General features: G+C 46.1%; 3 protein-coding genes across 13 annotated transcripts in view; 1 reads left to right on the top strand and 2 right to left on the bottom strand.

The window, feature by feature from the left end:
- Nucleotides 1-6,152: 6,152 nt before the first annotated feature.
- NCS1 (neuronal calcium sensor 1) lies at nucleotides 6,153-23,114 on the bottom strand (the record flags this gene model as incomplete). Its single annotated transcript, XM_084219651.1, has 8 exons — nucleotides 6,153-6,175; nucleotides 6,850-6,966; nucleotides 7,292-7,369; nucleotides 7,655-7,743; nucleotides 7,850-7,928; nucleotides 8,413-8,551; nucleotides 10,015-10,039; nucleotides 23,051-23,114. The coding sequence occupies 7 exons, from the start codon at nucleotides 23,112-23,114 to the stop codon at nucleotides 6,868-6,870; spliced, it is 573 nt and encodes a 190-aa protein (XP_084075777.1). The 3' UTR covers nucleotides 6,153-6,175; nucleotides 6,850-6,867.
- A 14,191-nt stretch (nucleotides 23,115-37,305) lies between these two features.
- GPR107 (G protein-coupled receptor 107) lies at nucleotides 37,306-70,113 on the bottom strand (the record flags this gene model as incomplete). 2 transcript variants are annotated; one of them, XM_084219834.1, is made up of 19 exons in its annotated part: nucleotides 70,078-70,113; nucleotides 69,158-69,354; nucleotides 64,416-64,541; nucleotides 63,614-63,664; nucleotides 63,312-63,400; nucleotides 62,491-62,657; nucleotides 60,742-60,776; nucleotides 60,480-60,536; nucleotides 59,588-59,698; nucleotides 58,105-58,238; nucleotides 57,330-57,405; nucleotides 56,284-56,357; nucleotides 55,606-55,723; nucleotides 54,546-54,676; nucleotides 52,822-52,865; nucleotides 45,573-45,622; nucleotides 44,760-44,843; nucleotides 43,830-43,954; nucleotides 37,306-37,731 (listed from the first exon to the last, which is right to left on the bottom strand). In XM_084219834.1, the coding sequence occupies exons 2-19, from the start codon at nucleotides 69,251-69,253 to the stop codon at nucleotides 37,635-37,637; spliced, it is 1,665 nt and encodes a 554-aa protein (XP_084075960.1). In that variant the 5' UTR covers nucleotides 69,254-69,354; nucleotides 70,078-70,113. The 2 variants fall into 2 exon arrangements, with proteins under 2 accessions (XP_084075960.1, XP_084075961.1); XM_084219835.1 differs by lacking the exon at nucleotides 37,306-37,731 and having other exon boundaries at nucleotides 43,826-43,954.
- A 6,012-nt stretch (nucleotides 70,114-76,125) lies between these two features.
- The window catches only part of FNBP1 (formin binding protein 1), a gene marked incomplete at its 3' end in the record, with an annotated part of 89,922 nt that continues 43,133 nt past the window's right edge, over nucleotides 76,126-122,914 (top strand). For 8 of the 10 annotated variants that reach the window (XM_084219410.1, XM_084219411.1, XM_084219409.1 and 5 more), the window contains exons 1-4: nucleotides 76,139-76,295; nucleotides 105,228-105,343; nucleotides 109,959-110,015; nucleotides 112,548-112,695. In XM_084219410.1, coding sequence (XP_084075536.1) covers nucleotides 76,272-76,295; nucleotides 105,228-105,343; nucleotides 109,959-110,015; nucleotides 112,548-112,695 — 345 coding nt within the window. In that variant the 5' untranslated portion in view covers nucleotides 76,139-76,271. Of the gene's footprint in view, nucleotides 76,296-104,841; nucleotides 104,957-105,227; nucleotides 105,344-109,958; nucleotides 110,016-112,547; nucleotides 112,696-122,914 lie in introns of those variants that run through there. The other 2 variants (XM_084219408.1, XM_084219416.1) reach the window with 2 other exon arrangements.

Raw genomic sequence — 122,914 nt, 5'->3', positions numbered from 1 at the left:
TTTTGGAGCCAGCGACGCGGCAGGGAGGGGGGTGGGAGTTGGAGGAAATGGGGATGGAGATACAGGGGTTGGGAGGCAGATCCTGCAGCCCACGGGATTGTCAGAAACGCTGCCCGACCCCCTGGCTCAGAGAGACCCTGCTCTGCTGGGGGGAGCAGGGGGTTAGGGGAGGACATGGGGGTCACAGCTGAGCACCTGTGAGGAACCCCTGCCAAACCCCAGCGGGGGAGAGACAGCTGCGAAAGGAGCCCCAAGGACTCAAAACTCCCCCTTGCTGGGCAAAGGGCCCTGGAATGGGGGTCTGCAACGGGGCTTGGAGGTCAGGGGGCTCTGTGGGGGGCTCGGGTGGGCTCACCCACGCAGCCACCCCACGAACAGGGAGCAAAGAGCCACGCAGAGCACAGACAGAGCCGGAGCCAGGACATGGGCTGGGACAGGCAGCCTTGGCCGGGGGAGGCAGCGCTTGGCCGGGGGCGCTGGCTGCGGGTGCGGAGCGCTGAGCTCACGGCTGCTCCGCAGGGATGCTCTGCTCTTGCTCAACTCCCCCGCAGCGGGAGCCAGGGCGCAGCCACGGCCAAAAGGCGGCTCCAGGTGAAGCTGGGCACCTCCTGCACCCCCAGCAGCAGCCCTGCTCCTCCCAGACACAGGACCTTGGAGATCACCCATCTCATAACCCACGCACAGGACAATGGGATCGTCCCGTGCATTTCTTTATCCCTGCAGGCGTGGGCTCAGCCCAGCTCAACCTCAGAGCAGGCAAGGACAACCTCACAGGAGGACAGTGACACTTCTGCCCCTGGGGCTGTGCCAGTGGCCTGTTCCCCTCCTGTCCCACAACCAGGGCTTGCACTCCCCCAGGCTTTGCTCTCCCAGCCCCACAGAGCCGAGGGGTGTCCCCCACCCCACAGTGCCACAGAACCTACCTTGGAGCACCCCCAGTCACCAGCCTGCATGCCAGCTCCATCCTGCACCCTGGCAGGGAGCACCAGCACTGCTGGCACAAACAACCCCCAGCAGCTTCTCCTCATCACCAAATTAATCCCAGCCAGCCCTTCCCACACTCACCAGTGCTCCCAGTTCCAGCAGCACCTATGCTAGCTGGGCTTTAACCCCTTCGCTGCTGGGGGGTTAAGGCACAGCCTCTGGGTAACCATTGTGGTTTGGAGCCTGTGCCTGTCCTTGCCCACTCCATGGCACAGGGGAGGAATCCCTGGGAGCTCCCACCATGTGCTGGCACAAAGCACCCCTGGACAAAACCCCCTGCACAAACACAGCCTCCTTGTTCAGACCATTAGGGCATCTCCTCTGGCCTCCTGAAAACAATTAGTGAGCCTCGTTAGGAGAGCAAACACGGGGGATGTGGCTGCCAGGGAGGCCTCGCAGGACTTGTTTCCGGAAGAGTTGGCAGAGCAGAATGGCCAACGCTGCACGGGAAAGCCCAGTCCAGGCTGTGAGTCCCCTGTGAGCCCTGCCAGGAGCAGGGGGCTGCCAAGGGGCACCTCTGGGCACTGGGACACAATTATGGAATATTTGTATCAAGATTCCTCTGCAGCCACTGTGTGCCAAAAGTGACCCAATGGCTCCCAGCCCGGTGCATCAATGAGGGGGCTCAGAGGGGATGGGGGCAGTGCCCACGGGCACATGGCTGTGCCTTCATTGCACAAGGAAAATGGGGTGCAGGCGCTGTGTCAGGATGGGACCTGGCAGAGGGAAAGCTGTGTCTGGGTAAAAGGAGGTGGGAGGAGCAGTGTTATGGGGGTGAAGGGCGCCTGGAGCTGAGAGCTGGCAGCTCATCACAGGTGTGGGCACAGTGCCTGCCCACAGAGCCCAGGGTATCCCTATTGCACCTGTGCTGGTGCCATCCCTGCCCTGTGCTTGGGGCACAGGACCGTGGCACCCCAGCCCAGCTCCCAGCCCTGCTGGGTGCCAGGGCAGCTTTGGGGACTCCCACGACTCCCCCATCCCACAGCACATCACAGACCACTGCCACTTCATTACTGTCATTAAGCTTTTATTTCCACTGTCACAAAGTTCCTGGGTTTTGTTTTGTTCTGTTATTAAACTGTTTCATTTGCTTGGTTTGCTCTTGAATTCATCTCAAGACAAGGCAGCGGGGCATGCAAGCCGAGACACCGGCACGGACGCACACACAGGCTTCATCTCCACAAACAAGGCTCTTTGCTGGAGCTGCTGCTTCCCAGCCCAGGGCTCAGCCACCCCCTGGGCAGGGGCCACACCTGTGGCACAGGGCACCCAGCCCAGGGCTGGTGGCCACAGGAGCAGAGAGAGAAGGGAAGGATGACTTTGCTGCAGCGCTGCTGGAATAGGCAGAGCTGACGTGTGTAGCTGAGACCCCAAAAGTGCTGCACCCCAAACTGAGCACTGAGACTGGGGCCATCAGCTCCCTGCTCTGCCCTCAGCCCTCGCTTCTGTCCCAGCCAGACCCTCCCCTCCAAGGCCCTCAGGAAGGACAGGTGAAAGATGCTCTCACTCAATGCCCCAAATCTCTCCTTGGATGGGGGACGCTGAGCTGGCTGCAGGTCACTCACCCATCCCAAATGACCCCCCAACCCTAAATACACGGCAAGGGGGCAGCTCTGCCAGTGATTTCAGCTGCCCCCTGCTTCAAAGCCAGCCCTGCTCCAAGTGGGGCTCAAACCCAGATCCCAAGACTCCAATTGAATTCCACCCCCTGGGCAGCTGCATCCCTGCCCACTGAGGAGCAATGACCTGGGCTGGGATTCCCACAGCCTCAGCCTCCCATCCGACAGGAGTGTGGTGTCCTGATGGCACAGGAAGAACCAACAGGCATCTGCTCCTGTGAAGGAGGGTGAGATGCAGCTGGTACCTGGCACAAACAGGGTCTGAGGTCCCCCAGAAGCAAACACCCCCCTCCACCAGCCCAGTGGAGAGTGCTCACGGGACCAGCCTGGTCTCATTATAAATTGCATTAATTAGCAGCCTGCTCCAGAGGAAAAACCCTTCACTTCTCTCTCTCGGGTCCTGGTTTGTGCTGTGAGGAGAGGGCAGGGGGGGAATCTGCCCCCAGAGCCCTCTCCCACGTTCTTGCTCCTGGGGGAAACAGCTCAGCTCAGCCCAGCCCCAGAGCTCAAGGAAAGACGGACACAAAGCAGCAACAATCAGCACACAGACAGAAAAGTGAAAGGAAAGAAAGTACAGACATGGCATTTAATGGGGCAACACTGACAGGGACAAATGAGAGGGGGGCTCATGCCACAGTCACCAGGGCTGGACCCTCACCTCGGCCTGGCTGTGCTGTGGGCCCCCTTCCCACGGCCAGGGCTCTATTTTGGACAGGCACCATGAACCCGAGCACAAACAGAGACAGACCAGGGCTTGCTGCCTGTTTCATCAGGAGCAGGTGTAAAACAAGGCTGGAATTCCAGACTCACTGACAAGTCCAGCGTTCCGTGCACTGTTCCCAGTGTTCTGCAGTGCCTGATGCCAGTGGGTCCTGCCAAGCCCCGTGCCCACAGCCTTGAGCCATACCCAGCACTCATGCTTGCCAGGGCACAGACCCCAAACTGCTTTCCAGAGGGGGATGGCTCACCCCAGCCACTCCACTGATGGGGAAACTGAGGCACAAGGAGGTTAAGGCCGACATTTCCAAGCACAAGATGCTCCAAGCCTTATTCTCAGCGATACCAAGATGCTGCAGATCCTGGCGGCGGTCAGGAGGAATCAGGGGCCCTCAGTGCTCCCCAAAAGTGGGACTAGAAGCTTCCAAGCCAGGGTCCCAAATCCACAGCCAGTGGGAAACACTGGGGCAAAATGTTTTGCTCAGGGACACTCAGTGTGCCAAGAGCCCTGGCAGGGCTGACTCCCTGGAGAGACATCTGCGAGCACTAACCCATGACAGGTGCTCCAAAAATTATAAACGCTTTCCAGGGGAACGGTGTCAGAGTAAATGAGGTTTGCCTTTGCCTGGGAACTATGTCAAACGTGGCAGGGGCCATCATTCATCAGCAGGGGTGATTACAGCAGTGTCACATTCATTGGGAACATTGATTGGCACCAGGAGGGGACCAGTCTGGCAGACGAGCATTCAACAAGTTGCAGGCACTGCAAAAACCTACCCCAGAGAGTTGCATTTTGGCCACAGAGCAACAAGGAAAAGGAGATTTCCGTGGGAGTGAGTGAGGGACACCCTCCAGAAGCACCCCCAGGGACAGGAACTGCAGAAGAGGCAGAAATATTGCACGTGGACGTGAGGTCAGTCTCCTTGGGGATGGGCAAAGGTGGTTTTTTATGGGCATCAAGAAGTACCACAAGCACAAAATCCCAAACCTGGGGAGTGGGGCTGCACGGTGAAGAACCAGCAGCCCTTGGCTGGGGCATCAGGGCACACTGAGGTACCACCTTGTCTCCTGCAGGGTGACACACCTGTCACACTGTCCTCCACAGGCAGGTGTCACCTCCCACTGCCACGGGGACACTCCTCTGTCCAGGCTTAGCCACAGGAGCTGGGAGACAGCTGGGTGGGAAGATGCTGCTGCCATCAGCTGGACCAGAGATGGAAGGGTGAGGCGCCAGGGAGGCTTTAGGGGTCCCAAAGGCTTCTTGCACTCTGCTCCTGAGGGAATGCACATCTCTCCTTTCCCTGAGCAGCATCCCCCATGCAATGCTCATTCTCCAGCAGAGATGCCAACTCTGCCCCACGGTGGGGGTGCTGGTGGGGCTGAGCTGGGGGCACATCCCAGAGGGGTGCTGGGTGCTGATGGAGTTTGGGGGGACCCTGCAGGCCTGAGGCTGCAGCTCAGTGTCCCCAGGGTGAATCCCCAGCCCTTTGCCTCCTCCAAGGTGGGTGCAAGCAGCTCTGTTTGGGGTCACAGCAAAACCTCTCATGTCCTGTGGGGGAAGGAGACACCCTGAGCTGTGCTCAGCCCAGCCTGGCACTCCCCTGCCACCTTGGGATGCTGGGAGGGGGGGACAGAGCAGGACAGAGCGAAGCTGCCCCTCTGCCCCTCCAGCACACAGGGTGGTTCACAGCCACCACCAAACACCTTCCCACCCTTTGCAAAGCAGAACACAGCAAAGGAATCTGCCTGAAAGCAAAACCCAACTCTGGGCTCCGTTAATACTTTTTCATGCAGCGAGAAAATGAAGGGAATGAAGGAAATAGGGATGTTCTGGTGCCCAGCAGTTTCCTCACCCTGCCCGACTGAGGGATGGAGCTTGGTCTGCTCGGAGTCTGGGCTGAGTGAGCCCTCACCGAGCCCCCACAGGGAAGAGTGAACAGAAAAATGCAGGGAACACGGGAACAGGGAGAGGAAAAGAAGCTCATCCCCTCCAAACAGCAGCCAGCCCACAGAGCTTGGGATATGAGGGGTGGGAGGAGAGGGGGAAGGCAGATTTTTGGCTTCATTGTTATTGCAGGCTCCCGGGTCCCCGCAATAGTGTACGAGCATGTAAACCTTGCAAATCCTCACCTGGGTGGGTGGACACGCACACGAGAGACAAAACACAGCAGCAACATTTACAACAAATAAATAAGGATATCGATCGTCGAGATAGGCATATAAAAAAAAGCCTCACTTTTTTCCACCGAAGGGGGGGAAAAAAAAATTAAAAAAAACCAACAAAACAAAACCAAACCAAAAAGCACAATACTGTCTCACCAGAAAAAATAAAATAATAATATAATATATAACCCTAGTGAGCCGAGCCGGGCTGCCAGCGGCATCGTGGGTGACGCCAGGACTCTGTTCCCAATCGCCGTCGGTGCCTCGGCTCCCCGGCCGCCCCGCACGGGCAGAGCCCGGGGCTGCAGCCCCCGGTACCTTCGGGCTCCTCCCCGGCCGCTCCCCGAGAGGACCCCGCCGGCGCATCCGCAGTCCCATCCGGAAATGTGGAAAAAGGGAGCAGGGGGGCGAGGAGGCCGGGAGGGGGCTCTGCCTGCGGCGATGCTCCAGCCGCTCCCCGGCCCTGAGCCCTCGGACGCTCGCTGCCGCTCACAGCGGGGTCTGGCGCGGGGACTGTCAGGGAAAAGCGGAATTTGGCGAATGGCAGCGGCTGGTTCAGAGTGCAGAGAGGGGGGTGAGCTCGCGCTTTGAGGGCACTCCTTGCTCGCAGGACAGAAAGGAAGGCCGGGAGGGACAGGCAAGCTTCGCACGGCGGTGGTCGGATGGCACGGAGAGCATCTTCCCCCAGGCATCTGCAGGAGAGGGTGGGAGAAGGAAACGGGGTGAAAAGGGTGGACAGAAATCCCTGTGGCCATCTCAGCACAGCTGCAAGGGCAAAGAATAGATATTGAAATCTCTCAAAACTGGAAACAGAATAGATATTGAAATATCTCAAAACTCCAGCGGGGTTAAAAACATCCCACCCCCAGGACGCTCCTGGACTGTGATGACCAAAAACACCCCAAGGGACTCAGCACAGCTCCACAGGGCACAGCAAGGACCACGGGAAGCTCAGCCCAGCACCTGTGTGATGCTGTGAACCAGTGTCCCTGACAGTGCCGTGCCAAACCAGCTCCAGGGCATAACATAATAAGATATAAGATAAATAAAACATTTAATATAATCTGTCTCTGGAGCATCCCCATGCCCCCAGCACACCAGCTGCCTCCCTGCCTCCTGTGCAGCCACATCTGCTGGTGAGGGCACGAGCAGTGCCACAGGCAAACATTTCCATCTCCATGGGATGAGGTCTGAGGGGGCTCTGTGATCCTGGGAGAAACCCATCAGAATGGGGGCAGCATTCCCCCTGGCTGGATTTGGGGGGGATATCCACGTTTTGGTGCTTCAGCAGAGGAGAATCAGCTGCCTGTGCTGGGGAGGTGGGGATGGCAGGTGGGGGATTTGGGGCCTCTGGTGCTGCACTCACCGCCGCTCGGCCCCGGGACTATACGAGCCCATCGTAGAGGGAGAGCGCCTGCACGATGGAGGGGTCGGCCTTGGAGCCCTCCTGAAACTCCTGCAGCGTCAGCTTCCCATCTGCATTCTGCAAAACACTCCTGTTACTGCACTGCTCCACCCAGCCAGCACCTGGCACCACCACACCAGCCCACACGGCCTCCCCACCCTGCTGCCTCAGCCTCAGTTTCCCCACTGAGCCACCCGTGGAGGGGACAATGCCACCCTGGAGACCCTGAAATGGACATAGGGACCCCAGAGGGATGTGGGTACCCCACAGTGACCTTGACAGCAGCTGGGATCTTGTGTTGGTGGAGCAAGGAGACACCTGCAGGAGCCAAGATGCAGCAAAGGGACCCACAGCACTTCCTAAACCCCTTGGCCACCGGGAAAAATCCCTCAAGCATCCTTACCTTGTCCATCATGGCAAAAATCCGATCCACCCTCTTCTCTGGTGTGTTCTCCTCCTCAGGAAGCTCCACTGTGTTCCCCTGCAGCAGCAGGACAGGACCAGGTCACACACCCACCTGTGCCCTGCCTGGAGGGTGTCCCCAGGTGAGGGTTGTCCCCCCACACACATCAGGACAGGGTGCAAGGGGACAACACTGGCACCAGAACCACCCTCAGCAACCAGATCCAAGCACTGCCCTGGCCATGAGGGCCACCATGGTCCCAAAAAAGGCCAGAGAAGGAATTGGGGGTGTTTCAGCATTCCCACAGAGCTGAGCTCCAGCCCAGCAGGGACTGCTTGCCCCATGCCCCCCTGCCCCTCTTACCACCATCTGGTAAATGGCATCCACAATGTCCAGCATCTCGTTCCTGGTGATGTACCCGTCGTTGTCCAAGTCGTACAGCTTAAACGCCCCTGCAAGGCAGAGCAGCCCGAGGGGCTGGGACTGTGGCCCCACCCTGGACACACACCCAGCACCCCCGTGGGGCTCAGCCCACCAGCATCCCCCGGGAGCACTTACACCTCAGCTTCTCGTCCAGCGTGCCCCGGGAGGTGACCGACAGCGCCTGGATGAACTCTGAGAACTCGATCCTCCCATCCTGGGGGAGGAAAGGAGGAAGGGAGGGGTCAGGCTGCTGCTGCCACTCCTGCCCAGCAAAGTCCTCCCTGCCCACGGATCCCCTCTGGGGGGCACATCCAAAAAGGCAGCAGGGAGGGGGGAGTGATGCACGTTTATCCCCAGCATGGTGATCCAGCTGCCAGTGCCCAGCCCTCCAGTGAACATCCCGGCAGGAGCAGCTCTGGAATGCAGGGGGCACCACAGGAATGGGCTCTTGTCAGGGCACCAGAACACCACTTCTCCTTTCCTGCTTTGCCACTTCACTGCCCTTCCCCACGTGACTCTCCCCAACTAAAATAAGCACAGGGGCTCACTCCAGCTGCGCCACTGCAATTTCACACCCCAGGAAGCGCTGGAATATTTTGCTCCTCCAGTGCCAGGCAGACACATTCCAAACCCATCCCACCATCACCAGGGGCCCAGCCCTGACCACCCTGGACTGAGCCCCTGGATCCCAGACTTACTTTGTTCTCATCGAAGACATTGAAAACAAAGGTGGCAAATTTGGTTGGGTCGCCGAAGGGGAAGAACTGCTTGTAGATCTTCTGGAAGCCGGCGGCATCGAGCTGCCCGCTGGGACAGTCCTTGATAAAGCCCTTGTACCTGTGGATGGAGGGCACAGCATGGCCTCCCCACTGAGATGGGAGGCTCTCCCCAGTGCTGCAGTGGGCTGGAGCTGGGAAGGTCCCCAGGTGCTCCCTGTGTCGCTCCCATCACCCACCCACAGCATCCCAGCTCGGTGGATGAGGTCCCTGCGGGCACCACAGTGAGGGTGGCAGAGGGGACAAGCAGTGAGTGGCACCAGTGACACCAAGTGATGCCCACTGCACTGCTCCAACCTGCTGCCAGCCAACAAGGGCCACAGCCAGGCTTGTGTTGAATATTGCCTGGGACATGGGAGGTGACAGGGACCCACTGCCAGCCAGGACTGGCAGTGATGCTACACTGCAGCCGTGCCCTGGTAAAAAACAATGGCACAGTGACCACTGAGTTCTGTGAGGGTGGTTGGGCACTGGAACAGGCTCCCCAGGGAAGCCTGCCAGAGGTCAAGAAGTGTTTGGACAACAGTTGCAGTCACATGGGATTCTTGGGATGTGCAGGACCAGGAGTTGGATTTATGCTGATGCTTGAGTCCCTTCCAGCTCAGGATATTCTGTGATAATTTTTGCATGACCACAAATGAAAGCTGCTCAGAGGAGCTGGAGCACTCAGCAAGGTTCCTGTGTCCTCAGGTGGCACAGCCCAGGTCACTTCCAAAACCCATCAATGCTTTAACACCCCAGAGAGCCCTCGGTGCCAGCTCCAGGCTGGACCTGGCTGCTGGAAAGTGCAGCTGGACCGGAGGGCGCGGGGAAGGGGCTCAGTGGCTCCGTGGGTGTGGGCACCAGCAGGGAGCACAGAGGGAGCATGTGGGACCACATGGGGACCACGTGGGGTACGTGAATATTATGCAACACATCGCCCAGATCTGTCAGGCGCCCAGTGCAGCGGGACAAGGCTGGAGGAGGAGGGGAAGGGGGTGGCGAGGTGGGAAACCGAAGTGCCGGTGACATCTTCAGCTGCTGCAGCTATGACTCATCGGGTGGGGGGGGAGGATGAGAGAAAGAGATAAAGAAAGCAAACCTTGACTGGTGGGATAGGGAGATGAAAGGGAAGCAGTGGCTTTTCTAGGGCGCTGTGTTCGGTGGGGTGGAGGGGATGGAGTGCTGCTGGTGAGAAACTGTGGCTGCTGGCCCTGACAGGCCCTGCTGCCAAAGGGAACGTGTTGGGACAGCACCAGCCTCTGGCACCAGGTCACCAGCTGGACAGTCCCCATGTCCCCACGCTCTTTGGCGGCTCATATGGGGAGGGAAGAGACACTAGAACCCAGCCTTTGCACAAGGTGTGCAAGGAAAACCCCTCTGTTTTCTGGTCTCCCCTCCCTGTGCCCCAATACAGCTGCACCTGCCCACACCTCCTGCATGTCCCGCTCTGCCCAGCCAGTGGGGTGGCTGAGTGCCACCAGCTCCTGTCCCCTGCCCACAGCCCCACGCCCCAGCCAGCTCACCACCACGGCGGGCACTCACCACTGCTGCACCTCCTTCTCTGTGACTGCAAGAGAAAACAGGAGAAAAGAGAAAAAGAGACAGAGATTTAGTGCTTTTGCAGCGACAGCTGTTCCTCTGCACTGCCCACCAGTGAATTCCCTGGGGAATTCTCTGGGGCTCCCAACAATGAATTCCCTGGGGGATGCCCCAGGGCTCACTCGCTCCATGAGCTGCCAAGTTTTCCCCATGTGGCAGAAACTGCTTTTGTGGCACAGCCTGGGCCAGTCCAGGTGGTCCTGGGGGCCAAAGCTGCAGGTGCTGGGGACCCCCACAACCAGGGAGACTCCCAAGAGGTTTTGTGCTGTGCTCAGGGCATGCAAAACTACGATGGACCATGAAAGGGACAAGCTGATCACGCTTGGGGAGGATCTGGCCCTGCTGCCTCATCTTCCCAGAGCCAAAACATCCCTGAAAACATCTGCCAAAACATCTGCCTGGAGGCGGCTCAGGGAAGGGACTTGGCTGGCCCTGACACGCTGAAGGTGGGCACAGGCACAGCCCCAGGGCTGGCATCCCCCCAGGTACCAGCTGTCTCTAGAGAACATCCTCAAACCCATCCCAGCATGCTGGGCTCTGGAAAAACCCCCAAAATACAACAAACTAGCAAACAGACAGCACTGGCAACCCCAAGTGTCCCCAGCCAAGGGACAGCTGCTGAGATGAAAAATGTCCTCAGCAGAGGGAAGGCTCAGAGGGATGCGGGGCGCTGGGCAGGGGCTGGCACTTGTCACTGCGTGTCCCACTGCAGGAGCTGTGCCTGTGCCTCCCCACAGCGGGGAGCCAGGTGCCAGCAGGTGGGCACAGGGGGGAACGGCCTCTTTTGTCATTTCCTTTACATTCAAATAACGATAAAAGAGCCGCGGGTCTGAAAGGCTCGGGGATAATGAGGCGAGTGGAGATGTCAATGTGCAAACGGCTGATAAAAATAGAGACCGAAGACACACCAACAGATGCCAATTACCTTGGATGGCAAGAAAAATCAAGCAAGCAATTTTCCATCAGGAAGATTTGTAACGTGCCTGGCAGAAGGCGCAGAGCTCAGAGGTGAGGGCTGGGGCGGCAGCACTGGGGTGCCTGGGAGGGCACACAGCGGCCCCCACCTCACCCCCAGCTGGATTCTGGCTCCAGCATCCCTGTCAGCAGGAATTTCTGTGCCCAAGGCTGTCCCCATGCATTGGAGGGTCCCTCCATCCCAGCACTGGGGTCACTGGAGGGACAGAGCCTTCAATTCCCCATTTCCCCCAGGGTTCAGCAAAAGCAGCAGCCGCTGTAGCACCACGGGGTGTCAGAGAGCAGCTCCCCAGAAGGGGGGACACAGGCACAGGGATGCTCCTCAGCATCTGGGATGAAGGACATGGAGGGCCTTGGCAGTGTCACAGGAGGGATTTGGAGGGCTGTTTGTTTTGGGCATGCAGCGGTCTCTTGGCAGGAGGGAGGCAGGAAGGACACGCTGCATCCAGCAGCTGAGCTGGGGTGGGATAAAACAGCAATCACAGCAGTTCCAAGGGATTTTCCCATCCCCAAAAAATAAAAAGGGTTGCACAGAAGCATCCTTCCAAAAGAGAGATGCTGAGTGACATCTCCAGCAGGAACAGACCTCCCTGCACACACCTGCACGGAGACACCAGCGGTGACCTCCACCCTGAGGATGCCCAGGGGATGCCCAGGCACCAGCTCTGCAGGCCCAAGTACCCACGAGCACCAAGGAGGGTAGGGGGAAGGAGGAGGATGAGGGTGAGCCCTCGGGGCAGGCAAAACGAACCGCAGCAGCAGCCAGGGCTGCAGTCAGAGCTCGGCTCAGCCCTTCCAGGCAAATCGCCTTCTGCTCTCTCTTGTTCGACTGCTTTCCCCCCACCGTGCTATTTTGGGCCCGGGAGCTGCCTTTCAACTCCAGCAGGAAACAATTAAGAAATTTGTGCTTTTTTTAGTTCGGGAGAAATGCTGGTAATGACAGCTCGGGCTGAGGCGGGAGGGAGGGAGGGACGGAGCCAGCTCCCCTCGTGCCGCAGGAGATGTGTGATGCTCCCAGGAGAGGCTTTTCCGACGGGGGGAACCGTTCAGTGCCAGGCTGGAAATCAGCACAGGGTTCCCGAGGAGGGATTTGTTAATGTGCATCCTGGCATGGAGCCACACGGAACCCCATCCCTCCTCCAGCACACCGGCACCGGTGCCTCTCCTCCAGCCTTGGGTGCTGGGGAATCCGTGGGGTTTGTCCTGAGCACGGCCTCATCTCCCAGGCCTTGGAAAACCACCCACCTCTGGGTTTGCCCCTCCACTGCCACCAAACCTCCCCTGTGTTCCCAGGGCAGGGAACAGCCCAGCCCTCACCCAGTGTGGGGACTGAGCAGCACCTGCCCCTCCCCTCACCTGCTGTTACAGCCGGGACAGGTGAAGATTTCCCGGCTGCCACTCCCCAAACACTCCGACCCTGCTGGGGTCACACTCCGAGTGACACCAATTAGGAATGCTAATGCCCGACTTGCAGCCACAGAAGCTTCGGGGACACGCTACTGAGTGCGTGGCTGTCCCGAGGCTGGGGACAGAGGACACAGGGCTGTCCCTCTGCCCTGCATTGCCCGGCTGGGCTCACAGGCAGTCCCGGTGCTGCATTTCCCCCTGCCCTGCATTTCCCCCTGCCCTGCATTGCCCGGCAGGGCTCACAGGCAGTCCCGGTGCTGCATTTCCCTCCCGCGGCATCGATCACGGTGCGGTGCTGAGCCCACACACATCAATTCGCAGCGATATAAACCTCGGCCAGGCGCGGCCCCGACGCCCCAGAGCAAGGGGATGCTGTGGGTCATCCCACAGCAGCCCCCCAGAGCCCCCCATCCGAGCAGGACCGGGTCCCACCGGGCAGGACCGGGCTCAGCCGCCGTGCCGCGCTCCGGGGACCGCCGGGTCGGGCTATAAATAGTGCACGTAGCAGCTTGTTAGCAGCAGCGTGCCCCGGGCTCCTCGGGGATGAAAGGCGCTAAATAAAGGCAGAGTATTATCGTTTGTTATGAACCGCAGCGCTGGAAGAGGCATCGCCGAGCAGGGAGCCCCGCGCCGCCCCGCAGGCGCCGGCCCGGCCGCTCAGGCCGTGCAAAGAACGGGAGAGCGCGGGGCAGGAGCAGGGACAGGGACAGGGACAGGCAGCCAGAGCAGCTCAGGAGCTGCCCCAGACGGCCAAACCCGGTCCAAGAGCCCTCGCTCTTCGCTGGTCTGTTCCTTCCCGCTCCCAGCTCAGGGAGGGAGGTTTCGGCGTCTCCTCTCGCAGAGCGCAGAGGGGCAGAGCCTCGGGGCAGCCCCCAGCCCCCTCCTCGCAGCTGCCGGTACCTGCCTCTCCCCCCAGGCCTCTCCCCACACCTCTCCATCAATCCCAGCGGCACAGGCGGGACTGACAGCTCCGTCACCACCCGCCCTTCGCGTGCCCCCTCTCCTCCCACCACCCAGCTGCCACTGCAGCAAGAATCAGCTCTGGTTAATCAGTGCTCAAGCCTGTTAATTTGTGTGTTCCAGGCAGAGAGGAGAGGAGGGACCCGGGGCTGCAAATCCCCGTCCGTCGCCCTGCCGCAGGGAGCTCGCTGGACCGCGGCGGCAGGAAGGAGGGTGGGAGGAACCTGGATTCAAATGGTCCAGGGGCCCCTGGTCACGGTGGGATGCAGGAGGTGACGGGATGCTACAGCACCCCAGGGGCTTGTTTTGTGCTGACATCCCTTCCCCTTCTGTCCTGGGGCAGGTTTGGGTTCCTGAAGGCTCGGCAAGCACCGTCCCCACGCAGCAGCAGTGAGGAGTCCCCCCTTGCCCCAGCTGCTCGGACAGCGCCTTGATCCCCCGGGGCCATGGGCACCGCAGCCTTATCAGGAAAACCAGTTAATTATTTCCAGGCACAAAGTGGCTTCCCTCACCGCCACAGGGCACTGCAACTACGCCAGCTCAGGGGCTGTGCCAACCCACGGGCACAGCACCACACACTGGGTCATGGCAGGGGCAGTCCCGTGGTATTTATTTCCCCCAGGGGCCTGCTGTGGCTCTTTCACAGGGTCGCCAGGCATCCCAGTCTGGGGGAGCCGGCACACCACCCCAGGATGGGGCTCCCATCGGGTTTGGGGCTGCCTAAACCGGCTCTGGGTGCTCAGAGCAGTGCCCAGGCCGGGGGAAATTCGACACCCACAATGGGTGCTGAGGCGTGAGGGAATGGGGCATTTATGCACGAACTAAGTGGGCACCCATGCCTGAGCCAGAGGGGCGCTCATGCAAAAACACAGCGGGAGATCATGCGCGGACTAATTGGGCACTCGTGCATAAATTATGTGGGTGCTTCTAGGTGAACTAATTGGGTGCTCATGCATGAGCTGCCCGGGTGCTGCGGAGAGAGTGCAAGGGCCGCTCATGCACGAACAGCTGGGGGCTCATGCATCCATTTTTTTGGGCATTCATGAATTCACGGCGCGCTCATGCACGGATTAATTTAGCAGTCACACGTCCATTCGCTGGGCACTCCCGCGTGAGCTAATTGGGCACTCACGTGTAAATTAGTGTAATTAGGAGATAACACACTTGTGCACGTACTAATTGGGCACTCAGGTGTGAATGCATCAGGTGCTCATGCATGAATTAATTGGACACTCAGGCATGAGTTAATTGCAGCCACGTGCGCCAATTAATTGGGCACTCATGCATCAACAACCGGGGCGCTCATGCACGGAGCAGAGGCGTGCAATCCAGCGGGAATTCGCTGGGCAGCCATGCATAAATCCAGCTGGGTGCTCATATGCAAATTAATTGTGCGCTCATGTGTGTGTTAATTGGGTGCTCATGCGTGAGCTAATCGGGCCGATGCGGACGAGCCCGGGGTGCTCATGCGGCTCCTCACGGGTAAAACCCCCGGGAGCTGCGGGGTGAGCCCGCACACCCTGCAATTCATGCCAAACACACTCCGCCCCTCGTCCCGTCGAAACACGTATTTAAGAATTTTCTGAACGTAAATGTGATACGAACTGCACTCTCAGCATCACCGCAATGTTAATATTGACCAGTTAGGAGCGCCCGCTCCCTCCCGCCCGGCTCGGCAGCGTGTGCGAGCGCTCGCCCCGGCTGCACTCCAGCCCCTGGACCACAGAGTCAGCATCTCGGTGCGAACAGCCCCTGCAGAATTCGCCTCAGGTCCCTCAGAGTGACCAGAGCTCGGTACTGCAGGCACTCGGTGCAGGCTTCACGCCTGCAAACACGGACACAGCGAGGTCCCGTCGGTTTGCGCAGGGGGACCCAGTGCCAGCCCCTGGCTCTGCAGAGTGAATTACCTGGGCTAAACACACCCCAGCCTCGGGGTCATTCCCAACTCCAGGCCTTGTCCCTACAAAGCACTTGGCCAAGAGCACGCAGCAGCTGTTGCAGGTGAGTGCAGCACTGGGGACTTCCTCCAGCCCCCAGAATTGTCTGGTGCAGAGCGGGCACCTCCCTGCAGAGACAGCAAGATGCCCTGCATGCCAGGGGTCACCTCTGGCAGCCCGGGCTGTCAGGTGGCTTTGTGCAGTTTGGGGGAGTCAGGGGGAAGCACTCAGGGACAGGTGGAGCATTTATGAGCACGAGGTTCTTCCCAGAGCACTGCCCAGCTCCAGCACCCACCCCCAGCACAGAGCCCAGTGCCCACGGGAGCTGCACTCAGTGGTGGTGGAGGGAAGGGGTGAGCTCTTGCAGGCTGCCATGGGCTCAGTCCTCCCCTGGGACTGTCCATCAGCCCATCCTGGGGCACTCAGAGCTCACTCAGGTCCCTGTTTGATGACAGTAAATTTTAGGATACACCACACATCAGCACTTCAGGAATTTGGGGAGTTTGGTCCTGATGATGTGGTGTCATTAAAATTCAGGTTGAACTCCTTAATTATGTCCTAGTCTCATGATCTCTGCCAGCTCTGGGGCCACCACACCACCCCTGGTTGGGCTTTGCTCCTGTTCCAGGGACAGCTCTGGGGCAGAGGCAGTAAAACACATCTGTGGCACCAGGGTCACCCCCATGCAAACAGCTGTGGCTGGAATGTGACTGATGTCATTTTCTTCTGCTCCCAGCTTAGCCCAACCACTGTTCCACCAGCTCATCCCCGTGCCCATCCCTGCTCCTGGCCACATCACCCACACACTGAGGTCTCCCTGGGTGGGAGCCCATCCCTGCAACATCCCCAAGGGATTTGGGAGCAGCCCCCAACACAGCCAGGGCTGCCTGCCTGCCACAGTGGGACATCCCCATCCCAGCTTTCCCAGTCTTCTCTCCCCATCAGACACAGACATCACCATCAGCCCAGCAGGTCTGGGAGCCTCTGAGATGTTTGAGTTTGAGCCCCACAGAGTTATTGGTGTCATTTGTGACTGCGGGACACGGAGCAATGCTCACAGCACTGCCAGGGTGTGTGGCACCCTCCTCACCAGCAGCTGCCATTAGTGGTCTGCCTTGCTCCCAGACTGGATAAACAGGTCCATGAGCAGCTCTCATCTCCCCTGGGGCTGGTACCAACAGGAAAGCCAATATGCAGCTGAAATCCTTTTTAGACTTTATTAAATATTTAAGGGCCCGACATTAGGCTTTGGAAATTGGGTTTAGGGAAAAAGCAGAAGTTGTTCTTTGAAGCAAAGGCAGGAGAGGAAGGGCAAAGACAGTGCCTTCATTTGGAGATTAATGAACCAGGCTGAGGCACCCCCACAGCAGGAGCTGGTGGCTGGGGCAGGTCTATCCCAGGACTGAATCCCAGCTTCCCCATGAGCCAATGCAGCAATGCCTGGAGGGGCAGAGGGTTCCCAGTGCTGCTGGGAGCAGGAATGGAACAGCCCCCCTGCCCAGCCATCCAGGGGCAGCTGTGTCCTGCCACCTGCTTAAATCCATCCCTTGGCCACAGGGATCTCAGTGTGCTCTGGCACTCCAAGGCGCCATCTCCAACCCAAGGGACAATTCCTGCCCTGGGCAGAGGAGAAAACTCCCCTCTAGACCAGTGTGGGCAGCAGGAAGGAAGTGCCTCTGGCTCAGCCATCACTCCCTGGAGCCATGGGAAGGTCAGGGGGATGCTCAAGGCAAAGACTTGCTGGCAGCAGGGCCACCTCTGCTGCTCTCCTGGTGTCTCTTGCAGGGATCACTGTGCACTGAGGAGTGACACAGAGACCCAGAGCAGCTCCACCAGGTCCAGCCATCAAGAAGATGCTGCAGAAACAGGTGGATGAAGCACAGGCAGCCCTCCTTCCAGCAGGAGCTGTGGGGAGGGAGCCCTGTGCTGGCAGCACCGGGCTGGGGAGCCCATGGCAGCGAGCGATGGTGATGGAAGTGACACAGACCATGCCCTGAGGCTGAGCCACGCCTGAGCCACCTCTGCCCAGGGCATGAACCCTGGCTTCCCTTGACATCCAGCTCCCTGGAAGATCCAGGAGAACAAGGAGGGGAAGGAGGAACAAAGTGACCCCACAAATGTCACCCCGATAACAGAGTGAGCGTGCCCACAGGCTCCTCCCTGAAGCAGCCGCTTCCTTTGATGCCTTCAGAGCTTCTTGTTTCACAACCTTAATTATAGCGGCAGCAGCAAAGGTCAGGAGAGTGGTTAAGCAGATCCATTAACATGTCAGGGGATAAATGAAATGTGATTCTTGTGATGCTGGAGCAGCAGCAGCGAGCGTGGCCGGCGGGGACGGCTGCTCCACTCTGCTGCAGAGGAAACCCTCAGGGTGTTGGTCACGTCTCCCCCTTCCCCTCCTGGCACTGCAAGAACCCCCAGAGACTGCAGGGACTCCTCAAAACTTGCTTGTGAAACCCCAAAACTTGTTGTGCTTGCATCTACCTATGGAGCCCCAGGTCCATGTGTGTGTGGGATGCTCCGGGTTGGATTCACTGGGAGCAGGTTGGGGTCGCCTTGGAGAAGGAGCTGGAGATGCTTCCAGAGCACCAGAGTCCTCCAGAGGCAGCACAGCAGGTCCACATCGACCTTGCAGTGAACCTGCACCACAGCAATCCCCTTCACAGCTCTGGCTTACACGTGGCTGCAGCAAAACCAGGCCCCAAACAAACTCCAGCCCCTGAGCATCCCTCTGGCACCTCCTGCCCATCCCCAGTGCCCCAAACCAACCCAGCCTTGAACACTTCCAGGGATGGGGCTGCCACAGCCTCTCTGGGCAACCTGTGCCAGGGCCTCACCACCCTCACAATTTCTTTTTGATATCCCATCTAACCCTGCTCCCTGTCAGTCTGAAGCCATTCCTGCCTGTCCTGTCACTCCAAGCCCTGTTAAAAGTCACCCACAGGGACAATTTCCCCCAGCCTTTGCCACTGAGGGATAACGGGTCCGTAGCCACCCGGGCAGCTCACCCTGCTTTCTGCTGGATGAGCAACAGGAGGGATTTCAACACAAACCAACCTGGCAGAGATACCCAGTGCCTGGGGCCAAACACTTCAGAGGCTAAAAATAAACCAACAGCAGTGGGGGGAGCTACCAAGGTCCCTCCTCTGCTCCTGCCCACTGCCCCAGCCAGCACATTTCCTCAGCACTGTGGTGGCATGATGGAGAAAAGCCCCAGCCTGGCTCAGCCAGCAAGGAACCAATCCATTTTCCTGGCTCAAAACTGCTGCAATCGTAGAATTTCCTTTCCCTTCCCAGAGAATTCCACCCGCCACCACATTCTCCTGTAACTACAAATCAATATGTTTATAGTTTGCTCTTAAACTAATGCCCTTTAATTCCCTGCATTACTGTCGAGCAATGGAGCCAATTTTGTGGCTTATTGTGAAAGAGCAGAAAATGATGATGCTGGAGTGAGTTTAAAATCCACAAAATAGATCACAGTGGGTGGGATGCGGTTCTTGGGAAAAGAGCATCTTCCTCGCACCCACTCTGCAGCCTGGCTGTCGTTTTGGCACCCTCACCGTGGCACCCACACCTTCACCTGAGCCCCACGGTGGCCTCAGGGGCACCAGGACCACCATCCCCAACCATCCTGACCCCAGCCTGGCCCCAGAGCCACGCTGCTGCACCAGCAGAGCTCTGAGCATGCCTGATTGCTCAGCTATTGCAGCCTCAAAAATAACACTGAGCTAGCTCTGGACACGGGCAACAGCTGTGCAAAGGGAACCCTGAAAGCCAATCCTCCCCAAAATGACTGGGAAAAAAGAGCTAAAAGGTGCTCTACTGAAACAAGTGCACATTTTTAAAACTGCTTCATGATTTTAAGGGTTCCTGGCCTGGGAGTGCTGCTGTGATATTCAGAACTGTATTTCTCCCCCAGTTTCTCTCTCCACACCAAGTCCTTTCCACCCAGGACAAGATTTGTGCACCCACAACTGCACTCGTGCACGTCACACACTCCATTCAGGCTGCAGCCACACCTCAGGACCTTCACAAATCTCCAGCTGAGCAGAACCCCTGACTGTGGCCCCACAAGGTTCTTAAACACAATCCCAAATCCCATCGTGGCCTTAAGCTGTGAGCACCTGGCCCAAGTTAAGCTCAGGTTTAAATCCCCTTGGAAGAGGACGTGATCCAGGGAGGATGGTGGTTCCTCCAAGCCTCAGGAGTTACCACCTCCTGGGACACATCACCAAACTGCATCTCTGAGCTATCCCAACAAGGCAACAGAAGGATTAACAAATTATTATCATTAGGCACTTTTCAATGAAAGGATCTATGAAAGCACAAAGAATCACAGAATTTATTATTCAGTATTATTATCACTCCACATTGACTTCTCGTGCATGCTCCTGTGTGGCACCAGCCTGGTGTCCAAGGAGGGTTAAACAGCCCTGCAGCCTGGCTGTGCCCACCAGCACTATTCCAGCACCTGGCAGACGGGGGAGCTTGGCATTGCCAGGTATTCCTGGGCACTCAGGTGCCCAGAGACACAGAAAGGCACATGGAGATGGGTCCAACCCAACAGGACTTGGGCAGCCAGCCCTTCAAAGAAGCCCTTCTGCGCCTTCAGGTGTCCAAGTGCCATTAAAATCTGGCCCCCAGCACTGGAAGTCAGGAGCAGAGTGGGGAGGGAAGCCAAGGGATGAGGTTTCCAGGCTCCTGCCTTTCCATGTCCAGTTTCCAGCAGGGCCTGGGACAACCTGCTCTGAATGCACACAGGAAAACATTTCTCACAGCTCACGGAGGCCACTGACGGCTGCCCTGCAGCATCCCCAGTTCAACCTCCCTGTCCACAGCTGCCCTGCACCTGAGCCTTCCCATGCCCCTCTCCTGGCTGCTCCCATCTCCTGCTTTTCCCAGGATTGCTGCAGCTGAGGCAAGGCCAGAGAAACACCACAAATAGGAGATGGAGAGCTCAGGGAGGACAAGGGACACAAGAAACCACCAGGCACTGAAGAGGACTGAGGAGAAGCAGATGTCCTCTGTGTCCCATGGATGAGATAAATTAGCAGAAAAGCCATGTGGGGCAGGGAGAGGGGGTGACATTTCCCTCTGACCCTGCAGAACTGAGAGGGGCCTTTTTGGTATTTGCTTTGTTTTGTGTGGAAATCCATACAAGCAGAAAATGATGCAATGGAAGGAAATCCCAGTGTAGGAGAAGCCCTCACGTAGCACAGCCACGGCTCACGCTGCCACAGGAACCTCCCTGGGACAAATGCAGGCTCCCATCAGTTTGGGCTGCTAGAGACATCTGCCCAGATGTGCTGCAGCAACAGCAGGAACAGTGCCACACACAAGGCAGGGACAGCACTCGCTCAGCAATGTGGCAGGACATGGGACAGGCAGCACAGGCCAGGGATGCTCTCGTGTCTGCCAGAAAGTGCCTAAATATCAACATGCTGTGGGAAAAAACCCTTTTCCAAGCAGGCCCCCAGAAATTCTTGAGCAGGCCATGGATTTGTGTGCATGACTGTCCCCTGCTCCAGCTGTTCCACCAGCCAGAGCACAGGGGCCTGGATCAGTTGCTCCCACTGTACTCAGCACAGCTCTGCCCTCCTACCTGCATCTCCTCTGCCTGGCTTCCCCAAAACACAGAAGGAAATTGGTATCTTTCCAATCTCCCATGGTCTGAAGATAAACCAGAGGCTCTCAGCCGTGCCTGGGAGGGCCCTGTGAAGTCTTCACCAGACAAGGGAATGCACGCTCGCCTTGACAGCTGCAGAAAAGGGGCAGAGGCGCCCAGCAAAAGTAATTAATCCCAGAGACAAGAGGTGGAATGAGCAGAGCTCAACAAACAGGCCCTGGAATTAGTGACAGCTCTCCCTGACAGGCACCACACACCAGCCACATGCTGCTGGGGCACGTTGGGATGCTGCACCAGACTCCAGCCACGCAAAGGGCCACGTGCTGCTGGGTGCTGCTGCCTCACCTGCACAGGTACAGCTGTCTTTAAAAAGAGGCAGTGAGAGGTCCAGAGCAGGCAGGCAAAGCTCCAGACAGACTGGAAACTCATTGAGGGAGGGATCAGAGGACCACAGTCTTTCTTGGAAAGGGTGCAGTGGAAAGGGGAGGGCACCCAAAAGAGAGGAGCAGAAAGTTGGGAATAAAGTGATTCAAAAAAGCAATGACCTGCTGGCCTTATCCAGCTAAGAGACATCCCTGAGCCCAAAGATGTGGGTTTCACCAGGCTGTGTTTGGCTGGCTTTGGCTGCAAGTGAGACATGCAGCACCACTGCCTGTGTGCCCCATCTCAGCCCCACTGGTGTTGGCACCTTCCAGGGCAGAGGAGCCACCCCAGGTGTGCAGAAAGGCCAGCACACAGGAGATCACCAGCAGACAGGGCTGTGCTGGGGCTGGCAGCTCCCAGATTCCTCTCCATCGGAGATCAGGTCGGCACAGCGGCTGCAAACCGAGCGGGCGATTGCAGCACAGCGCTGCCGGCACCTGGCCCGGCGCGGCTGCACTTGCCGTGGGCGACAGCTGCAGTGAGGACACCAAAACCCGGCTCAGCTCCAGCGGGGGCTGTGCCCACCTGGCACTGCCACCTTCTCACGGCTTCCCTCCCCCCGAGCACTTTGAGGAAGCCCAGCTGGGATACCCCAACCTCTCCTCCCATCACACCCGGCTCGGCACTGCGGGCATGCCCCCCAGCACCTGCCCTCCTGCTGCCGGCTGTGCCAGGCAGAGAGCAACCCCGCGTGTAGGGTTGTGCAATGCACCAGTATTGCCTCTTCTCCATATGGGAGAACTTGCTGCATCCTAATCTATTGCCTTTTTGGGTAAGCGCTGCCGTGGGACTGCAGCAATGACAGAGGGGAGAGAGAGCTCGCAGGTCTGCTGCACGTTCGGGGAATATCTGCGACCTGCAAGCGGGGAGGCAAACTTGAGCCACCAAAGCCTTTGTTTCCTTTGTGCATCCTTCAGGGAAAAAAATGATTTTTCTAAAACTGGATGGCTGAGGCACCAGCCACGTTAATTAGATTACGGTGGAGGTCCAGACGGGAAAGCCACTCGTTCAGAAAATCAGGTTATTAAACCGATACTGAGATACTCAGATAAATATCGAACTCGCCGGTGTCGGGCTCTTCTCTCCACTTCAGAGCGCAATAACAAAGGGAACCCCTCCAAGTAACGCACCCAAACTTTGGAAGCCACCCAGAGGCTCGGCACCCTGCTCCGGGAGCTGCTGCCAGGCTCCGGGGAGGCAGCGCGGGGACCACAACCCCGGCGGCGGGCCCTGGGTACCGGGGGCCGGGCAGCCCGGGGGAAGGATGCTCGGGGCAGGGGCGGGGGGCCGGCGAGGGAGGGCGCGATGCTCCGCTGGGCGCCGCGGGCGGGCAGGATGCGGCCCTGGCCCCGCCGTTCCCGGAGGCTCAGAAATAGGCCACGGAGGATGGTTTTGGTAAAAAACCAGCGCGTTCCCCTGGCTCGCTGCCTCTCTCCGTGTCTCTGCTGCCTTATGGGTTTTTTCCTCCTCCCAGGCCAATCCCTGAATTCTTCCAACAAAGCCCGGCCGAGCCTGCGCCCTCCCCGGGAGCGGCCCCGCAGGAGCCGCCGCTCGCCGCGGCACCGACCCGGGGGAGCGGCGGGGCCGGGCGGCAGCGCGGATCCCATCGCACCCCCGGCATCCCCCCGGCAGCCCCCCGGGCACTCACAGTACGTTTTCCTGGTCAGCTCTTCCACAACTTCAGGCTTCAACTTGCTGTTGGATTTGCCCATGGTGGCGGCAGCGCCTCTGAGCCCGCCGCCTCCCGGCCTCGCTGCGGGGCACGGAGCGGCGGGGCCGCTGCCTCGCTGGGGCTCCCGGCCCGGCTACATCCCGCGGGGGGCGGCGGCGAGGGGGGCGGAGGGGTCTTTGTTGGCGGGGTTTGGCCGCAGAGCCGCGCTGCGGGGCCGCGCTGCGTGTGCGTGTCCGTGTGCGTGTCCGTGTGCGTGTCCGTGTGCGTGTCCCCGGCTCCACGCGCCCTCCCCGCCCTCCGCCGCCGGGCGCGGAGCGGCCGCGGGGGCGCGGAGGGGCGGGGGGGCGGCGCGCCCCGCCCCGCGCTGCGGGAGCGCGATGGGGATGGCGGTGGGGAGGGGGCTCCGGCACGGCCCCGCCGCGCCCAATGGCGGGAGAACCCCGGAGGGAGGGGGATTCCAGAGCGGCCCCGCCGCCCCGACCCCCCCGAGCCGCCTCGCAGGGATCGGCGAGAACACTCGGAGGGAAATGTCGGGAATCGGGTCCCGCTTGCGGGGGTGATGGGCTGCGGGGGGATGAAGAGAAGAGGAGCTGGCGGTGGGAACACAGAGCCTGGAGCGAGGCTGAGCTCAGCGTCTGGGGGTGACCTTGGTGGGACATCAACACCTCCCGTTGTAGAAGCATTTTCCAAGCCCTGGGCTCCCCAGATGAAGAGGGGTTTGTTCCCCACGGGGAGGAGTCGGATCCATGTGGGTCCCTTTCAGCTCAGGGTGTTCAGGTGGAGAGCTGGGTTTGTTCAGCCCGGGGAAGAGAAGGCTCTGTGAATACCTTAGAGCCCCTTCCAGTGCCTTAAGGGGCTCCAGGCGAGCTGGAGAGGGACTTTGGACAAGGTCATGAAGGGACAGGAAGGAATGCCCTCACACTGACAGGGGGCAGGGTTTAGATTAGGTATCAGGAAGAAATTCTTCGCTCTGAGGGTGGTGGGGCCCTCGCACAGGTTTCCCAAAGAAGCTGTGGCTGTCCCATCTCTGGAAGTGTTCAAGGCCAGGATGGATGGGGCTCTGAGCAATCTGGTGTAGTGGAAAGTCTCCCTGCCTGGAAAGAGGGTTGGACAAAATGATCTTTTAGGCCCCTTCCAACCCAAACCTTCTGTGATTCTACCATTCTCTCACACCTGGACTCCACTGAGCCTTCAATCACTCTCTGCAATGTGTACATAGGGAGATGAAGTTCAATCACTTCAAAAGCCCCACAGATTCAACCTACAGCAGGTTTGTGGTGCAGCCAGGAAACCATACAAGTGTTAAAAGCAGCAGCACTTGGCTTTTCCCCACCTCAAACCCATGCAGGGCTTTGTGCCTCCACAACAGCTCAGTGTCTGTGTGCAGTCATTAGCTGTACTGATGCACACGATAAATACACTTTTCTTCCTGCCTGTGTTGCAATGAGGGCCTTGCTGGAGCTGCCTGGGCATGCCTGGACTCCCGTGGTAGCAGCCAAAGAGGGGAAAAATCTGTGCCTGGATACAGCCAAACCTGTCTGTGGAGCTGTGGAGAGCCCAACACAACACACACGGGGTGTTTGCAGAGGACACAGAGGAGCACAGCTGACACAGCACTGCTCTTTGCACCTTTATTGTTTTTAACCAGCCAAACGTGTCCTGACACTCACTTCTCCAGGGATACATTCCCCAAGTGGATGTTTCTGAAATGCCTTGTCCTCCATTACCCAGCCTCACACAAACGAGCTCATTAAGGCAGAAGAGGATAAAAACACCATCACCATGTCCCAGCAGCAGCACAGCCTGGGGGATGAGCTGGAGGGATGGCCCTGAGCACAGGGGACTGGCAGCACGTGGCAGCCAGAGCTCTGTGAGGCTGTGTCTCCCCTCCAGCATCCCTCCCAGTTGCTTCCAGCATTTGCGTGGCTTTTAGGGACAAAGGCCTGCCTGCGACTCCAACAGGCCTCAGCAGATTCCAGCCTAGTCCCCAAATGTGCTGCAAAAACATCCTGTGTAGCCCCTTCTTTGCTGCCCATCAGCAAAACTCCGATTTTTGCAGCGCTTCCCTTCATCTGTGCTCTGTGGGCTGTAACCACATCGCAGCAGGGGTGTCCTTTTGTGTGCAGAGCATGACCTGTCAGTGCCCAGCTGGGGGTCCAGTGAGGTCCCAAACCTTCCCTGCACAGCACAGGCATTCTAGCACAGGCTTCTCTGCTGCTGCAAAACTGATGTTGAAAGGATTTAATTCTATTTAAAACTCTACCCTGCCTCCATCACATGAAACGCTGAGGAGAGAACTCAAATCACACAGACGAGAGGAGAAAAGTAACTGGAAACTATGCAAGCCAGTCACTTTCACTCCCCAATTATTAGCTTTAACCCTATTACTGTTTAAATAACAACCCTAGTGACATTTTCTAGAATGAAGTGACATTTCTACAGGCAGAGAAACACAGCCCAGGCCTGGAAAAACTCCTGGGGCCGACAGGATAGACATCTGAACAGCAACTGGCACACAAAACAATTGTGCCCAGCTGAGTGTGGTCAGTGTGCCCGGGAAGGAGCTGGGCTGTTTGCTCAGAGGAAAATCCTCTGCAGGCCAGTCCTTGAGAGTAGTTTTACTTTCTAAATCCCCCTGGTTTTCTCTTCCAAGACAGACCTCAGGCACTGCTCGCATCTCCCACCACCAGCAACTGCAGGACAAGCTCAGAGCCAGCCCTGACCCGGGCTGGCTTTTTGATTAAGCAGCGTGTGCTTGCAGGGCTTCCGCTGTCTGATCCTCACAGTGCAGCCATGGAAATGAGCATTCCCTGGGCAATATTTGCTGTTGCTGCCGTGGTCAGAGCGGGTTCCTGCTCCAAGGGAAGCTTTACAGCTCCTGCCATGCCACTGCTGGAGGCTGGGATGGATCCGATGCTGCACGTTCTGACTGTGAAAGCTGGGAGCTGTGTGGGCTGCACAGCCGAGTGTGTGTCTGCAGAAAGCTTTTCCTTCCTCGGGTATCTGCTTGAAAGTGTTTAATAAAACCCCGGAGTTCTTTTTGCCCAGGACATAGCAAGTCTGTCAGGCTCAGCCACGCAGCAGTTTGTTCCACGTGGGCTCACCAGGCTGTGCACATTTAATCAGCATCCTCAGACGCCATCACGGGGGTTCTCCCCAACGCATCCTTCCTGATTTAATTGCCAGGATTGCAGCTGCCTCGTGGGAATAGCACTGCATGCAAGCAGCGAGGTGCAGACTGTCCTGATCTCGTGTGCTCACTCTGTGCTTCATCACAGATGGTCTTTTCTTTCCCTCTTCATCTTCCTCATTCATGTGCTCAGACCTAAAAAATCATTGGTGTCACACAGCCCGAGCACAGCACCCACTGAACCCCACCTTGGCACGGCTGGAGCTGTTCGTGGGGTGGGATGTTGGGGATGGGGTAGTATCCAGCATGGCACGCTTGCACTCATGGATGTGCTTTGACGCAGGGGCTGCCCCAGGAAAGGGAGAAGAGAGGCAGGGGATGGACCCCGGTTAGCCCATCCCATCCCCTTCCTCGCTCCTCCCCTTCCCAGGGCTGGACGAGGCGCCTCACAGGGTCCGTTCAGCCTTCAGGCTTCTCCAAACCGCTTTTTCCTACTGCATCACGAAACCCACACATCCACCCACCCATCCATCACAGCTGTCTTTGTGGCCAGTGTCACCCCCAGACCTGGCAGCTTGTGAACATCCCCCTTCCACATCCACCCACCCAAAAAAGGATCGAGAAGATGCTCCAAAACCAACAGACCACATGAGCGAGGAATCTGTGACTGGAGACACCAGCCTGGCAGTGAACTCACGGAGCAGAGCACACACAGCCTGTAGTTCGTGCTTTTTTTGTGGAAAAGCCAAGTTTTGCTCAGAGTTTTCTTGTGCCAAAGCAGGAGTGGGTCAGCAGGGGAGTGGTGAAGCATCAGAGCCTGGAACAGGGAAGGAACATACACACAGAGGAGATTAATTATATCAACTACAAAAATAGTTGCTATTTTAAGGTTAATGCTTGAGTGATCTGACTCAGTCAGAAAAAGAGCCAAAGGAATTATTGGCATCAGTGTTGGCTGCTCCCCCAGACAAGCCATGGTCACCGCTGGCACAGAGAGCCACCAAAATAGCTGCTTTTCCAGAGGGTTTGAACAAAAAAAATGCCAGTAGAGTGAGTTCAACATCCTGGTGCAACCACCGCAAGCACAGGAATGCATCAGCTCGTCCTGGGGACACCCTGGGCTGCCCAGGCATCACCCGCATCTCGGATTACAGCCATGTTACACAGGATGATCTCAAGGCTGCGAGCAGCGTTCCACGGGACTCCACAGCTTCCAGCTCACCAACCAGGGTGTTCCTGAAGCTGTTTCATGCTTGACAAGATGCGAGTGAGCTGCTCTTGCTTCGCCCCTGGTATCACTGCAGGTCACAGCAAGCACCCAGTGCTGGCATTTACCAACTGCTTTGATAGCTGAGCTATATATGACTAAATAAGAAAGCCCTCAAAAATCAAGATAACCCAAAACACTCCAAGACTTGGACTACAGCAGCTCTAATGGCTATCTCTGCCATAAATTAATTTCTATGGCACAGCATTTTAATGCCCATACATCACATGGCTGCAGAGAAACGCAACAGACACAAAACACGCCAGGTTTTTGGGGAAAGCAGCAGCAGGAATGATTCCCTGTAGGCTCTTTCCCCAGGAAATGGAAGTGTAGATATTGAAATGATGGCCAAATGCAGCGGAAGGTCTGGAAATCAAAGTGTGCCAGGGCTGCACGTACAGCTGTCACTCAAGACTGACACGCAGCCGGCACGCTCAGCCTTACAATTTGCTACGCTATTAATTTCTCTGTTAAATTCTAGTTTATTTTTTAAAGCCTGTATTCTCTTTACAGCCTCTGGGGCTGTAATTGTTATGCTAATGTAGGAACCCGGGAAGGGTGGCTGTGGTGAACTCATCAGCTGTTCTCCTGGTGCCTGCAGTTTGCAGGCAGCCCTGGGCTGAGACAAAGCCAAGCAGGAGGAGGTTTTGTGGATCTTCCTTCGATCTTCCTTCGTGGCACATCACAAATCCCGGTTGGCAAGTGGGAAATCACCCTTGTTCTGCTCCTGCCGTCCTCGTCCTGCAGAGCTCAGCCCAGCCACCTTGAGCTTGATTCCAGACAGACTGAAAAAAAAAGGCTCCTTGTAAGGACAACCGAGGAGTGCGGTGCACTTTGTCTGGGGGAGATAAGATCTCAGTCACAGAGGCAGCAGTAGCATTTTGCAGCAAACACTCCCGGCAGCACCCACCGGCACCCTCAGGGCTGGAAAAGGGGTTGGAGGAGCTGTTCTCCACATTGCTCTCCACCCACTGCAGGTGACTTAAGCACTGCTCACCAGCTCTGCTGCCAAGCTTCAGCAGGGGGTTTTAATAACAAACCCCACATCTGTGACAGAAGCGTCCTTAAATCTGAAAGAGGTTTGGAGCAGAACAGAGCTTTTAGAAAATATACATATTTATAAGAACCTTCAAAATAAAGAGAAGTCACGTGGCTTCCAGCTCTTCTGTGATCCTGCCCAGATGTTTGCTCCAAAGGCAGCTCAGTGTCTGTTCCATGCTGAGCTCTGAGCCTGCAGAGGGCACAGGGAATGCTGTGGTGGTGGGCTTCACACCACAAACCAGACAGAAATCAGCCTTTTGATTACTCATGAATCCTACATTGGCTCATCAGCCCCTCAGTGCCCAGGGTCTGTCTGCTGAGGCCATCTGGAGGCTGGGGCAGCTGGTACTGACCTGCTCTGGTTTTAACACAAGACACAAGTCTGTTGAGCAAGCTTTGTAAGCAAACTGTGCAGTCAGCAGTGATGTCTGCCCACCCAAATCCTACCCTGCAATCGTTAAAACCAAACCAAACCACAACAATCCCCCAAAACATTCAAACACACAAAAAAAATCAAGCTGATCAACCTGTACCTATTCTTCAAATTTTGTTGCTGTTTAAGAGTTTGAATTGTTGCCTCCCATAAGGCTGCTCTGATTCATGGCAACACTCAGGCATTGTGTCTTGGTAAATCCCAGCAGATATTTCCACTCAGATTTTGCAGCAACAGTTAAAACCCTGACTGCCTCAGAATACAGATTAGGGCAAACACCAACCAGCTTCATTTCAACGTGTTCCTCCTATGGAGCAACCAGGCTCACTCAAGGCATCTGTGAGGTTTAACAGTAAAACTGAAATGACCCCCCCAAACCAGGAATTATGCACGCAATATATTTCCCACTGAGATAAGCAAATGGAAATTGGCTGAGCCAGGCATTTCATCCAGCTCACAGCTGACAAGGGGTCATTCCCTGCAGTGTATTTAGCAATGATTTGTCCAGCCTAGTGTTGATTATCTAAAACAACACAGAACTGCCTCCATTTCTCCAGGGAGATTGTTTGCAGCCAAACTCATTGGCAAAAGGCTTCTCCTAACATCTTGTTTTCCTCCACAGCCCAGCCTTCAGCCACACTAATTCCAAACCCATTTCTGTGGGTTACCCCCATGCAGCCATTTTGTACTGAGCTACATCTTCTTGGCTTTCTTTAATCATCACTTAGTCAGGCTTACAGCTTTAATTCTTGTAATCTTCTGCCATTGCCCAATTCCTTTCAGGCACTGCAGCTGTTCTTTGTAGCCCCTCCAATTTGGCTACTGCCTCCTGGTATGAGATCTAGCCCAACATGAACAAGTTTGGCTTCTCCCAGGAGAGGCAGATCAATACCTTCACAGCTGTGCTGGGTGGAGGACTCCTTCCAGCTTCACAGAGCTCCTGCAGAACAAAGATCCTGAGCAGTTCAGGGAAGAAGCAGCTGGAGCACTGACAGGGACTCTTCCACACCTGCAGGTAAGCAGTGGGTGCAATTTCAGGGAGAAGCTGGCAATGGGTTATTGGGGGATAATGTGACACCTTACCCAGATGACTCAGGACTGAGGCATACAGAAGATCTGCACCCCAGAGCAATGTCCTCAGGGACTAAAACTCCCCAAATTTATTACTACACTTACAGGTAACCCACGTTTTAACTGCTCCTTTCATCAAGGATGCTCTTGCCAAGCTCAGCACAATCATCCCAAGAGGGAGCAGTAAAAGGAATTTCATGCTGCCTCTTCCATTTCAATCCTCACCCATCCCACCTGCTACCCCTGTAACAAGCTCACCTCACATGCCTGTTTATTTTTTTTTCAGGAATACAAGAGCCATCTCAGGTATTGTGTCTCAGCCACCCCACAGAAAATATCCCACAACAAAGCAGTGTCACCCCCAATAACCATTTTCCATGGATGAGAGGGGAGAAAAGAAATGGATGATATGCACTTTTTACTACTTAAGACAGAAGAAAGCCTTTGTCTCCTTACCAAGGGCCCCAATATCAGGATCAGCTGTGCCAATAACAAGCTGTGTTATTACCTCTGCTGTACAAAGCAATTTGGTTTTTATTGACCACTCACTATACAGGGCACTACAATGCTCTCCCCTCATTAGAGCCTGTCAGTCAGAAGGCAAAGGAAGGCAAAAGCAGATTTAAGGAGAAGGCAGCTCTTTGCAGTCATGAAGATAACCTTGCTCCAGCAAAAGCATCAACAGCAGGCAGCCAGGACTGCAATGAGGAGCTGCAAATGATCAGACAGCCAGGAATGTCAGACACTGGAAGAAAAACCTTAGTGCAGGTGGAACAATTTACCTCCCCTGGGCAGGAAAACACCTACAAAATTACATCCAAACACAGAATGCTGAGGAAAGTTTTGTTAGCTGTGGTTTTGTTTCTTCTGCTCCCTGTGTAAGTCTGCCAGATGACCTCTGCTTGCAATAGACTTCAAATACTGGGAGCTCTTCTTTGTGTCTCCTTGGAGGAAATGGTCAGGAATCAATTTTTCCACAGATAATTTCATTTGGTCTCCTTCTCAAGTGAGTGTTCCCACAATTCAGTCCCACCTTACCCACCCCACCCTTAACATTTCACCTTTCCTTATTGGCTGAGTGCAGGCAACTCAGGGGATGAGTCTCAGCTGCTGCCATCAGGGAATTCCATGGGGGAATCTTTTAAGGCCAAATACACAACAGACAGAATATGCAGAGCATGTTCAGTTTGGAGAAACCTGCATTGAAGAGATTTAGGCCACTCCAGTGCAACAACCAGGGAGCACCTGCATCAGGAAAGTTTGTTCTAACCTACAGTGAGGTATTAGGAAATCCAAATTCCAAGTCCTTTTTATAATTTAGCTCCCTGGTAAAACACCACCCACCCAGAGGCTTGAGGCAATGCAGGAGTGGCTGCTTGGGAGGTGCAGGGTAGAGAAGAGAGGCTATTTCTGGCATTATCCCTCAGTGGTAGGATAAGAACCACAGGCTGAACTGTAAGAAACATCCTGAACACTGGAATTTTGTGCTGAAGGATGTATGCTTTTGAGGGATGGGGGATTATCAGGAAGAACACTTCACAGGAATGCTGTGCCCTCCTCATGCCTGCCAACCCAACCAGCCTGCAGGACTGAAATGCAAGGTTAGACCCCAACACCTCAGGAAGAACACAACTACAGATGTCCCAAATCACCATCAGTCTAACTTAATATAGGTCAAGGACTTGCCCCTCTGAGATAGTGTGGCCAGATCCACCAGAGATATTACTTTAAAAGTAACATTCTATCCTTCATGTGTATCTGGGCACCAAGGTCCAGAGCATCAGCTCCTTGTCTGCCCTTGCCTGGCAAGCTGACAGCAGAGAACACACAGACCACAGGGCTGGGGAGCAGCACCAAGCCCAGATGCTCCTGAATTCCTGCCTGCCTGAGACTGCAGGAGACACAGGGCTGGGAGAAACACTTTTGTTCAAGACTCAGTCCACAAACACTGCCTAAGTTCAGCTTGCAAAACTAAAAGAGCAGCTGGGCACACACAAGCACAGCTCCAGTACCTGGAGCTCAAGAAAAGGCACCTCAGTGAACCTCACTGGGTCACTGACAGGAAAAGCTTTTCCCTTCAACAGAAGTTTTCCACACAAGTTTTGTGATTTGGCCCTGAATCCATGATGCAGATGTTGATGGCTGGAAACAGAAGTTGAGCAGAGGGAAATGCAGACTTTGGGAACAATGGGTCAGCTTGGCTGCTGGCAGTTCAGAAGGAGAAAATGAGATGCGTTAAAAACTTCTTTCTGGTCAATCTTTATTTTACACATTTGCATCACAGCAGGGAAACCAAGTTACACAGACTGTCCTGACTTGTCTCTACCTTGCTTCTCTTCAAATACTGTTTGCTGTTCTTTTAATAAAGTTTAAAAAAATACTGAAAAAAAATTCATTTTTACATCTGAACAGGAATTGAAGAATAAGATATTTACAGGTCACCAAAACCCCAAGAACTGGACCTTGCTGTACAGAGAAAAGTCTTTTTTTGTTCTTCTGGAGGTCATTTACTGAATGAATTCAAAGCTACATTGTACAAGGTGCCCTAAAGCTGCTTAATGACACAAGAGGATCTAGAATTAATTATTAATAGTTCCTAAAGGGCAAGGGAAGCTATTTAGACCCATACTCTGCTTTAACAGAGCAGGTACCAGCTCCACTGGCTGCAGGATGAATTGCTTCTGATGATGTGGAGGTCGGACTCTACTTTAGTACACAGAGAGCAGAACACTAAGTGAAATCCCACAGGGAAATATTTATTTAGAATTGTCCTTTCTAGAGGATTGCTGCAGTCAAAACATAAATGGGTTCTTGAGCCAGTCAGCCTAAAAGCAGTGACTCTTTTCTCAGCCACTTTCTTCCTACACCACTCAACACCTGAGTACTGGTATTTTCCTACATCCTGTTCCAGCCACTTGGGAGCACAGACCATGTGCAGTTCTCACTGGATCATTGCTATATCCAGACAAGACACTACAAAGGGAAAATGCACAGCTTCCCAGTATTGCCAAGGAAAAGTGATCAATCAGCAGCTACAAAAAAGAAGCCAAATTAATTCAATTTAGAACAACATTTTACAGCATATCAGCCCCAGGGAACACAGAGAAATATTGGTCAAGTGTCTCTGGGCAGCACCACCTCAGCTTTCATGAAACATTGAGGCTACTGACACTACACACAAGGTCACAGTTTCAGTGTGAGTCCCTCAAACCTCACTGCACCTCCCACTCCTGCAGACCACAGCTCCTCACTCTTTGTACACAGGTGAAAAATGGGGATGTGCTCTACGAGTGAAGCAGAGATCATAACACAGGAGCTATAAAACATCTTCTTTAAAGTGACAGCAATCTGTTAGCTAGCATGACAGGTCAAATTGAAGGAGACAAACCAAGTAGGCTAAAGGAAGAAAGATTTCCTTCCCTCTCCTTAATAGCTAGAGAACTCCAGTTCTCAGAGCTCAGTAGAGCCTACAGTACCCAGTATTTGCTCAAATTGGGCAGTTTTCAAACAAACAACAAAATCCCCTCCCTTCTCATCAATTTGATTGTCAGTGGCTCAACTGTTTTTCTCTAAGAGGAACAAACAGTAAGGAAAAAAGACTTAACACTAAAAATCTTCTACAGGACTTGCACCAGATGTGCACAGTGGAGTGATGAGGACACGGCCTTTCAGGGCCAGAAGGAATGCTACAGTGCTCAAGGACACATGGTGGATGCACACTCGTGCCAGAGAGAGTCCACTCAGCTTAGAAAAAATACATCTTCCACACTACCAGCTCCAGACAAAATGCTGCAATGCAGCAAATTTTTACAACATGCTCTCCCAGGGCATGCCAGCATGGAAATCCAGGAACAGGGCGCTGAGCTGGAGGGAAACACTGAACAATGCACTGCACACATCACAACACGACAACATAAAAGAGCATCTTAATAGGACAGCATGTGTTCTTCAACTCCAAGTGCTCCACTCCGAGCAGGCAGCAGCTCTGTTCCACATGACCCCATTATGTCTTGCTTTCTTTTAGCATGTCTCTTGATGAGCCATCAAGGAAAACATTTTCCAGCCCGAAGAATGCAAGAGGCTGGCAGTTGCACTGCAAGGAGGCTTCCTCTGGAAGACAGCCTGCTGAGCAGCTATGGGAGGGAGGAGAGCAGCAGTGCCATGTGCATGTCAGCATCCACAGGGATTTATTGGGGCATAACCTGCATTGCAAGTGAACACTGAACCAATCTCATTTTTGTCTGCAGAGGGGACTGAGTGCTGGGCTGCAGCAGCATATGGGAAAGCTTTCAAACCATTTATTCCCATTGCAGCAGACCTGCTGTTCCAGGACTCCTGACACTCTCTGCTGGGTACTGCTGGTGATTGCTCCAGCTCCTCACTCCAGTAAAAGCAGCGACAGGGAAGCAAAGCTGCACATTCCTAAACGATCTGTAATCCACAACAGCTCCTCTCTTCCCTCCCTGTGAGAGGCAGAGCTTTCTACCAGATAAGGAGCCATCAGCACGTGAAAGGCAAGCACTGATTATCCTGCCTGGAGAGCTCTGAGCTGCTGCACACTCCACTGGCCCTGGAGTCATGCAATGCCAGTCATGCAGCTCTGGGTTTGCCTGGGAAGGAGGGGAGGGAGTAATCCTGCCTTTGATGTTTTGCAGTGCAGCACTTGCTGTGCTGGAGAGAAGCACAACTGCAGCCATCCCCTCCCCTCTCCAACTTCCCAGCTGCCATCCCATCCATCATATCCATCAAGACAGACTTTCTGTCCTGATCCAAGGAACTGCACCTGAGAAAATTCATTTTGGAAATGGCCACAATAAGAATCTTTTGGGTTTTGACTTGTCCATGACTGATTTTCTATCCTAATGCTCAGGTCTGACCATTTCCTGCTGCTTGGCATCCTGTGTAAAACACCAGCAGAAGCTGGTTGTGGAGCTGACAGCTGAAGCTCAGGGCTGAACTTGGAAAAAACTCTTATAAAAAATGACTTCCAGAATACTGGTGTGGCCTTTCATGCCAAGACAAAAAGAAATGACCCATTTTTTTGGCCTTTGACTGGTGAGCCAGGGACTTGGCAGATAAACCTACACCATATGCAACTTTATAAAAAAAAAAAAAAAAAGAAACCTGAGACTAAGGTAACAGCACTTGCCAAATTGTCAGCTCCACTGATGCTGAGGTATGGAATAGGCAGCTGTTTGGAAGCAGCTCAGCATTCCCTGGGATCACAGCACAGCCCTCGTGGTTCTGGGTGAAATGCCATGTCTGACAATTTCACATCTCATTCACAAAAGGATTAACAGGCTCTAGAATAGCATTGTCCAGATGCACTTTGTTCCTGACAGCACATCCTTATCCCTTACATACCTCAGTGCCAACACACTTCAAGTCTTCAGTGGGCTTCTCTAAACAAGCTTTACAGCCTGTTTGAGCAGCCCTTTAGATGCAGGGAGTGACAAGGAACAGAGTAACTGCAGAGGATGAATTTTCCAGGTATTGCATTTAAATGGAAGAGCTGGGACTGCCTGTGTTTGTGGTCCAGTTTCTCACACTTCAGGCTAAATATGTAGATTTCTTCCTCCAGAAGGCCTGAAGGCCCATAGGTCACCAAAGAGCCTTTCCAGTGGTACAGGATCTCTTCTCACTAAAACTGCGAGGCAATGACAGCAAAGTGGAACCATCACTGCTGTGGTTACTGTGAAGTTACAGCTGAGGAGGAAAACAGAAGAGGATTCTGCAGCCAGACACAAATGCTCTTCTTCTTGTGCTTTATCTGAAGTGAAAGCAGTTCCAGGTATCAAAGCAGGTAGATTTATTTCTACCATCCCCATGGTGCATAGAACCACCACCTGGGAAAAGAAGTGGCAATGGGGGAAAGGGATGCTGCTCCTCAAACAGCAAGGCTTGCTACAGACAGCTCACCAAGAGCTCCACAATCCCTGCTCAGGAGTGAGGAAGTGGTTCAAGATTCTGGAGGAAATCCTCCTTCTCAGCTTGAAGAATAAAATAAACTTTAGGCTAACAGTCCTCTCCTCAGGTGTGATCAGAAATGTAGTCCCTCCAAAAAACCAATTCCTGAAGGAGTCTGTAAGCAATGCTGGCACATCCAGAGCTCTGCTGATGCCTCTCCCTGACACCCTGGCAGAAGCACTTGGCTCCACAGCACCACATGTCAATGTCTCTGCATGAATATTAAGGCTTCAGTGGGTCAGTGACTTAGAGCTGATTTATTTTTGTTAAACCTAATCCTCATTCCACCAGTGAGCCACTTCCATCCTCCCCCAAATGAGCACCCATTTTCACTACTACAGCTCTGGACACCAACTGCCCTACTGACAACCCCAGGGACTACAGAGAAAACACAGGTGGCATTTTGGAATGTGTCTGTAAAGACTCCACTGCAAGTCTGCAGCTAACAGTCAAGGATTCCATATTCCCTGCATCAAGGTTCTGGTCATAATCTCCTCCTCTCCTGACCAAAAAAAAAAAAAAAATAGGACTGGGAGTTACAATTTTTGGTGGCAATACTACCTTGACCAGTTCAGCTCACCTCAAACAGCAATGTCATTAATCCTACACAGCCAGAGAGGTACAAGTAGCCATCCAGAGAGGCCCAGTAACTCATAGTAACTGTGAACCAGAGATTTATGCTGCAGTAAAATGGCTAGACAGATTTCCACTGGAGAGTCTGGTACTGTTTATACTGTGCCAGAAAGGAGTGACTTTTGAAACACCTTGAAAATATTTTATGAAGCAAACCAATGTGCTCTGGGTCACAGCTTGAAAGTAAACATTTAGGCAGACCCCTAAAAAGCAAGCATCAGTCTTACACCTCTTGTGTACTTCTTGTCAGGTGGGGGTGAGTCAAGAGCAACTCCATGGACAGGGGACAACGGACATAAATACTTATTGCACTATGGGCTTAGTGCTTTAATGGAGAACAGTCACTCATTTCCTGTATAGCAACACATCTGAAAACCTGACACATTCAGGTAGACACCTGCAGGGATAAGACAAGAAGATACTTATCACCTTTCACACTTGCATGAGCAGTGGCAGAAGTCATCTGATCCAATACCCTTCAGTCTCTCAAATAACTGCAGTTGTTCCCATCCATTTGTTTTGCAATGTTCCATCCAAGCCAAAAGGAGAGTTTATAAAAAGAAAAAAAATACTTACATGTCTTTATCTTCTTTTCCCACCTTCTGACAGGCTTTGCAAGTCCCAGCATTCATGTTACAAAGCAAGTGTGTGTGTGTGTGTGCATATATATGAGCATTATATAAAATATATTCTTTACATACACACTGAAGATCCCTCTTCACATTAGTATTACACATTCTGAGGAACACAACAATTCAGAATAAAGAACCGATCCAGAAAGGGGGGAAAAAAAGCTACCCAAAATCCCTAGGAAAGCTTCACGCTCCTTGCAGGTACCAGGAGATCCCATTTTCTTATGATCAAAGAAATATTGATATTTCTGCACTGCTTTGCTCTCCCTAGACACACCCCACTCTGCAGTTTCAGTGGTGGGGAGGGCAAGTTGCTCCCTTTCCACTGAGAGTAATATTAATAAATTAAAAAAGTTTCTCTGAAAGTGCTGCCTTAGTCCAGTCCATCATGCTGTGCTTTCCCATTCGCCCTGAGGCTCTGCTGAACCATTCACCACTTTCTTGACTTTCTTCATGCCCTCCATTACTCCTGAAGTTGTCACCCTAGAAGAGAAGGAAGAAGCATCAGACATCAGACCTTGAACTGTAAAATCCATTTCAGCAACAACTCACACCCATCAAAAAACACTTCTCACATCTCCTTACCCACACTGAGCAGTTCCCATGTTTGATCTCTTGTACCACCCTGACACAGCACAGATGGGAGGTGGAAGCACAGCCAATGTCCTTGAGCACCTCAAGGCCCTTTCCATCTATCACTAAACTAAAGCAGCAAGTAATATTGGCTCATACTTCAAAAAAGGTAACAGGGGTGATAAAACAGTTAAACCAGGTGTTGATTTGCTAAATTTGAGCAGTTCACTTAAAAACCCATTTATTATGCAGCTGACCACCCTCACTTCTGTGACTTTTTCTGCATTTCAATAGGTACAACACATTACACAAATACACAGTGGACAGTGCCCCAGATGAACCTTATTAGCTTAATGCACACCAGCTCCTCTTAATAGCAAAATGAGCAGCAACAAAACAGAAAGGAGAAGTTATCCTTTTATAGCATCCAAGTCTGGATTTGTCATGGCAATCTGACCATTGAACTACAAAGCCTCACAATACCACTCAATATGAGGCAGGCTGAACTGTTTATCCAGCACCATTCCTCTTGGAACTGCCTTGGCCCTCCAACAGCTCTTCAGCTCAGCAGCTTTTCTCTGCTGCTACACCAAACAGGCAATTTGGATGCACAACACATTTCCTTTATTCTTTTGCACTGTGTGATTCTCATTCCATACAGGTACTTTTTTTCCCCACAAACATGCTACAAAGGTTATTTTGGATGCTGAAGGTAAGAGTGCCAATAGCTCAATGCATTCCTAAGGGATGCCTGGAAGCACACACAGACCTGTCCTGTTCAAAGCTGCCCCTGTTGGTCTGCGAGCACTTTCACCTGCTGTTTACCATGTCAGAGTGCTTTATTTGATCAGAGCTGCTAACAACATCTCCACAGCATCACCTCAAGAGGAGAAGTCATCTTCAGATAACAGTCCCCTTCCCTTAGTTCCATGTTAGATCCCAGCTTCTGTTCATGTACTGGAAAAATAATTTACTCAGCCTGCTGTGTTCAGTGACATTCCAGCAGTGGCCATACTGGGATCATCACTGGTTCTCACTTTAGAGTGGGCCTAGATGAGCTTGGACTTAATAGGAAAGGGTAACAAGAGTACAGATCAAATAACTTTTTTCCCTACAAAAGTAAAAAAAGGCAAGTACAGAGAAAAGTAAGCAGGTTGCTTAAAGGAGAAAAATGGAATTACTAAACAATAAACATTTCCTAGAAGAGATCAAACCAATCAGTACAGAGGCATGCAGAACTTTTAAGTTCTCCCTGTTGCCAAAGGTTTCCCACAGTCAGATAGGAAAAAATCTGGAGAAACACAAGCTAGAAAAAACCAAAGTAGATGGATAACTAATTGGAAAAGTATGCATTGAGATTTACTTAATGGTTTCCTGTCAAAAATGTAAGAACATTGAATGTGGTTCCAGAGAGGCCTGTCCTGGGTTCACTTCTACTCAGTATTTTCAGTAATTGCCTGGGTAATGGAATAGAGAACTTGCTTATTAAATCTGCACAAGACACTAAGAGTTACACACTGGAGAACAAGACTAGAATGCAGAAAGATTCTGGCAAATCAAAGTAATAGTCTGAAAAGTATAGGAGGATGCAGCAAGACAGCTACCAAGTTTACTCTTCAGAAATAATCAACTTCATAATTACAGAATGAGGAGCTAAGTATCCATTCCTCAGGGAGGAGCTGAAGATTGCCGTGAACTGCAAAGCAGAAATGAGCACCTCACACAGCAATGCAGCAGCAGAGACACTGGGATATACAAAGAGGTGTTTCACACATGCATGACACCAACACTTGACTCACAGCTGGGAAGATCCCACCTGGCACACAGCCTAGATTCCAGCACTGCACTCTAATGCCATCAGAGAGCCCCTGCACACCAAGGTGGTGACAGAAGTAATGCAAGGTTACAGCCAGGAGGGAATGATCCCCTTCCCATGTTTATGGGACAGGTACTGAAAGTGCAGGCAGATCAAATCATATCCTTTGCTACCAGAGAGGTCATTTAGTGTGTCCCCCCCTCAGTAACAGCAAATAGCTGGGAGGGATTTGTGTGGATTCTCCAAGAGTGAGGGTTAAATCCCATCTGAAGAGCTGAAGACACTGTTCTTGTCTCCTGACAAGTGCATGAAGTAGCTCTCAAGTCCCTCCTTTTCTCAGATTATTCAGGCACAACAGGCAATTCCTCTTCTCTCAAAATCAGTCCAGTCATCACATTTTAGTGCCCAATAAAATAAGGGTAGCAGCAGCAAGACCAAGCACACTGAAATCCTCATTGTCCTCAGCACTTCAGCTCTGACCTGCAATACAGCAGGGAAATGTTCCTCACCTGCAGTGTGCTGAACTGCATTTCCAGCCCACAAATCAGCAGCAGTTAAAATGCAACAAATCCTTCTCACTGAACCATCCCTCTCCAGAGAGCATTTCTGTGCCTGCCAGAGGGATATCTGTCACAAATGAGGCAGAGAAGGAGTTCCCCAAGCACTCCATCACACAGTGCTACGTGCTGCAAAGATTTCATGGGGTTTATTTTTCTCCTGCATTGTATCCAAGGTATCAAGGAATGGCTAAACATTCAGAAGTATTTCCAGTTCTCCACAGTGGTGGATTTCAACTCTCTTTTCTCCTTTTTGTTTGTTTTATAGTCCAACAAGAAACACTGCAATACTGGCAGCAGCCAGCCCTTATAAAACTATTGCAAACTGGAGTGAAAACTGATCAGCCATAGAACAAAAAAGCTGATCTCTGCAAGCAAAAGATGTGTTAGGTGAAGAAAATCACTGCTAATAGAGAGCACCATGAATCAGTCTGCCATGAAGCACAACCTGAGAGAAAGCAGAGAAAAACAACCAAGCAGGTCATCAAATCTCAGCACAGAATAAGCTGCCTCATGACACAGAGAGAAACTCCAGATCCCACGGCATAAGCAAAGATCAGTGTTACCACAACAGATCCCTGTGTTGAGGCTGTTTTGGGTGTTAAGGAGAAGCAACGTCTCCACACAATGAGTAAGATGGATTTACCAACTTGAGAACAAAACCATTAATGGTTTCTTCTCCAGCAATCCCCCCTCCAGAGGAAATATCTTAACCTCCCCTGCATGCCTGAACATCATTCTCAACCAAGACCCATTAAAGAGCATTTTGATATCCAGCAGCTTAAGTCAGGTTACCAAGTTAATGGAATTAAAAAAAAAAAATCAAAAATTCTTCCTTTCCACTTCCTCACCCCCACCTCATCTACTGCACTGTTCATATTTTTGTGTTCATGCCCCAGAAATGGCATTAGGACTGGAAGCCTGACAGCTCTTTCTGCCAAGTGTGGCTGCACCTTTCCAAGCAGGGAACTTTAATCTAACAAACTGTCAGAGACAAGCCCACATACTGACAGAACTCAAGAGGCTGCCCAGCACAGAATACACAGAAAGCCACTTTGCTGATGATGAATGGCTATTGAACCTGCTTGAAAAAGGACAGACAGGTCCTTAGCTCAGCTTTAGTCACACTCTCCTCTCTGCCAGGACAACTTCTGTGGAGCCTGGAACAACTGAAGAGATTCCAGCAAAGTCTGTGGATCCTTTCCCCGAGCCAGAGTTATCTTTGCTATTCTTAATTTGTATTTTACTCCTGAGAGTTATAAGGACTTAACAAAGAGAGGATTTGCACCTTGTGTTGCTTCTGTGCAGACACCTAAATTGCAGATTTTTCTTGAAACTTTCCAGATTTCCAATGTCCTTAACAATATTTGCATTTACTGTCAGACTGATATTTGTATCATTTGCAATGCATGAAAACAGACCCAAACTAGAGAGCTACACCTAAAGTGTTCTATTTTTTTTTTTTTTCAGGGAAGACAAGCAAGCCTGGAAAAGAGGCTTGATAACCTCACAGCTTTTCCCTCTGTTGGCTCATAGAAACGTTGAGTCTAAAGGAACTGAATGGTTCTGTTTTAAGAAAGCTGATTTTAAACAAAAACCCTCTGGAAAAGGAAAATAACAATAAAATTGACATAGCAGAACACCATGAAGTTTGCAGGCTTTTTGTTTCTGCCATAGCCTGTAAAGACAAGTGGGTATTTATCACACAAAAGACAGAACACTCACGCAGTGGTTAGTCAGGACACTGACAGATACTTAGTCACCTGCTCAAATAAACCCAGGTATCTTTTTCCCCCACAGAAACATTTAATATTTATGAAGACAAAAACAGGACCAATAAGACCAAATCAACAAGAAATTCCATACAAATCCATTGCAGTGCTTCACCTGTCTCAGAATGTGTATAAACTCTGTTTTTTAAATATCTACAAACATAACCTTCCTGATGGAGCTGGGGAAGGGAGAACCAGACACAGATATACCCTGCCAAGTACCCAAATGGAAAAAAACTTCTAGTGAATCAGATCAGAAAATTCAAGCAAGGCTAAGGGGAACAACCCACGAGGCACAACAATGGAAACTCCCAAAGCAAAGAACAAAATGCCTTACTAGGAAAAGGCTCACAAGGAAATCTAACTCTGATGAGATGTAAATCACTGAATTACTTCATTAAACTTTCCCCAGTTCATTTTTGGCAGATTCTCCTAAATTTAGCAACTTCTCAATTGACTAAAATAACTGTATTTGAAAGGTGTCCTATTATTAGTCCTAGCAAAACCCCCACAAGCAAAAATTCATTAAGCACGTAATACAAAGCTGAAATTCGCTCTAACAGGCAAAAAAGGAAAAAAGCTTGTTTTGGTACAGTCACAAATCCTGCCAGTTCACACAGTGACTTCCTGATGTGAATGCTTTTTTACCAAACAGCTTCCAAACTGAGACCAGTTTCTTACATAAACCATTTGAACACATGTAAGTGATAGTGATTTTAAGGTCACTACCCACTAGTTGGATTCCTCTTGCAAAAATGACAGATTTCCTAGACCCGAAGCAAAAATAGCTAAGCATTTAAAAAGATCTTTGTTACTAGCCACATTTCTGAGAAGTTAAACTCCTTACATGACATTTCAGTCTGGATTCTGTGATTCAAACCTCCTTGTAGCAGTTTTCAAATAAGATTAATTTATTTTTCAGCTAACTATGACAGCAAACACATTTGGACTTTTTTTGCCTCTGTAATAAAAACAGTGTTGATTTATTTCGCCCAGGTAAAGGAGATTTGCCAAACTGGAAAAACTCTTAGGAACAGTCTTCTGAGCCTGTACATGAATTGCAATTATGCATCAAACCTATAACTACCACAGGATTAGGTTAGCTCTGCTCCTATTAAGGCAGCAGACTCCAGGGCACATAAAGCTGTATCCAACACTGCTGGCAGGCTGAATTTCTTAGGGCATTTTTAATTACACATTCAAAAATGCCACTCATTTTTTTAAGTCCTCAAAAAACCATTGCAAAGAAAATGACAGGGACTTAGCCTGAGCCTTGCTATGTAATTTTTCCAGACTAGCTCAGGTCCTGAAGCATTTGTGGTGCCTCGTGGTTTCGCAGCAGGGAATCCACCAGGGAAGATACTGATAAAAATCCATCTCCTTGGCTCAGTGTTGCTTAAAATAAATTTTTGCAAAGCTATATGCTGAACACCAAGGCAGAAGGGACTTTACACCCTGTTAATCTATTTATTATTATATTATTTTAAAACATTTATTATTATTTATGTTCTGCAGATTGGTGGGTTATTTTTGTTGTGAAGTATATGAAACATTAATGTAAAACGCATTCATGTTCCATGAGCTAAATGAAAATTTTTCTTACTTCATATTTTCATGGGAATCTTTTTGCCCCATGAAAAGCTTTACCAGCTTTTTCCACACTACTGCAATATCCAGGTCAGAGACTCCTATGCACACCACAAATCTCTTTACACACACCAATACAGACACCTCCTCTTTAAACGTGGGCAGATCCTCATCTTTGTCACAGAAGGATTTAGAGAGATTAAAGTAAACTGGCTTTAAACACTACTTTTCTCAAATCAAGTGAAGAGGTAAATCAAAGGGGAGAGGGGTTCTTACACAGCTTCCATCTCCAAGTCATCCTCATCATCTTGAGAGAGCTGTAGGTAAGGGTTGTCTGATGCTGGACGGAACTTGTACCCAGTGAGGACAAAGAACACCAGTGTGGCCATTTCATCCAGCAGCTGCAAGTGAAAACATGAGATGGAGATTGAGGTGCTCAGTCCTGCTATGCTCTGTGGTCACAAAACATTGCTCCTCATTCATAAGGTTCAAGGTTTAATGGCCAAAAGGCCTGGGCCACAGTAAAAATAAAATAATTCCTGTCTGGTTGTCATTAATCCCAGGCTAAAGGCTGTCAAATCCTTTGTTCTTTCAGTTTTCCCTGTCACTTTAAATAGAGTTACAGTTCTATCCAACTCTCCAGAGCTTTCAAAGAACTATGGCAAGACTTGGCTTTTAAATGGTGGGGGGAGGAATCATCCCTACGTTGCTTAGTTTTTCCAACAGTTAATGTATTCCAAGGACTCCCTGCACAGTCACTTGGATTATGTGTTAAGAAACCAAGTATTTAGAAGTCCATAGGCAAAAGAAGCCTGTAGATGGAAGAGCAAAGCCTATTTCCCTGGCTCCCTCAGGCTTCAATTACATAGAGCAAACCAGACTAATTTTTTCTCCTTTGTATGTTCTTGATTAATTTCCTTCAGACATTTTTAAATTGAAAGATTGAAAATCAATAATGCAATTACTTTCAGACATCTCATGTATAATCCAGCAGCCTTGCTGGACAAACATAAAACCAAGAATATATTCTTTCACCTTAAGCACATCAGTGATAAAAGCAAGAGGAGGCAGGGTACTGCACTGTGCTTTGAGATGTTTTAGTACAACATGAGGAACATTTTATGGAATTTTGTTGTGCAGCTATATTTAAAGAATAATAGAGAAAAACATCAAGAAATTGATGTATTTTCCTTTGCTGGCAAATACCTGGTACAGCCATTTCCACTGGAATGGAACAGCAATCTTTATGAGAATTGCAATGATCCGTGTGAAGTAAATGTAACACACAATCTGGGAAGGAAAAGGAGAAAGCATGAGAACAATAGCACCGTCCTTATAGAACCTTCTTACCCCAGAGAAATAGCTCAAGCAATTCCCAGACAACTCATTATGTCAGACCAGCCTTATGCTCCTCAATAAACATGGAAGATATAGGCTGAGGGCTCTCCTGCTTGTTGAACATCCAATAACTCAAACTATTGGTAACATACTCAAGTTACAGCAGGAAATTCTTTAAGTATTACAATTTCATAGAATTTCAAGAATCACAACTGTAATTTATTACTCTTGCCACTTATGAGAGCCTGAAATGAGGCCGTTGGAAATCATTAAGAAGCCTGTGTTCTCCTGGGAAACGTACTCATGGCTCCCACTGACTTAATCAGGAACTGCACACATGCATCTCCAGGCACCATTTGGTCCCAAGTTTAATTTTTAGCAAGTTTACAGTATGTTATTCAAGCCCATCAATTCAACTGGCAGCTCAAGCTGTCTCCAGAGGAAATCAGGAAGCATTACAAATAGCTGGAATTTAAAGAGAGACAGAAGGATACAACCATTAGGAGAAAAAAGGAAGTTGCTTTTAGGATTGCAAGCCAGTTGACCAAGATGCCAAAGCACAGCAGTGCCAAGAGCCTCTACCACATGCACCAGATGCAGTAGTCTCCAACAAGTATTCCATCAAAAGCTTTGAACAGCTTCCAAGTTCCCCACATGCATGTGTGCAGGTGTTTGACTTACCATGACATAGTAATGTCTGAAGAGCTTCAGCTTTGCTAGGTTAATGGCAGCTATCAAGAGAACACAAAAATCCATCAGACAATTGTTAACATGAGAGAATTTCTTTTGGTGCCTGTCTGCAGGGTAGGCAAGCGGTCAAAAGCAGGACTCAGGTAATCCCAGGCCAGAAGGATTTGTACTGAGGAGTGCCAGCCTGGCACATCCACATACAGGATAACTCCCAGGCTGGGGGGAATTCACTCTTAAGAAGGGAACTGAGATTGCTTTTGCATTAAATTTTATATGCACATACTTCTTAACAGAACCTTCCTCTGCCTTTGTACAGCCAACTACTGTCACTCTCTCCTGACAGAAGGGCCATTCCACCTGACACTGCCTCCTAGAAAATTCCTGTCTTTTCTAGAGCCCTCCCTGACCTGTTCTATGCCTACAGCTGAGCTGAGAAACTTGCAGGTAATCACAGCTCTGGGAACCACTGCACCTTGCTGAACAGCAGCCCAAGCACTTGCAAACCTAATCAAGGTGCTCTGTCATGGCTCGGGCACAACTCACAAGTGAGACAGGAAATCATCCTGAGCAGTTCCCCAAACGTGCCAGCCCAGGCCCCGGGCAAAGCTGCAGTATTGCACACATCACATCAGCCGGAGAGCACAGAGCACTCGTGTGAACCAGCTGAGGTCAACAACAGATGGAGCAGCTGTCAGCTCTGCTCTGAGAGTCAGCTTTTAGATGTGCAGCAGGATTACAAACACAGGCCACTGATGCTTTTGTGACAACATGAGAGGCAGAGAGTCCAAGATCTGTTGACAGCATACAGAGATGCAGTTCAGAGCCAATGAAGATGAGCTGCCAGTTAAAAAATACTGCTACATATTTACTGGTATTCCCTCCAAGTCCTCATAATGTATTTATCAGATGTGGAAGTGCAATACATCGAGCTGAAGTTCACCTGCACCCCCTCACAGAACGCACCCACTGCAATGATTTATAAAAGGCTGCATATATTTGCATGTAAGGTCTTCCAGGTTCACAAGACAGCAAAATACAGTATTTCAGATGAGGGAGAGGAGAGCTAATAGCTCCCTAAGAAATGCTTCACCTCCTCTGACAAAAACAAAGCAGCTTTTCTTATGCAAAGGAAGTGTCAAATGCACCACTGCAAATAAATTCCTGTAGGTTCCCACTACAGAAACTACAGTGAAGACAGCCAGCATTCTGTTATAAAACTACTTTTATAATCTAATGATCAAGAGTCCTTTTCCAGTTTACCTTTAGTGTTCCTGGGGTACTACTGAAAGCTACAAACACCTCAAGCCAGATACAAACCCTCCTCCAGCAGACACAGTCTAAGAGCAGCAACCTGACCAACACAAGGCATGAACTGACTGATGATCTGAAGTTAAAAGCTTTTCCTAACAGAGTTGGTGAAAGATGAAAGCATGTAAATATGCATGATAAGTGCAGTGAATTGTGAAACAGGACAGCAGTATTGTCCTATTTAAAGAAGAGCTGCATTAAGTGTGACCATGAAGATCTTGTGATTTCCCACACACTGTTTTGCACACAGAAGGATCTATTTTGAACTCAACACATCCAACTTCAAGAACTGCCACCAGTTGGTGCACTGACAGGCCAGGAGAATTACCAGGCTTTGTAGTTGAAGGAACACCAACTCAACAGCTGTGATTCAAACTGCCAGTCTATCAGTGCTTCAGTGCTTTACAGTTAACACCAGTGAGCTGGGGAGTCATTTCTGCTGGATTCATGCACTGCATAGGATGAAAGGACAGCAAAGCCAAAGATGTGACTGCCAAATGAAGAGCCATAATTCCACCTCTCCCAGCACAGCTCAACATCTCAGCTATTCATCACGATAATCAATAGCAGAGAGTCATAAATTGGTATATTCACATATTCAGAATGTCTGAGCATGGGAAGGAAGGGCAAAGAGAGGAAAAAAAGACAGCCACCACCAAGGAGAAAGGCTAAGGAAGCACCTGAGGAAGCTGACTTGCTCTCCTCAACTGCAGCAATATTTCTCTCCACTATCAGATACGTAAGTCAGCATTAATGCACGTCTACAAAATTCTGCCAGGTTTTTTCATTTAAACAACTCAAAGTTACAGGACACACTGTTCTGGAGAAAAATCTAAAATCATCATTGCTTGGCATCAGCAGCTTGTGAATTGCTTCTTCACAGGCTGAATGTGCTCCAAGCAGTATTATTTGAGTCTTGCTATCACGGACACTCCAAGATTTCTGTTCACCTCAGCCTGGCAGCCCAGACAGCAACAGCAGCATTTACAAGGAGCAAGGCTCAGCCAGCAGCTGTCACTTACAACTTGAATCACTTGCAACCCAAACCTGTAAGGCTGTGATAACACAGCAGCAATCACAGCATGCAGTAAAGGTTGGGTAAATTTATATTTTGAGTATGATAACCATTCTGCAAAGGACAGTACTTAACTGCAGAGAAGGGGAAAAAAAATTTAAAAAAAAGAGACCTTCCACCAAAGGTTTTAGAAATTAATTCATGCTCTTTCAAACAGTAATTAGAAAGATAAAAGTCATCTTCCACAGAAGATTTATAGCATCTATACCTTGCTTCACTCAGTTTTCCCTCTCTATCACCATCTACTTCAACAGCTTGTGCCTGCAATAGCCTGATCTGCATCGATCAAAACAGAGCACACCAGTGTTTTGATAAGCAGTCTCTTTTTGAGATTGTCCCCATACTAATTTCCAATGTTGAGACTGTTTATAAGATGGAAAAAAGCTGGACCATCCACTTGCACATCACACAATAGCCTTTTGATGAATAGATCCGACCTTTTCAGTATATGTATGTAATAACAATCACAGGACTGCAGCTGAGGGTGCAGGGAGCTTGAGCCCAGACAATACAATCCATAAAGAAAAACCATAATGCAGCCAGGGAACATGCTCAAGGTACAGCTGAGAGTATTTCTTCAATGCTTTGCTCACCCTACTCACGCTGATGCATTTGAGATGTGATTTGTGCCATTATCAAACTGTAACTGGAAGCTTTCTGCTCTCCCCCAATGATGCAGCACATGTAGATCTAACCCTTGAAAAATCAGTTCTGAGATGTGTGGCTCTACAGCCTGAGCTCTCTGCTTAAAAGCATTCCTGTACTAGAAAGAAGAGGTCAGACAGATACAGCAAGGCTCAGTGTCACCAAGAAGGTGGCACAGACTTGTTAATCTTGAATGTCCTGAACCACATCAGCCATTTGGCACAAAATGGCTGATGAAAGTCCAGGGTCAGATGAAAGTCCAAAGTACAGTATATAAGCACTGTATCTCCAGCACAGAGCTGCCACATCAACCCTGGACAGCTCTCTGGGGCACCTGGAAGTGGTGCTGAGCCCAGCCAAGCACGGGCTGCTCCGCTCCACACAAGACCAGGCTTTTTGTTCACAGCATTTTCATGGCACAGCAGAAGGAAGACACTGAATACTGCAAATGGTTTTTCCTGACATGGGGGCAAGCACAAAAGCATTAATCATCATTTGCCCACTGCACAGAGCACAGGGAATGAATGATGCCTGGGAGCAACAGGCTGCCATGTATTTCCCATAATTCTGCTGCCAACTCTAACTGCAGTGCTCAAGGAAAACAGCAACCCATGATCCGACTGTGCTGTGTCACATCTCTCATCACAAACACACAGGTACCAGCAGAACAAACTGCTTTCCAACCCCATTCCTTCCTCAAACAATACAGGATGTGATCACAAGGGTGTGCTATGAGACTTGAGAGGTCCAGTGGCCAAAAACTCAGAGTTTCAAACAAAAATGATGTATAAATTATATATATACTCCCTCTCTTTCCTCGAGATGCCTGTAAACAAGGTGGTGGCAGTTGAGAAGCTTTGCAGGCTGAACAATTCTAGGTCAGTTTGTAAGGCTGATTTCCTTAAATCTGCAAGACATTTGCAATGCAGATCTACAAATGGACAGGGAGTAAAGGCTCCCACCTGAAAGAGATATAGTGACAGATCAAAGGTGTAGCTAAGCACTTGCTTAAGTCTGAAGGTGGCGATTTTAAAAGGGGAGGAAAAGAGATTCTAAAAATGGGATGTTTACGCCCACTCCTGTGCAAGATAAGAAGCCTGTGTAGGTCAGATATACTGCTTTAAAGATCACCTTCAAGGGAAAAAAGCAAACAACCAGGCAGCTCAAACTCAGCCATAGCACTGTGCCCTGCCTACTCTTCACTAGCAATCCATAGCATCTGGGTATGTAAGGTCTCCCTGGATAATTATGGCTTTAGACCTATTTCTCCAGCTTTCCCACTTTGCTTTTAAAATATCTAATCTAGTTTAAATGACTATTAGCTAGTGACTCCAAACCAGTGCCTCTTATAACAGGCTTTTTTGCATGTTGCTAAAACAAAGGCCTATGGCAAACCCAGACTGGTAAATCCAAATCTGCCTCATTCCTAATCCAATCACACTCCAGTCATGGCTGCCACTTGACCCAGGGGACTGCTACCTAATAAACAGGTGGAGAAGCAGCTGGAAGAGAGCATGACAGTCAGGAAACACCACCAGGATACTGAGCCATAAAGTCCTGGAATTGTTAGTCCTAAGAGATGCAAGGAAGAAAAAATAATTTTCCTTAGGTCTTTGTCATCAGCAAGGACGTCACCAGAAGACTCAGTGCCAGGAAAAACAGCTATTGAATGTGTAGTATGTCATGCCCCAATACATCCCATAAGTTAATGAAGTCTGTGTGAGAGAAGAGGGAAAGCAGCCCTTGACTAGACAAATCCAGCAGGCCAGAGGCAGCCCAGCTATCAGTGTCTGCACACAATCCAGCCAGCTCTAACCATGGGACACTGAAACTGCATAATGAGAAGATCCAGTAATTTTACTACTTCAGGAAAAAACTGCCTTTAACTGCAGAGGAAAAAAATGCCTGTGATTTAATAGTAAGCATTGGTTCTATCTTTTATTCCCATGAGAAGCTGAGACATGGAGCAGCCCCTCTGAAGAACAGGGGCTCCAAAGGAAGATTCCAGAGCACGTGGTTGTAGTGAAGATAACTCATTGATAAGCCTAACATGAATGATTTCACTTTTTTACAGTGCAACCAAATCACTTTTGATTTTCTCAACCAGACACACTAGCAGCATGACAGCACTAGGTAACATTCTGCTTCTGGCATCAGTTTGCCATTCATTTGCTCCCCGTGGGCTCTTATCAACAGCCTCTAAATAGTCCAACCAGATTTTATTTCACAAGTGAGTCCCAGCACTGCAGCCACAATCTGCTCTCAGCCTGTGCAATGTTTTCTCTGAAAATCTATTCCTTAGCTATTCTTTTATTATCAGTGTAGCATAACATAGTTGCTAAGTCCCCCTGAATACACAGTTACTGAACTTGCAGGATCTGCACAACCAGATGGCAACACCAGCAGGTAAAGCTGGGAACAGCAGTAGGTGAAATTCAGCATAAAGAGCATCATCACCCATGGAGAACAACACAAACAAAGGACTAAAACAGACCTTAAGTGCTACTGTGCATAGCATTGACTAGCTGTAAAGACACAGCCAGTCCCTCTCAAATTAATATTTCTTTCCCTCCACATATTTAACACACCACAGTGCATCCTATAGAACAGCCTGGATTTCCTCAGATCTGGATTTCACCTGGTACGAGGGACAGTGGATAGGCTGAGCCACTGGACATCCCTGCTATGGCCACCTCACTTTTCTCCTCAGCACGTCTGAGGTTTATCAAACTCCACAGCACCATCTTGTGATAACAACCAAAGTAGGTACAGGGAGATCACATGGGGCCACACAGATCTGAAGGGTTTCTGTCTTAATTACATGCATTAATTGCTGTGTGCTCACCACCAGGACAGACAGATCCATGGCCACTCAGCTAAGAACCAGGCCTGACATGTGAAGTCCTTGGTTCAGAAGAAAGACTGCTTCAAGGAAATCTGAACTTATCAGGACTTTTTAAGGGTAAGAGCATAAATACTCCAGAACATATGTTCAGTGGATAAGGTAAAACAAATCCATCAGTAAATGTCACAGAACCCAAGTGAATGCACTGATAAGAAAGTTACCAATAACATTTATATTACACGTTGATAACTGACCTTTTTAACATTTGTTTCTATTAGAAATTAGTAATTTTCTACCATTAGGTTGGGGGGGATGGTTAACTTGTAGATTTGTTGTTTGGTGGCTTTTTTAACAGCTTGGAACATCAAGAAAGCATGCTAGGCTCATCACAAGTATTGTTTAAATTTAACACATGACAGATAATGAACTCATCTGTGGTCTGTAGAGAACTAAGTTCAGTACCCAGCCTTACATTTCACCTACAATCAGCAGTGAAGTGCAGAAGTGTCTGTGAAAGCCAAGGAAAAGGCTGGAAGAACTATCCAGACCTGGCTACAGAATTCCAGAAAGGAGAGCCAAGAGCTGAAGGATGGGACTGAAGTTACAAGGCTGCTGCCAACAAATGACCTTCTACAGATGAAGCTTTGAAGAGTAAACCACAGAATGACAGAAGATGGAAAAGGCTGCCTGCTTCCAAGGAAGCCAGTGCTGTGCTCCACAGTTTGTATCCAAGGACCCAATCCAGCAGAAATGAGCAGATAAGGCAGGAAAAGCACATTCTACAGCAGCCACGTTTGGCTGTTCCATCCATCAGCTCCTTTTCAGTGCTACAGTAAACATAACTCCACTTTCCCCAGGCAGTCCTTGGAGCTGCTGTACAAACATGGACAAGTCAGGAACTGTGCTATATTGAATGCCAAGTTATGTTTTGTTTCATTATGAGGTTTATTTCCCTCTATTCTGTCAGGAATACATTTCTGCAGAAATTGAAATAAGTGGGTCTATTTGGGCTAATAGTCAGCCATTCTGGAATTCATTTCTAGTTCTGTTTCTGAACACTCAAGTGAGGAAAAAATGGCAAATCTGTCAAGATGATTTGCTCTAGATGTCATGTCTAGCTTGAGCACTGAGAGCTGTGCAAGGAGTAGAGAATGGGCTATACACTGCAGCTCTGATAATTAAAGCAATACAGGAAAAAGATCATTTTCCAAAAGTTATTCCCATGAGCCCACTGAGGAAAAGCAGAGGGGAACTAATACAGTGTAGATGTATAGCCTTAGTTTGGTTTTTACACCAGCATCATATGTTGGAAATTCTGGCATTATAACATGCAGTATAAAACAGGAGAAAGAATACAGATTACTTGCCTTTCCCATCTGTTGCTGAAGCCTCTTGCAAATGTCTTATTGACCTGAAAAATAAAGAATAGATTATTGGTAAGTTTTACACTGTCTTTTCACAGCAGTTCTCTGGATCACTGACAAGTTTTGTTAGCTCTTTATGGCTGGAGTATGCTCATAATTAACTGTGCTTTAGCACTGCACACACTTCACCCCCATGCCCCCAGCTCAGGCAGTCAGCTCAAGCACCTCTATTTCCTTGGGATTAAGAAAGCAGATTGCTAAAACCTACTTCAGCCTACAGAAGGCTTTGTGGGAGGGAGGGAGCAGAGTGAGAAACTGGGGCATTTTCCAGCATAATGCTTTCCACTTGTACAATTAAGCTGAGCTATTCTTCAAAGTACTGCCAAGCATTTGGCATCTTACTGCTCTTTTAAGGTCTTTTCATTTAAATAGTTGATTACAGCTTACATATCTACATAGGCAACTTATGTAACAGAAACTACCCTGCAGGAATGTAAATTCAGGGGCCAAGTCTTAGTCACCTTGCTCACATGAGTCATCCCACCAGCTGCAGTGACACTATCCAGAGGAAAAAGGGGCAGGATTTTATGTCAGGGGCTTCACTGCCAGTTTTTGTTGGCACCATGGCAATGCAGGAACACTGGTTGCACACCATAAACAGTCACAATTTTTCAGATACGATTCCTTTATAGAAATAAGTTTTGAACCAACACCTCACTAGGTTGGGCATACAGATCCCAGCATTAGGTAGCAAGAACTGCAGAAGTCACCTTTATCATAGGAGATTGAGTCCCTCTGCAATTGAAGTTATCCCTCAGCTTTGATTTACCATTGCCAAATGCTCCTCAACCTCAGAGCTGAAGCATTTTGACTGGAGCAAGGGGAAGGACAAGTGGGCAGAGCAAATTTCTTGGAAGAGATCTCCCAGCCTTGGCAGAAGGCCACCAGGAGTGTGCAGGGAAGAGAAGGCCAGCTGACACCCACCTTAAAACTCAAGAGTTACACTCTAGAGTGATGACATGCTACCAGACATTTATATAATCTGCATTTCAGAAAAAAATCATGGAGATACTGCAGAAAAAGAGGAATATTCTGTGTTTATTAACCAAGGAGCCAGAAACTCCTTGATATCCTCCTTTAAACCCAGCTGTTTATCCAATTAAGACAAAACGCATTTAGAAGATAAATGTTCTGGCTAACTGGCAAGCAGCAACAATAGTGTTTATCTGAATTATCTGTGTTTTGGTTGAGTTTTATATAACCAACATTATTCCCTGCCAAATAGAGTGGAAGGAAGGGCGGGGAAATGCTCCCTGTGGGATTATTTCTTATAAACAGTCAAATAAACATGCAGCTACTCTGCTTGAAGGCAGCCCTGATCTTAAACAACACTACTGTTTTGAAATTTAGCAGTCAAGTATCTAATCTCAGTCAGTGAAGTCAAATCCCATTTTTCAATTTAGAGAGTCAACACTTCTGCATAATTCCAAGTCTCAAAAGCACCTACAGCCTGCACAGTATTGGCCACTTTTAAACTGCCACCCACCTTCCCTTATCCCCACTCCAACGTTCCCAAAAGGAGAATCTTCCACAGCACTAGACTGAAATGTTAAGGCTGATATCAAAGTTAACAGAATGCTTGACTCCACAGGACCACAGAGCTCTTCTGCTTTGGCAGAGCTGTCAATGCCCTTTAGTTCACGTGTTTTTCACATCCAGCAACTCACCATACCACTGGGAACAGGATGGCTCCACAGCACAGCAAGTCCACCAGGAAAAGGATTTCTTTCCACAGTCCATACTCAGTTGTCCCCTCCTCTGTTGACTCTATGATAATGTAGGCCACGTTTGCCAGTACCTACACAACAAGACAAGGTTATGGTTTAGAAACTGCCCAAGGAGCCACTACAGGTGGCTGGCAATTCAGCAAAAGCCCAGCCAGTACCATCAGTAATTTTTCTGCAGCTCTACATCCAAAAGTCACATGTTCAGCAGCATCTTCAGAAGATTTACAGAAAGACAACTGATGGGAACTTATTCCTGCTGACATTCAGAAAGTAGTTCTTTTGTTATATACTGTGCTTAATCTACTGCATCAGTTGAGATAAAAAGGAGCAAAATTTACTTATTGAAACACAGACACAGGACTGTGTGGCACATACAGCCAAAAGTGAAAATACATAATTCTAAATTAAGCCAGTAATTCAGACTGGTCATTGACCATCTTTTGTACTCCACACCTGAGCTCTGTAAGAGCCTCAAACACTAATTATATATACTTCTGGTAAGGGCTAGCATCTGGAAAGGCAGAAAATCTCTTCTACGTACAACAACAAACAAAAGTGCTGTTCTTCTATGTACTTCAGTTCCTCAAGTAGGAGACCAGCACTGAGCACTCTGAACCACTAGGAATGTTTCCCTCAGACCCAAAAGACCTACAAGTCTTGTTTTTTCCATTTTTTTATTTCATTAAGACATTCAACAAGCATTTCAGCAGTGACAACTTTAATTCAATTCCTCTACTTATTCAGCACTGTTTTCTAGCCCAAGTTTTGTTACACTCCTTTATAGCCTGTTTTCATTTGCTGAAAATGATCATTATTATCTCATGCTCAATATGGGAGAAAAACTGGGAGAAGTACAGTATCTTCTGGACTAGGAAACAGCCATACAAGCAGGCTCATACAAGCAAGAACTACATGGTACTGTGTGAAGGTTTCACAGCCTTTTCCAGCTTGCACAAGCTCTCCCATAAGACAGGAAGTATGAGCACAGCTCAGTCCTCACCTGAAGTGGGATGACAATCATGAAAATTTTTTTGTCTTTATCTGACAGGATGTGTTTAATGAAAGCCCAGCCTGTGCCAATGAGGGCAATAGTGATGAATAGAAGAGCTCCCTTCAATCTGGAAGAGAAACAGACACTGCATGAGAGACTATTTTATTTTATCACACTTCCTCTTCTGCCCAGGTTTCTCCCACTGCCAATAAAGCCACAAACCCAAACAAATGCTTCCCTATCCATAATTTTGGCAAGCACTTATCCATCCCACAATACTGGAGCAGATGTACTTGCTACAACTCTGCATCACAGAGCAATATTAGGCTTCATTCACAATATATACAATCTTTTCCTGGGGGAGTCATCCATTCACCATTGTGAACAGCAGCAAATACTGACAGCTGTATCCACTTACCATTCACACCAGGAGCAAATGAGATACTTGAATATTAGTGTGAACAAAGAAAAGTAAAGCATTTGTTATCCTTTTACTCCTCCACCCACAGAAGTGCCAATTCTCTGCAGCTGCCCTCTGTAAGTGGAGCTTTCCCCTTCATACAGGGCTGATTGCTGAGTCTTTGGTACTGTGGTCTGCATGAGAACAAAGATTTCCCACTATGTACAGGAGGGAGCCAGCCCCAGTGGCAATTTAAATCTATCACATCAATCTTCTGACATACTTACAGGTGAGTGATGTAATAAACAACAGCCCAGCCCTCGATGGGGAATCCCTGAGAAGAGATGTAGTGATAGTCGATCTGGAAACAGAAAACACAGCACTTTACAAGCTGCTTTTGACACCCCACCCTCTGAAAACAGGTCTGCTCCACATCCACTGCCACTTTCACTTCCCAGTCAGTGTGTACAAACCCAGCTCTGTCACATTCAGAGAGCACTTCCTCCCAACACATTCTACTTTTGTTTAGCAACAATGAGATCATTTCCATTTGCTCTATTTCCTAAGTGCTAGTGGATGTATCTTGTACAATCTACATCCTTCCCACACAACTCCCCTGCTTAACTACAGTGAAACAACTGCAATTGGAATCTATTTTTTCATTCATTTTTTTCAGGTTCAGTTGTTTTAGGTGACTATAGGCTTGCTAGTTTCATTTTCATTGGAAGCCAGATTCACTTCATTAGAATCCAAAAATATTTGGAGCAGGTATAACACCATGGGCATGAAGGTGAAGATCATGGCTGGCACAAACACTGAAGGATTAAATGCTTGCCATTACCTCTGTTCATGAGATATATTTCCAGTGGAATGTCAATACAATTCAACAGAGACATTATCTATGGAAAGTCTCAGAGCTGATAAGCTGAGGTCTGTTGCCATACACCATAATACCTCCTTGCTTTTGAATTTTACAAACAAGGTTTTAATTTATTAATATTTACTGCAAGTTCTGGAGCTGAAGCAGCAGCACAGCCCAAGCTTTCAGGCCCATTGCAGATGGCCAAACATTAAAATTTGTGGAATTCACTCAACCCCCAACCTTTGCTGCTTCAACACTTCAGGCCATGGTCTCAATTGTATTTAAAGTCAGAATTTGCTGATGAAAAACACTTCCACCAAAGAGCTGTAGTTCAGCTCTAATGCTTCAGTATTAAGACCAGCTCTCCCTCCCACTGTGCTCTCTCCAAAGCAGATTTCCCTAACAACATGTCCTGCATTCCATGTTTCCACTTCCTAGCTGAAAAACTTCAGGCAGAGATGTTGCACGCACCGCGTGGAAGACCAAGGACAATGATTTGGTGAAAGGAAGGGCTGCCATAAGCCAGTGGATCTTGAAGACATCATTTCTGGGAAGAAAAAGAAAAAGAAGGAAGAGCATTATTCAAAAGCCAGCAGTAAAAATTTCAGTTTCCAAGGATATTTCTTTAAAACCTGTCAGTGTCAAGCAGTTGCTTCCAGGCTGAGCTGACCATCAAAAAGATTCCCCTTAATGCTGCAGTCCAAGTTTCTGCCACACCCTGAGCAATATTTCAACTTCATGTTCTAAACCCCTGATTTTTACTGCTTGGGATAATTGAAATTATTAACTAATAAGAATATCCCATATATATATATAAATATTTATCTCTTAACTGTTATAAAATTTGCTAAACATAATTCAAACCATAATCAAGATATTTATGGCTACCTACTGCCATAATTTGTCATTTCCCAAATGAAGTAAAGCGATAAATTTTTTCTTGCTATTAATTTTTGAAGTCTTCTCCTTTTGACATCAACTACAGGAACTTCATATCTACTTTTTGCCACAATATGTACACTAGCTGAAGAAATTTCAACATAGGATTTGGGAATTTTAGAAAGACAGTCTGCAACAACAAAACTGACTGAAGCTGTTTTCAAATATAAACTATGAATATTAAGCATACAAATCTGAGCCAGATTTGGAGTTTGAGGTGATCAAATCTGACTGTGAATTGTAAGAAGAGGAATGAAAAATAAAAAGCCAAACAAGGTAGATCCCTTGTCACAGACACTGAACTTACCTGCGTTTACGAAGTATGTGGATCCATACAGTCCCAGACAGGAAAAAGAAGAGTGCCATGGAAATGTAAAGTTTTGGCAGTGGGATTTCACCTGCTGAGAGGTAGCTTTCAGGATTCTTTTCCGTAACATCTATCTGAATATTAAAGGTGTGTTACGTGTACAGTTGAAAAAAATATAATTTTGTTAAAGCACTGAGTTAACAATTACATTTTGCAATCAAATTCACTCATTTAACATGAGCTTTTCTGACGGGGTGACTTATGAGTCTCAGAGAAAATAACCAAAACCTACTCTTCATCCTTAAGAACCTCAAAACATTTTGCAAAATTATTTCCACCAGAATAACCCCCTTGAAAAACAATGCTTCAGTTATGAAACATAATTCAGGAAGGTCATTTTCCCAAAGAATAGCTCTTCTCTCTAGCAAACGTCACAATTTGCCCACCTTTGATTCAGAAACAATATCTACAATGGGCTGCCACCCTGTTTTCCTGTGACTGAGAAAACAGAAGCATTATTTAGCATTCTATTTATGCCCCCAAGTGGCTTAGTCATATGTGCTAGGACTTCAATAAAATCATGCATCCAGTCTGGTCTGAAGCACTGAAGCTGTCCTGCATCTCTAAGTACACCCCAGCAGATCAATCATCCACATTTTGTTCTCTTTCCAATTGCTACAGTGGGTCAAAGTGACCCAGACAGCAATTTATGAAAGCTAGTCTTCTAAATCTGTAACTTAGAAGCAGCTCTGAAGTAGTCTGAGTCAAGATAGGGCTGCTAAGTTTAATCACCTCCATGTTCCCTTGCAATAGCATTAACACAAACACATAAAAAACAGTTCAGGAATTGATGTGGCTGAGGTAGTTCAGTCAGTGAGGAGATTCATACCAGACCAGCTCATTATACACCAGCATCAGCACAAGAAAGGGAAAAAAGGGAAAGCTCAAGCTCTGATAGCAACCAAAACCACATAGAAACAAACCCCTGTACGTCAAAAGAGATGAGGCATTTGCTAGAACATATTGCCTTTAGGATGTGTATCTAACACCATGAAAACACATCTTTAATTAAGTCAGAAAAAGCAAAAACACTGAATTCAAATACCAACAATTTGCATTGCAGCAACAGCCTTAATATCTGCATTCATGTAAGAGAAAAGTGACTTTTGAGTGCAGCAAAACCCAAGCAGCTGATGCAGCTCCCATCTCGTTACAGCATCAGGTCACAACTGTGTAGACTGAACCCAGCCCACATTCAGCCTTCAGATTTTCAGGCATTTCTGCAAAAACAGTATTTTAATTATTTTTACAGTAGTCCCTTCTTTCAGAAATGCCACTGCAGAGACTGGCACACAACCCTGAATCACTTCCCACCCCATAGGTGCACTCATGTGCAGCGTGTGCCTGGTTACAAGCTGGAGCTGGAAGCTGGATGTTGCAGTCTAAGCTAACAAGTTAATTATCCTTTAGAAGCCATACTCACATCAAGACTAAACAGCAGCTGATCATTAGCTGGCCCTTTCTTGCCAACACACTTATGGAAATACAGGCTGTAGAGACCTTCTTGTTTATCCGAGCTGATGTTAAAAAAGAACTGAAAATAAGGAATAGAGAAGTCAGCATTCTTCTCATTCACAACAGGGTTGCCCTGGTAGGAAGTCATCTCTACTGAAGCATGAAAGAAGTCATTTGAGGTCAGTTGGTTCCCTTCAGCAGACTGTTCTGAGGATAGCAGCACATCTGGAAGTTTCAACAGAACTCCAGATGCAAAATCATTGCACCTATCTAGGACTATGCACTCTGGTAATCCAGGCCTGTTAAGTGTCAGTGCTTAACTCGGCTCACCACAGAGAAAAGATAACCCAAAATATAATATATTTGACATGGCAAAGCATAAAATTTTTATTATACCTGCCCTGCAGCTTTTCTGTTCCTCCCCCAACTATGCAAATTGTGATAGCTCTGGAAATGAGATCTGTGTCAGATAACAGAATTTCCAATGTGTTTGTAGTAACCAACCATCACAAGTGAACCAGGGTGTTCAAACAAAGCATTAATCTGGCTTCATACAGAGGATCTTCCCCTTGAGTCATCAGTCAGGTCACAGCTATTTGTTATCAGCAATCTGCACTACTATCACAGTAAACTTTAATATGCTGAGGCTCACAGACTATGATATTTAGAACAGCATCACAACAAAGCCAATTTAAAAGCAGCTCCCACAACTTATAAAGAAAGATTTCCATCATTGATGCTTAGCTCAATAAATTTTCAGGCAAACTCCTGCTATCAGAAAGACATCAATATCCTAGACCTTCACTTTTCCAAAGTAGGACAGTGAAGGAACTGAGTTTAGACACTGGCAGACACCCTACCTGAAACGAAAAAGTTCCTTGGACATGGCGTACAGGATGTTCTTGTTCTACCATGCTCTGGGAAAAGGGAAAGAGACCTTTAGAGTTTCTTAAGCAGGTAGCTAAAACATTTGGCTATGTCAACCAGATAATAAAATTTGCATTCTGTATATTTACAGTGGAGGCTGAGAACAATAGCAAATACTCTCCACTTTTCTGCTATGATTCTACTGGAATATCCCCCCAGGGTCTTTGTGAAAGAGAGCTCTAGACAGTTTCTTACCTGGGAGGATGTTGTACTTCGTTTGGGCTTCTTATCTAGAGATAAAAGTATTAAAGGTACATTTAGTGTTTGCATTTAACATCCTCAGAAACCACCACGTTGTCAATACCTTACTCACACCTTCCTACACTTGCCTGCGTGGCAGTTTCCCAGCTAATCATTGACAGAGATGCTTCCCCAGTCTCTCCTTACTCTCAGAGGACTCCTCCCACAGCCACCATTCATTCTGAATGCATCCTCAAATGCCAGGATTTGATTCCCTATTCTTACACCTCCTACAAAAGTCTACCCTAGAAATCTTTCCAACCTCTCTGGTGAGAGTGACCAGAGGCAGGTGACCTAAACCAGATGCAAACTACAGCTCTTTTTATGTTATGACTGAGTACTGTTAATCTCACTGACAAATCTCAATCTGAGCATTAATATGGCCTGACAAACATATGGAAATCCTAATTTCCATATGAGGAAGGAATAAATTCACAGCTTTCCACTAAGCTGCCAGTAAAAATACAAACAAACAAAACACAAAAGCTGCCAGGTCAGCATTTCCTCTGAACCTGAGGTGACAGGAGCCTTCAGTAGAGCAGCATGTCAAGTTCACATGTCAAGTTTCACCCTACTCCTATAAGAAGCTTTTCAAACATTAGGTCATCCATTTCTACCAGGAAGCAAAAGTTCAAGACTTGAGCTTTGCTTTTGGCTCCCACACCTCAGTGCACTGTCCACCAAATGCTACACTTTTTACACCAGAGAAAGCAAAACTATAGCTGTCAGATCCATTCCCTCCAGTGCCATGCACCCTTGGTTCTTGACTTGTTACAACAGCTGTCCAAGCTTTTGAATGGTATCAAAGCTGGTGAATGTGACAGGCCAAGACAGACTCAGACTACTCAAGATCAGACTGCTCAGCAGTCTGATCTGAAGTCTAAACCTGCCAGGAAGGGATAACATGAGCTAATCCCATTAGGGCTGAGATTATAAAATTATTTTGTCTGCTGGTCTGGAAGCCAGACAAAGGCTTGTGACTCCTAGAAAGATTACTGGGACAATTACTCCTCCCTCCCCATCGTTTCTAAGTGATAGGAGTTCAACTCTTTAGACAGACACAGACTCATAGAAATGTTGGCTGGAAAGGAGTCCTGAAGACAAATCCAACTTCTGACTCAAAGCACAGCCGGTGTCAACTGTATCATGTTGGCCCTGGTTTTACCTTGCCAAGCATTTAAAATCACAAAATATGGAGACTGGATTGCACAAATGATCTGCTACAATACTGGAATACCTATTTAGGAAAGAAATCTTATTTATTTTACTTATTTTCTGTCCTAACATCCCATCTGAGATATCCAAGACTTCATAAAGGGAAACAGACATTGTGTACCACTACTAAAATTGCTTGAAATCATTGTCCTCCTAACTTTTCTTGAACTAGTTGTTGGTGGCCATAAAATTCCCCCTTTAGCCTTCTTTTTGCCAGACAAAAGACAACCAAGTTGTTAACCCGTCCTCAGAGGCACTGAAGGTCTCCAACACTCATTGTCTCTCTGATGGAGCAACAGGACTGGTGAACACAAATCACTGAGCAGGAGACTCCAGCCCCACAGGCAGCTCTGTGCACAGGTTTACACAGGATGTACATTAAGTTCTTGTCCCAGAGGACCCCAGAATGTGACCACAACTCAGTGCTGGATGCATAACAATGAGGAATCAGTAGTGAGAGCACTCACAGGTCAGGTTTAGCTGGCTTACCTTTGCCACCCGTATTTTCACTGGACTTTGGAGGATTTTTATCAGAACCACTGTTCAGCTCAGAAGTTTTTAGCAGCTTGGTATTTAAGGCAGTACCATTTTCCTCAGACACAAATAAAATTTTAGGTAACAAAGAAGCAGCTTCTGCAGAGAAACGTACTTTCACGCTAAAGAAACAAAGAGGTTTTATTACAAAATGAAAGTAAACCAACATTTTTAAAGAGGCTGTCACAGCCACATACCCAATAAAGGAAAATCAACTTGTCTTGACTTGTTTTTGTACTACAAAGAACAGGCAAGAACCAGATCATGAGTCACAGCAGAACTGATCAGTGTGGGAAAAGTCACACTCTACCTCTACATGAAATACAAGAGCAGATGAAGAAAATTAAATTTCTTCAGCTTTGGTAATCAGAGTCTCGCTAGAAACCACGTTACCAGACATGAGCTCTTGCAAAAGGAAGCAATGCAGACTTGAAGGTACTTCCATAATGAAAGATAATTCAAGACAAACAATAAAATTCAATACTGAGTGCAAAAGTGACTTAAGACATCAAAGCTCATTCAGCACAATTAAGGTAGGTTGTTTTTGCCTGCTGTCCCTTTGCCCCTTCAATGTGCAGGAAGAATTCTTGGACCATTTTATACTGCAGATGTTTTACTTTTACACTCACCTCCTCTCAACTGTCATGTAACCCCTTAAAAAAAAAACAACCTACATGCACAAAAGCTTTCCAAGCCCCTAAAAAAAAAATCTCAAGTGTGACATTATCTTCAACTGAAGAAGTAACTTTAAAATGTCTTGTACACTCTTTACTCACACTTCATGTCGGATGTCCAGAAGTAAAATTACAACAGAGACATCTGGCTCTGGAGTCTTCTTCAAGATACAATAATCCACTTCTTCATCCTGGTAACATGAACAAAACAGCTCTGAAGTGCCCTCTGGACATGCTCCCCTCCAGGTAGAGGTTACCATTCTCAGTCCAGCAAGTTGTAAATCCATCCTGCCCATGTCTAAAGTCCCCCCACCTTTGTTCTTATTTCTTCCAGCCATCCCCAGAGTCAGGTAGACTATGAGATGTCCCAACTTAGAAAGCAAGCTTACTTCCCTTACTCTTACCAGGTAAGTGGAGAAACCATCATTCCTTGTTCGATCCAAGCTGAACCCCACCTAGGAGACAATTGAGAAGAATCTGTCAAATCGAAGCCAAACCACTACTGAAAGTGTCAAAAATACTGCTTTCTAAACAAGTTAACCTACATTTAAGGTGAAATTCAGATATTTTGTCATCACCAAATCAGGCCGAAAAATACATTCAAATGTAACAAACTCATCCATGTCCACCAAGAAAAAAAAAATCATGATTCAAACCCAAATTAGATCTGGAGTACCTTCTGTCTCTGAGAATTTTAACTTATTTCAGTATTATTCCACATGTTTTTGCTTGACAAAAACATTTAATATTTTTATAATGAAGAAGTGAAACTGTGCTGCAGAGGAAGAGTTCAGATATGTTATCTAATCTCTATTAAAACCACTAATATAATGTGCTATATCTCGTGTAATATTAGAGTTGTGTTATAAATAAGACTCTCAGTGTTCTGGAAACCCTCTGACACAATAATCACAAGCTGAATTGCAAAGTAACATGACACTGTGAAAAAACTCATCAGAGGACTGTTAGGAAATTGATGTTCAATGTAAGTTATAGATGTGTGCACTGAGTGCAGCAGAGGATCCAACAAGTTAAAGTTTCATCCTTACAGCAGAATGGAGAGTGCTCAGGGATAAGTCTCAATACACAGATCCTCATCACTGGCTCATGCTGGGAAGCAAAGCCAACCAGCATCATGAGTTTGGATTTGACACCTCAGACAAGTGAAGGGCAATTTCACAGGAGGCTTCATAGGAAGGAACTCACTGATAAACTGTCCATGTCATCAGGGCTTGGTTCTGGATTCAGGGAAAGGTTGCTGACATTCACTCTCATGTAACCATCCTTGAAGAAACCAAAGGTATTCAGGTGCACTTTCTGCCTCACATCATCCTGTTATAAAGGAAAACAAGTTTACAAACACATGCAGAGTCATCTACTGCAGCAAAGGGGAAGCAGGGTGAGTGACACTTGAATATTCATGCAAAATATGTAATTATGCAAACAGCAAATTTCTTTAGGATACCTTCAGATGTAACCAACTATTTCACTGGAATGGACCAACTTTTCCAATACCCTGAACAGCAAGAACTTTTAAAAGACATATTTCTGCTTACTGACTTGCTGTGCTACCAGAAAATATCCAAGCAAAATTCTGGAAGAATTTAAACATCTGGCATACTGATTAAACAGCATACAGCAAAATCCCCCAAAGTGACTGCAGACACATCAAGACAGCTATTGTTTGAATTGTGGCAACTGTCATTGCCACAGACTGAAGAGGAAATAGACTTTGGGGATCTTAGCTAACTGAGAGCTGGGGTTTGGCCAAGTGTTTAGCAACTGCATTGTCACCACCTCAGATCATCTGTGTTAGGCAGGATCAGTGTTTGGACAGGTAAACATTAATACACTGGAAAACTATGGGTGAAAACAAAGTTTTATATACAATCCCACACCTCCAAATGATTTTTGGCATAAAATAAATACAAAATAAAAAGAGAATAAATACCAAAACCAGGATTATTTGGGTTAGTTTCTCTAGCAGGAAAAATGGAATTCCTTCCTCTGCTCCCAGTTTAGCTGAAGGATAATGTCCTTCCTCTCAGTCTGACAAGGAAACCATAGCAATTGATATTTTCTCATGCCCTGCTCAGCTTATAAAGGTTCAAGTACAGGGAGATTTTTTTTTTTTTTTTATTAAAAAGGAGGCCACGAAGGACCTCTCATGAAAAGTAGCTGACGTCACACACAGCTGCCACATCAGATGACAAAAGGTCACATCCAATGTCTGCAGCTGGTCTCTCAAATCTACTGGGTCATTAATTGGAAGAAAAGCAGAAACAAGGCAACAGAAATCAAAAAGAAAATTTAAATTGGAATTTCAAACATTTGACAAGTTGGCAATAAAGAAAAATTAAAATATGTTTCTTCCTCCTGCTTCTTCTAGGAAAAGATAATCAGATTGCAGAATTCTCTAAAAAGAGAAGTCAGCTGCTAAAGGCACACTGTTCTGGAAACAGTCCTGGAAGACTGAGCTATGAACTGTACAAGTACAAAAAGTTCTTTCCCTCCCTCCACCCCAGTATTGATTTTGACGCCTCTGCACAAAACGTTCCTGACTCGTAAACATCCCTCACTGTAACAGCAGGACACTCATCCTGACACAGCTAACCTGTAATCCAGCTGTAATTAGATCACCCTAATAGAATCAAGTTAACCTGGCAAATAACCAGATGGTTCTCTTGATGCTCAGAAGAGGAAAAAAACGTTAAGTGCCACAGGGCTTGCAGCAGATGCTGGGTTTAACAGAGTTTTGGAGCTTTGCTGTCTGCAGGTTCTGGGTCATGGAAGGTGCCTGAAACAGGAGCCCCCCAGTTCCTCTAACACTGCACTCCATGAAACCTCCCAGCCAGCAAAGAAAATCCATCCTGGCTCTTCACAGGGCACATCAGATGTATATAACCCCAAATGGACAGAGAAGAATTTGGGTGACTGAGGGGGACACGGTGCCATCCAGACACAAGGTTTTGTACCTTGCAAACGGGACTAGAGGCAGCTGCTCAATTCAGAGCACTTGCAAGAGCTCCTCAGCTCAGCTGAAGTGATTTACTCTGCTAATTTACTGATATGCTCCCCACCACCAGCAGATGATTAATATACAACACACACCACTTTCCTCCCTGGCTTTATCTCAGCTTTGAGTGCTTAGAGTTTACAGATTTAGTTCACAAATCCTTCAGCTTTACATGATCCCACACACACACACTGTCACCAGTTGCCACCAAGCAACAGCAAGAGCATCCATTGCTCCACAAATTGACAGCCTAAAGACATTGGCTTACTAATGGGGTTGAAAGAATCCAGCTTTCATTTATAATCACTCAACTACTGACTTCAGAAATATTTAAGTTTACAACAAAGGTGTGAACCCATACAAGTGAATGCTTCAGCATCCAAGTTGTTATTACACACATTAATTTAATTTAAATAGGATGCGTTTAAAATTAAGCCTGCCCTACTGAGAAGAGATGATCTGGTACCTCATCACTAACAGCTTACAGTCAAACCAATACCCAAAGTCCTCAAGCTTGTTTCCATAAAAATCCTCCCCAGTTCTTCCACTCCTGTAGGATCAAAAGTGATCTTGCAATATTTGAGTGAGGTTACAGGGAAGTGGAATCTGCTCAGAATGTGCAGAAAAATATTCTCCACCATTTTACCCTAAACCTAATGGGTATCACACGGTCAGTGCAGTGAAAGTTCCATTAGAGACTGTGACCCTTCCCTGGAAAGAATCTTCTTATTGGTGTGAGATCAACAGGAAGGCTTATATTTTGTGTAAGACTGAGTGAATTATTGTGAGGTATTTTCAGCCTGAGCTATTGAAGTCTGAAACATATCAACACTAAAAGGCCACAGGTATTTACAAGCAACCACTGAAAACCAGCATCTTCTCTATAATTCCATGTCTGACAAAGGCTTTGTTTTGGTCAAGGGAAACATTTCAACTGCAGCTACTTCCGGAATCCTCTGAAAATTGTTTCTGTTGGTCTTCTATAACTTCCAATTTTTGGTTTGTTTGGTTTTTTTTGGTAGGTGGTAGGTTTTGTTAGTTGAGGTGTTTTGGGTTTTTTTAGATTTCTCATTAAACTAATCAAGCTGATAACAATTGCTGCTAAGGAGGAGCTTCTCTGGCAAGGTCAGTCTAACAGCAAAATTCAAGCAAATAATTTCTCTACTGCAAAAAAACCCACTATTTTGTACACTTTTATAAAGATAAAATGTTATTTTTAGAACTGGAAACTGCTCAGACTGTGGCTTGTTTTTCTGACAACAAAAAAGCTTCACATTGGCACAGTAATTAGAAAGATACAAAAATGAAGCTATTCTGAATTAAGGAATAACAGCTTGTTTGAGGAAATTTAATATCAAACACTCCCACAAAACTGTGGCCTTTAGCTTGGCTCAGTGTCAATGCACACTTGCAAGCAAAGCAGGAGCCACTGGCAAGAACACCAGACAGGAGCTTTCATTGTGAAAGGACTCAGTTGTTGGAGTCTGATGTTTACATAAAGGCTGTAAAGCAGGGGATGAAGGAGGAAGGGAGAGACTGCTCTAACAATGAAGCTGTTTATAAAGCAGGTGGGCAGAGGCATTAACTCACTGCTACTTCTAACAGCAAGTTTGTGCTGCAATTTGCACAAAACACCTGCAAAACCAAACCCATGCCCCACTCCGAGAGGAAAAAAAAAAACCAAACAGGATTCAGTAATGTATCCAGGCACTCCCCAACAGGGACTAAAGGCCACAATGTTTGCTGCTGAGAACATTTGCTTGAGGCAAGTTGGGAAGTTTTCTACTCAAGGATAAAGAATTACCCCAGGAGAAATCCTTCAGCGCTCAACTGTTTGTCACAAATTCCTCAAAACAATGAAGCAACCAGCACAAGCCCCCTAATTAACTGCTTCAGGAAAAAGTTTACTTGTCCTGCAGTACAACAATATTGATGTGGTTGCACTTTAAACAACAACATACTTGTGGGAAATTCTCCAAACTAAGACATGAACATCTCCAGCAGTCATTGTATCCCAAAGGCTGCAAAGTCTTGGATTCTCCCTCAACTCCTACAACAGCACAGCAATGCAGGACCCGGTCATTTACCACTTTATTATCTCTTCTAATGCTTCTACTGGCAGAACATTCCATGCTGCTGACAACCAAACCAAAATTTAAATGCTGAAGACTGAGAGAGCTTTCCATGAGCTCTACAGAAGCGTTCAGAGGCATCACCCCAGTGCAGAGCCCGTCTGTCCCGCAGCTGTGCGGCGGCTCAGGCACAGCACAACGGGCAGAGCACACCCTCACCCTGACCTCCAGCATTCCCCATCAACACCCTGAACAACGAGCTCTTCCCAAATACAGTCACAGCCTAACACATCGCTCCTTCAAAGCGCACCAACACAGAAAGCTGCCAGCATCAGTTCCCTCAGCCTCTAGCCATGCCTTGGCTAGGGCAAAGCAGCTGCAGCCAAACACCCTTCGGAGCGACCGGGCACTGCAGAAAAGGAAACTCAACCAAAATCCACTTTCAGAAACCTCTCCTTCAGCCCACGCTCGGCCCTCTCTTATCACATCGCTTTTAACGGAAGGTGAAGCAGCTGCACCTTCGCACTCCTGCGGTTCTGGGGCCCCTCACACGCTTTACCCGCGACTCAAACAGGCGGCCAAGGAAAAGCGGGACGGGACTTGGGGGGCGCGGGCAGAGGGAGCGGGAGGATGACGGCAAAAGCAGAACAAGGCGGGCCCCGGGCGGGCTGAGGCGCAGGGGGAGAGCTCAGAGAGAAGCGAAGAGAAAGAAGGTTCGGGGCACGCAGCAGAACGAAGAGAGAGACGTGGGGAGACCAATCCCGGCCCGCGGGAGATGCGCGGAGCCGGTCCGGCCTCACCGCTCCCCTCAGGGCACCCGGGGGCCGAGCCAGCGGGGCCGGGGGCGGCGCAGACCTTACTTTGAGGGTGAGGTGATGGACGCGGGCGCGGGCCGGGCCCGCGCGGAGCAGCAGCAGCAGCAGCCCCAGCACGGCCCCAGCGCCGCGGGCCGCCATCTTTGTTCCAGCGTCAGCGTCCCCCGCGCGCCACTTCCGGGTCAGGCGAGTCACGTGTCGGGCGGGGCGAGTCACGTGACCGCGGTGGGCGGGGCCGGGTCCTGTCAGGGAGTCATGGAGGGGTTGCGGATGGGGGGAGCTGAGGGTTCCGCTAGTGCCACCCCCTGCCCGGGCAGGGACACCTCCCGCTACGACAGGGGGCCCCAAAACCCGTCCAACCCGGCCGGGAACGCTTCCCGGGGAGCAGCCTCGCCTTCTCTGAGCGACGTGTGCCAAAGCCTCACCACCCTCCCAGGGAAGAATTTCCTCCCAATATTCAGCCTGAATTTCCCCCTCTTTCAGTTTGAACCCGCTCCCCTGTGCCCTGTCGATACAGTTCCTGCCGAAGAGTCCCCCTCCGGCTTCTGTAGCCCCTTGAGATCCTGGCAGGCACTGTGAGGTGTCCCCACAGCCTTCTCCAGGCTGAGCACCCCCATCTCCCTCAGCCTTTCCCCATGGGGAAGGCTCTTCCCGCCCTTTTTTGTCCCCCTGAGGCCCTGCTGGGCGCTGCTGCGTTGCCCCTGCCCACAGGCTGCTCCCCACGATGCCCCCCAGGCCGGATCAGCCCCTCAATGAGGCTGGGCAGCCCCCAGGCCCTGTGCTGGGTCCCTCCCCAGCCCTGGGACCCCCTTGGCACAGGGGTCCCCCCTGGGTGCTGGGTCCCCCCATGGCCGTGGGGCTCAGAGGGGGACACTGGTCAAAAAGAATCCCCTGAGCCTCCCTCAGCCCAGCATCTGTGGGGTGACACCAAAAAAAAACCCCCAAAAGACTGAAGCTCTTCCTACCTCAGCCCTGCAGCATCGTCCACAGGGAGATGTGGGATGGTTGTTTACAGGGAGGGGTGAAGTGGTTGTTTCCAGCTCAGCCGTGGATCTACCAGCAAGTTCCAGCTTCTTCCTGGGAGCTATGGCAACAGCAGACGTCTGAACATCAGGTAGTCCAAACAACAGGAAAATTGCTTTTCTATTTAAAGCCGGGGTTAAAGTATTGATTTTGAATATGGCCAGAAAAATATGTAACAAACAAAGGGATTTCTGCTGCTTTACAGGATTAGTTTTGCACCTATTTAAAATATTTTGCACCTATTTAAACTAGTACCTGTAGTCACATTTACAAATAAAATAAAATGAAGATTGGGCCTGGTTTCCATGACTTGTTGCTCAAAATTAGAGTAACAGAAGAAGCAAAGTGAACATTAATAGAGGCAATTAAAATGGCTTTTTGGTTGGCACATTGCTAAAGAAAAAAAAAATTGGAAGACTATGCAATGGGAAGCCATCAATGTCAGTAAATCTAATTTTCAGTGAGGACCCTTGTGCTTTCAGCTCCCAAAACTCAGATATTCTGATTTTCCCTTTCAGGTTGTGGAGTTACAGCTTACAAGTTGTCTAGAGACAGATAAAGAACTGGACTGGACCAGGCAAGTGAGGGTGAAAAGGGAGAGAAAAATCAATGGCCTTGACCTTTATTTTATCAAGATTTTGTAGTATGTCCCATCTTTATTTAGAGAAATGATTCAGATGTTCCTGTACATTTTTTCTCACAATTTCCTCCTTGTATATTCTTAGGTGAAAAAACAAACATAGAAATTTCACTAACAGCCAAAGAAACCTGGACTGGTACCAGGAAATATCTGGAAGCATGAAAAAAAAAAAAAAAAATCTGTTTTTCTACTAACGTTCTTTCTCTGGGCAGTACGTATGTGTGCCACTAGATGTCCTGGCAGCATCAGCCCTTGCACAGAGCTGCAAAAACCCACGGACCGACAAACATCTGATGATTTATTCTAAGAAACTCCGGTTAGATATTTTCTTGGAATTTGGCGGGGGGTGGGCGAGTTGTGGGAGGATTTTTTTTTGTTTGTTTTTTTGGGTTTTAAAAAATTGTAATTATTATAATCTCTTTGCATGGACCACCTAGGAAAGCTGGGGAGTTTTGACTGCTGAGAAACAGCTGCAGCACAGGCTGTCCTGCCGATAACAAATATCAGGAGCACTTTAACTGCTTGAGTGGTCAAGAAATTCCCCTATGATTCTGAGACTTGGTTCACCTGTAAAGCCTTTTTTATTCTGAGAATGCTTCCTTTAACAGCTCCCTTCAGAATCAGAATCATCCTTAGACTGAGGATGATTCCTAGCAATTAGGGATTTTTATGCAGCAGAATGGAAATTTTCTGAAGATCTTTCATTTTTTTAAATGTTTCTTCACCAACTATCAGGATATTGTGGTATCTGTAAGTTCCCCAATTACCTATACAAAATGAACAAAAAGTAAAATTTATAGCATGTTTACTTTCTTTGCCTATGCATTTTTCTAAGAATTTGTATGTTAAAAGATGTCTGTATTTTTATTTATGTCCCTATCAAGATACAAAGCAGCTTCTGACCATCATTAATAAGCTCTAACATTAATTTTCATTGTGATGTTGATTTGTTTCATTGTAGCTTCCACACAAGATCACTTTGCTGTAAGTCTGGTGTTCCCAGTACATGCAGTTATTCTTAGCCTGGGTATCTTTTTTTCTTTACTCCTTAATTGTAATTAAACATATAATTAGAACTCATCACAGAATGGGTTTTTTTTTAAGTGTATTATGGGGAATTATTGACGTTGGATGCAAGGTATCAGCAGTGTCAGAAAATCATGATGGAGGATCAGCCTGCAGGCACAGCTCAGCACAGAATGAGCCAGATTGCCATTTCATGGCAAATTTATATTTTGTGAGCCAGGTGTGGAGACTGGAGGTGAGCAAGATAACATAGACCCAGGGCAGGAGCCACTCAGGATCCAGTCCCACAGTCCCTGGGGAAAGAGAGAAGAGCAGGCCCAAGGGTCAGGGCTGGAGGCAGCCAAAATCGAGGTGATCTGCTGGGTTCACAGCAATGAGACAGGGGCAAGGCCGAGCTGGGAAGCCCATCTGCAGTTTGGGTGATTGGAACCAGGGTCAGTCATGGTCTGATGATGGCTGCACAGGTCCACTGGACAAGGCAGGCTAAGGTGAGGTCAGATGTGAGCTAGGCTCCATAGCAACAGGATCTACAGCCAGGGACAGCCTGACCTGGAACTGGCACCTCCTAAAGCAGGGGGCACAGCAACTGGGCTTGCAGGCTAGAACTTAAATGCAGCCCCCGGATCTAGGTGCAAAGGGTGTGGGCAGAGGCCCCAGGTGAGGCTGGCCAGAGCCATTAGGGTTTATCAGGTGTTTATCAGGTTTTGATCTGGGCCCTGATGGGGCATTAAAGAGCACCGAGGTCCCCTGTTTTGTGTCTGAGTAGTGTTGTAACAGCAGAGAGGAAACAGCTGTGATGATGATGATGGCCTCTAGGAAAGGAGTGTCCCCTTCCTTTCCTGGTGCTGTTTCGGTCCCAGGGTATGAGAGGTTATAAGTAACATCCATGATCCTTATCTTGGACATGGATAATTCGGGTAGAATAGTAAAATCAAAGGGAAGCATCTGTAAGGGTGGTAACTCTGGGGGAAAGGTACGTCCTCTTCCCGCTATATCCTGGAAGATGGAAGTGTTTGTCCGTGCTCTGAGAGTTGTGATTTTCCTTGCTTTGCATAGGTAAACAAACATTGAGTAAAAAGGTTTCGATTGAACCGTTGTTTAGGGATTTATTGTATCTACTTTACGTGGTTTCTCAATCATTTAGCAGTCAATCTGGCTGCTTTCAAGGGGGCTTGGGGTTTCCTAAACAAAGTCCTGGCTTTCTAAAAATGGAATTGCTTCTAGCTGGGTTTTGGAGCTGAATCTGGGAGCGTTCTGAATCATAACAACAGGGGAGATAAACAGAGAATTTACAGGAATAGGCCCATATCTGGGTAGCAGATCTGCATGGTCTTGTTCTCAGCCTGGCTGAGGGAAAATTCCTACCCAGCTTCTGTTGCTTAGATATGGATTGTGCAAACTCAGTGGAGAAGTGCTAGATAATCTAACTTCTAAGTGTGATTTTGAGTTATTTCTTGAGACTGGAACCCACTGGGCTTTGGCATACAGGGCTCCTGTCATTGCTAATTACATTATTAATTAGGGACCAGCCAAGCTGCAGGCCCTTTTGTTTTGGGTACTGCAGAACTGAAAGTAATAATCTAATGCCTTGGAGAGTCTCAGGCTAAACAATAAAGGCAGTCAAAAATAGGGGAAAATCCTCTTCTTGAAACATCTAGAACTAACTTTTTAAGAAGTTTTTTAATTGAGTCTCTGTCCATAGAAATTTTGATAACATGTAATAGTTTTTGGCATGATTTATTCTCATGTACCATCAAAATACAAAACTTGTATTTCTGGCCTTTATCTCCCTGGAACTGGTGGAGCATTTCTATCTCTCAGTGTGGACAGGTTTCCCTGCCCATGCTGGTGTAACAGGTTTGCCCTGTTCCCCTCCCAGCTCTTTGTGCAAAAGGAAATTCCGCACAAACTTAGCTCAGATGATACCAGTGCTGCTTTCTGTTTCTGTACATTCTTTTTCTGCAAGTATTTATAGGTTAAGCTCTCAAAAAGTGGTGATGGAAGAGTGCTGTCTGGTTTTGCAATGTGTCCTGGGTGGATGTAGGGCTAAAGATGGTGTCTGGGAGCCTGTGGAAGTACAGGCCCTTGAAAGACTGTGGTTGTGCTTCAGGCAGCAGGGCAGGCTTGGATATTCAAATATGTTGGCAGTAGAAGGAAGAACTATTCTAAAATGAGCTGAACAGGGTGTCTCTTAGTTGTTATGAAGCCAGCCCTTTAGACTAATAACTTTTAATGATGAACAAAAGCACTGCCTGTTGTGTCTCTTCAAAGACAGCTGTGTGAGGAGCTGCACTCTCCTCTCATGTTCAAATCAATGGAACTTGGATAAAAATAAATGCAATTCTGTTATTAACATTTGTCTTCATTGTTGTTCAAAATGTTGGAATTGCTTAATGTGTTTTTCTTCCTCGTGTAGGGTACAGCCAAGCATCAGTGGAAGAAGTGCATTAATCTAGAGGAGATAATGCTTGTTGTAGCAGCTGGTCAATTTCTATCTTCTCACATCAAAAGCATCCCCACCCTTTATGAGCAGAAGCCTTTTACCTCAGGTGAATTAATACGCTTCTCTTTTTTATTCCCCCCATGAAAATCTCTTATGAATAGATACAGTAATAAATATATTGGTCTAAAGCTCTTTTTACATTTGTTGTAGCTGAAAAGCAGAAATGCAAAATGAGATTAAGTGACACAGCTCAAATAAATGACAGAGGATCACAAAATAAATATTCTTCTGGCAAGGAAATGAGCCATTTTCTGCAAGGCCTGTGTAATTGCTACAATAACCCACATTTATGCAAAGGCAGATAATTTGGTTATTTTCCTGCTTGCTTGCTGAGCATTTTGGTGACAGATGGTGGATTTAATATTCTTGGATTTGGGTTATTTTGGGGGTGAGGGATGTATATACTGCTTAACTGAGTTAGAAGTCAGCCCTTGCAGTGAGTTCACAGAATTAATTCAGTTGGAAAAGAGCTGTGAGGTCATTGAGTCCAACCTGTGACCAATCCCCACCCTGACAGCCAGACCATGGCATTGAGTGCCACACCCTGTTTTTTCTTGAACACCTCCAGGGATGGTGACTCCACCACCTGCCTGGGCAGCCCATGACAATATTTAATCACCCTTTCTATGAAGAAATTCCTCCTGATGTCCAACCTGAACCACACATGACACAGCTTCAAGGGTTCTGGGTTCTAAGGCTGTGGGTTTTCTTCCTTTCTAGGGCCCTCTCCTCCTTTACAAATGACCATAACTGGAACATTTGCTTCAAAACCAGCCTCACCTGGTTCAGGGGGAGGGTGGTAAGAGGCAGAGAAGGGCACCTGAGGTTGGGTGGGGCTGGAATCACCACCTGTGCACTTGGCACAGGTGAGGCACCTCAAATACTGCATTCAGTTTTGGGTCCCTCACTTGAAAAAGGACATTGAGGTCCTGGAGTGTATCCAGCAAAAGGACTACTAAAACTTGTGTAAGTTTTAGAAAGCACAGAATGTTACCAGTTAGGGTTGGAAGGAACCTCTAAAGGTCATCCAGTCCAACCCCCTGCAGTAAGAAGGAACTTCTCAACCATATCAAATTGCTCAGAGCTTGTCCAACCTGGCTTTGAACATTTCCAGGGATGGAGCATCCACCACTTCTCTGGGCAACCTGTGCCAGTGCTGGTGATTCTGTGAGCAGGGCAGGGAGAGCCTCCTCCTCACATGTGACCCCCTCTTTCAATTGACCCCTGCTCCTTCATTGATGCCCATTCCCCAGAGACCTGCGTTCCCCATTGACCCCTGCTATCCGCTGACCCCGTTCCCCAGCCACGGCTGCTCCCCAGCGATCCCCTCTCCTGCGCTGCTGTGGTTCCCCACTGATCCCCGTTCCAAATTGACCGCTTTTTCCAAGCTGATCCCTGTTCCCCACTGATCCCCCTTTTCCCCGGTGATCCCCTTTCCCTATGGCTCTGTTCCCCACTGATCCCCCTTTTCCCCATGGCCCCGGTCCCTGCTGATCCCCCTTTTCCCCGTTGATTCCCGTTCCCCGCCGATCCCCTTTCCCCATTGATCCCCACAGATCCCCCGTGTTCCCCGCCGATCCCCTTTCCCCATTGATCCCCACAGATCCCCCGTGTTCCCCGCCGATCCCCTTTCCCCGTTAATCCCCATAGCTCCCCCTTTTCCCCACGGCCCCGCTCCCCTCGCGGCCGGGCCGCGCCTGCGCTCCTCCGGCGGGGCCGGCCCCCCCACCCCGCGCCAGCGGCGGCGGCTCCGCGCCTGCGCAGCCCGGAGCTGTCAGTCGGCCCCCCCGCCCCGCGCCGCCCGGGCCATTTTGCGGCGCGATGAGGCGGGAGCGGCGGTGAGCAGCGTCCGTCCCGCCCGCTCCGCTCGCACCGCCGGGCACGGCCCTCCCGAGGGCGAGCAGGCACAGCCAGGGCACAGGGACACCGCCAGCGCCCCCCGCCCGCCCCTCAGCGCCGGCGGAGCCATGAGCTGGGGCACGGAGCTGTGGGTGAGTGCGGGCGCGGGGGGAGCGGGGCTGCGGGAGCCGCACCGGGGCATAACGGTCCGTGCCCGGGGCCGGTGTGGGCAGCCGGGCGCGCTCCGCGCCGCCACCTCGGCGCAGCTCAGCCCGGGGGTCTCCCCCGCTCCGGAAAGTTTCATGTGCAGCCTCCGCATGGAAATCCCAGCGGACGTTCAGGAGTTTGATTTAATTTTGCAGAAGGAATTATTTTTCTTAAAAAAAGCTCCATAGCACGGGAAAAGCGGCGGCGGCTGGGGAGCGGAGGGAGGCTCGCAGCGGAGCGTGGGGTGGGTTTTGTGTGTGGCTGCTGCGGGAGGCTCCGAGGTGGATCTACGGACAGGGGGTCCGGTTTCAGGAGAGGGAGCTGCAGGGAAGAAAAGCCAGATGATAAAATTTCCTGTCGCTGCTGTTAAGGGGTTTCTCTCCACGCTGGATCCGAAGGACGGAGATTTTTACGAGAAGAGTTTTGTGTTGTGTGTAAATAAAGCAGGTTTTAATGGTGCAGAGGGTTTCAATGTGTAAAGCTCCTTGATGCTTTTGAGGAGAGCCTGGAAAGTATAAATGCATTTGGTTTACGGTGGAAGGTTAATGGAAAATATCGGACTGTTAAAAAGAAAGAGAAGTGGGCAATAGCGATGTGAAACGGTCCCTTGCTAATGAGAAGAAATAAGGCAAGGGAGATGGAAGAGGTCTGGGAAGGCAGAAGAGCTGTTCCACATATTCAATCACAAAGAGGACATGGTGCAGCCATGTTTGATGGTGGAGCATGGAGCAAACCTGCTGGGTCTGGGAGGGCTGGTGCCCGCGGACAGGAGGCTATGGAGCGGCTCTTCCCCGAGTGGTGGGATAAGGAACATCTTGGGACAAATCTGTGCTCGGGAGGAGGGGGAGGAGGGAGATGGAAAGGGTGTTTTGAATGAAGAAGTCAAGAATAAGTGGCAGAGGGTCATCTGGATTGTAAAGCACTGCAGAATTCTCTCCTGTAGTCATGTGTTTGTGGCTGGTAACCAGCGCGAGTTGAGATGAAAATACATCTGAGCTTTTCAGCTGCCTCTTGTAGAAATGGTTATTTTAGATGTGCTAATTGCTGTCCTTTCTGGGTGCATTCCTGGCCCCCTCTGGCCGGCAGCTCAGCATCCCGTTTGGCTGTGACATTGGAGTCATGTTTTAGCCAGATCTGGTTAGACCTATGCCGTAAATGAGGGAGCAATTGCTGGCTGGGAGAGGTTATTTTGGTGTGGTTTTATATGCCATAGAAAGAAAGGTGATAAATGCTGGTGAAATAGTGTAGTGATGCTATATTGATTCATCAGTATATAAACAGCTCTGCTGCATGGGAATGTTTCTGGGAGGACCTGCAGTTGCCTCCTTTTTCTGCATCTTAGATGCTTTGGGAGGAGACTGAAGAGTTAGAATGGAATTAAAGTAAAAGGCAGCATAATTTGACAATTTTCACACTGGAAAATAAACTCTGAATTCTCAACAAATGAACTTTTTTTTTTTTCCACTCCTAAAACTGCAGGCAATACTGAGGTGTTCCTGAACCAGAATGGTAGTAGAGAGTAGTGCCTATAAATAGTTCTTCTTTTATGTAATATTTGTAGGGGTGTGTGCATGTATGCAGCCATATACTTCTTCTGCAACAGTTACAAATTGCTTTTGTAACAACTTTGAATCTGATAATTTTGTTTCTGAAATTGTCTTCAGCAGCATCAAAGTATCATTTTTTCAAGTCCTCAGTGTAGCACTCTGAGAAATGTAGTAGGTTACTGAGGGAAAGGGTTGGATCAAGGGAATGAATGATTCTAGATACAAATTTGGCAGTTGTTCTATTTTAATTTGGGCAGAGCTCTGAAAACACGTTGGTTTCCAGTGCTCTGGGTATTAAGGCCAAAACTGATTTCTCACTCTGTGTTCTCCCTTTCGCTGGAAAGGAAACCACACAACCAACCTGTATTTAATATATGCCACTTTCTTTTGTTGATCATGGCATTTCTTTTAAAAACAAAATTAAATTTCCATTTACTTTAGAACTCAGCTGTCTTTTTTTTTTTTTTTTTTTTTAATGGGTTTTCAGGAGCAGGTGTGGTAAGCAGCAAATGCCTGTTCTACATGTGACTCATATGTGGTTTGAAGGGCTGAAAGTTGAGGCAAAAGCAAGTGTTTTAAACTAGTTCAGAAATTTGCTAGAAAAATCAGTGATGTTTGATCAGGCTTGACTTGCACCCTGTATCTCTGATCTACCAGGCTGCATGCGTGTTCATGATTCACCCTTTAAATATAGCAAAGAAGTAAAATCGGCTTGCTTTGTAGAGCTCATAGAATGTTAATGTGCTTGGAGTTATGTAGAATTTCTGTTCATTCCTTGGGGGTGAAAAAGGCTGGTTGCAGAAAGCCTCATACTTCAGAAGCAATAAAATCCCTTTGGCAACGTGTGAGTTATTCCCAAAACAGGCTTTTAGCCTTGTGCTGTGATGGGAGTGCATCCTGTGCCTTTGGCTTGCAAATCCTATTGTTAAGTTCCTTCTGATATTTCACTTGATTCTGGACTTGGGGTAACATCTCAAGATTGTCCCTGTGAGTGTAAAAGGACCCATAACCAGTAGAATTATCAGATGTCCTAATGCAGCATTTATATCCTGCATGGGGTGGAGTGCTGGGGATAATGAGATAGGCTGGGGCCTCCCAGCAATCCAGTGTTGCAGAACAAAACCTGGAGGTCTCTTGTAACCCTGCTTGAAGCTTCTGTCCCCCCAAGCCCTGCAGAATTCTTCCTCTTGTACTCCACACATTCAGGAGCTGAGGAGGGGCAGCGGGTTAAGGAAAAAGTGCAGGTACAGCACCAAAACGTTTTGTTTTTCACCTGAGTTCAAGAGTGCATTAAGGGCTGACAGGTAAGGGTGTAGTACATATTTATTTCACATCTGATTCTTGAAACTGGCAGTGTTTTCTAAGTACTTAACAAATAGAAGTGATAAGTAAAGGTTATGTAGGGTTGCCCAGACCCGACTTGTACCTTCAATGCTGTGCTTTGGGGACAACAGGCTGTAAAAGCACACTGAGATCTCCTTCACCTTTTTCCTCTCTTGGCTAATGGGAAAGAACATGGAGCATGGCACCCACAGGTCCTCTGACGGGTACTTTAGTGGGTAAAATCCTAAGTGTGTGTCCCACTTCCCACCAGTGTCCTTTTGTGTGGTATGAACCCTTGACACAAGTGGGATTACATTGCAGACTGAGCTGAAAGCGACTTCAGCACTTCGGTGCTTGTCTTCAGGGTAGAAAAGGCTCTGGCTGGTGTATTGAATGGAATGAAATTTCCTGAGTGTGACATTTGGTACAGGATGTAGTTTGGGGGAGTTTACTGTAAATTTGTGGTTAGGTAGTCCAGGAGAATTCTTCCTTTTCAGAACACTGTCACAGCACGTCAGGTTCAGATGGCCAAGTGATTGAATGTGTAAAGTTTTTTGTTGTTGTTGTGAATGTTTTAGAGGTGCAGATTCTGTGGGTTTGTTGCTGTGGTGTTTTTTTCCACATTCAGTGTAAATTTTTTTAAAAAAGCCTGGGGAGGTAGGTGATTTAATCAAGTTTTTCCTTGACCTTTGTGAAAGCTGGGTGGCTGCTAACAGCTGTCCCTGTCCTTTCAGCCTGTGAGAAGGTGGGTATTCAGTATTTGCACGGGTCTTAATTAGCTGCTGGAATGCGAGGGGCTCTCTTGGCCAACTCCTGTCTGAAGCAATACTTTGAGGACCACACCTTTTGTTTATAGGGTGTTCCAGGATGCTTTACTGTGAAAACACATGGTTTGTGGATATGGGGTTTTTCTTTGTCTTTTAAAGTTCATTCCGCATAAGTGCAACTCTGAGAACTTGAAGGCCCCCTTGCTATTTCTAACTGCTAAATCGTTTCCTCTTTCAGTACTCCTGCCTCTATTTCATCAGCAGAATTTGTGTTTAAACAGCTGTAATCTTGCATTTCTGCAATTTGCTTGAATGCAGCATTGTTCTTCAATAGTATTTGCAATGTATGGGTGTTGCATGTGGTGGTGACTCACATTTGGAAACCATCTGGAGTACCTGGGTGATTTTTGACCTTAGTGGCATTGCACAGGGCCTGTAATGGGCACAGTAGTCACATGTGATCTCCAATGAAAACCCTATTTTCTTCTGCTTGGGCTGGATCTCGGTTTGATGTATTGATCCTTAAACCAACATCCAGTTTTATTGTATGCAGCCCCGAAGCTGATTGCAGACAATAGAAATTGTGTGTCATCCCAGGGATCCCATTCTTACACCTCCTACCGCCCTCACCCCCCAAGCTCTTTGGGGTTGGGTGTTAAGTGTTGTTTTCCAAGACTTAAAAGAAAAGGAGATGGTGTCTGATGGGAAAAGGACACCAGTAATTAGTCTTGCTTGATAAGTCATGGGTTAACTCAGATGAGCTGAGAGTTTCCATTATGGGCCTAACCTTCACTGGTGGGTGGGTGAATGTTGGCCGCTTCTCCTGTGGTGATGGCAAATGCTCTTCTATTTTATTCTAAATTTGCTGTGAAACTTACTTGATGACGTTCAGACAACTCCCAGAGGCAGAGCTGGGTATCCCTGACCCTTATTTTTTTTCGTGTGTCAGTTTCACAGAAACTTGGTTCCTGGGTAGTAACATGCTAAAACTTTTGTATGTTTCGAGGAGTCTGGAATTTCACCCACAAAAATATACTATAAAATCACCCTAAGAGCAAATACTGTGAAAGGCTGAGGTCAGTAATGAATGCATCATATTTATAATTTTTGCTTGGTTATTCTACAGCTCTTAGCAAAAGTTGTACACAGAGTGCTGGAGATGGGCACTTCAAAGCAAAACACACTTTTTATTAGTTTAGTATTCTGCATAGTTATTTGGACAGTTTTGAGGTAGCAAAATTGTCTGACATTAATATCCCCTTATTTCACTCGCTGTTTTAAGTGGTCAGCCTGTACATGCAGATTAGTGAGTGAGAAATAGTTTATAGAAGCTGAGTCATTACGGAGGATATGCATTCTGCAGCTCACACCTTTGTCTGCATGCTCAGCTCAGGGTGGGATTCGGGGCTGCTGCAGCCTCTGTGCTGGTGCATTGTAAAGTTACTGCCATCAGAGTCCTTTCCGTGAGCTCAAAAAGAGAATTTGTTAAACTCTAGGGCGATGTGTTGTGTGGGGGCTGCCCTGCTCACAGGTTGGGAGGTTGATGGAGTTGTGTGAGAAGTCCCTGCTGCACCCCTTGGTACCTGCAGGAGTGGAAAGATTCCCTTTGGGTACCTGAAGAGCTGCTGGGACTTTAATGTTTGAATGTCTGAGTAATTTCGTTTACAATTCTGACTTGCTTTAAGAAAGAGGATTTTTATAATATTGTCAAACCACCTATTCTCGTATTTCCTACCTATTCATTAAAGAGTGGGGGATTTACGGTCTTTCAGCGTGAGTCAAGACTTGCAGAATTCAGTGTTTTCCCTTCCAGCCTTATTGTGGCTGCTCAAGATCCCCCGCTTCCTTGAACCATATGGGGAAGGCAGTCAAACATGAGCCGATGTTTTTCTGGTCTCTTTGCAGCTCATTAGTGTTACTCATGTTGTGAAACATTCCTTTACAGCAGAATTTCAAAAGCTGTAAAACACTCTTTTAAAGCTGAATTTCAAAAGCTGAGTTCCGCATAGAGAGCAGGAGCCACTGTTGCACCGTGACACCTTAACTTAATAACCTGCTTTACGTTATTGCCTTTGATTGCTGGACAGGTAACCTGCTAATGAATTTTTGGAAATTCACTTTCATCCTGTTTGAAATACTGCTGCTGAGATTGGTTATACATTGAATCCAGTCCAGCTGTCAAAATCCAATGGTTTGTTGAGTTTCCTTAGTGTTCATGTAAATATTTTTAAATAACTTCCCCCTTCAGTATGGTTGTACGATTCAGATGAAACTTCCCTTGTTCCTTTCACCCCTAGAAACTCTGCTTTTCTATTTGTTTTTTTTGTTTGTTTGTTTTTTTTCCTGTCAACAGTGAGCTGGTTAAATTGGTAAAACACTGTTGTCTCTTGGTGTATTGTAGTTCTTTTGCCATTCTCTTCAGTCAATGGCTTTGGTTCTAAAATACAAAACAGTGGGAAAGTGGTGTGTATATATATATATAGTATGTATATACAGGATATGCTGCTTTTAGTCTTCTCAAGCAGGTGTGGTGGGGTGGTTTGGATCCCTTTGGAATTTAACACAATCACTCTGTTTGTCTGGAGACAAACTCATTAACCTGGTCAATAATTTCTTTTGGCTCATTTTATTAAGAATGGCTTGTTGGCATAATTAAATAATATATTTCTTCTTGCATCTAAAAATAGAAAAAAACTGTAGAAGGGCTTGTAGATTAACTCTTCTGTAAGTAAAGTTCAAGAATGGAATACTGTTTGCCTGGTGTTCATTGCTGATCACTGAAGCAGATAGTGTTGTAAACCATGTAAAGAAGCAGTTCTGTTGAATGTTGTCCTTAATTTATTTGAGGAAGAGTCACCCTAATTGGCAAAACAATCAAAAGAACAACAGCAATCTCTCAGATGCCCCCAGAAACCTTGTAAAGCAATAAAACTTGAAAAGGAGTCACTTGGGAATTAATGTCTGATTTAGAAGGATGGCCCCCAATGAGCTACCAAATCACCCAGATAGTTCTTAATCCTGAGGAAATCCCAGAGTGGATTTTTCTTCTTGTTCTAGCTGAAATAATATAGATTTGTTCCATTAAATGTGTCACTTGACCATCTCTTGTTCTGTTTGGTACCTGAAGTGTTTTTATAAAGTAAAACTTTCAGTTCTGCCCTTGCAGTGGGGCTGGTGTAAGTGCTGCTGGTACCATTCATTCCCTGAAGGGGAAGGGTAGTTTGTAGTGTTTAGATTTACTCCTCTGGGAATAGCAGGTACAATTTCTCTCATAAATTATTCATTTTATAGTTCAAAAATTAATTTCAATGCTCTGAGTCTGTGGATGTGCAGATAAAGGAGTGCTACCTATGTGACAGGAAAAGGATTGTCTTGCAAAGATTCTGAGCATATTCCTTATTCCCAGCTGCACTCCTGGAGATTTTTCTCCAATTAACACCAAGAAGTTGCTTATTTGGAGCCTTGGACAGTTTTCTGTCTCAGATTCTATTCTAGACTAAGCTGGCAGCCCTTCTTATTGAGAATGTATTTAGCTTTTTTTGTTCAAATCATCTGTTTTCTGCTGCTTAAATTTTTTTCCCTGGTGGAGTGCTCAGGCTGCAGTTTTCCTCTTTTTTGTGCCTACCTCTTGCTTTTTGTGCTTCAGAGCAGTTGGGATCATTGGGTTGTTACCAGCGCCAGTGTATTGCACATGCTGAACACGATGCCTCTTTGGTTTTGGAAAGCTGTAGCGTTCCCATTCATTGGAGCAAGGCTCTGAAATTTGGCAGACAGAAGCTGTTGAACAGGGATATGCCTGCTGCTGTTGTTGAGAAAATATTCCTCAATCAGGCAAACCTGTAAGTCCTTGAAAAAATACCACGTTGCCTGTACTCAGTGAAGGTGTTATTGACCAGATTTTCCTGGGTGCTGGCTGTGTTTTGGCCTTGGAGGGATTTTCGTGGGGCAAGATGAGGTCACCAGAGAATAATTGAAGAAGGCTCAGTCTGGTCCTTGCAGGAGAGCAGCCAGACTTCCCATGCCATGGCTGCTGAGGGCCAGGGTGGAGCTGGGCAGCCTCCTGTGCTCTCAGGCTCCTTTGTTGGCACCCAGTGGCACAGAGGGAGCAGCTGGCTGGAGGACAGCTCTGATGAGTGGGATCTGGCTGTGTGATGGGAGAGCAGCAGGGGAGAGGGGGATGGAAAGCATGGCTGCACCAACTCAGGGTCAAGATCCCTCTGACCACTTTTATTCTTTGTTAATAGCAGCAAACCAGTTCTTCTGTCCTCATGGACTGGTTCTTGTTACACTCACTGGGGGTGAGTGAGGTGTGTGGTCAGAGAGGAAACCACCTGGTTCAGAGACTGAATGTGGAGAAGGAGGACTGGAGATCATGCCAGGATCTAGTTACAGACAGTTGGGTCTGCTTGTCTAGGAACTGTTGCTGTGATGGAAGTGCCAGGGATGATGGAGAGGGTCATTTGAGGAGAGATAATTCAAATTGGCAGTTCTGATAGTGAGTGAAGAAGGACTAGTAGAACGAAGGAAGCAGCAGAAATGAGCTCAGTGAGCTCAGGAGGAGAAAATTCATTTAAACAAAGAAAACAAGGAACCAGTCAGTAACAAGGAAACAGCTTGGATAAAAGCACATAGAGAGACAGGCTCTGGGCAGGATGGGTGGGATTGTGACTTGCTGTCAGGATGTGCAATGGGATTAGTGCATTAGGAATGGCAAATCAAGAGTTTGATGGGATCAGGAGAAAGTATAGTGGGTGCCCAAGGGGAAGGAATAAGCAAGGAGCAAAGGATGAAGATGAGATAAGAAGTAAAGCAGAAAAGTAGTGCAGAGACCTAGCAGTCCTCTTCTGGCTCTGTAGTGTTGCTATTTTATGTGGCTTTTTCCATGTCATGTTTAAGTGGAGTTGATGTACTAGTTAGAATGTATACATTGATTTCTGTGGTTGCATTTTGCATCTTTACTCCCTGTGGAAGGATATTTGACAACATCCCCAAATCAAAGCTTTATCCAGAATTGTGTGCACTGCTGTTTTTCATTCACTCATTCTGTGCAGAAAACCTGAAGGAATTTTTTAGCAAATAAGTTCAAAATGTGTTTAGATAATATTTTTCACTTTGCATTATACTCTCTGAGGCAGAGAGAAATGCTTTAGCACTTTTATCTTGTATTTACAAAAAGAGAAAAATTATTGGCATGGAGCAGGGAGTGAATGAAAGTGTGTTTTCTCAAACAAAAGTTAAATGGGGAAGAGAAATATTTCTTGCCCTCTTGAGAGCTGTTGATCTGTCAAATGTGGGTCTTACAGGAGTGGCTTTCATTAAGAGTGTGTAACTCAGGTTTTGCTATAGTGAAAGAAAAACTAGCACTGCATGAACAGGGAGAGCTGTGATAGAGCACTGCATAAATATTTTTTCACCCATCCTGGCTGTCTCTCCCAAGTATAACAGTCTGAGATCCTTTTGCTCATGTTTAGTCACTGGAAAAGCCTAAAAATAAAGGGTGAGAGGAAAGGGTTCTGTGCTAGTCAAGAGCCTTTATTTCCTTACAAGTCTTTGGAGCTGTGAAACATCTGGGTTTCACACAGGAAGCTTTTGGCATGTGTTTGTAAGTTAACATTCAAAAGCTGAAAAACTGCACAGCTCTGCTTCAGGTTTTGGTGCGCAAAACAACTCCTAGGCAAATGTTTCAGTGATGAAAGTATTGGTTAGGGGTTCCTTTGCTGCTTTGCTCAAGGACATCGTCATCAGCTGATCTGAGAGGCTCCATCCTCCCACAGCACTGCCAGCCTGAGCCCCAGGCTCAAGGCACCCATCACAGATTTTGGCTGCATGCTTTACCTGAAACCCAGAATTGCACCAGCCAACCCTCTAGGTAGTGAGAATGCATCTCACATGACATGTGTGACTGTGCCTGTCTAAATCAGTGCCCTGGGGATTTACAGCCTTATTTTTGGAAAGGGGGGCTAGCTGGGTTCCAGCTCTATTTAAAGATAAAATCAAGTGTCTCTGGCTGTGTGGCTGCATGTGTCCCTCTGAGATGCATTGGAGCAGCCCAGGAGACCACCCTGGAAAGGAGTAGGAGCTTGCCTCCATTCCTGATATGTGAGCATCTCCCCACCACCTCCTCTGGATAACTGTTGGGCTGGTTTTATTTTTCATTGTGGTTCCTATTCTGATTCTAGTCTGCATCGTCCTTATACCTGTATTAAGTATAAAATTGCTAAAAGCTCCTTTTCCAGAGGTTCAGTATGATTGACACGAAACAATCTTGAAATAGGAAAGCTGTAATTGTTGGAAAAGTACAATTTTAGCTAGAAAATGTTCTGTTTTGAAACACATGCACCTAATTTAGGCATCATTGGAGACTGGGTCTGCATAGTTGTCACTCTTGGAAAATACTTAGTCTTGAACAGAAAAGTATCACAGTGCCAACATTTAATGGTCAAGGGAGTATGTTGAATTGTTCTACCAACAAAAACCTTTGCTGAGCTAAACAATACAAATATAAATATTTCACTTGGCTATTAGCAGTTGAGTTGGAGTACTGGATGGTTGGGAACAGCGTGACAGACTGGGGTGCCCCATTCACACAGAGGTCAGAAGAGATTCTACATGATATTTATGGGTTTCATGCACACAATTATGGGCATTTGTATTGACTTGAATCTGCTGTTGGCTTGGTGTGGTCTTCTGTGGTTTGCTTGTGGGTTAATCTCTGGGAGCAGAAATAAATGGAATAGTGACAGAGGAATCAAAAGCCAGAATCCACACTAGGAGAGGTGATCAAGTGAAAAATGTCAAAACAATGGAAATTCAGACCCCCCTTTTACAGTTAGAATGGAAGAATGTAGTGTTTGGGGGTTTTATTCATGTTATATTGACTTGTGGTGTTTGGAAGGTGCTGGTCAGTGGAACACTGTTGGTTTCCCTCTGGAGGCAAGGCATCCATCCAACCTTCCTGGCAGGGGGTGGGATTGATTCTTTAATCAGAACAGCAACAATCCATCCTGAAGCTTCCTCAAGGTATTAGGGCTAAATTAAACAGTCTGGGACTAGTGTGTAAGCCCTAATGCACTTCAAGAGGCTTTTGTGGACAGGAGAATTTTGAAAATAATCAGAAGAAGAACCCAAAAGTAACAGAAAAAAGCTACAGGCACAAATCACCCTTAGAAATGGGACCCTAATACATTTTCTTTGTGGTGCAATTCTTAATGCTCAGATTCTCTTAGGGAAGAAAAGATGCATGAACTATACAGCTCTATTCACGGCACTGCATTTAGAACTTGTTTTCTTTCCTTTGTGTATGTATTCCATAGCTGTTCCAAAAATAGATGTGGTTACAAATACCAAATTAGTAGAATTAGGCGTCTTAAAGCCAGGAAATACTCAATTTTTTAAACAACAATCACTATAGAGGAAATGTGGGATCTTATTCATATTGTATTATGTCTTTATTTGACAAAATGTTAATATTGTGTTTCCTTGTGTGCATTTGCAGAGTCCATGATCTGTGTGAATTTTGTAAGGATAAAAGTGTCATGGTTGCATTCAGCTTAATTTGGAATCTTACTTTTCTTTAACCTGGAGGAGCAATGAAACATGATCCCTGAGCTTTAGTTGGTATAGTGAGTGCTCACAAACAAGAACTAACTACAAAGTGCAAGTAGCCTTGTTAGATCTGCTCACTGATAATTATGAATATCATTCCTTTCTGAAAGTACTCAAAAAATAAAAGTGAGGAGCCCACATGACAGCTGTTCTGTCTTGCTCTTCGTTCTCACTTTGTCTTGCTCCACCTCACCCTGCAGACCAAGCCAGGTAAGCAGAAATTTTATTTTTCCAGATTGTTGGAATACTTTACAAGTATATCCATAAGGCCTGAGGACTTTATGAAATCTGGAGAGTTTTAGGGTGGCTCTTTGTTAGAGAATTTGTCTGTGAATTCTGGATGTCCCTGATGGAAACTGGCAGGTGCTGTCTTCTTGAGCCCCTGGCTTCAGAGATGCTCTGCCCAAGTCTTCTCCCATAACATAAACTTCACTGGCCCTGGTGGTTCTTGGCCCACCAGTTTGGCAGCCAAAAATTTGGAGAGGTGGATTTGAACTTCATGGATTGTGAAAAACAAAGCCTTTATTTTTCCCTTCCTTGTCTGGAAGCAGTTTTGATTCAACCTTTGGATCAGAGTTGTAGCTTCCAAAATCTAGTTTAAGTGGAAGGTATTGTCATTGGAACAACTGTAGAGCACTGAGTGACCTCGTTGTCCTCACTGTGGGAGGGGATGTTCTTGTCAATTTGTGAGAAATTTTCTTTCTTTCTTTCCCTGCCTTCTTTGTAGGTAGGTAAACACACATTTGTTTTCCTCTTCCTCTCTGAATCAGTCTGGTTCAGAGGCCAAACTTGCTTTCCCTCCTTGGCAGATAAAGCATCTCTTAGATTCAAGTCAGTATCCTCTTTCATATTTTTTAGATGATTCAACTGCTCATCAAGCAACTGCTCTATCCCTGTGTTATAAAATGGTTGGGGAGTCATGGGATGTTCAGGGAACTGAGCCCAGAAGCTGCAGTTGCTGTGTGAAGATCAGTAGCTCAGGCCCATGGAAGTCAAAGGTTGGACAGGAGGTTCCTGTTTGTTCTTTTAACAAAAGCATTTCTTGTGTGTTTGAGCTCTTTAATCCAACAGGCAGAGCTGCAGCCTTATAATGGATGAGATCTGAAGAAAACAAAGTGTAGATATGAGGAAGAGAGAAAGGGGAAGAAGAGGAAGGCTGACATGTTGCTGTGCAGATGCCTTACACCTTAGTCTTGACCTCTGCTAAAGAGAAACTTTACTTTTCTAATGTTCTGCAGCAGGGCAGGTTCTTTGTTTTAATATCCCATGATTTTCCCATGTCCCCCCCCATGCATCTTACTTCCCATGAGTAGATTATTTATTCTCAAAACCAGTTTGTTTTGCCTTCCTTGCATTACTCATAAGATTTATCTTATCATCTTGTACTTTAGAATTTGCAACATTTGTTTCCAAAGATGCTGCCTAAAGAGCAGTGTGATAACCTCTCACAGACCTGGGTGTCACAAGTGTCACATTTAGCAAGGGTCCTGTAGGTCAGCTGAATACACCAAGCAGCAAATAACTTCTTCTGGGAGACCCAGAGCACTGGAGAGATAATTGTTGATAGTGACTTGGCAACATAATAGAACAGCAAGATATTTGCAAATTTTAAAAAAGTGTTTTGAGGTGATGAGTTTTCATTTGCTCTGATTTTTTTTGTTTGTTTTTGTTGTTTGTTTGTTTTTTCATTTAAATACTTGTTTGTTTCATGAATTTGGATTTGATGGCAATATTTTTTGCTGACGATCCCACCCCCGTGTGCTGGGTAGGCATTGTGCAATCCAGGCACTGATGGTCCCAGTCTTGCAAATTAATGATATGAATTAAAGACAAGAAATATTGAAAGGATGGAGCACAAGACACTCAAGGATGTGGAAATCCTCAGACTCTCCCATCTCATGACTCCTCTGGTCTGGGGTAAAATACGGCAATTTCTCATGTGTTTGTGTTTGTTATGGAAGTTCTTCTGTATTGTGAACTTGTAACTATTGAATAGTTACTGTAGTCTGGGACAAACCTAAAAGTAAATAGAAGATATCTATTTTATTGTATCTTTTGATATTGAAAAGCATTATAGCAAGCTGATAGTACAATTTATTTTAGGTATTGCATTGTTCCCTGGATGTTATAAAAGTATGTATGTCTGACAGCCACATTTCAGAGAGTTTTTTCAATATACTAATTAATTCTCTTCAAATAAATAGTCATGCAAAAAATGAAATACAACATCAATTTTTAATGGCATCTGCTTAAAACCCTCCCAATCTAGACTTCTGAAGTTGTGTGGGGGTGATATTCACACATCCCTGATAAAGGGAGGATGGAATGTGTGTGTTTTCTTTTCATTTGAGGAATGCGTTACTCCTTAAAAATGTGATTGTGAGGTGCCCTACATGGCCTTGTGTAAAAATAACGTAAGAATCAACTTCATGTGTCTGTGGAGACTGTTGCACTGTGAATCCTGTGCCTGTTACCAGAAAGGGAGATTCTGTTTCCTGAATGGAATGACCTGGTCTCCACCTTGCAGGCTTGTCCAGTTGCAGCAAGTTTGCAGAAGTTGCACTGAAAGCAAGCTGCAGTTCTGCTCTTGCTGCAGGAAACAGTGAGCCCAAGTGACCAACATCACATTGTTTCATGTTCCTCTGCTGAAAGGCACAGCAATGAGCTGACCTAAATTCATGGTTCTCTTGTGAGATGTCAGTCTGCTCTTAAGCTGTTTGCAGCACTTTTATCTGTGAGCTGGCTGTGTTTGATGTTAGTGCTGTGTTATCAGCTGCTGATGTTAAATGGAGAATCATTCTTCTTGTGAAGAAGTGAATTTGTGACAGGTTTGTGAGCAATTTGTGGGCACTGTTTATGCCAGAGTTGGGGAATCCATTACTTTGTGGAAATGACAAGCATTTGTTAGACTTCCTCCCACAATAGTGTCAGAAAAGAGCAGCACTGTGCTTGCCATCCTCTTTTAATGCTTCATGGTTTGTTATTGCTGTGATAGGAAAACACAAGGAGCAGGTTGTAATGTAAGCATTCCCTGTGTTTATTTGTTGGTGGTGTTGTGATAGCCTTCCACTTGATCTTCCAGGAATGTGGGAAGAGTGGAAATCAGGGTGACATGTGTAGTTTTACTCACAAAGTTCCACCCCATGTGCTCTGTGAGCAGCATACTTTGCTATTACAGAGTCCTAATAAACCAATTAATTAAGAAATATTCCTGTAGCACACACTGTGCTGTCACACTGACCCAAAGTTAACCAGCAGCTCTCCATTACAAAGATTTTAATAACATTTAACCATGGTTTTGTTAGTCCTTTGACTAAGCACATCATGATGTATGTGGTGTGGTGGTCTTGGTTTTGTTTGCCCTCAAGACACAAGAATGCTTTTTATTGCTGTCCCAGTAACCAGTCCAAAGTACAGCAAGCAGCTTTACACTTGAAAAACTGTAGCACCCTTTCAGGAAATATCTGCGGCGCCTCAGATTTTTTCAGCCTGCTCACACATTCAGAACCCCGGACAAGCAGCTTAAGATCTGAATGAGATTGTTCACCAAATGAGTTGGTGCAGCATATTAATTTGCTGCTGCTTCTAAATGCCTGCAGTGTTACAAGAGCCTGCAATGGCACTAAAATACCAGGACCTTTGTTGGCTCTAAACTCCTTAAAAGAGAGTTTTAAATTCTTGTCTGCTTGCCGTAGCCTTACCAGCTTTATAAAGAATTTGGAGATCTGTACTTCAGAAAGGTTCTGCATCCTGGCCTTGGGAAAGCTAGTAAGAGCTTTTCCTGGTAGTATTAATTGTCTTGGAGCTTGATTGTGCTCTAGGTTTTACTGTACAGCTGATTATATGAGCCTCCTATTAGTGCCTTTATCTAGATGCTATTGGATATGTTTATTGCATGGTTTTATGCATAGGATTTATGTTGCAAAAATATTTGCCTTTGCAGTTAGGTAAATGTCCTGGGGTGACTTTATGGTGCTTGTAACATAATGTGGTTTTAATGAGGCTGGATGTAGCCTCAACCTGATATTATGTGTATTTTAAGTTACTATTTAAATGCCAGAGTACAACTGATAGGACATTAGACCTTTTTTTCTTTTTTTTTTTTTTTCTCTTTGTCTGGTGAGATAACACACTCCTCCTCAAAACCGATATTCTGCCTGGCAGCAGGAGTGGGATAGTGGGATATGAATTGTTGTCAACAACTGCTAAAAGTTGAAAACTTTAGAAGTCAATTTTCAAGGTCTTGAAGTAGATGATTATATTTAGAGGCTGAACCAAATATATCAGTGAAAGCAAAAAAATGCAGTGTTCCATGCTGTCCCTTGTTTCACTGCTCCTGAATTCAGGCAAATATGTACTTCTAGAAGATGGGGTGAGCAGAGGCAAGTGGTCAGACTGGTGTGACCCAAGTGTGGTTTTTAATCTTGGCTCCAGTAAGCACTGCTCTAAATTGGCTAGTGACTTTCTTCACACCTTTGTCTGAAAACTATATTAATAGGAGGCAGTTTATTATGTAATTTCCATTAGTATTGTAAAGATATGTATTTCTTCAAGGGCAGTGAAAGCTTGAAATCTTTATCATGGTATCATCATTGTTACAGCATGAGTGATAAAATATTCACATGTGTTTTTGGAACCTAAGGAAATGAGATTGTTGTCACAAGAAAACTGGATTACCCCTGTTGCTCAGCTAGGCTTGCCTATCCAGCTTAGGAGTAGAATCTCCTTGCTGAGGGAAGCAGTCCTTACTTAAAGGATCAAAGGATGTTGCTCTTCTAGCTCAGGGTGGCAAAATGTCATTTATTCCTAATGCTTAGGTTTCCAAGCCATATTGGTTAAAAAACCCTGTAATTGTTGATTTATTTCCATAAAATATTCTGACTGTTTTTCTTTGAGAGGCCGGAGGCTGTGTAGGGAGCCAGACCGAAAGGTTTGGACAGTGTATAGCTGCCCTACTTTCTAGAAACTGTAATTTCAGGTTGTCTTGGCTGGCACAGCATGGTCAGCAGAGTGAACTTGAGCTTTGTGTGCCGGGGCTGGGAGTGTGGCTGTCCTGCAGCATCCCTGTGGCACAGGCAGCAAACCGCCGAGCCTCGCTCACCGCGCTGTGGTTCCCCACGGGGCTCTGATTTCTGAGAGCTGGGCCCAGCTCTGGAGCTGCTGGAGCAAAGGCAGCACTCAGCACAAGGAGGCTGCTGTTCGACTGGGGAGTCTTTGCTGCTGCTGCAGCTTGCTTTAAATGCTCTCTGGTCAGGTGCTTGGGCACTTAAAAGGATGGGTGGTAGAGACAATTGTGCTATAAACTCTAGTTCTGCACGTTTCATCTGTGTCATTTATGGGGTAGGGAACTCTGATTTCTTGCCTTTTACAAGGCTGGGTGACACGTGGTTTCTTTATTCTTCTTGTGTGAATGTTTGTTAAGTGTGATGGAGTTAAATTTACCTCTTTCTCTTTAGGTTCTTGTAATTGTCATATGTGCTGTGGAGAATGTCAAGCATCCCTGAGTGAGCAGCCAGAATTGTGACTCTGTCACAATCCTGGGTGCATTGTGCTGCTCTATTGACTCTGCAAACCTGAAATGTGTGTGGGAGAACTTTCTCTTGTAGTCTAGCGTGTAATTTAATTGGTGTTTGTTTGGTAATTTGCCTCAGATTAAATTATTCATTGTCACCACTGAACAAATGCTTTGTATGCTTCTGGTGGGTCAGCATTTTGCACAATGTTTCCCCCTTCTTATTCCACCTACTTTGATGCATTCATTTCGTTTTGCTGCAGTCTTAGAACTTAGAGCAACTTCTGTTAGGAGAAGGGGGAGACTCAGTGGACTTTGAGAGGCTTTGTGCAGTGATTATTTGGTTAAGGGAAATGCGATTACTTTTCCTCAGATTTAAACTTTGATGTAACACAAGCTCACCCTATAGTTAATGGGAATTGTTACCTGAGGATAAACTTCATAGAAATGTCACAGAAGTGAGCATGTGAGAATAGGAAGATAAACTCTCTTCCTCCAAAGCATAAGAGACTGAAGTAATTGAAGAATTATTATCAATAGCAATTCATGCTTTGATGCTCAGGTGGGTGTTTCTGATCTTAGCAAGATGTGTCAGTGGTAGAGCTGCCACATTTGTTTTGGTCTGACCATATTTTAGCTCGGTAATTCTATGGCTGTACAGGTGCTGCTGTCTTTTGTAGAGGAGAAGCATGGCAAGGATCAGCATAGAGTCTGAGTATTTTATGCAAGTTGGATCAGACTGAAACAATGTTTTTGTCAAACTGAGATAAATGGCCCAACTCTAGGACATTGCAGAGTGCAGATGCAGCTGGGGTTAAGCTCTTCCTTGAATGTTTATCAGTGAAAAACTGAGAGGAGAAAGGTATTGGGTAAAAGAAAAATATGTAACAGGATGTTAGAGGTCTGTCTTGGTTGCCATTTTTACAGCTACATGAAGGGCCAGGTTTCATTGTAATAGAACTGTGTGACAAACCCTTTCTTGTGGCTCTTTGCTTGTATTTCTGGCCTAGTTCCAGAATTTATCAATTTTTTGCCAGTGTAGCTTCACTCCACTCCATGGAGTGGAGTCTATGAATAGATAATTCTGAATTATGAAATGCACTTTGAACAGAATATGTTTGTTAGCATATTTTGAAGCAACCGACTTTATTGTTTGAAGACATTTAAAATGTTACACTCTGACATTGTTGTTCTATCCATTGCATTAGATTTCTGAGTTGCATATATCTCTGATAATTTTCCTGTTCTAGAAACTTCACTATTTCTTGGATCATAGTGGAAGCACCTAATCTAATTTCTGGGTTAAAAATGGAATGCAATGGCAGATAGAAATACTTCAGGCACAGCAGTAATCTTATTTGGTCTTGAGTGTGAAGTGGCTCTTGAAAAATCTAGGATTGTATTTGTCATGTCATGGTATTTAAGGTATTAAATGCTTTCTGAAACCCCTTCTACAAAGAAGTTTTTCAGCAGTATGTTCCATTTAATTTTGAAATGAGAGGAGGGAACAGTCAGTTCACATCTTCACTTTTCTTTTGAACTTCAGGAAGGGTTTGGAACACTGGAGTGGGAGAGCTTATTTTTTTAACCCTAGTTATTGCCATTGCTCCAGTGATTCCAGGACTCAGCCTCAAGCTAAGCAGAATTAGTGATGTTTACAGCATTTTTCTTTTCTGAGTATCTGCATAAACATCCTGGAAGGACACGGTGCCTGCACTGGGGTTTGGTCAGTTCTGGCTTCACAGCCAGGGGAGGAGGTAAAAAGGAGTAAAGGCTGTTGTGTTTAGTGAATAAATACATCTTTGCATTAACGTGTGTAGAAAAGAGCTTTGCACACGTGCTCAGTTCTACACCCACCAGGGGATTTATTTAGTGGAGATTAGAAGTTTTGCTGTTGAGAATACCAGGCATACCTGACAAGACCTTTGCTAGTTTTTTTAACTGGTTTTTTTTTGGGCTTATTTTGATTGAGGGAGGCCAAGGACTCTTTATTTGCAAGGTGTAACAATGTTACTGATTGTTTTTAAGTTATGATATTAAAAAAAAAATCAAATTAATCCTCCCAAGGACCTTTCCTAAACTCCACTTGTGTCCTCAGAGCTGAATCATATTCAAAAAGGTTTGATACTAATGAATAAATTTTGACTTTGAGGATGCATAAAACAACTTGGGTATCCTACATGATGAAACCAGTATGGCATTGCTTTGTGGTGAAGTTGGGCAAAAAGCTAATTTCCCCAAAAAAAACATTCCCACAGACTGCTACAGTTTGAAGTATTGTTCTTGTGGATAAGATTCTGCTGCTGTCATTCAGTATGGTTTTGGATAAGAGGGCAGAATTGTCTTTTTTGTGTGTGTTCTTTTAAATGCATCAGCAGGCTTGTTTGGCTTTCTATTGTAGTTATCCACACCATGCAATAAGCAGGAACACTCTATGGCTCATTTCTAATAATCAGTACACAGCTGCCCAAAGGGGAAACCTTGGGCAAGAGCTCTTGTTGATCTTTGTTTTAACAGCTGGTATTATTAAGGGAGAGCTTCACAGACTGGGAGAAAAAAAGAGGATGAAAATCAGTCAACAGTTAATCCAAGATGTGGCCAGACAGCAAAAGATTTACTGGGAATTAGTTCTAAAATTGCATTTGTTCAAATAATTCCAGAAGAAACGAATGGGTGTGTATTAAATGGGGGAAGTGGGATGGTGCTGGGGAACCATCCCACAGTGAAAAGTTGCAACATTTGTCAACTGAAAAACCTTCCTGGAACAACAGCAGCAGTATATTTAGCTTTGTTACCATGCTGCAACTCCTGGGGGAGGCAACTCAGATCTGGAGCTCTTCTGCAGCTCATGATTTATACCCTCCTAGCAGCAGAGCCCCACAAACCAGGAGGATCTGCTCATTTTCAAAGTTCTTGTTTATAATGCATGGAACAGTGAATCCCTGTGGGTCCTTGCAACTTTCAGGCTGCAGCTCTGGATACTGTCAGCAAAAACCAAATCTTTATCCCATTCCTGTTCCCCCAGGAGGAGCAGAAGGAGGAGGCTAGTGTTGCTTTGTTTTGTTTCCTTGTTTTTTCTTTTTTTTTTTTTTTAATGAGATTTGTGGGTTTAATTAATTCTAATGGTAGAGATGCATCATCTTTGTGGATGATTTTAGTAGTTATGAGCCTTTGCTTAGCTAATGAGTCTGGATTTCAAAGGCTAGATTTTGCCTCATATCTAGTACAAATAAGTTCACTTAAATCTGTTGAATTGCACTAGAATCACCAAAAGAAATAGCATGTGCGTGTTTGTATCCAATTTAAATAACTGAACAAGTGCATGAAAAGGTTGAAATGCACTCAGTCCTTCAATAAAAATAGTCCAACTTAACATCTGGCATTAGTTGAAGTTTCTCTCTTATTATCTTGTTCTTTAAGAGCTTTCTTACATCCTGGGTTGTAATTTGCACATTATAATGTATTTTGAAACAAAACTGTGTCTTGTTCTGGGGTTTCTTGAGTGTGTTTTATAAGCAGAATTGTAGGTTTGAAAAGAAGTGTTCCTTTCTGAATGGGTGGCTCGTGACAGATGGTTCTCATTGTGGCAAAGTCATGCAGTGCCTCAAACCTCAAAGTGTATAAATTTATTTGAAGGAAATGAATTGCTGCTGCATCATGGCCATCTATGAAAAGTGTCCTTGGACAGTGAAATGGTGTTTTTTGAGCCTTGCCTTTTCCTTATTCAAAGAGAGCTATAAAATTCATTTTCAAGAGCACAAGAGCATGAAACTATCATGCCTCTAAGAAGCACATTTCCTTTTTCAAAAGGTGCAACATTATCTTTAGAAGGATCTCCCACGGATAACAGTACATGATACCTCAGTATGGCCTTTTCAGGTACCTGTTTGAATAAAACCAAGATAGCACCTACTGCTCCATGATGGATGTACTTCTGTCCATGCAGTCTAGGACATGTAACCCACATAATTTATCATCACAAACTCCCTTGTTCCAAGAAAACAAAGGGTAGTCTTATTGATCCCTCACTATCCACTATTGGTCTCAGTTGCTGTTTCTTTTAATCACCTGTTGCTCATCAGCTCTGTCCTGCTGCAGCTGAACTGATCACATCCTCCTGCCTTCCCACTCCCCAGAATTAATCACTCCTCTCTGTTATCTTACCTCTTTCAGCATCTTTCTGAGCTGCTGCTGTACCAGCAACCACATCCTCTCTCAGATGGTACATCCCCTCTCTCACCTTCCTTCCTGGCTGCTGTGTTAGCACAGTTACTTGCCCTGTTGCTGTGGAGGGACTGCAAGTTCTGCTTTACCACATCCTCTACAGGATACGTAGGGGGAGGAGGAGGTTTGGCTTGACCCCAGGATGGGGAGGGTGGTGGAGGGTTTGGGGCTTCATTTGGTTTGGGCTCAGGTGATAAAGGCTCTTTTTGCTGCAGTGATAAGAGCAGCTCTTGGGGGCAAGACCAGAGGGTTTCTTGCAGGATCACCTGCTGCTTCTGTGGCCTCTGACTCAGAACCTTCTGGCTGCTGCAAAAGGAGCAGTTTCACTTCACAGTTTAAGCTGTCAGCAGAGAGAAGGAGACACTGAGAGTGCGTGTGTGTGAATACCTTGGCAGTCAGTGGATGGCATCGGTTGTACTCGCCCCGGGAAGCTTCTCCCCGTGAGCCACGTGCTGGGTTTTGCATGGCTTCAGTAAGAGGTGTTTGTTAAAGTGGGTCACCATGGCTGTACTCCCAGTGACCTCTCCAGCAGGCAGAGGTGGCCTCTCGCTGACCTGTTGCTGCTCAGAGAGCCACTGTCCCTCCCAGCCCTGCTTTGGGAGCTTGGTGTTGGCTTTGCTGCTGTCACTGCTGTGGGCTCTGAAACCCAGTGCTGTGTGTTGGGCACCTTCTCTACGAGGAGGTCGAACCTTCACCAGTACAAAGCTCACCCCTTTCATTAGTGGGGATGTTCCTGTGCAGCTCTGCTGTAGGTGGATCTTTTAGTGAGATGTTGCAATCAAACTGGTTCCCTGTCAGCCCTGATGATCTGGTTGTGCTCCCAGGACTGGCCATGCCTCAGAGCAGCTGGAATATTCATGGTGCTCCCTAGGTGCTGGCCTTTGTGCCAGCTGCTCATGGTTTTTCTCAGAAGTGTTTCTTGTTGGAATTAAGTCAGGTTTTTATCCAGGTAGGGTTAAGGCATGGCCAAAACCTGCCTGTGGGACAGCTCCCTGGATTAATTAGCAGAAGGGGTCACTCTTGAGTTTGTGGAAGGTGGTTTTTGGGGTGGGGATGAGTGTGGTTGGTCTCAGAAGCAATTACAAGGCTGTGCAAAGGGCCTTGCTATTATACTGGGACAATGTTATTTTCTACCCAAATTAAAACTGGCATGAGTATTAGAACTTATTTTGCTTTCCAGCTTCTGCAAAATGCTGAAGGAGGTTAAGCATTTCAAGGCTGAAATATGGTCCAGAAACTGCTTTATTCATAATGTCTGTTGAAACAGGCAGGACAGTAGAGGTGAGTTTGTCTAGCAACATAAAAGGTTTTTCAACCTAAAACATGGTTTGTTTCCACTCTTGCTTTCTGTCAATTCCCCTTCACACAGATTTGAAAAACATTCAGTTTCCTAGTGATGCAGCAAAGAATCATATTTCTTTTGTGATCTCCTAGCTGGATAAAGTTACCAGGTGAATGGAAGTGATAGCGTAGTTAACCTTGAGGTCTTTATGGAAAAATGTGTTTAGGGAATGGCAATGAAAGGAAGATGGAGATTGACAAGTAAGATGGCTTTTTTCTCTGGTCTATTTATTATTCAGCTCAAGCAGAAATCATGTCTGTTTAGGCGTCCTGGTGAAAAGGTTGGGAGGAATTTATTTAATACTTGAAGGGTAAAATGAAATTAAGCATGTGTAGCTGAAGAGGTGATCTGCATGACAAATGCATGTGATCATAAATAGCTTTGTTAGCAAGAACCGGATGTGTGGGGGAATGGAAGGTTCACTCAGAAACAGCCAGTGAAGCCACAGCACTGTGTGAGTGTGAACCTGGCAGAGATGGTGTCCCTGCCCCATCCCTCTCTGCTCCATGGTGCTGTGAGTGCTCCTTGTCTCTGCTGCAGGAAGGGAAAGGTTGGTGTCCTGAGTTCCATATATAATCAGGGATATTTGTTTAGTGTCATTAACTGAGGGTTTCACTGACTTGCTGACAAGTTTTGTGTGGGAAGCTGATTCTCATCAGTAGTGGCTGAGTCAACAGATGCTGAATTGCTTTGGTATTTTCTACTCATCTCTGTTTTCTGGAAGGCTCTTGCAGTGGTAGCCTGTATTTTATGCATTTTCTTTCATTATTAATTTGCCTGGAGACTGTTAACATTTGCATATATCTTTATTGTAGGTCTCTGAGGATCTGTGATCTGAATTCCCGTGTATTCTGCCAGCACTGGAGTGCCATATGGGACTCAGCCGAGCCTGTGAAGGGCTCATCTTCTTGTTAATTATTTTTATAATTTGAAGTTGTTAAACCATGGAATCTAAAAAAGTAATTTAGAAATTGAACACCGTAATGTATTCTTGATCTTCACTTTAATTCCTTTTTGCCTATGAAAATGAATGAGAGTGTTTAAAAAAAAAAAGATATGGGAGGAGAAGATATGATCAGAGGTAAAAATTAGCTATTAATTCCCCTATTGCTATTTTTGTTATTAATGAAAGTAAACAAATAATCTTGTGAGGAAACAGAATCGAACTCACTGGGGAATGAGATAGTAGAAAGTCTTCAAATATTCTGAGTATTCAAGAATCCTGAGTCTTTTATTGTATTGCTGCATGAGAACTACAGGAGGCATATGCTAAAAATAAAGGCTTTTCATTTGCTATTAGCATCTGAATTTTCAGCATAGTCTTTCTTCATTATTTGTCTCCGTGTTAGCATTCTTAATTTCACAGTTCTGCACTGTCACCCCTGACAGCAGTGGAAAGGGTGACAGTGACAGTTTAGCCTGGATACTGGTACCTGGATACTGGTACAGTAAATGCTGCCAGCCCAGTCTACTCTGGGCAGGTTTGACAGGAAGATTTAAATTGCAGAATTAATTGGTAGATACTCCTAGAATCTAATGTTTTGTTCCCAGTTGAAACCAAGTAGAAACCTGAGTCCCTCTGGCCTGGCTGTGTGTTGGAACTGGGCAGAGTGAGTCTGTCTGGCTGCAGAGAGACTGAGGCTGCAGCTCAAGAGAAAAGTGAGGGCTTCCCCTTATTTCAGTCAGGGTTAAGGCTGAAGAAGCTCCTTAGTGGCAAGTGAAGGTCCATCTTTGGATCTGAATGCTGTATGTTGAACTATTTTGCAATAGATGGAAGCCTTCTAGAAAGAGGAAGGAATATCTCACTGAGCTGATTTTCAAAGACTTCATGAATAAGACTTTATTGCTCAATAATTGGTTGTACTCCATGTTATATGGCCAAGAAACAGGAAGAAGGTTTTTCTTTTGCCTTTTTTTTAAATTCCCCTTAATGGCTAACTTTCCTCTTCCCAAAATACTTTGCATAGCTGGGGAATGTGACTTCAGGAGGGCGGTTGAGAAGTGAAGGGGATTTGACAACTTAAAGTAACCATTCAAATGAAGCAAAGCAAATGGGCAGCACAATTTCCATTTTAAGCATTGTCAGGGTAACAAGCATGGAACCGAATTTCAGAAAGAATGCATGGATGGGAGGTTGTTTGGGCAGTGGTAAAATCACCGGGAGAGAATTAATGGGAACAGAAATGAAGTTATTAAAAGAATTTAGAAACACACTTTGCCTTAGGGTTAAAATAGTCAAAGCATTCTGGGTACTTGGATGTCAAATTCCTGTTCAAGTTAATGACCAAAATTCTACTTCTCTCTTTTGAGCTTTGGTTTTTGTGTGCGTGCTCAAGAATATGTTAAGCACTGAACAGTTTTTATAAGCAGCAGGGGCTCTGCTTTCCCACCTGAGTCAGGTGGATCAGGTCCTGTATTCCAACTCCTCCATCACCTGGGGAAGTTTGTAGTGGTGCATGTTGCTGGCTTTGGGAAGCAGAATCTGATGAAGGGGGTAAGTTACAGTTCCACAAGTTGTTTAATTGCATGCCTATTGTGACAGGCAATTAGAAGTCTATTCTTTTTAGTAAGCTGATACCACAGGAAACACAGGCACTAAAACTGGGAGAAGGTGAGATTTGGCAGGTTGGTAGGACATAGTAACATGAAGGCTGTGGTGGGAGCCTACTGTGACAGACAGCTGACAGTCAGTGCAGGATTTCTGCTCAAAAAATATTCTTAGGTGTGAACCAGTCTCTGAGCCAGAGGAAAGTAGTGAATTCTTCTAGAAAATGTTTTGGTGGTTCTTTTTCTGAGAAAACAGGTGCGGTGTGACCTTTTGTTTCTCCCTCACTGTGGCCAAGTGGGAGCATTCTTACTGAACATTGCATCATATTTCTTGCCTTGTTTTCTTGAATGCTAAAGCCCTGTGGAGTTTATTGTTTCCTAATGTTCTCCCTGACTGGAAGGGTGAGGATGCTGCAAAAACTAACAGAGGAGAGTCTGTGTATTGAAACTGAAAGCTGAAACAGCAGCTCATGGGGCACCTGAGCCCTCTTGCAGCTGATGACTGAACATGCAGAGCTGCAGTGGCACAGTTCACCTGCTAAACCATCTCTGCCAGGGCTGGTGCACTTTGTGCTGAAACATGTGTTGTTCTCATTAGAGTCCAGAATAACTGATGGGGTTTTTTAACTCTAGTTTCCTATTGATAATGCACTTTAGTAATGAACTTTGAGAAAAGTAAATCAATTTCCAAAAAGTGTTTTCAATATTGATTATTTGAAGGCATGATATTGTTATTAACTGCTCTCAAAAATCTCTTCTTGAGTAGTCCCATTTTGCATTGATTACATGTATCCCTGGACTTTGAGATTCCATGAATTGAAGGTTATGCTGTACCATCAACACATTTTGTCCTCTGTCATCCCTTGATTCATTAACTCAGAGCCTTTGCCTACCTTCAGTGTTCTTCCAGATGCATGGAGCGAGGAGGACAATCTGTGTTGTGTCCCTCTGGGCTGCACTGCCCTTCCTTTGGAATCTCATGCTCAGCCAGTGATGGTGTTGCCAATTTTACTGACTTTTTTTCATCCTCAAGGCACTCAGCAAAGGGAAGGGACAATGGAATGCATGACCCCGGTGTAACACACTGCTGTGGGGCGTTGGCTGCTGAGTGAAATGGCACTTGGGCCAGCGCTGTTCCATGCCCAGGAAAGAACAGAAACTCTTCTCTTTAGCAAATTTGCAGAGTTAAACTTCCCCTTGCCTCTCTCTTGATAGTGGAGGTCAGTGCTTGTACTTTTGAGGTGGTTCTGCCTAGAGCTTGGCACGGGGCAAGTGCCTCATCTCACTTTATAAATAGAAATTCAGCATCTTCCCCTGGTTGATCTGTCTGACAGCTGCACCACCGTGTGCTCCTCTTACACTGCTCCTCAGGGAGTTTTATTTCACCAACTTGTCCTCAGAAACAGTCCAGCAGGTCCCTCTCTGGGATGCCAGCCCACACTGAGGCCATTTCAGAGTTTTATTCAAACTCTGATCTAAATGATGCTCTGAGAATTGATTCAGGGTGGGATGGTGGTGGGAGGTTTGGACAAGCCACCACCAGGGTTGCCTTTTCAGGGTGAACCTGCTCTGTTTTGGAATCTGGATTACCTTGAAGGGCAGGATCTCCTTGAAAGGCATTCTTTCCTCTGGGAAACTTTGACCTCTCCTCTTTGGATGGGGTCACAATGGGATAATAAGCTAGTTTATCAGATCACATTTGTACCAAGAAAGGTGGTTAAATTTGCTTACAGGGATTACAGGGTGAATTTCCCTGCCTGAGATTTCCCTTCTTTAAATCAGGAGTGTGTGAATCCATGTAAACTTGTGACTAATGGACTTCCCCATGGGGTATTTATTTTATATGCATGTGTTTATGTTAAATAATGTAAATTGTGGAAGAGTAGGGTGTGGGAGAGCTAGAAGACCTCTTTATCAGAAACCTTAAAAAGGCCATGTTTGCATTACTCTCCTGATTCCAGCATAATCCCAGAGATGGAGAGGTTGTACATTTGAAGCAGAGCAGAAGGTGCTTCTCTGTGCTGGCATCAGACTCCAGGCTGAGCTGGGCCCTGGTCCCATAGGAGGAGGATCATTGTTACCCCTGATTTTGCCTTCTCCCCAGCTGTGAAACTGTGAAATAGAGATTTGTATATAGGCAAACATGTATGCTTTTAGTCTGTGTTCTCCCTTTCTGCAGAATGCACACATCCTCTTTCTGAGTGACTGATGCTACACTGGTTTGAGGGTGATTTATATTGCTGGAAGGAAGGATTTTATTTTGTAGTTTGAATTTTTTTACTTCAGTAGCCCTTAGAAACTTTCTTGTAGTTTCTGGAACACAGTCCTGGAGCACTTAAGGTTCTTTACTATTTTTCTAACTTTATACTATTACCTTTTTGCTGTTCTGCCTCCAGTGCCTCTTTAACTGACACCAAAACTGACATAACTTAAGTGGAAACCTAGTCTGGTTGGGCTGACTTGGTTTGAAATAGTACCTGATGCTAAAGCACAGCAAACACACAATGCACAAACCCTGTGTCCCATTCCACGAGTCTTACCTGCTGATTAACTCCCTTCTTGATGGTGTTTTGCAGATTTTTTCTTCTTAACATGGTTCCTATTTCTCCCCTTCATATTAGAGTTAAGCAGCTTTATTAACAGTTTTTTTTCTTTAATGAAGGTTTATTTTCTATCAGCTCCTGTCTGTTCAAGGCTGGCAGAGTCCCTCCTGCCACCAGTGTAACTCTGTCACAGCCAGATGTGCTACAGAGCAGAAAGTGGTATTTGATAAAAGCAACATATTCACAAACCAGGCTTTGTTGTAGCTTTCAGTTATTTTTCTGCTCTATATCTAAATGGAGTGGGCTTGTCTGGCTTTTGTATCTCAGTGATAGCTCTGCAAACTGAGCCACAGGGCCAAATCTTTTGCAGAAAAGCATTTACTTGTGTCAGAATCTTTGGTAGTGGCAGCTCAGCATCCCACCCCAAACCTAGTGCTGTGTGTAGTTTTTTGGAAAGCATGGTAAATCTAATTTGTAGATTGTACAAACTTAGTCTCTATTTTCCTTGTAAACCAGAATGGAACCTGATGCCAAATAATTTAGGCTGATATTAAAGCCCTTGTTTATTTTACAGTGTATGTCTGTCAGAATAGGTATTCAATGTATTACACTTTAAAAGTATTGTAGAAACAGTAACTTCTGCAAAGCTGTGTGGAATGGACTGTGGAATTTGAGTGCTGTTGAAGTAACCAAATTTTGAAAAATAAGGTGATTATAATTGAAATCTGCAGATTGTAATAAACTGGCTTGGATAATTAATTTGGATTTAGAGTTGCTTAATTTCTCTTGGCATTTGCAAATCCCAGACCGACTTGTGGAATGTTCTTGATTTCATTGAAAACATGTGTGACTGTTTTTGAGGGCAACAATATTTGAAGAACAAAGCAGTATCTGTATCTAAATGGAGGTGGACAAGAAAACTTTCAGAAAACATAGTTTATGTCATTTTGGGGGGCATTGTGTCATCTGGTTTAGAACAAACAGGCTACAAAGGAATTGAAGTCTTCTCTGTAAAAAGATTAACTGTTCTGATAACATTTTAAATTCATAGCACTGGCAAAGCTGGGGTTTAAATCTACAATTTTCATATGAAAATAAGAATTATCAATTAGGAGTAGTTCCCAAATTCATGGAACTTCTGTTAGTTCTTCAGAGTAAAACAAAATGCTGTGGAGTATTTATTTCTTATCCTAGGGGTAAGTATTTATATCAGAAGATGGTATTGTATAGAATTGCCAGTATTTCTGGAATGAAACTGATTCAGAAATGAGTAATGAAGAGTGTTACTGAATTTGGCTTGTGTTAAAATACAGATTTCTGTTGATTAAAAACCTGTCTCACTATAAAAGTATCTAACTGGTAATGGAAAATATTAACAACACTTTCTGTATGGTGATACTCCCTTTGTAAATTAATTTTGTCTCTGTGTTCAATGAGACTAAACTTTTTTTTTAAAATTCATTGCAGGACCAGTTTGACAACTTAGAAAAACACACGCAGTGGGGTATTGATGTTCTGGAAAAGTACATCAAGTTTGTAAAAGAAAGAACAGAGATTGAACTCAGCTATGCAAAACAGCTTAGGTAAGTTGATATGTAAAATTCTGGACTTCTGTAATCAGCTCCAAGTTTGCTGTGTCAGTGGTGTTTTTGTTTATCATAATGGCTTTTAGAAAATAGCTTTAATTTAGAGATTGGAAAGTAAAAGTTAATTTAAGATCCTGTTGTATTATATCTGCTAGTAATCATATGTTTTGCAAAAAGAGGTTATTGAGGTGGCTGAGCAGCACACTAGGGCTTACTCACAGTTTATGCATGATTAATGGCTCAGGCTTTGAGGACTGCACTGTAATGTTTTCCATGAAATTGGGGCTGCTGTGCAAAAATGCTGAAGGGTTTAAGCATTCAATGGAATAATGATCATTTGTTAGGAGAAGTTTAGGTTTTCTTTTACTAAGACAGGCCTTTTTTTCAACGTGCATGGGGAGGAATTACAGGTCAGAAAGTCAGCCCAGCCCTTGGTAATTTTTCCTATGTAGTTAAGAAGGTTACAGCCTGAGATTTGAATTACAGTTTTATAAACATTTGAGGTATCTTCTGATCAGAGCAGAGATTTTTGTGAATTAATCCTAAATAATTGCTGCTGGGTATTTTCTATATGTCCATGTCTGGTTTGATTGTAGTCAGAGACGAGAATGTGTGAACCAGACAGAAAAAATCTTCCTTGAGGTCAGGTCCTGGGGAAGAGGTGCTAAGAACCCTCCCACAGGAGTAGATATCACCTTGCTTTTCCCAGTGAGGTAGAAAAAACTGAGAATTGATCAGGGGTGAGAAGGGAGTATAGCACATAGGGGGTCCTGCTGAACAACATTTTGTTGGCAGCCACTAGTGACCAGTGCTAAACTGGAAGTGCTGGTGTTAACTGGGAGGGAGACAGCAGGAATAATTATTCCTAACCCCTCCAGTAAACTCACCTTTTATTTACATGGTGATAAGAAATCTTGAGAGCTCTTTCCATTATTATTGGCTTTGAAAGAGATGGGGTCTGAGGTTTCAGTTGATCTGTGTATTTAACACAGTGTCTATTTCAATTAAAAAAAAACAAAACCCAGAACTTGCTTGTGTTTGAGTGGATTGGAGATGCACAATGGCCTGTGATTCATGAGGAGCTGGTAGTAGATAAATCCCTGCCTTGATGGCTGTGTGCTCTCCCAGGGGAATGCCAGGAGGGTTCCCCAGGGTTTCTGCTACAGACAAGCAGGAAATAGAAAATGACTCGTGCAGGAACAAATTGCTCACATCCTATGGAGAGGAGCAGGGGTTGAATTACAGAGGCAAAATGAGCTGGAACAAAGAGAGTGTGACTGGACTGGGAAAGCCCAGCAGAGTATCTGGGTGAGCTGGCCTGTCTTAGGAACAATCCTGCACTGGACTCACTGGAGTATTCAGGATGACAAATTCCAGGTACAAAGAGCTTAATTATTAAAATAAACACCCAAACAACACATAAACGAAAGTGAAAGATTCTTTTACCTGTGACCATGTAGAAACTATGAATTCCTGAGCTTTATTTCTTATTCTGTTCTAGACTTCCCAAAAAACCATGGTCTATTTGTTTCCTGCCTCTCTGTTTTTTCATGGTTTGAGGACAAATACATCTGTCCCCAAGGAGCTCTTAAACACAGGGTTGCTTGCAGACATCTGTGAAGTTAGAACTATAAAAGAAAAAAACAATAAAAAATGTGGACTTGTCAAGTGTTGAGGTAAAACAGTGCTGGACATTAAAAAATAAAAATAAATCATGCATCTGCTTTTATTTAATAAGTGTCCTTAAGCCTGGTGCAAACCATTTTTGTACCACATCCATTTGGTGTAAAAGGGCTGCATCACATCACTGCATGTCATAACATGCAGAAAATGTTATTAAGAAGAGACAGGTTAACTCCAGGTAGTCCTGTGGATATAACTCAATTTTGTTTGTTGTGTAAGTAAAGCTGCTGAAATTCATTTCCTTCTGTACAACTTGTATTTTCTGTTCCATCCCTGGGTTACCTAACTAGCTATTGCTCCTCTCTATCTATCTACATCTCAGCCTGGTCATCTACTGAAGTTAAATTTTCTTCTATTTAAAAACATTTCTTTTCTTCTTCTTTGTAATTCTGCTAATGTATGTTTAATATTTTAGGTTAGATTTACATACCATTTACAATTAGCCTGGTTTGGGAGTCCAGATCTGACTTGGTTATTTTCTGAATTGTTTTGCATTGTATTTATTGAATCATTAAGCTAGGCTGGAATGTAGAAACAATGGTAGAATGCTTATTTTAGGTATTTTAACTTCCATGGGACCCTGATGTGCTGGATGCTGTGCTCCCAGTGCTGAGGTGCTATGTCCTTGTCACTCCCTTGCAGCACATGCACTCAGAGCATCACAAAGGGTGTCAAAACCCTTGCCTAATGTGATGATGGATAGATGACCTCAAGGAAAATGTCTTGGAAAAAATGCTTCAGGTGTCAGGATAATCTGAGAATCAGAACCCCTGATGTCTGACATCTTTCTCTCACATTTGTCACCCAAGTTGAAATATGGGAGCAGAGAAACAAGCTGGAAAGGCAGAAAAAATGATGCAGAGTGAAAGGCAAATAGAAACACTCATGGAGATGGGTGCTCAGAGTGGCACAGAATCTTTCCAGAGCTGGTTTTATTATGTGTTAGCTCCCTCTGTAATCATTGTTAGCACTGAAGGTGTCACTGTCACTGCTTCCTGGGCAGTGCTGGTGGTGCCACTGCACCAGGACATGCTGAGCTCCAAAAATACTTCTGGGTTTTTGTGGGGGTTTTTGTGTGTACCTGCTTAAACCCCTGCATCTGATTTTAGAAAACAGCAAAAAATAATTAGAGAACTTCAATATATAGACTCAATTTGTATGTTGTGTAAATTGCATAGAAGATAATGAAGTGTTTAACCCAGATGCTAATCCTTGGTAAGTGGTTTTTGTCTGTGAAAGCAGACTGTGGATTTTTCCCCCCCCTCAGCTCTGTAGCATTTCTGCACCTTTAAAGATTCACAGGAAGCCAGTTGCTGTGTGTGTCAGAATTAATTGGGCAGCATGACAGTGCAGGGAGGTGGAGTTTTGACTGTGTGAAAATGCCTTATTACTGTAGCCTTCTGTGCTTTTTTCTTGTGGTTTTTCCTTTCCCCTTCAAGCTGGTGCATGGGAGGAGGCATTCCCATGGCATACAAAGGGTGCTGTAAAATTTATTTTCATCATGCAGAACAGTTTGCAGAACCCTTCCCAGGCTGGTGTTTGGTGGAAGCTGCAGAACTAGAGAAGTTAATTTTTTCAGAGCATATTCTTGGAGAGAAGGCAAAGACTGAGAGGGAAATACTCATTTGGATCCCTTCCAGTCAAGATACTTAAATTTTGAGGAACACATGTTTGTCTGTGCAAATCTGCCAGAGTTCTGGCTGCTCCTCTGTTGGGGCAGATGCTCCTTAATTCCCCAAGGAGAACAAAAGGAATAAGAAATGTGAGATGGGAGGCCCTGCTGTCCCCAAGTCAGCAGCAAAACCAGCATCAGCAGGGAGTGGGTTACACCTTTGAAAAAGCAGCTTCATTACAACTTGATGTATTCTGGGACTTCTCCAAAGAGTTTGGCATGGAGTTGATAAAACTCAGTCCTCCTTCGGACAATGATTCCATCAATACTCCCTGTGTGCTGCTCTTCATCACTGAAACAACCTTGTAAAACTAAACCAAATGGCTTCCCTTTCCCAGCAGGGTGAGAGGCTGCCAGAGAGAACAGAGTAATGGGGCTCACTTTAGGACAGAGGAGCACTGAAAAGCCCTTAGAATTGGTCAGCTCTGTGCTGTGCACTGGTTGGAGGGTGTGCTGTGCTGCAGTGCACTGTGCATCCTGGTGCTGACACCAGCAAGGTGCACTCAGGGCCAGGTGGGCAGCACCTTCCCAAATCCCTGGATTTGCTGCTAATGAGAGGCTTGTGGGGCAAGGAAAGCCATGCAATCACTGTCAGATGTGCTCTCAGCAAGCTTCAGGTTTCTTATTTAAGATACAATCACTCCAAGAGCATATTGGTGTTTTAAAATTAAATCAGTAGTTGGCTGGGGGATAATGAGATGCAATCATCTGTGCTAATTAGGATAATCAAATGTCACACTTCCCCCAGCATTAGTTGATAATCACAAAATGAACCCCCTTTTGCTGTCTCAGTTCAGCTTCCCACAGCTTTGTGAAGGTTTTTTTTTGCCTTCTAATCATCCTGCTAAAGGCAGGCAAACTTGCCTGGCCAAGAGTGTCATCTGCTGCCTCAGATCTCCCTTTCCTGGGATGACTCCTACTCTAAAAGAGCCTCTCCTCTAGATCAGGTGAAGGAGATCAGTGTTTCAGCAGAGCCACAACCCAGGTGTATCAACTTCATGACCTTTATTTAGCAACTTCTTGCCTTCAGAATCTGCTACTTTGTTGTAGTTAGAGACTGGAGCACTGTGCAGCCCCTTCTTAGAGTGTTACTGCAGCACAATCAAAGCCTGATTATAGTCATGCTTCAGGAGAGGTATCTGCTCACTGCAGATAAAAACTCCAGCCTCACAGCATGTGTGTGCAGCTAAAGATCAACAGTAAGCTTCAAAGGATATTTTAAAATATTATTTTCTATTTCTGTATTTTTAATTGTAGGAATCTTTCAAAGAAATACCAACCCAAGAAAAACTCCAAAGAGGAGGAAGAATACAGGTATGTTCATGATCCCCTGCTGGGTGAGCATACATTGATGGAGGCATGGCAAAGTTTGGGTCATCACCTAGGATATGGCTTCTAAAGCCAAGGTTTGAATGTCAAGTGTAGGAATATAGACATCACAGATGCAGAAACAGCCTTGTGGGGTAGATACTAAGCAGTGGGTTTGGCCTGTAACTACTCAGTTCCCTTATGTTGCAGTTTCTGGATGCCTGGGTTGGGGTTTTGATTTCATTTGTTTTTTAATGTGCCTTAAAACCTTCAAGCCAGACTGATCCTGGTTCTCTGAAGTGAAGAACCAAATTCATATCTGCTTTCAGCAGGAGCAGAAGCAGTTGTTAATTTTAGCATGAAACTCGAGCACTCTGTGTAAGTATTAAATGACTCAAACAGGCTGACAACACAGATTAGTAATTTACAAAAGGAGTAATGTTCAAACACCACAGTGAGTCCTGCAGAGCAGGATGGAGGGTTGTACTCCCAGTATCCTGGGGCTTGCTGCTGTTGAAGGATGTGGCACAGCCTCACCTGTCTGCTTGTGACTCACCTGCTCAGACCTGTCCCCATGGCAGGGGATTGATGCTGTGCTCTCAGACAGCAGCAGAGAGCTCAGCTCCTTCTCTGAGGAGCAAGGTCCCAGAGATGAGACACCACAGGTCCCTAAGAACACTCCTGCCCTTGGAGAGAATTAAGATATATTCTTTAGGAAGAATTTTCTAGAAGATGAACTTCCCACCAGACTCTAAATCAGAGCAAGAACCTTTCCCCTTGGAGCACTGTGACCCCAGAATTTCTCAACGTCAGGGTTTTGTAATGCAGATCTGAAGGAAGGCATGGCAGGGGCTGACCCTCAGCCTGGTGCTCCAGGAGGCTGCTCTGCCTCTGGAGAGCCCAGCAGCAGCCTCAAACCCTTGACCTTGAAATTTGACATGTTTCAAAAGAGATAGGATATGGCTCCAATTGGATGATTATATTAATACAGATTTTTTGGGTCAGCCCCCCAAGCTGCTCTATACAGCTACTCCAGTGGCTTGTGAAACAGAGATAACAGGCTTTTTGCTTGCTTTTTAATTTATTTTTAGTAACATTGTTTGGGAATCAGTTATTTATGCCATTGTTTCCTGAGATATTGATATTTACACAAGGAAGATTATGTTACCAGCACAGTGGCTGTTATGGTCTGTACCCAAGATTAGGAATAAATCTGCCTTTGGATAGCTCTACCATAAATGGGTATTTTGAGTTTACTACAATGGGTTTTGGCACATCCTTCATTGCTGAAAAAGGATATTGGAGCTGAATGATTCAATGTGATGTGGCACAGAAGATCCTGTGCATCCTTTGCCCTTTATAAATACAGTGTTCACCTCAGTGTAGTTACTTCATGTCTCAAAACAATGTCTGGGGATTTGTCATGTGACCTTTGGATGCCTCAGATGCTGCTTGGAGACAACCTGGCTAAAAAATCAGCTTTTTCAAGCTCATTGTCAATCTCTAGTTCTGTGCCTTTTTATACCTTGGGATTTTTTTTGCAACTGGGATTTCTCTCATTTCACATTTTGACTGTGAATGTTTCTGCTTGTAACATTTTTAGCCCCTTTTAGTCCCCTTTTTAGTTTCTTCTGTTTTTATTTTCATCTGATGCCTTTTTCATCCCTACTTGTACCACTCCATTCTATTTCCTCTAAATATCTCCATCTTTGCTTTGATTTTTCACTTTTAGGTGATGTTACCAGTGCAGGCCACTACTATTTTACAATTAGAATGATAATAACAACAACAACAATAGTTTTTCTAGTATGTAGTAGTGTCTTGCTGCTGGCTCCCAGCTGCCCAGCACAGCCAGCTGGGGTATTTAAATGCAGCTCTGTTGGCACTGGGCTGAATATACCAGTGACATAATCTGCTGCTTCAAAATTTGTGTGCACAGATGTTTCTTCCTTTCAATAATACATGGAATGCTCTATGGGAGATTATTTGATATGAAAAAATAAACCTTGTGATGGAAGGTACTAAAAAAATATGGGTTGACAATGAACAGCTGGTTAGTAAAAACTCGACTTATTTGAAAAGTTTATAAACTATATCTGATTTAAATCAAATTTACACTATGAAAAACTTTCTTTTCTAGGCTATGCTGGCCAAAATTTTGCTTGCTTAGACAGGATTTATCCAGGTAGGATATACTGATGACTCTGTGCACTGAACTGTAGGAATTGAGAGAGTACAACTAGAAATGTTTGGTGAGTAGAGATTAGAAAACTGAAGCCCCAGAGCTGTGCTGATAAAGAACCTGGCACTCTAAAGTGGTGATATTTTAAGGGCCAGTGTCAAACTGTCTAAATTGAGATAGACTTATCAGACAACTGTCAGTGTGTGGGACAGGCTTCCTTTGGAGAAATTCCTTCCAGTGAATCTGTGCTAATTCATAGCAATGCTAAGTGCTTAAGGAGGATCCCAGCTCCCTTTCCTCTGTGTCTGTCTGAAAAAAAAGGGACTAAAACCAAAATGCATTTCTGTCCTTTGCAGGTACACATCAACTAGAGCCTTCCTAGCCACTTTAAATGAAATGAATGACTATGCTGGACAGCATGAGGTCATCTCAGAGAACATGACCTCTCTGATCACTGCAGAGTTAACACGCTACGTGCAGGAGCTGAAACAGGAGAGGAAATCGGTAACCCATCCTTTTTTATTTATTATTCACAAGGAATTGCTATTTAAGACAGCTAATTAGTGGTAGTGGAATTCAATGTTAAGTGAGATTTATTTGTAGTTAATAAACATGAGCTGTGCTAATGAACCAAGCATTAAAGAATTGGGTTATGTGCCCTGGCCAAGTCGCTGAACCGTTTGAATCAAATGTTATAAAATCAGACAGGAATGCCTGCAGGAGAATCCCTCCTAAATAAGGTCAGAGACCCATCTGTGCTTAAGGCTCTGCTAGCCAAAAGCTTGCTTGGGGAAGAGTCCAGCAGCACTGTGTAAAGCCTGAAATAAACAGAGGAACTGCAGTGCTGAGGCTGATTGAGAGAATTATTTGGATTTTGATTCACATTTTTTGTGCTTCTCAGCCAGATCTGGCCAAGGGGACTCTTTAAAAATTATTTTAATAAGAAATAGGGAGTTTGTCTTCTTTGAAGGTGGGGAATGTGGGTTTCAAGCTGTTGTCCTTCAAGACTGGTGGAATTAATAGCTTTATGTTAGTGCTCTATTGCAGTTGGTACTTTAGGGACCTCTGTGCCTGCTACACTGAATGTTCAAAGCTGATTAATTTGCACATCACCAGCTCTGTAAAATGGATAGTTGAGATGTGATTTCCTTCCTTGCCTTGAACCCTTTTATCTCCTGGATGTGTGAGCACAGAAGAAGGATTCTAAGCACTACAAATACTCACAGAACAGGTATAAAGTGACTAAGCAAAGTGCAAAGAGAGCATCAGAGCATTATATTTCATATCCAAGCTGTCAGTCTATTTTGGAAAGTGCAAAAATACTCCTGCAGAACTTATACATTTATAAATAGTCCCACTAAACACTAAGCATGTGTTGAGGTGCTGTGTGGGAGCAGAGCCCTGGAAATCACCACCTTTTTCTAAGTATAGCATTAGAATGATAATTCTGTCAACAGAGGAAAAGAATATATAGACATTCCTTTAATCTGCAGAATGGTGGGTAGTGTTTCAGGGACAGCATGGAAAGATCTTTTACTTATAGCTGTGATGAGAATGTTTTCTCAGCCCCTCTGTGACCTTGTATGCAGCATGGATCTGTACAAAAAGGAGGAAAAAAAGGGAATAAAAAGCAGCATTCTAGTGTGGCATTTTTCTGTCAACTCTTATGTTTTTACCTGTTTTTTCAATTACATGGGCATATACGTTGATTGGAATATCTAGATGTTCTAAGTACCATGGAAGAGGGCTTGCAATATTTCTTGTAAAGAATTTGAGCGGTAACTATTGGCTTTTTGTTTTGTTTGTAAACTTTTCTAGTAAGTGTGGCTCATATAAGTAAGGGGTGAATGACAGGAAAATTAGTTTAATATTGGCCCAGTGATAAAAACATGGGAACAGCAAAAAGCAAGTGAGTGTATTTACCTGCTGTTGCTGATAATTACTGGCCTTTAACAGAAAACAGTTGTCAGTCACAGTTGTTTTGTTCTTGCAACATAAATCAAGCTTATAGGAATTAGGAATCCTTGTCTGGTTCCTGTAGATTTCTCATTCATGAGAAAACAGTGTTGAAAAGGAAACTGTTCCCACCCTCAGGCATTTTTCATACACAGCCTCTCACTTCATCCTGTAACAGCATTGATCCTGCTGAGATCTGCAGGAGGGGAGGGTGGATATTGTGTAAATATTACAGAGAGCTGCAGCTTAGGCAAAACCTTTTATGATATCAATTAATGAATGACTTGGTATTTCCAGAAATTTTGTTGGCAGAGTTCTCGTGCTCGCTGTTTGTTCTGCCATCAGCTGCTGTGCTCCAGGTCCAAAGAATCATTTGGATGAGCCACTCCTGGGGCTGGGTCCATGTGTAGGAGTTGGGAGACCCACATTCTTCTCCACTGAGTCTTGAATTAAGTCATTCAGGTGTCCAAATACCTGTAAAATGGTAAAATTTCCAATGATTTCAGCATGGCTGTGGTAGATAAGGACCTTTGCTCTTTTGGTTACTTTCCCACCTGGAAGATGGAAGTGATACACAGAGGTGTCATAACTATAAATGTGTGAAAGATGAACTCAAGTCCAGCAGAAAGTGGTCAGGCAAATCAGAATGGGGTTGGAAGGGATCTTAGAGCTCATCTCATTCTCCCCCTGCCATGGGCAGGGATAACTTGACCAGCCTGCACCAAACCCTGGCCAGCCTGACCTTGAACACTTCCAGGGATAGGGCAGCCCCAGCTTCTCTGGAGCCTCAGCACCCTCACAGGGAAGAACTTTTTCAAATATCTCTAAATACAGCTTCTGTTTCCTAAGGAAACTCCAGCAAAAACAGGAGTGTTTGCTGGAGTCGTGGGCAGTGAGTGTGGCTGATGATCTTTGAACACATGGGGGCTGCTGCCTGCCTGTTCTGCTCTGTGTTCATGCTCATTTAGCTCTATTGATTCAGGTGGAATTACACCAGCAGATGATTGGGGTCACACAGTAATAAATCACTTCTTGGGTTTTCCTTGACAAGTGCAAGCCCCTGGCTTGTAAGTGGTGCAGAACTGATGCTTTATCATGCCTTACATTGGTTTTATGCTGGGTAAAATTCATTTGGCACGCAAATTGTACATATGTTGGGTTTGTTTGGCTCTCTGAAAGGTGTGCTTGATGGCTGCCTATGTCATGTTTTTTCTATAAAAGATGGTTGATAGTGGTGAAAATCAGGAAAGAAGCAACTGATCAAAACCAGACAGGACAAGTGTGCAGGTTGGACAAGTGGGATGATGTGCAAGGTCAGTGCTTTGGTGCTGTTCAAAAGAGAGATACCTCTTTTTTCCTTTGATCTGATTTAGAGCTTGGGAGGGTTCTGGGTTACCTTTACATTTTTTTAGATCCTGTGCTTTGTCGCATGATGGCTTTTGACCTTTAGAAAGTGGTTACAAAAAATCAGGCAAAGGCTGCTTGTGTGAAACTTGAATATCTTTAGGAGCAAAGGTAAATCAGTGACTTTATCATATTACACATTCCTCTTCCATAAGATTCCTCTCAATGTTGTCAGTGTACCAAATGGATTGTTTTTCCCTCACAGTCACTGAAGTCAGGTACACACCCTGCCTGCTTTTCACACAGTGAGAGGGAGAACTCCTTGTGTTGTTTCAGTTCTTCCCAGCTGCCCAGTGAAGTGAAACTCTTTATAGTGCAGTTCCTCACTTGAACTTCTTCATGTACTCTCTCAGTCTTACTGTGTTCATGCTCTCTCAGGAGAAATTCTCTTCCTCAGGGTCCTTGTTAGCTGGTTAAAAGCTCAAATTTCAGTTCTGTGTTGTGTGAAGGGCATGTCCCATCCAGATTCCTCATGAGGTTGTTGAGGTTAGATGCCCATGACTGAATTGCTGTTGGAAGATGTCATCAAGTCACACACATGGGGTGGGAATCACCTCTGAGAGGTTCAGGGAAAGAACTTGCTTCTGCTGTCATGCTTCATGTCAACCCAATGTCACCAAAGCCTTACTTTGGGGTGGCTCTCAAAGGTGTCAAGTTTGACCTGGATGATCTTGAAGATCTCGTCCAACCTTGTGTTCTGTGACCTGCAGTATTACAAAATTGGCTTTAATCTTGTCCATCTTTGACAAAAGAAAAGGAGGTGATCCTGTCATGTCGAGATGTGAAGTAAAGTCCAAACACTCAAGCACTGACATGTAATACACTTCTAGGTTGGAAATGTGTAAGATTTAGTGCAATACAACAGAAATGTACTGAGCCAACCATTGAGATTTTCTGTTTGTTGGCTTATTTTTTTCCCTTGACACTTCACAGGACATAGTTGATTCATACATCCAACTATGGCTGAGGAATCCATCTAATTCTGTAATTTGGATAGAAATTCAAGAATTATTTCCTGGGGCCATTCTGATTTAGATCTCTGGTCATAAACTAGGTCTGAGTCACAGCCTCCTCTGGCAGCAGCTGCTCTGGGTAGCCCCTGCTCATGGCAGCTTTGCTAAAAATGTATTTGGGAGTCATGAACTATCCCTCTGATTACTGCTGCTGCTCTCACCTCTACCTCCACCTCCCCTTGGGGCTGGTCTGGCTCCATACAATCAAGCATGAAAGTCAGGTAGAAGCCAAGGGCTTTGCTGCAGACTGAGCTGCTGCAGCACTGGGATTCTGTGGTTGGGAGAGAATTTACCTGATGTCAATACATTCCATTTTGTGTGGGGATAGAAGGGGAACAGGGAATGAATGAATCCTTATGGGTACCATGGGGGCAAAACAGGTCTGGTTCTTTATGGTGGACCCTCCTTGTGTGCATTCATCCAGGGGGTGCCTCTCAGAGGACTTTCTGTTTCTTGTAGGTTCTCAGGTGTTGATGAAAAGTAAATAATTGGAGGAATTCTGTCACGTTCACTCATTCTGAATAGTGCCCTGTTCTGCAAAGAGTCCTGTGGTTTTCCAGAGGATTTCTCCAGCATGGAGCAGGCATGAGGCAGGGTGGCAGCACACAGCCCTGTCAGGAGCACAATGGATTTTTCCATGTTGCATTTGGGATGTGCCTCCAGATCTGTGTGTGTTTGGAGCACAGCTGTGCTTTGTGCTGCAGGGACACAGAGACATTGCTGCCTTCCAGAAGTCACAAACCAATGACCAAGTGAGGGGTGGGAAAAGGAAAGTGACAGTGAAAGGAAGTGATTTACCAAACTTCAGATTGATGCAATTCAAACTAAGCTTTCCCCAACTCATATTTTGTGACTAACCCACTTCCAGCTCATTGCCCTATGGATGAAGGTCTTAATTTTAATCTAAATATAAAAGTATTTATAGGAATTTGTTGTGCTTGATAAATACACTGCACAACAGTCCTACTCTAAATATTCATCCTCTTTCTTGTGAGCTATTTCAGCTGTATTTTGTTAAGTTAAATTGGACCAGTAGAGTGTTAAGTGGTAATTATTAAAAAAAAAATTAAGAAAGCAGAAAATTACTTAGGAAAGATCAAAATAAATTCTGTGTTCTTATTGAGTGTTTGTTGGTTTTCGCCAAATTATGGATAGTAAATGCAATGAAGCTGTGTTGAATATTGGTGTGTTATCATGGAATTGTGCTGTGAAGGGAAAAAATAAGAGCTTATTATGGAAGCTTCCAAAGCAATTTTGTGTGGGAAACTAATATCCCACCCAACTGAAAGGTATAATGTGACCTTTGGATTTAGCAGGATTCAAAGTTAAGACCACTGAACTTCATATCCTGCTCTTCCCAGTTTTGACTGGGTACATTGAGCTATGAAATGATAGCCCAAATAAATAAATTGGCTTCTGTTTACAACATGAAGGAATCAGATTGGCAAAACAAAATCTGTTTACTAACAAATGCAGGTCCATTTTCTGTGAATTAGCCTGAATACTGCTCTGCACAGCAGGAGCCCTTTAGAGGGACAAGATGAGAGATGCCTCCTATGAGCAGTAACATTTCCTGCTCAGTGCATGACTGAGAGATGCCTGAGGCTGAGGGGGTTGAGCATTGGCCATGGATGTATTTTTTCCCTTTGTGTTCTGCCTGTACAGCCACAGAGATTGGCCTGAAAAGAAAGAGCGAGAATAAAGCCAGATGAGTGGTGCATATGTTAACTGTGGAGAATGGTGTTCATCCAAGCCTGTGGTACATGTGGGCACATTCAGCTGGCATTTTTGCTGATATTTAATATTTTATATTTCTGTTGCAAGTTTTGGTACTTCTGTATAGGTGAATGTGTGCATGAAGGGTCTATGGAAACAGCTAAAAGTATTTCCTTGCACATTAAGGCATTAACTTGTACATCTTCGAGTTTTTGTAGTGCAAGTATTCCACAGGAATGCCACAGACCATTTGAAATGACATCTTTTAACTGTGGATCAGTGGAAGGAGAGCTTGCTGACAATGCTGGGAATGAGAAGAGGTGGAAGCTAGAGCAGCATGTTCCTCTAATTTCATTGAAGGATATAAAAGCACAGACAACTTTTGACACCATACTTTTAGTAGTAATGATGAATCTCCCTTTGAAAAGCCCTAGGTTTGCTTTTGTGGAGCACTTGGGCACAGGTGAGCTTTTGAGGACCAGATTAGTCCCTAGGGATGGGTTTGAGGAGGGTACATGATCTCCAAGCAGCCTGTGTGTTCACTGGTTCCAGGGCCTTGCTGCCCTGCAGAGAGATGGTTCAGCAGGAGCTCTCCAGGAGCTGGCCAGAGCAGCAGAGTGCTCCTGAGGATCCCTTAGCTCTGCTGCCATGGAGCTGTACTGGAAGCTGCAGGATTGTCTCTGTGCCTCAGAACAAGTTCTGAGTTCCAATTCCCAATATAAGGACTTTATCTGTCATATGTAGCATGAAAATGACAAGTCACCATAAATATTACTGCCACAGAGTCTCTTATGGTTGTGCCAATCAGTCAGTCACCAGGCAGTCACAGAATTTGGTTTGGAAGGGACCTTAAAGATGATCTCATTCCAACTCCCTGCCTGGGGCAGGGACACCTTCCACTGGTCCAGGCTGCTCCAAACCCCACCCTTCCCTCTGTTGTTACAGCTCAGTAACAACAGGGGCAGCTACTTCAGGTTGTCTTGTGCAGCTGATTTGGAATTTGAAGCCTGGGAAGCTTTGGTCCATAGTGTTTATTAAATGGAATTTCTTTGGAATGCACCACTCCAGGAGCAGATACTTCCATCAAATTAAGTTCAGTCTTGAACAGATATTTGTATAACTTATTTCAGGCTTGACCAAGTTGATAAGAATAATGTTCCTATGGATATTGCAAAGGAGAACAGGGTTATGCCCCAATATTAAGTAGCTGATGAATATGTGTTAAAATGGTCACGAATTTTATGTCAGCATTCACAGGACTGCCTTATGCCCCTCTTACTACAACTGAGAGAGATAAGACCTCAAGAACATATTGCTATTTTTGGAAAAACAAAGATTTCTGTGGAAGAGACTGTTTCCTGTCTTTGCAGCCAGGAAAAGAAAAACATTTGACCAGGATTTTTGCAAATGTTGCTGAGAAAATCAAGGAAAAAATAGTGTTGTCTTATTTCCGTCTCTGGTGTGCTTTAATCACCAGCTATTATTTTAGAAATCACTTGTAACAAAAATGGAGATAAGAGTTTGAATTGGAGGATGAAGTATTTATATTTATTATCAGTGTGAGCTGGGAGTACTTGTTACAGAAGCCAAAGGTAACTATTTTGTCAGTCTGTTTTATTATCTCACGTGTAAATAGAAAAGAGAATGAAGCCCCCTTGCCTTAGATATATTTTCTGAGAATTCTTGAAAAGGATGTTGTCAAAGGAACCATATGCTATGCATATAAATTAACACTGTTTTCATGATTATTTCTAATACAAACATACTATAGATGTACAAGTCTTTAGTTTAACCATGTAATCAACTCCTGTTTGTTTAAGAAAAACAAGGCTGTCTTATTACAGCCTTTTTGAAAAAGGTTTCACTGGATCAATTTAGACAGAAACTAAGCAGCCCTGTTGTCATGCTGGGAATTTACATGTTTCAGGCAATTATTTAAATTAAAATTGCCCAGGAACTCCTCAGCAAAAATACTGGAATGTGTTGTCCTTCATTAGATGCTTTTAGCAATATCTTTTCTCCTGCTTCTCTCAAAAGGTCAGGAAAAAAAAAAAAGATAAGATGCATCTTCTAACAAGCTGTTGTTGTCTGCTGGGTGAGCTCTGGGGCTGTGTAAACCCTCGTGCATACCAAGGAAGTTTTGCAAAAATATCCTGCTGCTCCTAATTGTGGCAGTGCTGGCAGGAACAGGCTCTGCATTGTGGGACCCTCGCTCGCTGCTCCCGGGGTTTTGATCAACACGGGTGAAATCTGAGCCCAACAAAAGTCAATGAGAGGTTTGTCTTTGATTGCACAGCAGCCAGGGTTGCTCCCCAGCTGTTCCAGACACAGGCAGCATCCTAATGAGGAGAACACACCAATGTGGCTGGATTTGCAAAGGAAAAAGATCATTCCTCGAGCTGCAAGCTTTCTGAATATAACAAAAGCTTTTAAAAAGTTGGGTTAATCCACAGTCCTCACATGAGCGACTTAATACTCTGATAAAAGTATCTCAAGTCTTACCAACTGAATTTTGGAATTCCAGGAAGAATTTCTTTGTGGAAAGGGTTGGATTGGGCTGTCCAAGGAGATGGTGGAGTCACCATCCTTGTTCAAGGAAAGACTGCACGAGGCACTCAGGGCTGGTTGAAATGGTGGTGGTTGGTCATGAGTTGAGCTCAGTCATGGAGAGCTTTTCCAAACTGATCTTTGAACTCTCCTGAGATCACCTAAAACCTGCATTATTGTGTTAATCCTGTGAGCTGGAATGGATGGAGTGGCCATTGTGGATTCTTCAGAGCACCCTGGGGCACAGTGGGCTTTAACACAGGGATAAGGGACAGTTGTGGTCATGGATGGTTTGAGTTTGGGCAGTGCTCCTGTGTTTTAGGTCATTTAGTTGGTTTAATAGTTCAATAAAATATTGCTCAGGGAAATCTTAAAGTTGGCACAGTGTTTGCCAGCCAAAGACTGCAAAATATAGACTGCAAGGTGATTTAGGGGGATTGACTTAATGAACACTAATAATCCCAAACTTTTCACTTTATTGTGTTTCTAATGTGTTTTTAGAATTCTGTAAATATGGGTGAAAAGTCTGGAGGAAATCATGGCATGTGAGCCACCAACACTGCTGCTAATGTCTCACTGGCACAATTGAGGTGTGAATTATTGAACATCTCACTCATATTCTGATTTTTTTAAACAGCCTGATTGGAGCCATTAGTTTGGACATTCAGTGTGGGAGGGGGAAAAAGCAATATTGTATGAATTATTCTAAATTCATCATTGTGTGCTGCTGAAATGCCTGTGACTAAGAGTGGTAGTTTGCCACAGGATTTTCTAAATAATTTGTCATGTTTTCATTTGCTAAATATTCAGGTGTAGAACAACCAATTATTTAATTTGTTCAAAGAAATTTATTTAAATTAGAACTTGTATCTTGAAACCTTATCAAGAAATAGTTGAGCTTAGAGTTATTTTTGCTGGGGTTTTGGAGGGGGGAGGAGGTGAAGGTAGAGGACATTTGCTGTTTAAGAGGATTGTAAAGGAAATGAGTTTGCAGAAGTTGAAGATAGTGCATGGTTTGAGGAAACTGGAGGCTTCCTGTATGACTTTAGGCAGATCACTTGACTGTAGTGCCTTGACTTTTCTAACCCATAAAATTGGGCCAGTGAAGAAATATAGATAGTGGGAAGGTCCCACTTAGTTGTTGTATTTACAAATGAATTTTTGGAAGGCAGAAATTACCATTGGAGGGCAAAGATTTGCAAAACCAGAAGTGCCTTAGCTTACAACAAGCATATATATGGGACAACCCAGCAAGAATTAGGGGTTATATATTTAGAAATTAGTTGAACTAAAAAAAAGCAGTATTTCCCTGAACTCTTCAAGATGTGATGCACCTGTTTTTATCACTATTTAATATTTCAAAATGTAATAATCTTCAGCAATGCCCATTTTGCATCTCAGCATTCCATTTGTGCAGAAGAGTTTCTTAAAAAAAGGTGAAGTATCAAAATGCAGCAAAATCTGAACTGGATGCAGTCTTACTGCTCAGTGCTTCTTGTATGTACTTCCAGAAGCTTGTGCAGCTTGTTTTACAGAGAGGCAAATTTAGAAGTAACAGGGATGGCTTGTTAAAATTACATTATTCAACTACAAAGGTTTAAAAATACACGTTCTGTTATCTGATGGGCTTTTGTTTCCAAGTTCATCCTTCAGCTCCTCTCTGCAATTGTTTCCTGTTAAACAAACCTGGCATGTTGTTTTCCTGAGGTTTATGGGTCATTGACAGTATTGGGTTTCACACAGTCCAGCTGCTCCCACATCAGGTCCCTTCCTACCCCAGTGAAGAGGGGCTGGTGGAAGCAGGGAAGGCAACAGGAATCCATCCGAGTCATTTTACTTCCAGCTTTGCTGTAAAGGCTTCCATGAATTTCATGCTCATTAGCAAAATGTTGAAAAATGTAGTGTTAAATTACAGTTGTTCCTTGGGACTGTTTTTGTTGCTCCTTGGGACTGTTTTCCTAAACTCTAATGACAAAAGGCTGAAACGAGGAGCCCCTGGCAGGGAAGAGGCAGCATCTGTCACACACAGAGTTGAAAGGACTTGGGGATCTACAAAGGGAACTGAAATCAACTTGGAGCCTTTCCCT

The sequence above is a fragment of the Fringilla coelebs genome (assembly GCF_963513975.1).
Source record: "Fringilla coelebs genome assembly, chromosome: 21".
In the NCBI taxonomy this organism is placed as follows: Eukaryota; Metazoa; Chordata; class Aves; order Passeriformes; family Fringillidae; genus Fringilla; species Fringilla coelebs.
Note: the sequence above shows the minus strand (reverse complement) of the source record. Positions and strands in the feature narration are given on the sequence as shown.